The sequence below is a fragment of the Tetrao urogallus genome, assembly GCF_951394365.1.
Source record: "Tetrao urogallus genome assembly, chromosome: 5".
In the NCBI taxonomy this organism is placed as follows: domain Eukaryota; kingdom Metazoa; phylum Chordata; class Aves; order Galliformes; family Phasianidae; genus Tetrao; species Tetrao urogallus.
The window spans coordinates 10,358,072-10,496,761 of NC_136818.1; the positions used below are offsets into that span (position 1 = coordinate 10,358,072).

Consider the following 138,690-nt stretch of genomic DNA (forward strand, 5'->3'; position numbering starts at 1 on the left):
TGGGGAGCATCTGCATTTTAATTAGTCAGTACCAGTGCTGCTCCAGCCTAGGTGTTGACTGCAGGTTCACTACTGCCCTCACTGGGGCAATGTCAGAGCCATAGGGCTATGCCATGAGAGGTGCCTCCAGTGAGTGCCGGGTGCCTGGGCTGGGCACCAGAAGCCATGTGCCCCTGATCTTGGTGCCCCTGGAGGCAGCACACAGCCCCATGCCCTACCTGGCTCCCTGGGCCTTTCATTTTAACAGGGCTTTCAGGCTTAAGTGCTGCTTGGCATGACTGGGAGAAATTGATATTTTGAGAATGAGCTTGCAAGGGTCCATGAATAATTCACACTGGGGCGGTTCCATTCCCATAAACAGGCTGCTAAAAAAAAAAAAAAAAAAAAAAAAAAGAAAGGAAAAAAGAAAAGTAGTGCTTAACAAGGAAACAAATCACCATCCTGCACACCCCAGGCCTGGCTCAGCCTCTGCTGAATCTGTAATCACCAGAAATGGGATCAAGCCATGAGTCCCTCCAGGACGTCCCAATACAAGCATGGGGCACAGAGCATGGCAGTGAGATGGGACCCTCAGCTCATGCTGCACCACATCTGGGGGATCTCATGCAACCTCAGAAGCACCACATCACTGCCCCATGCTGGGGCACTGAGGCCAGAATTCCCGTCCCCAGCCATCAGGGACAATGTAGGGCTGCTCAGTGCCCCTGGAGCAGTGCTGAGCTGGCAGCCTGCGGTGCTGTGACAGCAGTCTGCTCGCTGCCACCCAGCATGTCTCTCTGGCTGCGCATTGCTGGATACTTTCCAAGTGTTGAGGCTCAGTGACACCAATCCAGCTGGCTCCACAACGAAGGGATGGTGTGGGGACACAGGAGATGGGACATGAGGCTGGGCACAGGTTGGAAACATTCAGCACAGCCCAGTCTGTCCCCTCCACATGCCCCCCAGTTCCTCTGCCTGGGAAGCCCCCAGGCCCTCCAACATCACGGCACACCAAAAGGGCAACACCCGTGCCCTGGGGACAATGGCTGTCCCCAATATGAGGGCATGACACCAGTGTGGTGATGAGCATGGAAGAGCCCCTTCAGCCCCTCCGCTGTGCTGGTAAAATTAGCGGTAATAAGTCACGATCATCTCCTGATGACGAGCACTTAATGTGTGCCAGTTCTGCTATCCAAGTGCCTCTTAAGCCCCGATTGCCCTGTCGATAGCGATGGCAGCAGCTGATGGATCCCCAGCCGCCTGCTCGGGGCGCTCCCGGCATGCCCCAGGCAGGAACATCGATTTCCCACTGCTACGAAGAGGCAAATATTTGAAAAGTGATAAATAAGGGGAGCTGCCAGCCTGGCTGCACGCGTCAGTGCCCGGGATTAAGGCAACGAGGTGAGACTGCCCAATTAAATCCCAATAAAAATGGCTGCAAATTCAATTTTTCCCCTCGTCCATATCCATTTCCAGTGCTGAGGGGAGGGGGGGCAATAACACAGGGTTCATCGATTGTCACTGCCAGGAAGAAATCTCTCTGAATTCAATTAGTTTGGAAAACACACCGGGCATATGGGGGGGGAGAGGGGGTGGAGATGCTGCTGCAAGAATGGTGCCCGGAGCCCCGGTGGATGGACACACCACCTTTGCACTGTGCTCATGTTTCTCCTGCACCAGAGAGGGCACCCCAGGTCTGGCATCCACCGGTGGCTGAAGAACACGGCAGCAGCTGTGCAAGTGAATTAAACATACCCTCTCCATCCCCGGGACTGATGGCAAGTGACAGGGAGCAGCCTGCATGTCCCCACATGGGCTGTGCACTGAGATGGCACCTGACCTGCACTGACTGCACTGCAGCCCCAGAACACCCATGACCCCAAGGTCCTGACAGCATCGGGGCACTGAGGCTGTGGGGCTGGGCTGGTGGTGAGCATTCCCCCAGCTCCGGGACTGCATTGCAGAGCGATGACCCCGCTGGGATGAACAGCCATCATGTCTCATTGCCTTGGAAACAGAGCAACAGCTCTGCGAATCCATCCTTCCTCCTCCTTCTCTAAGCTGAACCTTTTGGGAAGGGGCTGGGGGCTTGGGGGCTGTGAACTCTGCTGCACTGGCCTTATCCTTGCTTCCTCCTGCCCATGTGTGAGGAGAAATCACTAATTAAGCACATTACACTCAAATTAGTGTGAGCAATGCTGGGGTCCTCTTCTGTCCCTGCTGCTGCTGCTGCAGTGAGACTAGCAGTGGGCAAGGAAAAGAACTAGAGCAGGGACACTGACCTCTCCAAGCTGCGGCACAGGGGACACCAGTACCTCGGGACTGACCTGATGTCCCAGAAGGGAGAGCAGCGCTGGGTTTGGGAGGTGATGGCACAGCTGCAGGCTGCTGGCCAGGGGAAGGCAGCCCTGGGCACAGCTGGGCCAGCTGCTGCACTGCCCAGAGCACATCCCCAGCTGCCACCAGGCTGAGTAGGACCTGTGTATCAGAGCGTGACAGGTCAGCACAGCGATGCAGGAGACAGTGTGTCCTGCTGCAGTGCAGCCCTGGGGCTCGCTGGCTCTGGCATCCGCACGGGGAGCAATTGTGCCCGGTGTTGGCCTGGCCTCACTGAGACATTGGTGCAGGAGCACAACCTGCTGGATACACCCACACACCCACCCTTCTTTGTGTGGGAATGCAGCCTCGTGCAAGGCATCCTCATGGCCAGGATGCAGCTTGGCTGGGGTCTGCAGGCAGTGTTAGCGGGTACTGCAAGGAGTGGGGTCAGGGCACGGCTCTGCCTGCTGCTGCTGTTCACATCCATGTTGCTCTGCTACTGCAGCACCGAGTTGCCTGGTAACCCTCCTCTTCTTCCTCGTCCTCCTCCTCGTAGCCCAGAGATGAGCCACTTCCCAAGTAGAACGGGCCTGCAATCAGCAACCCCAGCAACGGAGCTGGTCCCCACCTCGCAGTCCCTACACCCAGGAGGAAGCCGCTGCTGCATCTCCACTGAGTCCCTGCTGCAGAGCCCTCTGGGTGGGCACCCCCTGCCTCTGCCCTCCTGCTGAACCCCAAAGCTCCTGGGGCTGGGGCTGTGACTTGATATTCTGCCCGCTCCCTTACGCACATTGGCAATTAGATCATAATTGTAATATTTGCATATTCATAACAGCTGAAATTAATCGCATTTGCATAATGGTAATGAAAGGGACTTCATTAATTACCGTTTTTTTTTTCTAGGGATTTTGCATATAAACGGCTTCCATTAGGCAAGTTGAATGGTGGCGGGTAGGAAGGCAGAAGCATCACCGGACCTAGATGTGTGTACCAGACCTGGGGGTGCACTCGGTGCCAGGCAGGGGAGATGGTGCTCAGGGCTGGTGGTCACCTGGCACTGTCCTGCTGTCCCTGTTTCATTGCTCTGTCTCTCCTCCAGGACAGGAGAGGGGAGCTCTGTCACCATTTCTGCCACTCCAGCTGTCATTGCCACCAAATACAGACACCAGCACTTTTGGGGCACAGGATCCATCCTGAGTAACAAACCCCGAGGATGTCCAGGGGCAGCACTGTGGGACCAGCAGGACCCCAGAGCTAGGGATTACGGAGATACCTTGCTTTTGGCATCTCTGGGACCTGTGGGCAGTCCAGGGCTTCCCCTTCTCCCTGGTGAGAGATGCAGGGAGAGATGAGATGGCAGCTGAACACAACCCGTGGAAACTGGAGAGCTAGGAGCAGTGAGTAAAACTTGGCAGTCGTCAAATGCAGCTGCTGAAAATATCAATGAAACTCTTAGCGGCTGAAAGAGTGCTGGGGAGCGGGAGATAATTATTGAAGTAAACACAGAGAAACCAACAGCAAGCAGCAGCCTGGTCTGGAGACAAGAGAAAGGTGATGAAACCATGGCTTGGCAGAAATTGCCCCTGTGGAGGCAATAATTCTTCTCCAAGTTGTGCCTAGGAATAGCAAGATGCATTTGTCCTGGCCTGAAAGGGAAGCACACCACCCTGTGTGGTTATGGATGCAACACAAAGCAGCAGCTTTCAGCAGTTCTCAGAGCTGAAATCCTAAGGAATGCATCCCACCATCCATCCTGGGATGCATGTTTTGGTTTGTCCTGGCCAGGCGTGGTCTCAGGGCAGGGAAGATGCTGCACTTCCCTTGGGGGTATCTCTGCTCCAGATGAGGAAGTTCCCTGACCCTCCTTGCCTCCTTTGTGATGGCCCCGTCCCTCCTGCTCTGCTCTGGAAGAGGCCTGCAGAATAAATCAGTGCAAGAGACAGATTATGGCAGCTAAAGACTCCAAATGAGATGATAATTGCCGTGGTAATGACAGCAGAGAAGACCTGATGCTGTGGATAAGAAAATGTCTCCGCTGCTCTTGGCTGGTGCCTGGCCCTGCACTGATGCGGGTGGCATGGCCAGGGCTGTCCTCGGCATGGTGTGACCAGGTACCACCTTCCCTCACTGCCACGGGGACATGGGGCAGCATGGCCCCTGCTCTGAGTGCCCCACGCAGCGTCTGGTGCCTGTGGTGGGGTCTGCCCATGCCTCACTGCAGTGCCCCATCGCGCCCCAGCACAGGCAGGGATGCTGTGCCAGGGCATGGCAGCAGACCTAGAAGCTGCCCCTCTCTGCAGCCCCTTCTGCCGCAGCTATGACACCCTACAACTGTAGGGGCTCTGATCTGGGGCGGGGGCATGGGGCCGGGTGGAGGACACGGGCTGAGCAGCTCTCCGGGGCCACTGGCCTGCTTCTCCCGCCGGCTGTGTGTCAGCTCTAATTAGGCAAACTTCTGTATTCATCGCGAGCCCAGCCAGCGGAGAATTCCACAATTGAATTTTAATGCCCTAAAAACACATTACAATCAGCCTGATTAATTAAGAGATGGCTTAACACGGTGACCCGCCTGCATGGGGACGCAGCAGGCAGGACCGCGGGTGGGGCCACAGAGCCGGTCCTGTCCCCATGTCACCAACAGAGGGGATGGAGCTGAGGACAAGCTCCCGGTGGCGCTCGTGGCCCGTGGGCAAGGCGTGAGCTCTGGGGCAGAGCTTTGGGGCCGTACAGGGCTGGGCCCGCTCCCCAGGCGCACACCACCGCCGACAGCGTGATTGCAGGCGTCTGCTGACATAGCTGTGTGCAGCGCTGGGCTGGCGGGGAAATCGCTCCCCACCAAAGTGGCTGTTATGGAGCTGATTGGCATCAAGATTACGGGGTGCAGGGGAATCGCTCCGAGCTGACAAAATAGTTGTGACAAGCGCACGCCTTGGGGGCGAGGAGGAGGAACAGGCAGCACAGGCAGCCCCACAGAGGGCACAGCCCAGGGCAGGGCCCGCAGAGACAAAATGGCAGCTGCGGCGGGCGGCCAGGAATGAGTGGGAAAGGGGAAATTCATATTAGTGGTGAAGGAGAAGTTACAAGTGCATAAATCAGGGGGAAATTGATAAAGGAATCGGCAGAGGAGGGAGGAATGTCTGAGGTATAATAAGGCCAAAAGAAATCCTGGCAAGGCTATAAATCCTGCGCCCGCTGGAATTGTTGGAGTGCTAATGATTGTGCAAAAACGCCAGACACGTTTAACAAATATTTCTGCTCTGTATTTGGAAAGAAGCGGGACGACACGTTTGAATCATACAAGAGTGATGAAGCCATCTATTAATTACTGCCGGGAATGTTAAACAACATCTGCCAGCTCAGCAGGCCCAGGCGCTGCCCGTGCCGGTCTCCTCCAAGCGCTAGGGGAGAATCTGGCCTCCTCATTAATATCTGGTGATAGGAGAACACCCCAGAGACCTGCATGGGGATTGCCCACCCATGGCTCGGGGCTGAAAGCTGACGTGAGGGGTGTGGGGTGCCGGGTCTTTGCCTCCCGTCTTGGCTTTGCTGGGATTTATATCGCATCCAGAGCCGGCTCGCTGCTCACTGATGAAGGATGGCCATAACGCTGGCGGAGGCTGTGCGTTTGTTTCCCAGGATATGATGTATGGATTTTTAGCTGAGTGCTTTTAGGGGCCGCAACGAAGTAGGGCTGGGACTGAAGCACGCTCGTGAACGCAGAAATCCCTGCCCTGGCTTTGGGGAGAGGCCAGCACATTTCCCTGTGCTGTGCAGTGACGCTACCACAGGGTCAAAGCACAAACTGGGAAGTGACGCCCCAGGCTCCCCATGTGACAAGGGTCATTAATCCGGCTGAACAAGAGCAAGTTTCCCAGGTCCCAACAGGAACCACCCTGCAATTCTGGCAGGGAACTGGCTGCCGAGTTGCTGTATTATCCCAGCCCTGCCATCGCAGGAGTCACGGACGAGTCTGCTCCAAAATTTCAGCTGGCCAATAGTAAGCAAGCGCTGATTTCTGTGAGGCAGTAAGACGCACACAGGGCTGTGCCTGCAGGGCAGGCAGGGTGCATGATACAGCACAGCAATCCCATGGCACTGCACTGCCCTGGCTAGCCAAGCAGCAGTGAGTAAATCCGCTGTGCCCTGTCAAGGTAAAGTGACAAAACACCAGACTGCAATGCAGGAACTGCAGTTATAACAAGGGAAAATCAATGAAATACATTACCAGAGATAGAAAGGACCCATTAATTTGTAGAGCTCAACAGATGCGCTCGCCGCTCACAGGGCAGGCTCGGTGCAAGAGCTCATAAACGCCCACCTCTCCTGCTCACATCTCCACCTCTCGGGATCCAGATGTGGCTGTAGGGCAGCCCGACAGGAGCTCCTTCAGCCCCACGGAGCACAGAGCCAGCTTGCACTGTGTGCACACACTGGTGATGCACTCCGGGGACACACACTGCAGCCCTGTACCCTGGCACAGCTGTCTATCACAGGGGACAGTTCTGATTATTGCTGAGAAGTTGAGTTGAGCTTCTTCTAATTGATTAATCAATAGCCTTAATTGAGTTGAGACTCTGTAATGGATCGTTTCGCTGCTGCTTTCCCCTTGGCCCGTACTGCCCTGACCCCAACACCTGCTGTGGGGCCACACCGGGACGAATGCTCGCAGGAAAGCACAGCCCTGGGACGTCACGAGTGCAGCTAGGGCTGTTCTGCTGCCTCTTCCTGGCAAGGAAGCTGGTGCAGGCACGTCAGCGTGCTGCTGGGGCACTGCACAACCACATAACCCCTCGGTGCCCGGACAAAGTCCAGGGACGGGTCCCGGTTATGACTCGGCAGAGAGAGGTCATGCTCCCGCCCAGCTCCGCAGAGCTGGTGGAGGTAAAACATGGTAAAATATGCACCGCGTGGGACAGGAAGCGAGCGCACCTTGCATAACGAGGCCCCGGTGCAGACAAGCTCCCCAGGAAACCAATTAACACAGCACGAGGCGTGTGTCAGACCAACACCTGGCAGAAACACCGCACCCCGGGAGGCGGCGTGCCGTGCCGTGCCGCGCCGTGCTGTTCTGTGCCGTGCTGTTCTGTGCCGTGCTGTTCTGTGCCGTGCTGTTCTGTGCCGTGCTGTTCTGTGCCGTGCTCACCCAGCACGCCGCCCTGCAGCACCCTCAGCCCCACAGACCCACGCGCAGCCCGCCTTCACAGCGGCACTGCGAGATGGCGGCGCTGCTATTCCGTATCTCCGTACCCCGCCCACGGCAAGCGAGGCCACGCTCCTCCCTCCATATTCGCTCTCGCTTTGCATAGCCCCGCCTGCCCGCCCGCCATGGCGCTGCGCTTCTCGGCCAACCTGTCGTGGCTCTTCCCGGAGCTGCCGGCTCTACCGGCCCGGCTGGAGGCGGCGGCGCGCGCCGGGTTCGAGGCGGTGGAGGCGGCCTGGCCCGAGGGCTGCCCGGCCCCAGCGCTGCACGCCGCCGCCGAGCGGGCGGGGCTGCGGGTCGTGCTCCTCAACACCCCGCCCGGGGACGGGGAGCGGGGCGAGATGGGGCTGGGCGCCGTGCCCGGGCGGCAGGACGCCTTCCGGCAGGGTCTGGCCGATGCCGTGCGGTACGCCCGTGCCGTGGGCTGCCCCAGGTAGGTGCGAGGCAGAGCCCCGGCGACGTCCCTCTCGGAGCCGGGGCTTCGGCTGACTTGCCCCGCAGCGGCACGCCGAGCTCCGTGCCCCGCCTCGCCCTTCGCCCCGCGCGCCCCTGCCTGCAGCGCCCCGCGCCGTGCCGGACTGCCGCGTGCTGTGCGCGGCGCGAAGCTGCTCCGTCCCCGTGGGTCCGCCCCGAGGCTCTTGTCCTCGGCTCCGCGCGGCGTTCCCCTCGCAGCTTTCCTTCTCCCCACCTGTACCAGCCGTTTCCCCCGTGTCACCACCGCGGTTGCTTTGTTGAGGGCCACGTGCTGTAGGCGTGTAAGAGATGAAAGTAGTGACGCAACCCGCTCAAGAAAACCAGTGTCCCATTCACTTTGCATCGTTACTTTCCTCAGCAGCTTTCCTCAGCAGCATAGACCAAGGTCCCGCACTCAGACCCACACCTGTCTGAGTCTGCTTCTTTTCTGCATTAACAGCAATGCTGAAGATTGCTTGACTTCTCATTGCTCCTCCACCCAGCAGTTCCCTAAGACTCCTTTTCCAGCCCCATTGTTGCACCCTGTGTGCAGCCTGTCATGGCCCATGCCAGGCACTGTCTCTGTGCCTGCAGAGCAGTTGTGTCAGCCCCCACCCCTGGCCTGGGGATGGAGCTGAGCTCTGCGTGCCCACAGGATCCACCTGATGGCCGGGCGGGTGCCGCAGGGTGCGGAGCGAGCAGCAGTGGCAGGTGAGATGGAGGCCACCTTCATTGAGAACCTCAGGCATGCTGCTGATGTCCTGGCCCAGGTAATGGGGGAGTGGGTCCTCTGTGGGAATAGCTCTGAGGATGGAGAGTCGCCACTAACAGCATGTGGAGGCCGTGCTGCTGAGGGGACATTACTGTGTGACAGGAGGACATGGTGGGGCTGGTGGAGCCGATTAACAGCCGTATCACTGACCCACGCTACTTCCTGAATACCCCACACCAAGGTACAGCTCTCCCAAAGGCTCCTGCATGGGGGAAGAGGCAGCCCTGGCTGCTGTCTGAGCATAGAGGCAGAAGGTTGACACTGAAGAAACCCTGAAAACTTTAGTCTGGCATTAACCAGCTCTTATTTCTTGCACCCTCAGCTGCAGCCATCCTGGAGAAGGTGGGACGGCCCAACCTGAGGCTGCAGTTGGTGAGTGCAGCCCTGAGTGCACAGCACAGCAGTTGGAGGGCAGCAGGCATGGGCCTAGAGGCTGTGAACTCATTGTCTTCTTCTGAGGACATAGAGAGAGGCAGGAAGTGTGGCACAGCCATCCTCCACCGAACAGCTGCAACGATTCTCTTGAATTTTCTCTTCTTAGGACCTCTTTCACTGCCAGATCATGGATGGGAATCTGTCACATAACCTAGAGACATACCTCCCACTCATTGGTAATGCCTTCTGTCTGACCTGGCTTCTCTGTGTCTCATGACCTGAAGATGGGGATAAGGGATGCTCTCAGGTCCCCCCATCCTGGCTGCAGGCAGGGCTGCCTAGGGCACAGCCTCCCATCTCCCCCAGGTCATATCCAGATCGCACAGGTGCCAGAGCGGCACGAGCCCGACAGCCCTGGGGAGCTGAACTTCCCTTACATCTTCAAGCTCCTGGAGTCCCTTGGCTACACTGGCTATGTGGGCTGTGAGTACGCACCAAAAGGTGAGTGAGGCTGTGTGCTCTGAACCCCCCCAAGCAGATCCCAGCATGGACTGGTCCTCCAGGACTGTTCAAAGATAGGTGTGACTGGGGGTGGTAGGCAGTGGGGTCCCTACCTGGAAACAAGAGCAGAAGCTGCTGTAGTTTGGCTAGGTTTGCCAGCACAATCCTTCATCTACCATGCAGGAGACACAATAGAAGGTCTTGGCTGGCTGCGCTCATACTGGGAGAGCAAAGGCATGAAACGTGGTGTGCCCAGAAAAGCAACAGAGTAAAACAAGGAAAGCACTGGAATAAATGTCAAACCAATGAGCCTAACATGAGAGTGTGTGTCTTCTGTTCAGGGATGCTGGGGCAGCCCTAGAGATGACAGGATGACATCAAGGTCATAGAAGCATCTTCACCTCTGGGCTGCAGATCTGGGATGAGACTTCCAGTCCTCAGTGCTGAGGAAGCATTCACTCCGCAGGAAGGGAGTGAGTTTTCCAGAGTCCAGCTGGTGCCTGGAGCTGCAGGTTCTGGACTTCACCACTCTGCCTACCTCTTTCTGTGCTGTTCCCAAAGCTGCTGGCAAATGCCCGCAACAGCTGGGCGAAAAGGAGCAGGTAGGCCTCGTGCAGGCTGCTCCTGCTCTGAGTGAGGAGGAGACTCAGTGCAAACTCAAGCCTGCCCTGCTCCAGGGAGAGCCCAATGGGGAACGGGTGCCTGTGCTGCCCTGAAGAGGCTTTCCCCATCCTGACCTGTGGCACAGGAGTGGGGAGCTGATTCGATTTTATTTCACAAATATATCCATGGCTTTAATGTATCATCATTAATGTACACCTCCACAAAACCTTCCCCATGTCCATTCACCCTTCCTATCCCATTCAGTGCTCTCCTATTGAGAGCAAAGGGCTGGAAGCAGGCAGCCCCTGCCTAAAGGTGCAGAAGTTTCCTCTTGAAGGCACCGTGCCACCGCCCTGCACCTCCATTTCCTTATCGGACAGAACTCACTGCAGGTGCTGAAGTCAACATCCCCAAGAGCTGCTCTGTTTCAGCCAGGCTACAACAGCCAACCCCCTGTCCATGGCCTTTACAGACCATTCAAACCCACTAAAACCCATCCCCAGGGTCACAGCAGCCAGCCAATGACCAGGGGAGGTGCAGGTAGGCTGGAGCCCAAGGGGAGCAGCAGGGCTGCCCTCACCCAACCCCAGGCTCATCACATTGGTGGCGTGCGTGCTGCCAGCAGTGCTGTGAACAGGTCCCACAGCCTGTTCCTCTCCGTCATCGCCCACAGCACAAATGTGCACAGGTGCAGTGTGTATTCCTGCAGGAGGAGGTGGTGGCAATGCTAGAGCAGTCCTGTCCAGAGGTTGAAGCAGGCAGTGTTGATAACTGACTCCAGGTGGTGATACGTGGACACGAGCTGCGGCAGAGGGCTCTCACTGTTCTGGGGCTGCACAGGGAATGGCTCTCGGAAAACCACGGTGAGGCTCTGCCAAGAGGAAGAAGCAGGTTAGGGCACAGGATGGAAGTGAACAGCCCCCAAGCTCAACTGCGTAGGCACCTGCTTGGCAGCATCAGGCAGGTGCTGGGAGAAATCCCAAAACGCCAGCAGCACTACACTGGTGCTTAGTTGAAGCCTCCTCCCGATTTTTGTGGGGGGAAAATGAGGCAATAAGGACATGCTCACTCTGTACCAGCCCCCATGCATCTGCAGTTCTGCCAACCCCAGCAGCAGCTGCCTTGGGAGTGAGGGGATCCTGCTGCCTCCACGGTAATAAGGGGTTCCAGGGAAATGAGAGGGAAATTTCTTCTTCAAAGGCAAAGAGTAGGAGTGGAACAAATAGGGAAAGGGAGGAGATTAAATGTAATAACTGCAATCCTAAAAATAAATGCTAGCTGCTCCATTCTCATTAGTAACTACGAAGCAGGCAGGGTGGGGGCAGAGGGGTGCTGAGTGTGGAAGGGAAAGTTGCAGGAACCAACGAGGAAGAAAAACGTGAGCAACTCTGCATTCAGATCAGCATTGTGGAGGCAGGACTCAGGACTTTGATGCTCTCCAGAGCCAAAACACAGCTCATTCAGTAGCCAGGGTCTCCTAACACACCTGTAAAGCCCCGAGAGGAGCTGTGCAAAACAGCAAATGCACTGCCACCACCAAAGACATAAGAGAAAGTGATTTGTGAGCCTAACTCCAACTGCAGACAAGGCATTAGAGCAAGAACCATAAGGTAAACACATTTCTGTTTTACAGAAGTGATGTGCTAATGCTGGAGTTCTTCTTTGATAAGGTAATATTTCTAGACAAAGGAATCATGGTGCATCTTATCTGAACTTCGGAAAGATTCAGGAAGCTTCAGGGATGTAGCACCACACGGGAAATTTAGGTAAGCTGAAGACACGAATGATTGCAAAAATAAGGTGAAGATGGCAATGCTGAACAGGGAAGCAGCGGGCTGGAGAGAGATCACAAACGGAGTTCCTCCAGGACAGGTTTAGGGACTCGCATTGATTTGTACTTTAATGAGCATGGCACAAAAAAGAGGAGCACACTGATAAAATTTGAGGACTAATAAAAAAAAAAAAAAAAAAAAAAAAAAAAAAAAAAAAAAAAAGAGCCCAAAGGAATTCTGAGAGGCCACAGGAAAGGGATGAATGCTAAATGCAAAATACAAAGTTAGGATTTCTGTCATGAGTTCATGGCGAGAGAGGAGGGAGGTGGTCTGGGCTTATCAATGATCACAAGGTGGCACTAATGAGACAAACACAAACACTGGAGCAACGCGTGCTCTGGTGCTGGACTGAATGCACAAGATAGAGACAACTGTGAGCATGATCTGAAAGCAACCCTGTGGAAGAAAAGGGGATCAACTGCTCACTCTTCTCCAATATAAGAACAAAGGGGCATCAGATAAGAAGAGCAGAAGTAGGTCCAAAAAAGAACAAGCCAAGGAGGGCAGCTCTTTAGCCAGGCTGTAATGGCATAATGCAGCTGCAAGTCAGAGCAAATCATGGGTTCTACAAATCGACCAGAAGAAATAAAGCTGAAGGTATTAAATACAAAGGTTGTGGCAATTTAGCACAGCTAGACATATGTTGGGACACTATTTGGAACAGGGGTCACAAGCTTCTTGACTTGTTCTCCGCACAGTGCACTTGCTTTTGGCCACTGCTGGATGTACCCCTGTATAGCTGCTCTCACATTCTCAAGTTCTTACCGTTTTTCCTGAATGAGAATCCAGAAACACAAGAACGAAGCAATCTGTGAACTTCTGGTTGAGCACAACCTGTCAAGAGAGCCACAGCACACATTCAAAAGGAGACAGCACAACCCCCAGGCAGGGTTATGAACACCCAGCCGGGGACATGTTGACATGCAGGATGAGTGGCCTGACACACTGGAGGTACAAGTCTGCTTGGCTCACAGGTTGCACTGCCAAACCGCAGCGACACACTTGGCATCACACTTTGTGGGGAAAGAAGAGACTGTTTAGGGGCAGGGAGGCAGACACTGCTGTGCCACAAGAGCACACACCTTGCACTGCACCGGCAACAGCAGAGGGCAGCTTGACAGCACCCAGTTGTCCTGACAGCACCATGAGGCTCACACAGTAGGAAGCCACAGCAGGCAGGGACCCTAGGAAGGGGAGACAGCTGCAGGTGGGCAAGGGGCTGGGTCTTACCAGGTACTGGGTGCCAGTTTCAGCATTGTGGAAGTGCCGACAGCTCTGGGGAAAGCGGCTCAACAGCACTTTGATAAGGCTCTGGTACCAGGAGACTGTCATGGTGAGGAAGCATCCCTGTGGGTACAGAGACAGGCTAAGAAACGGGGACACCAGCAGACACAGATGTGACAGCAGCAGTCAGATCCAAAAAAAATGCATCTCTCAAAGCCCAGTGAGGCACACTGACCCAGGGCCAGTAACTCCCCATAGACGGATCTGTGCAGCCTCCTCTTTCTCCTGCCAGCTAGAGGACATACTCTTGCCTCTGCCTTCCCACCCAACAGGAATTGCATCCTGCAGGACCCAGTCCCTCCCCAGAGCAGGACACCATGACCACAGCCCTGCTACTCACCAGCTGCGGGTCCACATCCGCAATGGATTTCCCATGCACAGCATCAAGCAGCTCCTCCAGCTCCACCAGCGACAACTTGCCCAACTTCAACTTGTCAGAAGCCAGAGGCTCCAGAAGGAAGAGGCGCTTCCAGAGGTTGTCCCTGCGGCAGTGGCACTTGGCCAGCTGCACCATGCTGCTGAGCTGCTTCTGGGCCGAGGCCACTTCGGAGGCCAGCAAGGGGAAGAGCGGTGAGGTGTAGAAGAGTCCGGGCCCCACTTGGACTTGTTTGCCCCCAGCATAGAACTCGCTGCTGTCCTCCATGTCCTGCCACAGCTCCCGCTCCACCGGCTGTGGCCGCCCCAGGCTCGGCTCTGGCTCTGCTGCTTCCCACGCTGCCGGGCCCACCACAGGCTCCAGCACTTCTCGCTGCAAGTGTGGCAGCTTCTTGAAGCGTCGCATATCAGCTGTGAGCCGGGGGAATAGCTCCCTCTGGCTGGTCATGATCACGTAGAAACGCAACCTGTGAGCAAGACGACATTGTCACCAAGGGAAGGACTGCTCCTTTCTCAGCTGGGCTGCACAGGAACCGTGGGGCACTTTGTCAGGCTATAAGGGCGTTTCTGTGCCTAGAGGACAAACAGCGCACTGCCCAGTCCTCTGCAAGGAACCTCCCTAGGCAGCACCACACCTGTCTGTGATGTACCAGACAAAGCCCACCCTCCCAGTGCCCTCCTCCCCAGTTAGGGAGCTTTGGTGATATGGCTCTAAGGCCATCAGCTCTCACCGGAGCATGCGCCTCTCTGCTTCACTCTGCTCCTCAAATGGTGCTGCGCTGTGACACACCAGAAGGGACACATCAAAATCATCATGGTGACGCAGACCTTCTGAGTCTTTGTAGGAGCCTGAGCTGGGAGGAAAAGCAAATTTGTAAGAAGGGGACCTCACTTTGTTCTCACAGAGCTCTTGGTACTGTGAAATCGCTGGCTGTGTGGGATTCAACACCATAGGATTCCTCAGAAATGTTATGGGAAGCGAGGCAAGTGCACACACACACGCAAACACCCATATACACCACCTCTGCTGGGCATGATTTCCAAACAGCTCAGCAGCACTGCTGCCTGGCACTATGTAGGACAGAGACAGCCTTGTTGGCACCTTAGGGCAATCTCCTCAGCTCTCAGGTGGCACTGGTCAACCTCAGGCAGCTCCAGGAACTTGGAGCAGAGGCACTTACCTGTTCCAAATAGAGACCAGTGCATATTCATTCTGCTCTGTGCCTGGAGTCCCCTTCTTGTTGTCAGTGCCAGTAGCTGGCCGGGCCATGCGCAGCGGCTTCATGTGGTAGGTGTTGGCATGGTCAGCAATGTAGTTGTACAGCTGGTGTGCAGTGATCATGTTGGTGGGCAGGGCCAGCATGCCTAGTGGGGAAAGACACATTGCTGTCACAGGAAGGCAGAACACTGTCCTACAAACTACTCTGTGGGATACAGCTCTAAAGCAGTGAGCCTCCCTTCCACAACAGAGCATTAATGACTTTCCTACAGTGGGCGCCGTGTCACCCTCTTCCTGCCACTCACTGAATCAGATGTGTTCATAAAGCACGTGGAAATCTTTTGCCAACATATGGGCTGATGATCAATCCCCAAGTGATCACACGCTGGCTACTCACCTTGGAAAACATGGTTGCGACCAAATTTGGGGATGTCAGTGTGATGGGCAATGAAGTCCTCCAGGAAGCTGGTGAGATGGTACCCCTGGCGGAGCGTCATGTGGGAGCCCAGCAGATATTGGTGGACTATCCGCAAGTGGAAGTCATAGCTGAATGAATGCACATGCATGAGGTCCCGCACCTTGTCACATTCCTCTGTAAAGAGCATGGAGAGCTGTAGAAGGAGAAGGAATGAAAGCAGGTGAGTTACCAGGCACCTCACAGCCTTCTGCAGAGCCTTGCTGACAGCAAGGCATGGCAGAACCAGCATGGCCACCCCTGCCCTGACACCACAGCAGGATGCAGCCCAGAAGCTATGTGCACAGTGCAAATAGCAGACTTGCAGACCTGATTCCTGAGGGCCCCAAGGGATCCAGCTTGGTGGCACCTTCCACATATGACCTTGCTGCTGCAGGTCTCCAGCAGCAGCACAAACCGATTGGCACTGCCTCCTTTTTGGCATAACATACATCCTCCCTTAAGCTGAAAGCCATGTGGACGTGAAGCAGGACACATCCCCATCCCTGGAGACATTCAAGGTCATGGATGGGTCTCTGAGCAACATGATTGAACTGCAGATGTCCCTGCTTATTAGAGGGGAGTTAGATTAGACAACCTTCCAGGGTCCATTCCAACCCTAACAATTCTATGATCCTCCTTCCATTTGAGCGCTGCTCTGCACGGCCCAGTTCTTGAGCAGGTAAAGGATACACTGAGGCTGGAGCCCCAGTGAGTTCTGGATCTACCCGTAAGGACTGACTTACTGAGTATCCCCTGGGAGCAAGAGGCAGCACAGGAACCCATGCAAGTGGTTGTCGGAGATGGGCAACAATAGAGCTTCTAAAGCCCTGTACTCAGTAACAGAAGCCAAGCCTAGCTGCTGGGAAGCTGGATGATCTGGTGGCTGAGGTGTCAAAGAGCTTGAGAGAAGGCCTCACCAGTATTTGGCTGTCACCTCTACTCAGCGTACTGGTCATCCAGGGCAGCATCAGCCTGCACACAGACAGCCACGCTCACACAGGGGCAGCTGGTGACAGGGGACAGTGTTGGTGAAAGTTTCAGCCTTGCCCTTGTGCTAGGAGCTCACAGTGCCATCATAAGGTCTTTAAGCTCTATGACCTCTTTGGGCAGCTGAGCCACACCATAATCCCTTGGTTTAAGGACAGAATAAGCAGGGAACACCAGCAGGCAGGAGGTGTTGACACGAGAACAGTCTGCTCTCTGCACCCCCCTGTGTTACCACTGCCATGAGGCAGAGGGCAACTGCACATCCAGGATCAGTCTGGAGAGGAGCTTATAACTCTGCCCCAGAAAGGCAGGGCAAAGAGCAAGGAACACACAGCACTGCCTGCATGCAAGGACCCAAGGCCCATCCCATCCTCCTCCCAAGCTGTGCTGGCCACTGAAGCACATACAGCAGCCACTGGCACAGGAGGCTGGTGGCTGGAGCAGGAGGGGTAAAAGCACAGCCAGTGGGAGGCTCAGCCCTGCACTGGCAGGTCCTGCTGTGCCCAGCATGGCAGCAGGAAGAGAAGACATACCGCAGACTCAGAGATGGAGCTGTGTCCCATGCAGCTCTTGCTGCGAACTCTGGCTGTAAGAGTGCCCTGATGGAGAGAGATGCACAGCCAGTGGGAAGAAGGACAAGGCACTGTGCAACCCAGTTCCTGCCCCTGCTCATCTTACAGAGGCAAAGGGTGGGATAAGCAGAGGGAGAAGGTGGAGGAGCCCAACTGCCCTGTCTGAGGGAACTGCGGGCTGGTTTCAGCATGAGGGAAGGCTGGCCAGAGGTCTGCAACAAGCCCAATGCTCCCAGTGCTGTGCCCTCCCAGGTCAGCCAGAGAGCCTGGGCGCTCCCTGCAATGCCAGCTGCAGCCTGGTAACCTGCCCTATGCAACACAGACTTCCCAGGAAAGGTCCAGCAAACCCTCAGGGATTGCAGCAAAGTCCAGGCAGGTTTTAAGCTTATATATGCCAAGAACAGTTCATGTAAGATGCAGCTCTGCTATGCAGCCATCTTGGAAAGGACAACATGGTCACATGCCCCTCCTGCCTCAGGCAGGCTGGGGTCATCCAGCCTTTCTAAGCACCCATCCAGTGCCCTGGGACAGGCAGGAGATATTGACACACCAAAAGAGAAGGGAGCAGGCAGCTCCGTGGTGCCTGCTCCACAAGACACAGCGGTATCAAGAACCAGGACATGCAGTGCAGAAAATTACCTTCACTAGCAAAAAGCAGCCAGCTACATTCACAGATCCCTGTTACCATTCTGCTTCCCTTTCATTCAGTGGAAGCAGAGAACTTTCGGTTTCGATATACTGACTTTTCCCAGAGCAGTCATTTTTGCCAAAAATGATTTGTGTTCCTCCTGTTCTTCCCCAGTGTGTTGTCTCCAAAGAACAAGAGTCATCCTCTTCTAAAATCTTCTACCTCCTCTCACTGCACTCCCTTCTGCTGAAGCAACATGCTATGTAGAACGTGTGACTGCAGAAGACTCCGCAAACTTTTCTTTACCAGGAGAGAGCAAAGCATTCCACAACTTGCTGCACATGAAATGCTTACTCTATCCTACAGATTTCTGCCTCTCCCATAGCAGCACCTAGCCACAAGGAGCACCAGCTGTACAAAGCCATTACCTGAGAGTTCACAGACTGGCCCATGGGGATCCGTGAGCACTCCAACGCATACTGCTTCACACAGAAGTAATAGCCCTAGAGGAAAGAGCACATTGAGTACAGCATGGGCCTCTCCAAGGAAGAAGAGCCCATACAAGGCTGGCTGCACTTCACACTTGTCAATTCATCTGCTGGGCTAGGCCCCTGGTATTCTTGCTCCCTTCTTTTGTCTCCTCTTGTGTCTGAGCAAAGCAGACCTTGGGACAAACCAGCCAATATATGGCTGAGCACAGCGTGTCCCACCTGGTGCTAAGCCTTGCACGTTGTATTTGTTCCCTTCCAGGCAAAGCTGACTACTCTTGGTCCCACAGAACTGCCCCTACAGAACTGCAGTACTGTGGAAGAGGCAGACAGAGTTGCATGCTCCTGCCACACTCCTCACTCACACTGTGTCCTCGTAAGTCTGTCCCAAACTCCCTCCGACTGCTGTATTTTGTTTCTTTTTCTCTCTCACCTGGAAGGCCAACTCCATCAGCACAATCCCACCTGGAAGAGCTCTCTGCAGATGATAGATGGCAACAGCAGGGCTTGTGCTCTGGGAAGAGAAGGATAAAGCTGGAGAAGCTCTCTGCACAAAAGAGCAGCCTGCACACCAGCATGCAAAGCTGCCAAGATGTTCTGTGGCAGAGGTGGAAGAAGAATAACTATCAACTGAGCAGATTCACTGGTAGTAAAGGAGCAGACATGCTAGAGAATGAAAACAATTCTAATAAAGCTAATAAGCAGCCTTTCAGAGAGCATGCCAGAGATGCTGCTGCTTTCACCTCCTGCCTGCTCAGGGCAGGATGTCTCCAGAAGAGGGCACAGTGAGCTGAGGGGTAATGCTGCCCACAGCACCCGACTCCCACCTCTCTGCTCAGTATTTCCCAGATCATCACAGCTGCCCAACAGAGCAGATATCAAAGGCAACCAGCTGGGATTTACAGCTTAGCTGCCAGGAAAATCACTAGCCTGCTGTTAAGCTGTTTCAGTGGATTGCTCTCCTCTTGTTTTAACTGCAAGTTGTTGTCTTGCCCACAGTCCTGTACCAGCTTCACCCATAAGCAGGTACCAGAAAAGGGTGAGAACAGGGTCAGCAAATGTTATGCTTCCATCCTCCCTGGGTTTCATGAACAACAGGTGGTTTCTGCCTACCTAGCAATTCTGATGGATTCCTCTTCCAGGTTATTCTCTCTCAAACCCATATAAGCTCTTAGCTTTCACAAAACAGTGACAAAGATCGCTGTTACCTGCTTGCTGCATTAAGAAAGACTCCTTTTGCTTTGGGACCTGCTCTTGATACTCTCATTTGGTAATGAAAATGACAGCAGTGAGTCAATCCCTCTCCCATCTGGCTGTGATTTGGTAGAGTTCTGTCCTGTCCCTCCCTCATTGCCTTCTTTACAAATGAAGAACCACAGCCTGCTCAGCCTGTCTGCACACCAGTCTCTGCTCTCTCACATCCCTTCTGTGAAAAATTGATTCAAAAGGAACCAGAACTGCCCTACTTCTGCCCACAGCCTGACTTCCATCCCAGTTTCACTTCTTTAACAGCATAAGCACTCACCTTTGGACTCCCCTCTGCTTTTGGCTTTGTATAGGAAAAGGATCCTCTCCCCTCCACACCCATTGCTGCCAGAGCTCGGATCCGACTTGTGCTACTGTAAGCAACAAGAGAGAGCCTTGAGCAGGGCAGCCAGCATCTCCTGTTGTGCCAAGCCAGAGCAGAGCTCCATGTCAGCCCTTCCTCATTTCCAAGATTCCCAGAACATCACTGACCTGCGAGTGGTAGGTGAGGGCGGCCGCACCTGGACCAGAATGAAGCCCATGCTCTGCAGGTACTGGATGTATTGCTGCAAGAAGGCATTGCACATCTCTTGCAGCCAAGGCTCCTCCTTCAGCTTGCAGGGCAGTGATTCCGTCGAGTCACAGCTGTGGCTGCGGTCTCTCCCTGATGCTGCAGAATCATTTGAGCGGTGGCGCTTCTGGAAGAAAAAAGAATTTCCTAAGGAGAGTTGCTGTGAGAGGGGATGCTCAATGGGACAGCACCAGAATGATGAACAGAAGACAGACTTCTCTCTGCCACAAAGCAGTAACAGCCAACCTATGGTACATGCAGCAATGCCAGATCCAGTATTCACTCAGCCCTTGACTGACCTAGCAGCACCGGAACAAACTATTGGAAGAAGTACACTGCAGAAAGGGTAACTCTCATCTCCTCCCCAGAACGGCTATCATAGTCTTGATAGCTCACAACTGGTTCACAAAGCTCAGTGGTGCTCAGCTCCTGTTGCCATGTAAGAATCTGGTCCTCTTATGAATCCTTCCGACATCTCGGGTTTTATTACTGGCTTAGTAGTTTAGTAACATTACATGAATAATATTTTCTTTTCACCATTTTCAGCCCTCCTTCTGATGTATTTGAATTTGACAAGGCTCCTTGTCTTTGTGCTGTGAGACTCTAAGCTTTCTCTTCTTGATTTCTCTCCTTTGAGCAGGTGGATGCTCTCACGTGTTTCTATCTGCCTTTTCATTTAGCTACCCTACAAACAGTCCCTTTGTTTTCTTTATTAGGCTTTCTCCAGCTACTCTCTGACCTTACCTTCTCTGAGTCCCTGCAGTTCAGTGCCTTTGCTATGAGATGCTGGACTCACACTTGCCCACATGAAGACATTCATCCATAAGTATTTGGATCCATTTTAGAAAGGTGTACGAATACCCATAATATTAGCACGCCTTTCTAATGTATTCTAAATGGTTTGCCTTTTGCATGAAGCTGTCCATGAACTGCAGAAATCCACTGGGCTGCCTGCTTTGCTCCTACAGGCTCCGCAGTCAATGTTCCATATGGGAGAAATTCAAACTCCTATCCCCATGATGCTCTGCCTTCCTGGAAACCAGGTCCTGCTCCCACAGCACCACTCACTTCACAGGTTGCTCAAGGCTGTCTCTGAGCTCTGCACAGTCTTTTCCTGTTCTGATCAATCTGAACCACTATGGGGTGTCTCAAAGCTTGGCATCTCGTTTGTACTGAGATACATTTTCTGGTGATATTGAACCCAATACACAACCTCAGTGCCCTGCTCCCAGGCTCTTTAAATTGAATGGCCAGTTTTCATTTTGTTTTGTTCCTAAAAACAAAGTGAAGTTTTCATTTTGTGATGATAGTTTTCCATTCCCTCATGAGCGCTCAATTTCTGCAGCAGCCTCTGTTTAAAGACAGTCAGAATCCTTCTGACATTTAGATAAATTACCACAGTCTTTTCTTCCCTTCTGACACACACACAGACCACGAACAGCCGGTATGACATCTGCACAGGTTAGACTCTGTCAGGCTGCAACCTGCTCAGGATTCAGGAAGTTTGTTTTCAATTGTTCCAGCTATTTGCTGGGTCTGGACAAATTTTACCAGGTCTGGCTACTGAACGTATAGAGAGAGGTTTAGCTTCCCAACAGACAGCGTGCTGATGGCTTTGCTAGACTCTACCTCTGGATTCCCTGGGTAGCAAAGGGAAGTCATTCTTCCCAGGGATGGTATGACTGCACAAAGAAGGCTTTGAGGACCCAATTTTTTTCTCAGTCTCCATCTTCACCATGGTGGATGCCCTGTTCTAAGGTTGCAAATTCATCCCATAATGCAGGGGTTGGCTCAAAGCAGAACTATCTTGGGGGAAAAAAAAAAAAAAAAAAAAAGCGAAGTCATCCCTTTTTCCAGCACACAAAAGTCAAACCCAGCTGGCTTCTGCTAACACTCACCTTCCCCTCTACCTTGCCCTGCTGGTCAGTCTGGATCTGCTGCCGGAAGGCTGGGTCGAAGAGCAGTGGGGTAGCACAGTAGTGAACAAGGCGTGAGGACTGCTTCAGGGTCTCCAGGTCTGACAGCTGCACAGCACAAGAACACAGTTACAAGCACACATCCCTCACCAGGACCAGGACCAAGTTATTTGCAATACCATCCTGCTGCTCAAGTGGGAATTAAACTTCAGAGGCAACCACTCTGTTTTACAGCCCTTTCTGGGCAGCAATGACTCATTAGCAAAGCTCTAAAGGCCAGCAGGCCCAGAATTTCAAGCAGAGAGCACTGCTCCACAGCCAGACGCCATCCCCAGCATGAATCCCAATCTGAGCTCCAATGCTCCCTCCTACAAAAGGAATGCTGGTTTTGCCAGCACTCTGTACAAAGGCCCAAGTCTGCACTCACACTGATAGGCATGTTTGACTGTGCTGATCTCTGCTGCCAGGTCACAAAGAGATTCTCTATCTTCATCTGCTTCTCCAATTCTAGAGGAAAGAGAACAGACAGATGTATGAAGCCACAGCCATTCTAATACACACCCACCCCACCCTCTACACTCCCAATGCTGGCCATAACCCATCCTTTCACAGCATCCTGGCAGGAATAGCTGACAACTGCCCCTTTGCCAGAACTCATTCTGCTTTTTTCACTCCTTTTCCAGGAGCAGGAGTATGATCAGGCAGTTAGGCTCTAGTCCCTGCATGCCTCTTGCTTTACCTTTCCTCTCCATGCTTTTGATTTCCAGGAATTGGGCCCCATGTCGAGCCACAGGGTCAAAAGGTCCCAACTCTGGACCATGGGGTATGCGTTTGATAGTGGTCACATCCCGCAGAGCTTCGTCAAAGGGCACCACATCAGGATGGAAATGCAGAGATGGCAGGCTGCGTGCAGAGCTGCTCAGCCGGCCTTGCTCCTTGCTAGGTGGGGGACACGAGCTCCGGATCAGCGCATCCACCTCCAAAGTGGAGTTCAGGAAAGGATTTGGCTCCTAAGAAAGCAGAAGCAGCCACGAAAGACTCTTTACTGCTAGTTATGGAGCAAGAATCCACAAGAATAGAGTGGATCCAATTTTGGTCATCAATTTTGGTCAAGACATTTGTTGGCCTTCTCCACCACCTGTCCAGAGGACAATATTACTCTAGCATGCAAAAGGAAGCCCATTCCGCAGGCTCCTCCACCCTAAGTATTCCAGCCACTAATAATGCCAACAGCAGCAATCTGTCAGGACACGTTCTGGCTGGACATATAACCACCTGAAGATGCCTTGCCAACCAGCACAAAAGTACAACCTTCTTAGACCCCAGAGCTGCCAGAACTCCTCCTGATGCGAAAAGAACTGCTCTGTCTGGCAGGGTGCCCTACCTGCTTGCTGTCCTCATGCCACGGTGGGTCCATAAAGCAGTGGTGGTGGAATAGTCCCATCTTCTGGCTGATCAAGCAGTGCACAATGTGGGAGCGGGCATTCTGCCACTGCAGCAGACGAATGAGTGAGCAGTTCAAGTTGGCCCCCAGGTCTGGGGACCAATTGTAGGTATAAAGCGTCAGCTAGAAAGAAAAGAGGGGGAGGAAGGTTGAAGGATCTGCTTAGAAAAAGGTGACAGGCTGCCCCAGGTGCTCTGGGTGGGAATTGCTGGAGCTCCAGCTGCTTTCAGATAGTAAGGCTGGAACAGAGCTAGTGACACCTGCTCATTTATTGCAACCCTGTTAATAGTTCCAGCAGCAGGTGGCAGCACTTGAGTTGGCAGCACAAGTAAAAGGTTGATGTGACCACTGCTATAGGAAGAGAAAGGGCAATTACAGCCCACGGTGAAATAGGAGGAGTCAAGACAGCTGCAGGGAGCCCCCTGCTCTGCTGTGGCACAGGGCTTCTGCCTGGGGCAGGTCAGCTGCCTACAGCAGCGTGGCTTTCAGGAGACAGTATCACAAAGGCATCACTGTTACCTTTTTGTCAACAATCTCCATGAAGAGGAACCTCTGTCGGGGTGCCAGGTCTCGCCCAACAATGCTTGGGTCAGAGCCTCTCTCTGCCGAGCTGAATTCCATGGCCTCGAAGCGCTGGAGCCCTTTGTGAGCTGAAAGAAGCCAGAGTTATTGCCCTCAATACTAGTTCATCCCAGAATGACACAGTGTTGTGTCATGATACTGCTCAGCTCATCACTCTCAAAGGACAGTTGAACACAGCCCACACAATGGTATTTTTCCAATCACAACCCAAAGCCTCCCCTCTCGGGACCTTTGTTCACTTTTACACTTATTAACAATGCTGCCATGGCAACCTGGTGTGATCACTCAGCATACCCTGGTTCTGCTCTTTGATGTTTCCAGTTAACTTATAGCATGGTCCCAGCACTACCTTTAATCTTGTCCATACCACAACAAATCCCAGATGTTAGCATCATGCATGCAATTGTGAAGCTTAACTGAGCAGAGAAGAGCAGAGCTCCTCTGCAAGCTATATGTTTCCTATGATGCATTTCTGGCATTAGAAGAGCACGACAGCAACCACATGAGACCTGACTGTGGATGTGCACAATGAGTCCTGCCACAGCATCACCACCTGCAAGCCAGCTTGGAGCCTTGTGCAACCTGGCCACTTTGCCCAAGCAGCTGTTGCTCAAGCCAATCGCTCCAGCAGCACCATGCTGAACAGGAACTTACATCTGAACCTGTGAGCAGGTGGGACTGGCTGCTCCTCCTCGCTGCTGCTGTCTAAAGGTAGAGACAACATCAGCTCCTCAGAAGGAGCACAGTCCAACTGTGCTAGATCAGCCAAGCCCAGTGCTACCCCTTCTGGGACCCAGCGTAGTTGTGGGAGAGGAAGGGATAGCAACAGCACACATCACTTGGACCACAAGCACGCACCACCAGCTCAAAATTTCCCAGCAGGGTGACCCGTTTTCCCCACCTCAAAGAGCTACGCTCCAGACAAGCTTGTCTCAGCTCTGCTGTGCCTAGCCAAGAGGAAGCAGAAAGGTATTGGCAGAGCACCTGGGAGCACATTCCATGCTGGATTCCAGATCCTGACAGGTCAGCCTGTCTTTGCTAATTGCTGAAAAAGGCTATGAAAAGTGAGCAGATGACAATGGGTAAAGAGATGTTTTTGCTCTAGTGACATGCTCGCCCCAAACGGAAGGACCTGGATTGCTAGTCCCAGCTGAAAAGAGGCCTCAGTCATGCTGAGCTGTGAGCACTTGCAGTGAGCAGTGCCTCATTTTGGTGACTTCTGCAAGCACAGCTGTCCTCTGCTCTGCCCAAAGGAGAGGCTCGCTCAGTACACTTCTACCAATTAAAGGAGTAGGTTGTCTTGTGGAGGACAAAGCTAACAGGTCACAATGTCAGAGCACCCATCAGCTTTTCCAGAAGTCAACTCAGGGTGCTACTCACCGAGAGACTCTTCCCAGGAAGCTTTAGACAAGGTACTGGGAAGAAGTAGCGTACAAATATAATCACTTCATCCATAGTGCAGGATAGGAGCTTGAAGAGTACCAGGAGCAGGGTCTTTTAGCCAACCATAACCAGTGTCACAAGGCAGTACTCACCCTGCTCCGTGCTGCAGCGCCACTGGTGGAAGTTGCGTCCCAGCAGGATGAAGTGTCTGACAGCTGCAGGGCGAGGGCTGGCACTCTGACCAGGTTTATAGGGCAGGAAGGCAGTGCTCCGATGGCAGCTGCAAAGAAGAGCACCAAAGGTGGCTGATAGATAGAGACATGGGCATAGAGGCTAGCATATGAGCATCTTCCAGTGCCAGACAGACTCCTGTAGACTGTGTAACTCACCAGATCTTCTCAAACACCTTGACAGTGGTGTCACTCGCTAGGGAAGTGACCAGGCTCACCACTTCCACCAGAATGGAGGACAGGAGGAAACGGGACACAATCTCTGCTGAGCACTGTTGCACTGATGGGCACCCTACATAGTTTGGAAAGAGACAGAGTGCACAACTAGCTAGAGATAAGCAAGGAATGAAGAGGAATGGCTCAGTGCTGTGTGAAGAAGGAAAGAAAGGCCCATCCCCAGCCTGAGATACATACCCAGGTGGTTCATAAATGCCATCCACTGCTGGCACGTTTGATTGAAGAGCGAGTGCATGGTGCCTACATCTCCTTCTTCCAACTGGCAGGTTCGGCGCCTGGGAGCAAAGAAATGCAGCACGATTATACCAGATCTCAGTCTTCAGCAACAAAGGCAAGAAGATACAGTGGTTCTTTTCCAGATCCAGAAGGGAAATCCCAGGGAAACCCCTATTTCAGTTGTTACAGCCCTTGCACTTAGCAGCGACAGATGTGCAGGACCTACAATGCAGGGAAGGAACAAGGACTAGTAGCCGGGTTCACAGCAACACTCTAGCATGAAGGCTTGAGGCTTTCTGTGTGAAAGGCTGCTCTCCCCTAGCTGGCTGCATAAGGGAGACACCTCAAGGAAAGGGGACACGGTCCAGAGGGCTATGATGCACACAGAGCCAGTGGAATCTGTACAGCAGCCAGACAAGAGCAGCGCCCTGGCTGCCTTACCGCTGTGCCTGCTCCAGTTCAGCTGTGGCTGTGGCCCTGTCCTGGCTCAGGTGCTGCTTGACATTCTCAGTCTTATGCCGCCGCCTTGTGCGAGCCTCTTCTGGCCTCTCCAGCACAATGTCATCGGTAGTCTTGGGGCTGCCCAGCTCCGAGGACTCAGGCTTGCTCTACAGAGAGGCGGTGCAGGGTTAAGGCTCTGCATACCCACAGCTCAGCTGTTGCCCTGATCTCAAATCCCATTACCAGGCCAAACCTCCCTACCCCATCCAGATTCCTCCTTTCTCTTCCTCCCAGTCTGATGCACCACCAGACTTGCTCGCCCTGCTTCCCACCAGACCCTCAGCAACATTACCAGCATGTCCCAGAAACTGCGGCGTCCCAGCTTGCTCGTGGGTGTCACCGGCTCCCCGGGGCTGGCTGAAGGGGCAGAGGTGAAGTGCAGGGGTGGAGGACAGCTTTTGCCAGCCCCACCAGTGCCCATGGCCAGACCCTTGGTCTCTGACATGGTTCTCCTTAGGCCTGCTGTGGAAACAGAGCAAGCCATTCACTTCAGAGCCTTCCACTGTGACATTTATGTGCCACCATGGCTGCCCAGATAGAAAGGAGCAGCCCTCAGTGTCACTTAGCAAAGATGATTCACTCTAAAGATTTCTTCCAACACTATTTCTATGGTGGGGCACTGAACAAGTGACAGAGGCAGGAGTGCCCTCCTCCAGCACAGACAAAGCTCCCTCAGGCAGGAGGAGCAAGGCTTGTGGACAGCTCGAGGCACCCATCCCACCCCAAATCTCACCTGCAGAGCTCAGCTCCTCCAGGTCTGGAGCGCTCAGTGGGCAGGAAGCCTCCACGCAGAGCGGGGCTGGCAGCACGAGGAACTCCATGATGGCATCGCACAGAGCATGGCGCAGAGCCCCACGCAGCTTCTCTGACAGTTGCAGCAGACTAATGTTGCCTTTCTCCCAGATGTCCAGGCGCACCAGCACGCAGGGCTCTGTGGAGAAAGGGCAGCCCCGCTCAGCTCAGCACCCACACCTTCTGGAGGTGCTGTGGGGGATGCAGAGGCACCCTACCTGAGTGCTGGGTGCCAGGCTCTGGCTGGTGCTTGCTAACCGCAGTGAGGCTTTCAAAGTCGGCATCCCGTAGCAGGTCCATGATGGGCACCTTAGGACAGTCAGGTCTCTCCCCGTGGGGCAGCGTGGTGGGGCTGCCATTCTCATCCACAAACGTCAGTGCAATGCACGCAATTCCTACAGGGGAGCCCAGGACAGCCTCCGTCAGCACAGCACTGGGCACGCTGCTGCAAGCCCAGCTGGCAACTAACAGAGCAGAGTGACCACCCCACGCCTGCACACCAGGCCTTGGGGCGGAGCCCTTACCATGTGGATTTCACAGGGCTGTGGGTGCATAAGGCAGGCAGGGCCCACAGGAGGAGAAGCAGCCAGGGGAGAGGGAGCTAGCTGTGCTCGTTGGAAGTCAGGGCAAAAAGCAAGGCCTTCAGCACAGGGTGTCCTCACCACCCTGTCACGGTAGCTGTCACTTTGCCCTTCAGAAATTTCTTGGGTCACCCAGCACCATACACAAAGAGAAAGCATCTCCATTTGCCTCAGGAGGGCCACTATGCAGAGAAGTCTGGGATGGGGCTCAACACCCAGAGGTTGGGGCCCAAATGTTCTCCAACAGCCCTGTTGGGTCACATGGGACACTGAGTCCATGCACAGAAAGCCTACACACAGCACTTTGCTGCAAACTCCACTCATAGCACACTCCCCACTGCACATCTGTATAAGATGAGGTGCCTTTCCCATGCATTCCTACCAGCACAACTGAAAACAAAGCAGGTTGACACCTAATATTAGCCTAGACTCACTTGGAGTAAAACTCAGGCCCTACCTATAGCCTCACTCACACACCTGCACAATCCTGAGATGTAGAGCAGCTGTACGGTAGCTGGTGCACAACCCTCATGCAACACACCCTGGGCCACGCAGAAGCAGCCCCGCTATGACCCACAGCAGGATCAGGAACTCCCTCCCCACAGCTCGCATGCCAGAGTACCAACGAAGTAGCAGCGGAGATGCAGCTGTAAGATCCAAACTCTTCACTGTCATGCTACATGATCCCACCCCCTTTCAATGCCTCCTAACTAACCAAGGCAGCACTCAGGTGACTGGATGGCACAGCTGTCCCAACACTGGCAAGATGCAGTGTGTCTAGATACAAAACAGATACAAAGGAAAGGGCACTGGGATGCAGAGAACTGCTCCCAGAGGAGGGAAGGAGGCATTCGAATAAAAGTGTAGCACACACTTGCATTTGCTGTGAGGAAAGGAAACTCTACAAGCACCACTCTAATTGGAGATGACTACAGGAGCTGCCTCATCTTGTAGGTGCTCTGCACCAGCCTTTGACATGGCTCTACTCTCCCTGAGACAGACACAGGAACAACTATTTATCCAGCAAAAAACAAAAGGAGAAATGTATAATCTCCTCAACATCAAAGGTAGAGGAGACTGGGCCCCTGTACCTCACTCCCTTTGGAGCCTCAGACAGCTCTCCTGCCTTACCCAGCTCCTTGCTGCAGCACAGCAGCTTTTTGGGATGGAGGTGTCCATGCAGGGACATCAGGAGCAGCAGATTTGCCCCATATGACAACTCTCTCTCTTTAAACAGAGAAAGGCATAAACTCATCTGCTTGACAGTAAGTCCCATGCTCACCAGAACAACACTTGATGGGGGCACTAGGAAACCGTTGTCTCCCATTTATAAGGGGCTCTCCAAGCTTCCCTGACCCAGGCTCTCTGAAATACAAAGCACACATCTAGCAGAGCCCTGTCACTGTGGCCCTTCAGTAAGTAAAGGGAACTCCTATCCAGGTCACAACCTGGGAGGGTGATGATGCTATACAAGAGTTTGAAACTACAACTGAAATATCATGATCTCTTTAAGGATAAGGTGACCATTCTGATCTGTGAGGAAAAATAAGGGTGTAGAACTTGATAATTCACTGTTTGCAAGCAGATTCTATTTGCTCATTTATCCAGGCAGCAAGAAAAAGGTGACTCGGCTAGACAGACATACATACACGAACACAGAGGAGTCAGAGCTGAAGCCACAGCACAAGGAAGACAAGAATAGCAGGGACCAGAGGGGCCAGGGAGCTGCGTGGGAAGGGAAACTAGGATAGTAGTAGGAGCCAGAGGTGCTACCTTGGAAATGGGAGAGTGGAAATAGGTGCTGCACAAGGTCCGACATGGTACCTACACAACAGAAGAACATTCAGACGGGACACAGCAGGACTCACAAAGGCCAGCTGACAGACCACATGGCCTTGACACAACATGACATGACAGCCTGCTGCAGAACTTGCCCTATCCAATCCCTTTTCCAGCAGTCCACAGATAAGAGCAGAGGGCATTGTCTCCACAGCAGCTACAATCTAGAGCTGCTTCATACAGCAACCTGACAAGCTCCGTGGGAGTCCTTAACTTCATTCTACCATGCATGTATGGTTGTGCAGCCTTCCAAGCAAACTCTTTGCACACTCCTCAGCTACTGGAGAAAAACACTGCCCTAACACTGAGGTCATCCTCGGTGATTCAGAGCTCTTCAACATGGGAAGTGGTTCCCCAATGCACAGTCCCATATTCTGCTTAAAAAAAAAAAAAAAAAAAAAAAAAAAGTTGAGCACAGTACCTTTGCCACCAGTGCCTTGGCCTCCAGGTTTGTTGTACAGGTAAAGATCTTGGTCAGGGACACCACCACTGTGGCTTAAGTAGTGCTATGGAAAGCAAGGAAAAAAATGTGACAGCATCTGGAGTACCTGCTTTTACCAGAAGTAGAGGCCCATGCATGCATGTGCAGAGCTCATCTCCAGGCCTGTAACAAGCAGCTCTGATCTATTTAAGAACACTTGCCAGCAGATTCAGCCACTGTTTGGCAGAAGGACCCTCTTACAGCTCCATCCAGAGTTATAAGGCCTCATCTTTCATCCTTAACAGTCATGCTGAAGGAGCAGATAGCTGCTCCCACTTTTAACAACTCTGATGTTCCAAACCTTAGATCCTGGCCACACAAGGACCAAGGCTCAGCCTTCCAAGGAGGTCTTCTCCCATGCCCCTGGAAGAAGACTGTGAGCATGAACTCTGCAGCTGCTATTTCCCACAGAGCAGTAACCGCTCCAGTAAAAACAAGGCCTGTCCAAGCCTACACCAGGGTCATTAAAGACTGCCCACAGTCCTGAAAAACTCCTCCACACTTGAGTATTCACTGTTTGCTCCTTCCTATACATGGCAGGGCTGAGAATGCAGCGGCTGAGCTACCCCAGAGAGAGCCCCCAGAAGCAGATGGAAGCTGAGCCAACTGTTGTCCCACTCACTGCCCTCCTAACCTTGAAGTGGTGCTCCACGTTGCTGTCTGTGTACTTTGGGGTATGCAGGAAGATGAGCAGGTTCTGGCGCAGATAGTAGGCCACTGCATGCAACCAAGGCAGAGCAGAGGGTGGCAGTGTAAACTGCAGGACCTCTGTGGGTGGTGTCCCAGGGGGCTGGATAAACTGTAGAGAGAAAGTTTTAGAACTCAGCTGAATCAAGCAGGATACTCTGGGGCCCCCCACTGACTCTAGCACCTACACAGAGAACAGATCTATGAATGCCAACCCAAGTAAGCACCGGAGCAGGGAATGGGATGCAGCAGACTGCCTTAGCATTCCTTGGGATAAGGGAGGCTGGGATGGGTGAAAAAGGACACATTATGGACAACAGGATGAGCAGAACAGCTACTAAGGTAGGTACCTCCACATCGGCTGGGGTCAGTTTGCAGTTCCGGACCAGCATCACAGTGATGATATCCAGGGTGGCCTCATCCAGGCGCCTGCGCAGCACTTTCACCAGCTCATCTGTGATCTCGGGCCCTGACAGATAGACAGAGGCACAAGCAACTTTTTCACCTCATCTCATAAGGACCATAACCAACCACAGACACCTCCCTCTACCAGGTGAGAACGTACCACCCTCACAAGCACTTCCCACACGGAATACATCTTTCTCCACCAACAACTTCTTCAGGCATGTTTTCCTATCTATTTTGACTGCCAAAGACTGCTAGCACAGCAGGCAGAAACAAACACACTCCTGCACAGGGATAGCTGGCATAAATCACATAATCTGCACGAGATTTAATCAAGGGCCACGGGTCCCTTTCCTCACATTCCCATCCACATGGAACAGATAGCAGCTCCGGTCTAAGAAAGAGCAGCTTGTTCAAGAGGGAGACACTGCTCTTCAAACAAAGCGGGCAAGGGATGGAGCTCCATGCCTCTGCTTTGTATCAGCACATCTGCTGCCAGGCACTGTAACACCTACCTGCTGGGGCAACGCCATGGACCATCAGCTGGATGTGCCTGTCTACTTGTCCCACCAGGCGGGCAGAGTCCATGCTGCGGCATGAGGCTGTGTCCAGAGAGGAACGAGAGCCCTGGAGAAGCAAAAACAGACATGGAAGCAGCATCCACGTGAATCCCAGATACAGTGCCACCCACTGCCATACCCATCCACATATATGCGATACAAATTTTACCCTACCCAAAATCCCACATCTGCTCCCAGACTGCAGCAGACTCACCGTTAGATCCTCAGTGTAAATGGGTTCCTGGCTGCGTGTCAGTGCCAACGAGCGAGATCCTGGGCTAACGCTGCTCTCTGCTTCCCACACCTTCCCACTGTTGGTGGTTTCAGCCAGTCTGAATATAGGAGAAAGAAGCATCAGCCTCCGCTGCCAAGAGTGACAGCATCATGCCTTCACAGAGGATCTACATCCTCCTTGCTCTCCCTTGAGAGATAAGGGAGATAAGTCCTTATTCCTGATATAAGTCCTTCCGGTACAGAGCTTGTGAAAAAAATCGCTCTCTTGCTCTCTCAAAACAAATATCCTTTTTTCTCCTAGGTAAGGGCTCAGCACAGGAAGAGTAGGAGCAAAGTGACCTATCAGAAATCAGACACTTGCTGCTTAGGTCACAGCACGGTTCCCAAGGCTGGGTAGACACTTTCTGCCCCAAACAACTCTCAGCCTGGTGTAATGCATGCAGCAGGGCAGAGTCAGGCCAACAAGTCAAGCCAATTTCTTACCGGAGGTAGAAAACAGATTTAGTGGCACGTTCCTGGTAGACAAACATATTCTTCCTGTTCACTACAGAGAAGGCGTTGAGCACCGAGCGAAGCGCCTGGATAGCTGTGGGCAAGGTGGGTTGTTAGCTATCCCACACATCCTCCTCTGCTGTGCCAATCCAGCCACAAGCCAGACTTGCCACACAAAATGAGGAGGAACCTGGGCTGTACACACCTCGTGAGACCCCCATGTTGGGGCCCATCTTCAGGCGTGAATGCACATGGATGAGTGTGCTCCACACTACATCACAAGCAAAGTGCCCTGGCATGAACTGCATTGTGGCAGCCAGGTAATCCCGGGGCTGGTAGTTCTCTTCCACCGAGTAATCTAGAAAGAAGATAGCACATAGCTGGGGCCGTGGCACAGAAGTTGCTTTTTCCAGTTGCCCACGAGTAGGCAGCATTCATACCGTCTGTTGGCATGACACGCTGCCTATAGTACGTATAGGGAGTTTCACTCTTCCAGATGTCCTCCTCACTCTCTGCCACCAGCAATGAGTTGCATATGTGGCTGTCATGCAGGTCTTGCAGCAGTAAGCGCTGTAACAGATTAGAAGAAGTAGGTTTTGTTGTTTGAGCAGCCCAGGGAAGATAGCAAAAACGGAGGGCTCAGGGCCAGACAAAACCCCTTTTCTTTTGATCCCTGTGCTGAGACTCCACCTGCTGACCTAGCCACCCAGGACCTGCTTTGAGATAGACCAGACAAACTCCAGAGGTCCCTTCCCATCTAAGCCATCTAATGATTGGCAGTTCAACCCCTACCCTCTGCAGATTTTTTTTACCTGATTGACAACCCTGCAGATTTCACTGATCTTCTTTATCACCATCTGGTTGAGACTCTGGCACTCCCCTGGCTGCTCTTCTATCTCTGCTGATGCTGCCTTCTCCACACTCAGGCTGCTTTACAGGGAAGGGGAAAAAGGGATCAGCAGGATACCTGCACAGTACCTGTCTACATGCATAAGGCGTGCACGCAGTGGAGAAGGATGGCAGCTTTCCTCATATTAAGCACAAGATAGGACAGGAAGCTGATCGAGCCCACAGAGATGAGTGGCAATAAAGTGTTGGTACAGAGAAGCAGCGGCTAGACAGCCAGACCCTCCTTACCGTGTGTGGTAATAGACTTCCACTCGGTCCTGCTCAATTTTTATGATGAGCCAGAAATCAGGCATGAGGGGACACTTAGGCTCCTGGTCACTCATTAATGCCTCATCATACTCTGAATCACTGCTCCCCCCATCATAACCTGCAATGCATCCACATGTCAGTCCCACGCAGCAGCCCCACACCCCCCCCCTTACCACCTCACTGCACACTGCTGCTGCCCCCAGCCCTGGCACTCACCCAGGTGGTCAGAGTCCATGCTGCCCTGGCTGGACACAAGGCTCTGCACACGGCTGGGGCGCTGCTTGCTGGAGCCTGCAGAGAAGAGGAGATGATCAAGAAGGCACTTGCTAAGCCCCCTTGTACACTCTCTATGTGTTATGAGAAATGCTATAGCACAAGTCGCAGGCAGGCAGTGCTGGGGAATGTACTGCTGGCAATGGGCCTCATACACTAATGGAAACACTGGGAACTTCATGGAACTGGAGATATCACTGCACCCTTTACAGTCAAACACCCCAGGCAACATTAAGCACTGTGGCAAGGAAGAGAAGACTAGCAGTTCTGGGCAATGACTCCAAGGACAGGAATAAGTCACGTTTCACATGTTGCAGCCGAAAGTATCCCCCAGCCCCTTAAAAGCTCCTGAGGCTGAGGCACCCTCCTAACTATATCTGCAGCTCCTACCTTCCCTACTCTGTGTTACAGAGTCAGCTAGGCTGGCTGCAGATGGTGTCACTAATGGTGATTTCTCGCTGTTGCCCTTTTCAGAAGAGGAAGATGGCAGGGATTGTATGGTTGTCTCCAGGACTGCCTCCTCCAGGGAGTCGTGGCCAGGTACTTTGCTTTGCTCAAGGCTCAGCACTTCTCTTGTGACCTGCACACAAGTCAAAGTCGCAAAAATAACCAGTAAAACAGGCACCAAAACAACTCTACCCATTCTCCACCTTCATCCTTTTACCTTCAGTCACCAGAGGGTCCAACACCCTCCCACCAGCCCACCCCAGGGTTTCTCACCTCATCCTGAGCATGACTGCCCCCTCCTACGGGATTTCCCGTGTCCGGCACAATGCGCATCTCACTCTCTGGCCATCCCCAGAGACCCTGAGATTCTTCTGGGAGGACACAGCTCACATGGTGCAGCTCAGAGCTCTCTGCTTCTGCTTCACTGCTCCCCTCCTGGCCTGCCTGGCCCAGGGCTGTCCCTGTGCTCCCTCCAGCTTGCTGCTGTAAGCATGGTGTTCCGGAAGGGTTTGGGGCTGCCCGCCTGGAGTGCAGGCGGCTGATGGAGATGTAGTGGTAGTCACTGCCTTCTGCATTGATCACGTAGCCTGGCAGGGCCATTCTTCTGAACTCCTGTAACACAGGGAAGAATAAGCATCCCACTAGCTAAGTGTATGGCACTGCCTCAGGGCTCCCTCTTTACCTCCTTGAACTTCTCCAGAGAGTGCTCGGGTCCAAACACAAACTGGAGCAGCACCACCTCGCTGTGGCAGCTGGGCCGCCCTTTGGAGTTGTAGATGTGAGTGGCCACCCGGTGAAGGATGGAGGTGCTGATGACCTGTGAGTGGCGCAGCGCAGACACGATCTCATCATCCAGAAGCCAGCGAATCTGAGCAGAGCAGGGACACAGAGCACAACCGATATGACTGCCCCAATTCCCACCCAAGTTTCAGCAAGTCCAAAATAGTTCCATTCATTGTCTACTTTCCTCGCTTCCTTCTGACTGTACCTAACAAAAGAGTTCTGGAAGAAGTCTGCCTGTCCCACCCCAACTACACCACAAGTTAACCTCACACTTCTGGGTGGCACAAGGCCAATGACCTGTGTGATACAAGGCTTGAAAGTCGCTTCAAGTGACGAAGGGTATGGCCTAAAGCAGGCTAGTGTCTGCTGTGGCAAACTACTCCAGCTGGAAGCAAGAAGCAGGCAAAGCTGCCTTACCTCATTCATAGTAGCTTCAATAGCCTGCCTGTGCACTCCAGGGAGGTTGGAAAGCGCAGGGTGCCTAGGAGAGAGGACAATAAGAACCAGTCAGTCATTCTCATTCACACAGATACCACAGTGCAGCTCCTAGGCTGCAAAAGAAACTCATGACAGGGCTTACTACAGCTGCAGAGCCATACCTCTCATCTCCTGTGGATGGAAGCCGGTCCAAGTTGTGCATGATATCCTCATCTGACCGGAAAGAGGATGGCTGCCCCGGAGAGCGGGTGAAGGACACGCTGCTCTCTGAGGTGCATCTGCCAGAGGAGACAGAGCAGGCTGAGCATCAGCTTGAGCCAGAGAGGAGGAACAGACACAGTTTCCAGAGAAGGAAAAGTGATCCCTATGAAAGGTGAGCCTATCCTGGAAAAACGTTCAATTTCTTCAGGGCTGTTGCATGCTCCACAAGGAAGACAATACCTGGTCTCAGAACAGGGAGATGACCTGAGACCATCTTGCTGGGAAGGGCAGGCAGGGGATGGGTAAGCAGCTGGGCCTCCCCCCACTTACCTGTTGTGGAGAATATCTGTGTTCACAACCTCTATCTCGAGGGGCAGGGTAAGCACAAAGATATCCAGAGTCACACAGAGGTCCCCCAGGTCAATGGTGGTCAAGCCCTGGCAGCTTTCCAGGCAGCCAAGAACTTCCCCTGAGGAGAGATCTCAGACTAAGGGGATCACATGACAAACAGCTCTGCTTACACCCATACACAGCTTGGTGGGAAGCACAGAAACTGCAACAAGTAGCTGTCCCACACAACTGGACAGGCTTAAGAAGGTCACCATCCTCTGTGACCTTTCCACAACTAAAGCCACAGCAAGTGAGAGATCTCACAAAAGCCTGACTGCCCTTTAACCTCGCAGCAAGGCTTGTCCTTACCTAGGCAAGTTGGAAGGGACTGTACAGGCATGGAGCTATGCTGGCTACGCAGCTTCACAGAACAAGTGAGGTGCACAAAGAGTGGGGGCATCTCCTGCTCCATGAACTCTTGCTCATTTAGTGAGTCCCCTCCCAGCACGCTGAAGGAGTCATCATCCTGGTTCACTGTGTTGGAATCCGAGAGCGAATCTGTGTCTGGGAACTCATGCTCCAGCTTCTCACGGTATTCCACCTCCAGCTCTGGGTCACTCTCTGTGGCAATGCAGCACCCAGACACAGTTCCTGTTGACAAAGGATCCCCATTAGCAAACAAAGGCCCCACCAGACACAGACAAATTCTGACAGGCATTACCTGCAGTGAGACAACAATCTTCCTTCTCTAGGACAGAGCAAGAAAATTTTACCTTCTTCAGCTGCCAGTTCTGCTTCCGATACCTCCATGTCCTCACTGCCTTTCCTGTCTGCCTGATCCCGAGATGCCTCTTCCTGAGAGGGAGAGAAGAAGGACAGATACCAAAACCATACCAGGCAATGGAACAGGCTGTTGTGGTGGGCTCTCCAAGTCTCCATGAGTCTCCATGAATCTGCCAGCCCCAAATCCAGAACTGATGAGAAGCAAAGTTGCTTCTCTCTACAAGGACTAGGTGCCTGCCAGGGCAGCACCATGCCTACCTCTTTCTTGGCTGATGGTGGGCAGTAGAAGAAATAGTGAGGATTTGATGGCACTGGCTTGAAATGTAAACTTCCAATTTCCAGGAACTTTTCCTGAAAGAGAAATCCCAACCATGAAGTAGACATTCCACTCCACCACCCTGTGGCACACAAGCCAAACTCCCACATTCCTCACCTGGATGATTTTATGCAGGTCAGGGTGTGCCTGACAGGGCTGTCCGTTTTCCAGCAGTGAAAGGGGAAACTCTGAACAGCAACCAGTGCCCACACTGCTTTTTGGCTCCTCTGTGGGGCTAGCAACATTGTGAGAGTCCTGCTCACTGTAGTCTTCCATTTCCGCACTGATAGGATGGTGGGCAGGTCAGACAGGCAAATCAAGAAGCAGCACTTACACTTACTACCTACCCTGCAAGCATCCCACCTCACAGCTCCCCACACCTTATTCTGTAAACACGAGGCAAGTCATAAGTCATCCAGTTTCTACCTCTACAGTCCCTGAAACCCTCGTCCCACCCTCTAACCCAGATAAGCACTCAGGCTATCTGAAGCCAGGCCAGAGGTAGCTTAACCAACCACAGGACTGGCACGGTTATTTGACACCATGCTATCCCCTGCCTGGGAAACAGACAAGCAGATAAGCACAGGGAGCCATCTGAATTACCAAAACTCAGCCCAGGGTATTCCACAGCAAATCGTGCTGTCCCAGCACCCTTAACGTCCTGGCAGCACAGAGCAGAGCACAAAGCTCAGGCCCATGCTCACTCAGCAGCTTTGGAACAGAATCACTGCCTAATATTTAGAGAATGCAATCTGAGGAGTAGAATGAAGGTCAGACAAAGTACTCTCAGGTGCCTGAATTAGTAATACAGATGGCAGATCCTTCAGAAACGTTTATTGTAAACCACCAATCCCAACTCAGATTGTGTATCTTATAAACAATAAAAAGTTCCCACAGTTTTTCTGTGTGAAAGCTGCACTTGAGGAAAAAGTCACCTGACCTCCCAAACCTCAACATTCTTCAAAAGCAGCTTCATCCTGCTGATTTACAGCATAAGGTTACAAGATTGAGGATTCCCAACAAATTGTAGTGCATTCATATCAAAGAACTGAGCATAGTCAAGAGCAAACTGAGGACAAAAAAAAAATAATAATCTATAGAGGGCGTTTCTTTCTTCAACAGACAGCACAGTAAGGTAGACTAAAGTGCTTCTCCCTTTCCTTAATATTCCAAAATCAACACAAGCCTCACAAACATCCTACCAGAACAGAGTTTTATCATCAAGCATACTCTAGTTCTGCAGAAACATTTTCTCTTGTAATATTATTTCTAGTCTTTTCATTGAAGAAACTGAAGAATTGCTACTCTTCAGAAAGAGATAAAGTGTGCTGTCACCTGCCCTTTTCACCAGAATCAGCAGTAATCTCAGATGAGCCAGGCAGTGGGAGATGCATAATTTCTCTGGAAACAATACATCTAAGTGTTACCTGCAGATAAACTGCTCTGCAGCCCAGATGGGACAGTTATGAGCTAAGACTACATGAGACAGTCAAAGGATAAATGTCACCAGTGATTATAAAAAAAACCAGAAGGGTCTGGTAGACACCATGCCAGGTGTGTATCCCAATGGAAATACCTATTTCTACATGTGGCTGTTAAAGCCTGCCCTACAACATCCTTCCTAGCAAATAATAGAAAATTCTTGAAGAACAGTCTGTCTCAGACCAATTTTAAGTCAAGACCCTACCTTGATTCAGAGACCAAGACACCACGTTCTCTAGAGCTCTGCTCCTCTTCTTGCTCTATGCTGCCTACTTGGAAGCTGGCAGCCTTAGGGTGTGTATGGAAATGTTGGTGGCTCTCTCGGAAGGAGCGGACATGGCTGCACACTGTCAGCAGGAAGTTGGTGATATCTATCTCTTGTAGCAGCTCCTCACAGTAGTCCATGGCTGTAAGAAGGTCTTGAGAGCTGATGCTGTGTGACTGCTGAAGGCTCTTGAACAGCCCTACAGATCAAACAGAGTATTTGAACATCCCAGTGCAAAGATGCAAGGCTCCAAGAATCAGGCAATAGTTACACTCTGGGGAACAAAGACCAGACTTCCACCAAGTCCCTATACAGAGCTTTAGTCAACACAGTACTGGAGACAAGACTCGGTCAAGATGTCTAATACTACATGTTAGCCTGGGCTTGGCCACGCCTGAGAGACTTAGGGATCTGTCACCCCAAAGATGAGAGCAAAGCTCAAAAGGATCCCCCCATCACAGCACTGCACAGCTCCAGGAACAAGCTGTGTGAGGCCCACAGAGAATACAGAGGCATCTTTAAACCCCTGCTCATTAGAGACCAAGTCCCACTGCTCCTTCCTTTTCCTCAGGTAACTTTTCATGAAAATTAAGACACTTTTCATAAAGAAGATCCAGAGTCCAGCCCCAAACCTGTCCCAACTCCCATCACACTGCTTCTCACCTTTCACATAGCACTGGTGGGAATGCTCCTGCAGCAGTGTGCAGTAACTCACCAACTCTTTATGCTTATGATCTAACCATGCAGCAGCAGGAGGACGTTCCAGAGACTGGGACCTGAAAAGGACACACACAGGTAAGGTAGATAGGCAAAGCCAAGAGGCACGGTTGGAGCCAGCCTCTTGTCAGGGATGCTCCTCCATCCTCCCTAGAAACCATGAATGTCTGGTATTACCTGAAAAAGACATCCCGGGGAGGACGATGTGTCCGTGGGCTGACAAGCTGCTCTCGTAGCAGCTCCAAAGAGCAGCTGTAAATATACATGGGGCAGCGAAATCGGCGACACTCGCCTAGCTCAGACTGTGAGTTCTGGCGGCAGAAGGAGATATGTACATCTCTCCGCGAGGGACCACTCTGTTCTGCAGGGTCACGGCTCACTTCTGAAACAGAAAGAATCCTAAGATAAAGGCTTTCAATGCATTCCTCATTCCTTGCCTGAGAAAACCACAGCCCTCGCTGCAGCATCCACAGGCAAGAACTGATTTTACAGGCTTCTCCCCACCCAGCACACACACGTTAGTACAATCTGCCTAACCATAGGAATTAAGAGTGCTTGGGAAAAGCCAAGGAAAGGAAAAGTGTTGCCCCTAATTCATTAGCCAGGTGCTGTCGTGAGAGCAGTACCATGCACTGGTGTTACGCTGAGGGTAGGTAATGGCACTGCAGCATCCCCTTCTTCAGCCTCAGCCCTGTCCTGCTCTGCACAGACAGGTCTCAGAGTACTCTCTCCAGCTTGACTCTCATCTTTTGGAGGTTTGTCCAATCCGCAAGACATCAGTTTCTGTACATCTGGAAGAACACAGAACAAAATCCTCCTTCTGTCTTGTGTCAACAGGTAACCCATATTACATTCCCAAGGCAGAAATTCCTGCTATCACTTTGTGTGTGGGAACAGCACCAAAGCTGAGCCTAGCAACTTCCACCAGTAGCTCAGTGGAAGGCAGACCAGTCCCAATGCCAGAAGCAGGGATTCCCCTAAAGCATCCCACATCAGCCTTCTCACTTCATTTGTTAACAATCTTCTCTGCTGGCATATTCCAATAGCTACAGCTAGCAAATGAGTCATAGCCAGAATTCTGTCCTGAAAACAATGTGAGCAGCAGACTGTCCAAGGAGAAAACAGCAAGACATTTATCGCTTTGCACCGCTCTATTCCTGGCCTTATGGAGCAAAGAAGAATGAGTCTAGATTCTGCTATTTAATCTCCCCTCCATCCTAGAAGAGCTGATACTGTTGTTCCTGTTTTCTTGAGGAGGTGGTTAGAACTGCTGCCTCCTTTTCCTCTCCACGAAAGAGACCCTCACCTGAGAACGTGGCTGGCAGGAAGGTCAGGAATACATGCTGTGGATTGACCAGCTTTGCATAGCATCGCCACTGTGGGGAAAAAGGCCCTGTAGTGTCACTCAAGGTCACATCATCCTCAGGAAGCTCTGTGTTGCCGAGGCTCTGAGGAAAGAGCAGAAGCTTGCTAAGTTTACAGCACATGGCACGGCCTACCCCAGGGCAAGCAGCAACCATACAGAGCAAGTTCCTCCATGACTACTAGTTGGCACTGAAATAACCCTGGCAAATCCACACAACATTCTCAGAGCAGCCTGGCTCCAGGAAATACAGGAGATGTTTAGTCAGCTTTGCTGGGGCTGCTTCTGGCCTCCAGGCAATGATTGCCCATGATTTCTGAGCTCTTTGCAGCACAGCATCCATGCTGCTCTAACAAGCTAAGCCCCATAGTGTGTGCAACTGCCCACACGTTGCTGGATTCCTGCCCAACCTCAGTCACAGGCTACAGCTTAAACTGCTGCCAACTGTGGAAAAACACCACCCTTTCAGCCTGTTCTCAGCTCTCATGCACTCTCCTGCCCTTCAGCAGCTGCTAGCTTATCCCCGGTGGGGGCTCAAGAGAGGGCCAGCAGTTCAGCAGTACCTGCAGAGTACTTGTGGAGCCAGTCATATCCCTGGTGCCATTACTGCCAGCATGATGATAGGATGCAGAAGTGTCCTGCTGCTCCAGGGTCCCAGAAGTTTTTGAGGTTTCTTCTGGAATGGAGCAGAGAAACCAACCTGAGGAACACCAGCTGAGGAAAACGCTTAAAAGCGAGGCCCCCTGAGATAATCCAGCTGCCAGCATCCCTGCTGCAGTGTTCCTGGACCTTACCTCGGATCACAGGGAGAGTGAAGGGTGGTTGATGACCATCACGATCCCGTTGGAGAACCTGCTCCATGAAGGCCACGTGATCAGCATCAGCCATGGGGATCTCCCGATCACTGAGGTCATGCTGCAGGCAGCCATGGAAGAGGTTTAGTAGCATTTCATTGGGCACAAACGAAGAGTCCTTGGTCACTTCCTCATTCTCTGCTCCAAAACAGAACCACAGCAGCTTCAGAGACAGCATCTCCAGAGCTACCACCTGCCAGGCTCCCAGAGGACAGCCCTTTCCAAAGCAACATTTCTACAAAGCCAGAAGTTTCCCCTGACACCTCCAAAAGCCTGACCTGCAGAATGCCGAGATGCAACTCCAGCAACACAAGCTACCATGCACTGACTCTCCATACTACTGTAACTGGTCTAGAGATGTCAGGGATAAAGACAAGAATTCACCATGCAAAGCAACTATCTAGATTTGAGACTTAGAAAGCAACTCTTCCAAAACTATCATCACAAGAATGCAATACATCTGCACAGCCCTGGGGCTGCAGAGCTGGGAACAGCACTTAGCTACTCAAAGAGACACGGCAGCTCCCCCACACCTGTGTCCCAGGGAGACAAGCACACATAGCAGGGAGTACAGAGATACCAAAGGAGGACCAGAGGATGCAGGCAGTGAAGACACACTCACCTTTTGTCAGCATTAGGAAGAACATTTCAACCTGCTGACACCTGGGCAACAGCTTCATGAGGTTGAACTGGAATGGGATCTCATGCACTCTGAAACCAGCCCCCATGTCTGGATCTGCAAGAATTGGGAATACGACATTCTAGATGGCATCACACAGCCCTTTCCCCAGATCTCCTGGACATATATGGCACCAGCCCTAAATGAAACAATATGAGCACAAGTGACAGGGCACAGCAACAATGCCCCATCTCCTTCTACTTATGAGAGCAGGGGGATACAAAGGAAGACTGAAATGAAGATCAAAGACTGCTGGAGACTGCAACAGGTTGTGAGCTACCTACAGAGAGGTACCTTGCTGATGGAGTCCCCTGCCACTTTCATTCAAGGATAGAGCGGAACCCATAAGACTCTACACAGCCCAGCTGATTGCAGCACAACTAGGCCCACAGCTGCCAGGGGACAAGAGCTGCACATCAAAGTCACAGGAAATACTGCTGGAGGTCAGTAGCCATGCTGGGAGCCAGAGGCAGCCTATGTTAGCAGAGCTGTCAGGAACAAGGACACCCTTCATTTTTGGAGAGATCTCCCATCCTGCAGGCTCCCCACATCCTTTCACACACTTCCTGTTCTCTTCCTCAGGAAAGAGTCTGTCCTTCATGCCCTGAGCTTTCCTGGCCCTCTCCTGCTCCCACTGGACAAGTGAAATGATCCAGCATTTGGGCTGATCCTTGCTCCCTGAAACTCACACAACACTGGCTATGTTATTCACTGTAAGGCAAGCAAATAAAAGATCAAGGATGAACTCCTGACAAGAAGCTTAGGTAGTAGCAATGTTCAGCCTGGACATTTGAGAAAAGCTTTAAAGCAAAAACTTATTGTCTGGCAAGGGTTTACTCCCTCCCACATTGCTGGAGTTCTCAGTGAACTGTGTCAGATCAGAAAGGCACAACGCTACCCGAAAGGAAGAAGACAAACCAGACCTTCTGAGTTCCCTGTTCAAGCCTCCCCAGTCCAGACAGAAAATCTCAGTGCTTTTTTTGGCCTTCCCAGAGTGAAGCCATCTCCCTTATAGCTTTGAACAAGTGCAACAAAGTGAGAGCCATCAAAGTCTAGAAAGTCATTGTCGAAAATACCTGCTCAACCTTCTAGAAGTCTCTAACACTGCTCAATGAACTAGATTCCTAGCTACCTCCTTTCGCTTCCTCAAACCTGCCAGGATATAAATGGGCTCACCTTCAGTAGCTTTGGTGTCTGAAGGAGGACAGACCCACTCCTTGTTCTGGCACAGTTGGCTGATGTATTCAAACGTCAGCATGGTGGCAATGCATGTAAGGTCCCGTGGGTAGAGCTGTAATAAGCAATCAAAGCTCAGTTGTGCACAGCAATATTGCTAGTCCCTCATGCAGCAGGAAACAGTTTCAAGTCGGAGAGAAGAAACACCCACAGTCCCGTCTCTTTCACTCTTACTCATTGCTCTCTCCTTCTCCAATCCTGTGCTAATCTCTTTTTGCCTTGTTCAGGTGGTGCAATGGCAATGCTGCAAGCCTGCTCTGGCCTAGCTCACTCCCCTTTAATGGAACAGCTCTTAACAAAATAAGATGTATTCTTCCACATATCCCAGAGCAACACTGCATGCACTGCCTTGCAATCTAGGAGCCGCTTCTGTTCAGCAGCCCAGTTCCTCTTTTGGAAATCTCAGCTTCCTCTATTACTAGCATTCTCACTTCTTCTGGCTCCTAGTTAACTCATCCCATAGTACTGTGGTACACTTGCAACAAACTCGTCTCCCTCTAAAAAAGGGCCCATGCCCTCACCTTTTTAGGGACTTACCGCTTTAGGTATTTTCTGGTAGGGCAAGCCATGGAGGTGCTTCCAGTTCTCAGCAGTACTGTGAACATGGCCACTCTGTGGCTCTACCCAGCACTCAGTGACCAGATTCAGTTCTGTGTCCACCTCAATGGCCTCCACCTCTGTATCATTGTCATCATCTGTGGAGAAGCTGGAAGAAAGACAAAGCAAGTTCTAGGAGATGGAACAGAGCCAAAAGCCTTCTGCAGGTCCTCTCTGAGCTATGAGAACAGTCGCACAAATTGCAGGCTTGCAGGCAAAGCCCCACCTAACTTGTGAGCTATCTGTGGCAGCTGGGTGTTTAGCTAGATTATAGGACGGCCTTTTTGCTCTCCACACTACCCACAAAGGTTGAAACTGAAGTCACGCCCCCCACTGCTGCCAGCCCTCCCCAGGAGCAGGGCCATGGCCTCACCTGTCCTTGGTGGAGGTAGAGTGCGGGGGGAAGAGGATGTACTGGACAACACAGGTGTGCTTCTCCCTGCTGCTGCTGCCACTTGAGCCATCAATCTGGAGGGGAGACACAGCATGAGTCTGGCCAGCAGCAAGAGCACACACCTACCCAGTGCCCATCACACAGCACAGCCCCATTCATCAGCTCCGCTTGTGGTGGTAGAGAGAGGGAACCTGCATCAGCCCCAAAATTCCACCAGAATAACCTGTTCCTGCCAGCAAAGCAGGTCTCTAATTGGAGATAAAAAAGCAGGACCCAACATGCACACTGGTTTACTTCAGAGGAGGCTGTGTATAGGGAGACTTGCCACAAGGTTACACACTACAAGTGGGTGGGAAAATAATCACACCCACCTACCCACCACAGGAGGGTGAATCTACCTTGGAAGAAGCAACAAAGGATTGTTTCCTCAGTGTGGCCTCCTGGCTCACCTGTATGGGCAACTCCAGCACCATATTGATAATTCCATCCCCACTGGATGCAAAGTGGAAACCCTCTGACAGACGGACCCTGGCAACAGAGAGGTAGTAGACACAGAGCATTTCTCTATCTGTACTGCAAGGCTTAAATACAAGAATTAACTGAACCCCTCACTCCATTATATCTCTTACCAAGGCGGGGAACTGCACGCAGAGAATGGGGAGAGGCACCTTGCACAGAACAGCCTGAGTGAAGATCTACACACTCCAGGCATAAAAACATCACTTGCCCTTTTGTATGTGTTCCAGGACACTCCTTTTCCTCAACTGCAGCTGAAGAACTGGGTGAAGCACTGGCATAAATAACTCTGGAAGCCATGAGTAAAACTCTCTGCCTCAGATCTGCATCCCTAGAACTAACCAAAGCATCTCCATCCGGGCGTACAACTTACTCTGTGAGCGTGGAAAGGAGCTGGGCTACTGCTGTGATGGGCACAGCTGGTGCCAGCCCTGACTGGACGCTCCATATCCAACGTTGGTGATAAAAGTAGCGGGACAGTGAGGCCAGGGTGGATGAGGCAGTACGATTGGCCACCATGGTGAGCGGGCCAGACACTGGAGGATGTTCCAGGTTGAGAATGAAGGGAGCTCGATAGTCAGAAGGCAGCTTCTCATACCTAGAAGGTACAAGTGCGGCTTGCTGAGATGGAAAAGATGCTCTGCTCAGGACCAGAACTGCCTGGATTCACAGCATGCTCGCTGGGCCTGGGACAGAGCTTTCCAGAAGCAGAACACGTCTAGTTCAGCACAGAATTCCCTCAGACAGTGGTAACTCAACTTAATTTGCATCATCTTTGGTAAGACAACAAATTCGCCCACCCAGCAATGGCCCCCACTGGAAGTCACAACCCTCCAGACTACACCCACCATTCTTAGCCCTGTAGCCCAAACCATCCCAACCAAGCACAGGCATCATAGTTTCTCACTCTGCCACAGACAGAACCACCCACAAACCCTTCCCCCTCCCAGGAAATGCAATCACACTGCCAGCTTGGGTTCCCATCACTACCTGATGAGCAGCTTCTCCAAGGGTTTGTGCAGCACGACAAGGCAGGGTCTGTCTGAGAGGGCTGACTGGACCCCAGCCACAGGTGGAGATTTGGAGGGAGAACTACTGCCCAACATTTTCCTCTTTGCTTTTGGAGTTGCTTCCTTGCTCTGGACCCTGTGAGGAAAGCGCAACTGCAGGATTCGGTCCCGTAACTCCTCCACAATCTGTCATGGCAAAAACAAGAGGTAAACATGATCACCTATGTCTGGAGACAGTCTGTTCAAGAAGCTCCCAGAGCAACTTCAAATATACAGATAAGGAGGACCAAGGCTCTTAGGTCCACAATTTAACAACTACACCAAATATTTTTATACGAGAAAGGTCAAAACAACCTAAGGATGGTTTCAAGGCTGGAGAAATCACTTTCCTTATCTCTAAACAAATTAACTGCATGCCTGCTTCTCCACAAAAACAGTTTAAGTACCCACATTCATTTCTCCTCCCTTCCACAGCCTGTAATGTTAGCTACTACACATAAGATTGGATAGACTGCTCCCACAGCTTATGGACTCCACCTCCATCACCTTCATGTGCCAAACTTCTATTGTACAAGGTTTCAAGAGTTAAAGCTACTTTTTAGGTTAGATTGTTTTTTCCAATATACTTTCAAGATGACTTCCTGATTACTTTACTTTTTTATCTTGTTTTTAGCATCTCTGAATACTGTTCTACCCTTACATATTCCAGAATTACAGGACGGTTGAGGTTAGAAGGGACCTTCCCCCTTAAACAAGGTGGGCTACATTCTTCTGCCATCCTCCAACTGAGAAGCTAGTCAGCCCCCTGGTAGGCAAAGAAAAAAAATTGGGCATTTATTATTTGCAGCTCCTGCTGCAATGATCTGGAGCTTGCCCAGAGCTGCAGGGTATGGTGCCATGCCTGTCCCACACCTTCTTCACAAGGCAGGTGTTAACTCATGCTTGCCAGGGGGAACTCCTTTGTGAAACCTGTCACTTACAACCAAAGCCCAAAGCTTGGATCTCCTCCTAATGACACAAAGGTGTTTGAGCGCCAGAGCACTGTGTTATCTAGGACAGTCATCTCAGAAAGAGATGGCCCTACTGGTATGTCAGCTTTAGAGTGAGATCAATCAGAGGAGAAGCTCAATGAGACAAACCAAAACTTTCCATGAAGATGAAAGATCAAAATTTAATGATAGACCTCTTGTTTATAACAAAGTCTTCACACAGATTAATGGCACGTTTCTCATACTTACTGCTCTACCTAGGAACACTTAGACTTGTCTCTGCCATTAAAGCTGGAGAAACAGTTTGCACAGTGACCTCACCTTCTGAATCTGACTGGGGCAGCCCCCTTGCTTGTTCTAATAACAAATGAGTTATTAAATATATATATATATACACACACATATAAAATACTTGCATGTCTCTAAAGTATTTTTGGTGTGTTTTATTTTTCCCCTCACTCGTCACACAGGGAACTGTTCGCATTTCATCTCTAACCCCTCCTTGTCCCATTATACAATATACATACGCAACTCACCACCTACTGAAGCAGATAGCCTAGGGAACACATAGTACATCCATCTCAGAGGTCTTTACAGATGAGTCAAACAAATATCTGCTGTTCTTGACAGACTGTATTGACTGGGTTTTGGTCACAAGGACAATCTAGATAATCTTTGAGTCATTTCAAGGCTCACGGTTCTATCGTGCATTTGGAAGAGCATTCATGTGACCAGCTATTCTATTGATATTCATGTTTTTGGGTTTAGATCTCTCATAGACAAGCTTTCATTCACAAAAAGCTTTGTCTAAAATGTCCCTTTCTGTTACAGTAAACTCACACCAATCTAAGCTTTAATATAATAGGTATTAGAGGATACTTGCCTACAGTGTTGCCTGTGATCTATCCACCACTTCCACATCCAGAACTATTTGCTTGGTTCTACCCCTGGAAGCAGCCAGCCTGCTCTCACCTTGTTCCTGGCCTGTGCAGGTGTGCCAATGGGGAAGCCCAGGCGAAGAACCATGCAGGGAGCTTTGGAGATGATCCGCACCACATAAAATGAGGAGGGAGTAGGATCCTCAGAGCTAGGGAGGACAGATTAAGACAGGGCTGAAATAACACAGGTGTTGTTCTGTCATGTCAGACCAAGTGTAGGCCTGTTCCCCAGTGCTCACATAAGATGGTAGCAACACATCTAAGTCCCAGCACGCAGAACCACCCTCAGCCTCCAGCTACCTTCCCTCTCCCTCTGCTCTGTGCCTTGAACACAGTGGAAGCAATTCAGAATACACAAGGTTTCATATCTGCTTATACGTTCTTATCCTCTCCCCCAGACATCTGCTCCCAGCCCACCGCAGCATACTGGTCTAACAGGATCTCTGGCCTGGCCACGTGCCCACTTTTCCTCACGGAATCACCTCACAGACACTCACCTATGCATCAGCTTGACGTAAGAGTAGCCCTCCACCAGCACAAAGCTGCTCCAGTCCCGCAGCAGGGAGGTGAGAGCAGAATGAGAGATGCGGCACTGGATGGTGCTGTAGCGACCGTTGTTGCCTGGTGTGTGCAGGTGCTTGGGCACAGGCCTGCAGAATGTGGCAGACAGACATTTTAAAACCACAGTTGCTCATCTCCTCCCCAATGCTTTGTGACCCTTAGCTACATCCATTCCAACTCATCCTCCAACCAGCACATCAGCCTTCCTCCCGCACAGCTGCTCATATCCAAATATGCCCCGTGTCCATGCCTGTCAGTTAGAGCCACACACCCTGAGCCACAGGGACCCCCTTCTAAAGCTCGCAGAGAGCACACCTGTATTATCTCTAATGCACTTCATGCAATATACAGCTATTGTTCCTGTAACTCTGCCACTAGAGCCACCCTTAGGAAATCTGTGCTTTTGGGGCAAGTGTTTTCCAGCAGCAAACAAAAGCCTGTAAGACAGCTTCAAATGGATAGTCCACATCTGCTGCACTCAGGAAATCCAAATTCAAGGAGGACTTGAGAAATAACTTGTGCTCCTGAGAACAACCTCCCTCTTAACAAAAGCTGACTTCACCACCGCAGTCCCTCTGCCCTTGGCCATCCATCAGCTCCAGCTAGCAGAGTCCTCCCCATGGCCATAGGGGCCTGCAACACAGCTGCAGCTCGACTGAACTGAAATGCAGCTTCCGCAATGTCTGGAAAAACTGACACTGTACTTCCCCTGGCTGGACTACACAGTGCACCCAATTTCAGCCCTGCCAGTTACATACGTGTCATGCTCCAGAAGGAGAACAATACGATGCATGTGCAGCCACCTCTGCCAGAAGTTGGCATCCATGGAAAGGATAGGCTTCCAGTATGAGGCAAACTGGGAATGGCTCGAGTCAGATCCACTGTGCTGCAGGGATAGCACCTGAGAAAATGACAAGATGGACTGGTAAGAAGGCTATGCTTGGCAAGAAATTGTGTGCTTCTACCCAGAGAGCACAGGAATTTAGTGGCTGAGCTGTTTACACCTAGAAGGCCATGGACATGCCTAGCTTTCAGTAACTGCCTCCCAGCATAACTGCGTTCATACTGAAACAAGCAAACAACAATGCAAGCAAAAATAAATCAGGTTGCTGAAATGTCAAGTTAACTGGGAATTTAACTACAGAGCATCAAGTAATTTAACGACAGAAAAGATAGCACGTAATGGCATCTTCTCTGCTTGAGAGGAGAATATTTGGCCTGTGTCAGCAGAGCAATTAAACACCAAGATAACCCAAGTGAGAATGCACATGCAAATAGGATACCAGTAAACAAAGTACCAGCATTGGGCAACTCTGGCATGTTTATATGGTAACACTGTGATTCAACCAACTATACCAACACTGCTGGCACTGAAATAAAGCGGCAGTTAGCCACAAGATGGAACACTCCAAATATGCTGTGGGATGTATGTTCATACATAGAATGATGTACTGTGTAAACCAAAAGGAGTAAAGGGCTTAAGCAACAAAATTTTAAATTTAAATTAATTCTCTGCTAGTCATCATCTTCTGCCAAAGCCAAGGGCACTGCTAACAAGAAGAAGGCAGTGTGTCAGCACTCCTGCACTGTGAGCTTCAGTGAGTTTGAATTTCACAGTGGAAACTGTTAGCTCATCTTCTGTTTAGTTTCTGCTGTGTAGATGACAAATACACCTCTTTCACATGAGTGCTCAGAGCAATGAGCCTGTTAAATAAAAGCCATTTAGCAGATCCTATCTTCCCCTGATGGTGCTGAGCCACAATACCAGGGCACAAGGCTGCAATCAGCAACTCATATATGAGGTATCCACTGAAAAATTGCAACAGAAGAACGTTAGCCTCCCCATCAGTCTCAAACTCACATCATTACAAGAGAAGGCTTTGCAGCATGCGTAGGAGATTTTCTGCAAGGCTTCTTCTCACAGGGAAGAAGCATGGGGTGGGACTGCACTGCATACAAACTCTGCTACTGACCAGGACAAAGAGAAAAGATGAAGACTGAGAGCTATAGAAAGTCTTGCTTGTTTATTAGGACTCAGCTTTGCCTGGTGCAATACAGAACAGGCAGGAAGGACACCTGTCCCATGCTAAGTAGGACAGAGAGGGGTCATACCGGAGTGGTTGAGCCTGGCGGGATATAGAAGAGGGGCACTCCATTCTTGGTGCTCTCAGGAATGGTGAAGTGCTCCGGTACTGTGTCAAAAGACTGCAGATGAACCAACATCTGATCTGTCTGGTTGATGCTGGAAGAGAAGAGGTGGTTAAACACCAGCCCATGTTTTCCCCTTCAATGCCCCAGTCACTCCATGCCTGCACACACAGCACTCCCTGGATTTTGGGAGCCCACGTGCATCAGCACAGCTTCCTACGGTCAGACTGGGATTCAACGCCTGTCTGCAAAGAGAACGACAGGGAATTCAAGTGTAACAGTCTAATGCAAAGACACATGAACAAAGTTGGGAAAGAAGGGTAAGGAAAAGAATCTGCAGAGTAGTGGTGAGCAACAGTCATCCTGGACAGGGAACAATTATAACCCACAAGCCCCTGAAGGCTCGGAGACGTGAGGTGCTTTCTTAGCATGACTGTGCAGCAGATACTGCATAGGAGCTTGCTGTACTACTAGCCTTCACAGCAAGGCAGTGCTGCAGGAACACATCACCTCCATGGGATGGCAGTCTGAGAGCTGAGGACTGGGACTCACAGGAAGCAATCAATACCTTAATCATGAGGCAATCTCACAGACTAGGTCACAGACTAGTTTGAGTCATTTGCTTGGCCAGAAGGCAAGTTCATTGTCAGATGTGCCTTTTCCTTGCAAGCACATTCTTTTCAGATCCTGACTTGGGAAGGCTGCCTGCATAACCCACACCCCAGTACATCAAGGAAGTGACTTCTTAGTTACATTGGACTCAGAACTGTTGGGGAAGGACCAGCTCACCTTTGCAAGGTGTTCCAGAAGCGCCGGATAACTGTTGTGCGGTACAGACTGGTGATGGGTTTCCTCATGGTGCAACTGATGTCATGCAAGATGTCATAGCTCCCCTCCATCGTCACCTCCACCCATGTGCTGCGCTTTGATGGGTCCAGAGGCCAAGGTGTCACAGCTAAATACTCTATCCTCATGTTATGCTTCCAAAGCAGCACCAGTTTCACCTCCAGCTGAGATCCACCTGCGTGAGAGCAAAGTAATCATTTCAAGTATTCTGCAAATATCTGAGCTACATCTCTAGCCAGAGACTCCCAGTTACACTGAGATTGTTTGATCGCTATGAGGAAGACAAAGCAATCTAACTGCCTGCCTGCTCTAATCATAGAACAGAGAATATCTTGAGTTGGAAGGGATCCACAAGGATCACAGTGTCCAACTCCAGCTGAAGCTATTCTCCCTTCCCTCCAACAGAGGGAAGCTTTGCTAGCACTGAGCACTTGGTGAACAGTCCTTTAAATGTAAACATACAATCCAAATTAGAGAAAGCAACTGAAACCTGGGGAAGGTGCTGACGCTTGCAACGGGTTACCATCTTTGCAGCCTCAGCTTTGCTTCCAGGACTTTCTGCTTTGCACAGATGAGCAAGGACTTAAAACAACAAAGTTTTCTTGTGAGCTGTTTGCAGAGTTAATCTATCCCACTATAGAAACATGGACATTCTGTTGGACGCAATAGAGCTTGATCAAGAAGAACCTGGAAGGTGAGGCCGAATTCCTGAACTAAACTGTATGTTCTTCCTGCACAGAGACTACTTCATACAATCTAGAACATCAAGCATCAAAACTTTCTCACCATGTTTAATCCCTTCCACTCAGCTCCTCTCAAAACTAAGAAGCTATGACTGAATATTCAGTGGTTCTTCAAACTGCAGTTTTCTCTCTATGGGCTGGCCATTGCATCTCTAGCACAAGTAATTCAAACACCTGACAGCAAGCCTCACTGAACAAGAGGAGCAGAAAACCGTCAATGTACTGCTGACCATGCATATTTATTTGTACCAAAACAGCTCAGTGAAACACATTACTTTCTCTAACAGCACCACGTTGCTGTTTCAACTGCTCAACCACTTGTTTGATGTCCAGCTTGTCCTACAGTTTGCCAGACTTGCAGCATTTGTGAGACAGGTGACTAGATCTGCTGGAAAGCATACAAGCAAAGTCATCAGTCTGGATCCTATGCTTCCTGCAGAGCTCCGTTTGCTACTGCCATTTGTACAGTAGGCCACCCCTTTCAGAGGCTGATTACACTCCATTGTAAAGCAGTCTCACTTTTTGCCCCTACAACCCTCACTAGGAGGCTACCTTAGAGAATCTGCCACCCATTGACTTCCAGAAGAAAACTTCAGGAGTACATGCCCAGTTCATACTTAGCTGTTCTTTTTCTGAAATGAATTTTATTCTCAGAAGCTTAATTTCCAGGAAAATCAATAGGGAGTGTGCACTAGGGAGAAAAATCTTTATCTGGTTTCAGCTTTGACTGTGAAGGTTAAATCAAACCATAGTCATCGGCCTGTAACAGGCTATCCATTCCTCTTAACAGCCTCAGACCTTTCTGTGCTGCAAGGAGTCATCTTCTTGGGAAAAAAAAAAAAATTATAATCAAGGATGCTTAGTATATTCCATCTGTATTCCACTGCGACCTTTGCAGGGCCTCATATTTTTCACAACAAGTTCTTTGCATTTGCCAGGGTTCTACCAAGTGTTGTTTACACATGAAGATTGCTTAGCTTGTCAAATAGACTAAAGAAGAATTGATAAATGGGTGTCCTTCCATTTCACACCGCCAAACTGCCTCTCATTCCTATTGCTGTAGTCATCATCCATTGCTTTCTGCATAACATTTTGGTTCTCATAACAAAGCCTTCCTACTTCATCAACAGCAAACATGATAAGAAAATTCCTACTTTTTTTTTTTTTTTGCCTAGGTCATTAATGAAAAATATTTCCTACTTCCAGCTGTTTTCCATTAGTCACCTTGGCTTCGTTCATATCATCCAACACAAACAAAGCTGAAAACACAGGCAAAACGCTTGCTTAGTTTGAAGTCATACACCAATGTATCTTTAACCTGTTCTTATTACTAAGCAATCTATTCCTGGTTCTTGACTTTATAGCTAACAAAGGAGTTTCTTGCTTTGATCTCCTTCATGAAGTCTACAATGCTATAAAGGGACAAAAATAGCAGGGTGGCAAAGTCTTTGGCTACACCAAATAAGAATGAGCCCAAATGCAGCAGCCATTGATACGGAAATGAAGAAAAAGAGCTACTCATCTTTGGAAGGCCTCAGGTAGGCAGAGATCTCCAGGAAGAGATGCCCTCACCTCCACTGACAACCCTAAAAATGAGGTCTGAGAAGGGGTCAATCCTGGCTTGACCCCTTCCAGACACTCAGGTGCACAGCATCTCCTGGGTTGGCCCTGCCTTCCCACCAGGTGCTCTATCACTGTTTCAGGCTGTGACTCAGCATTTCCACTACCAAGTCCAGCTCTGGTTTTTAAAAAACTCACCTTGCCTTCTCCCTAGCCAGCCTGTGCTCAGCCATTTTTGGACTGGTTTCACAGAAGATAAATTTTCCAAAAAAGTCCTCTAAGAACTCCTATCCTGAGCACACAGCAAAACCACACAGACAGCGAATCACTGTTTTTTGTTGTTACAGACAGCAATCCTCTGACGCCGTCCCAAAAAGAAACAGGAGAGGAGCTGAGCTCCATCACACCCCACAGCCTTCTGACAGAGCTCCTCTGCCTTTCATGCCTCTCAGTCCTTCTCCTTTCACAAGGGCTTCTGTATTCCCAACTAACTATAGCAACTTTTTAAACACCTAAATATCTGAAATCAAACAGTGAGGGTAACCAGAGCACTTATAAATACCACAAACAACCTCTCCGGGCACCTCTGAGCACAAAGCTATTTATTCTGTTCTGCCTTTGGCAAAGTGAAGCAGAAAAGTGACAGTGTCAAAGTCCACAACTGCACTCTTTCCTCTTGCTTCACAGCCAGTTGGCTCCTTAGCAGCTTCTAGTTGGCAAGCACTAGCAAAAGCTTTTGGCAATCCAGGCTAATTAACTGTTCTTTGTTACACACTTCTCTGCAGAAAAGCCCAGAGAGCTCTGACAAGCCAAGCATGCTTTTCCTTTGCAGAGGCAGATCTGGATGTCTGAACATCTTGATCTTTTACGAAGTCTACTTTAAGCTGTTAGTTCAATAATTTTTCTGATCCCAGTCAGCCAATCCCCAGGGCATTTAGTATTTCCAAATTATAAGTAACACTATCTGCTACTACACTGAAGGCTGACATAGAAATACACACTGTACTTTTGATAGCTCAAACATTTCATTTTGATTTCCTCTTAAAAACAACAAAAACAAAAATAACATTGTGGAAACACACAAACTATTTTTGGCTGAGGAAGCCCTTGAGCTGCAAACAGATTCCAAGCACTCAAAGGGAAGACAAAAGAAAGGAGAAAAGGGATGTTAAGGATGCTTACCCCGCTTTTATTCCTCCCCACGCACCTGCCCTTAACTATTCAATTCTGTAGGAAACAACAACTCAGTACAGCTGCTCCTCTGCTCTTCTAAAGACAACCAGCCAACTCACATCCAGCAGCTAACAGAAGGCAGGCAGATACCTAAGGAAAAGTGCATGAAGCATGCTAACCACGCGCTGATACTTCTAACACGTTTCCAAAACCCAGAAACTTGCTCCTTTACAGTAACCTGAGCCAGAGGTTGTAGCTCATCCTTATGCAGAAAGGTCCAACATGAATTTGGCTGACTGCTTTCTGAACTATTCACACTTGCTGCCTCTTCCAGCACTTCTCTACAGAACTTCACCATCATCAAGAGCACTTCACCACTGTTGCCAGATAACAGGAAGGTTGTTTCTCCAGCGTCCTCCAAACTTTAAGTGAAGTGGTTCATAAATTACAACAGACATAATAGTGAGCACAGCTTGGACAGGAATTGACTTGTCAGATATTTCACGGACATCCTTAGAAAAGGAGAGCACAATGGACCTAATCTATCTGGCCTTACTGAAAGCACCTCCTGCCACGCCTGGCAGATTAGTGAATACAGTCTGCAGATGCTACCAGAGCTGTCTGAGCAAGAGACCTCAGTAGAATCTTAATATTAATAAAAAACTCCCCAAGCAAGAAATTGGAGTATTCCCTGAAGACCAACTGCAGAAATTACCTTGTGTAATCTAATTGCCAGTAATCTTCACCAAAACAAACAAGCAACAACCAAACCAACATCCCCCAGAACTGGTTTAGATTCATTCTGCTTGTTAAAAAAAACAAAACAAAACAAAAACAAGCCAGAAGAATTGTAATTTCCAGTCATCACATAGAGAACCGACTGCTTTGCCTGGAGCAATAGACTAATAGAGATTAGATTAATAGAAATTAATAGAGATTAATTTAAAACTACTATTGTCTGAAGAGCATTTAAGGACTACTGAAAAGCAAGCAAACAAAAACAACAGCCATAAAACGTAAAACTCAACAACTGAAAGCAAAGGTGCATAGAAGGCACGGGCATTTCTAAGCTAACAACTTAATGCCTCCATGTGATTCCCTATCAGATTGGGTACTTTACTTCAGAAGCAGAGAATTATTAGCATTACTGAACAACGCACTGACAAAAACCACATTTACAATGCTCTTATCAACTGTTTCAAAGAAATAGCAAACTGGAAAAAAAAATTGCTGTTAAGATAAATAAACTGAGTAGAAAGCCTGCCCTTGCAAAAAGAGCCAGAACACTGGTCTACTTAACCTGCCAAAAGGATGGTTATAAGGAGAAAGGCATTATTTATAAATAAATACAATGCTGGAGGAGGATAAACTTAATTAAGGATAATAAAAATCACACAGTTCTAATTTGGTCTGAGGAAGTTTAGAAAGAAAGCTTGAGAAAGAACTGTGAAGCTCTAGGACAGTCTTCCAAGCACAGCATGGAATCAACTTGCATGATCTTAAGACAGACCACAACAAAGTCATAGAAAATATAGCATGGCATGTTTGGAATTTTCAAATTGTGTCACAGACTTTGATTTTCTGATATAAAGAGGATAATGAAGACATTGGATCGCCCCATGCTATGTATGTTTACACTGTGTTTAATAACCCCATTCTTCAGGGCTTCTGAGGTCATTGTGAAGGTCAAAAATATTTTCTTCCCTTGGTTGCAATTTGTAACTTATATTTAGATTTTTCTTATCTCCCCTTCAGTTAAGGCACTATCCACAGCCAGAGATGGAAAGTTAGGTAGAGTTTACTGGCACTACTTAGGATATTCAAGCCCCTTGCAGTCCTCTAGTCAGTGGCTAATTCTCAAGGTGCCATCTAGCAGACTAGACGAGAAAACAGGACCACTGGGTGCTTTTGAGCTCTTCTGGTATTACTGATCACAGTTCTGACTTATCCGGCATTTCCACCAAATATCTTTGGTTCCAGATGTTTCTCTCTCTAGATAACTGTAGTTTATCTAGATAAATAGAGAAAATCTAAATAAATTCTCTCTCTAGATAACTGTAGTCTAGATAAATGTAGTTTAGAGGGTTTAAATCTTTGTCACCTTTCGTGATGTTGACCTCACGGATGCTGTAGCCCTCACGCAGGCGGACTGAGACAATGCTCACGAGGTCAGCATGCACCTCCTTCTCTGTGTGCTTCTTCCTCCGCATCGCCAGAGCAGGGTTGCTGCTCGCAGACACCAGGTGCTCATTGAACAGTCTGTGCTGTGATACTGCAAAAAACAGACACAGGGTTTTGAGCAATCAGTTCCCCTACTCTTTATCCTAAAGCTCTCCCAAAGGGCTGTACAGAAACTGCTTGAAATACCCACAAGCCTGAAGAACAGTACTTCTTCAGGCACCATTTACGCCCACTCCAGGTTCTGCAACACAGCATGGCCAAGAGGTCTGGGAGAGAGACAGGGTGGAGTGCAGCTCAAACTCCTTTGGGACAGACTTTGTAACAAGGCACGCAACAGAGCAGCATGTTTAGCCTGGACAGACAGGAACTGCACTGCTGTTGCAATAGTTACTCAGGAAACTTTTGGGCTTTACCCCTTTCCCTGGAAGACCTTGAGCTTTCAGGTACTTTCTAAAAGGTATCTGGATGTGGATGCCTTAAGTTTAAACCACTCACATCTGTTCCTTTCAAGAGTCAACATTTCAAAGTCCCAGGCCAGCTCTCTTCAAACTTTTCACAGTAAGCAGTTTCTGCTGGCAAGTTACAGACAGCACAGATGGCACCAGCATCACAGTCAGGCATGAATGGGTGCTTCAGTGTTTGATCAGTAACTAATCTCTCTTGGCATACTTTCAGGCACTAACATATACAGTGTAAGAAAAAGAGAGACATTTGGGGTGGTACTCAGGGGCCCCATTTTTCAAGCCAAACTGCCATCTGCAAGGCTGATGAGGACAAGCCTGCCAGGATGTCTCCATCTGTGAGCTAGTCAGTGTGGAGAAAAACCTGGAAGAGGGTTTCTCACCCACTCCAAGTTCCCAGTTTACTGAACGAAGTCCAAAGAAAGGAGAATGGTGCAAAATGGGACATTAGTTATAACCAATCCACCTAATTCCTAGAACAAGGAGGGCAGTCACAGATTCATCTGCATGGCCCAATAGTGCCCAGACCCTACAGGAGGCAGAGTTTGATGAGGGCCAAGATAACGAGCATCCTCAGAGCCCTCTGTCTCACACAGGCACAAGCAGGCAACGCTGCTTGTATGAGAAAGCAGCACTCTTGCCAAATCACACAAATCACTGACTTTTATTTGTCCCCACAATACTCACAATGGCCCAGAGGGGCCAAGGGAAATATCAGCATAACCAAGCTTGGGGAGTCACCCCAACAACTGGTGCTGCAAGACATTCATCTGCTGGAAGGACATGCACACTCCTCACCACAGTAGTATTCTGGATTCAGGGACTCCCCAGTACGCAGAAAGGAGTACAGCAGAAAAGCCTTGTGATATACATTCAGATCCAGGCTCAGGGGATCCAGTTCAGGGCATGTGGAGAGGTAAGCACCAAAAGTGGCCATGGCAATGAATTTCATCAGTTCCACATTGGGAACGTGGCCAAAGCTGCAATCGTATGAGTAGACACCGCCCACCTAAGGGATGGATAAAGAAGAGACCTGAGGAAGTACAGCACTGCTGAGGACAGGGGAGAGGACCAGTGAATGGTTCAGACAGAGAAGTCCTCTCTTCCCCTCAAGAGGTGAACACACCTCACAGAAACTCATATTCAGCTCTCTGGCAGGCAAGCATCCCGCGCATCCTCTGCTAACAGCATATGTACCTGGACAAAGGAGCAGGCCACAGTGCCACTGCGGAGTTGGTTGAGTAAAGTCTCACACACAGCTACATCAGGAACACTAGTCACACCATCCGTAATTATTATTATACCTGCAGAGAAAGCAGTATCTTAGAGCATCTTCCATCTCAAACAGCTATCACTCCCCTGGTACATGCAGCGGGAATAAATTTTAAGTAGGGCAGAAGTAGAAATTAAAATCTTAGGACTGTCTTAGTACAAAAAGCCTTGGGACTGACACCAAGAGCTTCCAAGGTGTTCTGGGGCTGGCAAGCTTCCTGAGCAGGTATAGTGAAGCACTCAAACTGAGCTGGTTCTGCACACTCAGTTATTCCAAGCAACATACACAGTCGTACTTCCTCCCAAACTCCCTAATGCAGAGGCATGATACGAGAGCAGTACTGTTCTCCTCCCCATTCCCACCAGTGGCTCACAGAAGGGTCCACGTGCTGGCCTTCACAAGATTCATGAGCCAATGACAGGAGGAGAACATCCCTCCACGAACAGCTAGGCAACCTGAATGAAACCAACCTGCACTGGAGTTTGAGGGTAGTAGCTGCAGTGCCAAGATCCCCTGTCGAACCATGCTGACAAGGCCAACATCAGCAGTGACAACAGACACGCTGGGCTTCCTCCCAGAAGGCTCCTGCACATCACCAGGGCTCTCTTGGCTCAGGGGTGATAAATCCACCTGGGAAAGGAAGAAATGAAAACAACAAAAAAACACCAATATCATAATGCCCCACTCTCCCAAACGCCTTCAGTTTAGCAATTCCCACAGTACCACAGCCTTGGAGCACTTCAACAGACTCCACTTTTAGCTTTAGTTTTCAAGTTGTAGTCACATGGTCTCCTTATAGCAGTTAGGCAAGGGTGCTTGGGATGGAAGAGGACAATGTGCTCAGAGCTTTATTACATATATTGATTTCTAACAGGAAAGATGAGAAACGTCAGGGTCGCTCAAGTTTCTTTGCGGAGCACAGCAGCTCTCAGCTCACGATGCTGAACGTCTCTCATCTTCCTTGTCATCTGAAAGAAGCTGCAGCTTCTCAGCATTTACTCAAGCTCAGAAATGCAGAAGACACTGAGACAACTACAGCCCATCTACAAAGCACAGCAGCAGAGGGGGGTAAGGAGCTTTGTAAAGACAAAGTCCAGTGCCTACATGCTTAACTCTGTTCAGACAGCACTAGTTATGCAGTGCTGCCATAAGCAAATGCAGGTAGGCTTCTATGAAAAACACTCCCCAGGCAAAGCCTGGAATTTGTATAATTACAGCTCTGAGGAACCTACTATGTACACAGTCTCCTCATCTCCAGAAGGTTCTGGCAGTTCAACCCTATAATAAACTATTGCTTCATTTTTACTGCTAATGCAGAGAATGGATGAGACCCTCCCCAGCAAACCTACACAGACGACTGAAGCTGGGAGAAGTTAGAACAAGTGAAACTTTTGTTCTGCACAAATGGGAGCAGTCTGTCACTGAAAGTTAAAAAAAAAACAAAATGTGACTATCCATCACTTTAATTTGCTAGCTGCCTTCAATTCAGCCACTTGTTGACAACAACCTAGCCAATGCAATTTCAAAAGTGAAAACAAAAAAAGTTTCAGTTGCTGCCCTTCCCCTGGGGCCTCCCACCTCCACCTCACAGCCCGTGGCAGGACCTGCCAGTTTCTCTGGCCTGCAAAGGCGTCCCTTACCTCCATTTGCATGGAAGAAGTTAGAGGGCAGCTGACTATGAGAGAAAAACTGCAGCGCATAGGAATGCATACAAAGCACTGCAAAAACACCAGCTGCACACACAGGAAAGCTGTGCTTCCTGTAGTCCTCCTGGCGCAGCACTGATGGTCTCAGCATTCAGAGACAAACACTTCAGCTTGAGTGTGAGACGTTGAGCACTTCAGATACACAACTGCAAGAGGTCACCAGTAGCCTCTTGCTCACCTGGTTGAGATTTTTCTTTTTCTTTTTTTTTTGTCTTGTTTTGCCAAATATTAAAAAATAATTTTAAAATAAGGACTAAATAACCATAACCAGGCCAACACTGCCTTTGACTGCAGAAAAAGTCCTCATAGATATGATTCTGACTCTAGATCAGCATGGCAGTACTGCAACATAACCTTCACATTCCTTGTTTCCAAAATCAGGGAGATGATCTTGATGAGAAATCCACAGACACTCTGAATCCCTAGAAAATTTCATTTTTACTTTCCTCCAATGCTATTTCCATAGCACTGTCATTAAGTTGCTGCTGCCTATGTCTTTGGCTAAGGAACATTTGCCAAAGGATTCAAGAGTATTAGAAACTGCACCAGTATACTTAGTTTCATGGTTTGTTTTCCTGGTAACAAAGAAGTGTTTTCACTCAAGAGTGCATCCTACAGCCTGTTCAATGATATCAAAGTCAACAGGCTGCTTTGCCACACTTTATTTAAGCACTTCATTGTTATCATTGGAAAAGGTAGCTGTTTTCATTAGTCCTTCCCTTAAACATTTACTGGTTCTGCCTTTCTCAGATTCACTTCTCATTATTAGACCCCACAAAGTTCTCTTACAAACTCCTTAGCTGTTCCTTCTTCAGACTTACAACAGTGTTCCTCTATTTGCCACTCCACCCACAGGGCTTCACAGTACAGATCTTTATTTAGCCAAGAAACCTCATCCACCTCTGACCTCCTCACCTGTGGTTTGGGTTCATACTGTTGCTGGAGCATCTCTGCCACTTTGTTTTCAAAGGCACACAGCTGTGTGTAAACTTGGTGCAGAAAGGCTTCTCTCTTTGTCTCATCCAGCTGACAGCCCTGGAATAGCACCTGGCCCAAGGACACACACATCAGCCAAAGAGTTTTATGGTATCAATCCCTATAACACAGTTCAGAAATGTTCCATACAAAGTAGAGCGTAGGCCCCTTGTCACTATTCCTGTCTGGGGCCAACTGCCTGTATGCAACAGAATTCCATGGCATCTGCAGTGCACTTTGTGCAGATGCTCACAGCTCTGGGAGATTTTGCTCTTAAGTGAAAAATTTCTACTCCTTTGCCTTCTTCTAAAAAAAAAAAAATTAACACGGGATCCTTGTTAGAAGGCATTAACTCTGGCCTGACACTTCTAAAAAAGATCTGTTTCTTCTAACTCACCTACTGAATGATACATTTCTCCTCTAGTAAGTGGCTGGACAGTGGAGTAATATGTTGAAATTAAGGAAGGAGGAGTTAGAAAGGAGTTAGACTGGGCATTACAAAAGAGGCTGAGTGATACGACAGGGGGAGCTTGCCTCCACAGAAGTTACCCATGCTGGCTGGCACAAAGATGCCATTTATGGCACCATGGTACAGGCAATTTCTGCCAAAACCAGGTATCACAGAACAAGGAGGCAAAGAGGATACAACACCAGAAAAGTGAATATGACATGAAAACGCTGTAAGATGGAAGGGAACAACACAATAACAAACTTCAAAAACCTCACAGGCATGATAGGCCACACTTCAGTGTACTGAGAAGACCTGCTCTAGCTCAAGTAGATGAGAGACTACTGAGGGGTTGCCCTCTCCACTAGGGGAAGCACATTTCTATCAATGCAAAAAAAGAACTAAGTTTGTACAAAGAGGAAATTGTCACTGAATAAACCACTGCTACACAGTTGAAGCAGGCAGACAAGCTTTTGGACACCTTTTCCTGAATGTTTCAAATTAGAACAGGCCAAAATGAATTAGTCAGTAGAAATTAAAATAAAACAAACAGAGCAACACCAACAAAAACACACAGTAGTCATGAGGGCAAAGATTCTCTGTGCTCTGAGAAGGGCCCTGCTCTCCTATGAGAAACCTCTGCTTCCTCTCAGAAAAAAGAAGTTGATCACCTACGCTTCTCTGTCGCAGCAGGCTGCACATTTTAAATAAGCAAGATTGCAACACCCTGGTTACCAGAGCCCAGCTAACAGATATCCCTACTTTCCTCTGGACTGACAGAAAACCAACGCAGCAAGCTGCTGAGGCAATGAGATGCCAAGGGCAAGGCCAAGTTTTACCTGGTGGGATTGCAGACCAATGATGGAGGAGTACGCCTGGATGGTGACAAAGATCTCAGGCTGATAAATAATGTCTGAACCAGGGATTCGGAAAGGTCTTAACAATCCCACTAAGCATCGGGAAAGAGCATGAAACACTTCATCAAAAATGATCTCCCCTGTTGAGTCATCCTACAGAAACAGAAGAGAATTACAGAATCATTAAGGCTGAAAAAGACTGCTAAGATTACCTAGTCCAACTGCCAATCCATCCCCACCATGCCCACCAACTATATTCCTCAGTGCCACATCTCCATGGCTTTCGAACCCCTCCTCAATTCTTCTGACCACACTACTTCTGATACAAGCCAGGTTGCCTTCTTGGCCACCCAGACACACTGCTGGCCACATTCAGCCAGCCATCAGCTAACACACCTAGACCTTTTCTCTCTATGAAGCTCTCAGCCACAGTGCCCCAAGCCTTGCACGGGGTAAACAAAACAGCTTTTACATCTTCTAGAATCTGCAGTCTCATCGCATACACCACACAAAGTCCAAGCCTCCTTCTGCAACAGCAGCTGCATCAGAACGAACCCTGCAAACAAAGGCCACACATTCTGCAAGGAAAGAGGATCCTTTGCAAGGCTGTGTCATGAGCAGCACCACCTGCTTCACCCCTCAGGAATACAGAACCCCTGCAGAAGTGACAACTAATGCAGAGATGCACACCTTCTCAGCAGAGGGAACCAAGCCCAGTCCTTCAGCACAGAACACCCCAGAGAGGCAGCTCGTGGACTCACCACAATGCCAGTGGAAGGGCTCAGATCAAGCTCGATCACAAAGCGGTACTGGCGGGCCAGGAAGGTGACACGCGTGGAGGGCACCAGGAGGTAGGGCCGGGGCTGGACGGGCTCATCCGGCTGCCATCCATTGGGCAGGATGCTGAGCACATCCAGCTCGTTTTCTGACTTCAACTACAACAAGAAGTGAAAGACAGGCAAGAGACATCACGCCAAGCCAAAGGACACACCAAGATGCGGGGCCACCACCCATCCCTGCGGCACTCCCCGGCCCCCACTCACCAGCTCGGGCTCGGGCACGGCCCAGATGACCTGGTGGAGCCGGCTGAGGACCCAGGCGAGCCGCACGTTGCGGGAGATGCGGTAGTCCTTCTTCATCAGGAGGAAGACGTGCCCGGCCTCCTCCACCTGCAGCGCGCAGAGCACAGCGCCTCGTCACTCCGGGCCGGGCACCGCGACAGCCCCCCAGCCCCTCTACGCCCGATCTCAGGGCCGCTACAACCGCACCTCGCACCGCCCCGCAGCCCGCTCCCGCTCACCTCCGCCTCGGGCCTCTCGGCAGCCGCCATGTCCGCCCGGCGCCCCGCCCCGCGCCCTCTGTCCCGCGCCCTCTGACCCCGCCTCTGCGCGCCTGACCCGGAAGTGGAAGGCTCCTGTAGCAACAGGGCCGCGCCGCCATGCAGGTGAGGGGCTGCGGGCTGGGTTGCGTTGCGCCGGGCCGGGAGGAGCGGTAGGCCCGCCTTGGGTCCCGCGAGCCGGGCTCCGGAGGAGCCGAGGGCCGGCGGGAAGGAGGAGTAAAAGCAGTGTTTCCAGGCGGTCCAGAAGGGCTGTGCTTTCCCGGCTTGTGACAGGCACGGCGCAGCACGCGGGAGCGGGATGCTGGGCGTCCCTCTCTACTGACAGTGATTGAGGCCCGCCTCGAGTTGTGGTCGGTTCTGGGGCCTTAAACAAGGACAACGAGGCCCCGGAACGAGTGTAGAGAACGGCAACGGGAAAAGTGAAGGATGTGGAACAGAGGTGTTACGGGGAGCAGCTGAGGGAACTGGGATGGTTCAGTCTGGAGAAAAAGCTCAGATGGACCCCATCGCTCTCTGCAGCTCTCCAAAAGGTTTTGGTGAGGTGGGGGGCAGCCTCCTCTCCCAGGTAACAGCGATAGGATGGGAGGTGATGGCCTTAAGCTGTGCCAGGGGAAGTTCAGGTTGGATATTAGGAACAATTTCTCCTCCAAAGGAGCGATGATGTGGGGGCACAGGATGCCCAGGGAGCGGTGAGGTCAGCGTCCCTGGAAGGATCACAGAATTGGAGATGTGGCACTGAGGGACGTGGCCAGTAGTTGGACTGTATGATCTCAGTGATCTTTACCAGCTTTTATGGTTCTGTGTCTGTATAAGATGTAGAGAATCAGCAGTATGGAAGATGTAAGAGAGGCACACATTTGTACAGTGGCACAGTAATGGTTAGTTGTCCCCTGCTTTCGTAATAAATCCCATTATTACTTTGACTTCCTTGATTTTTTGAGCCTCAGGCTGATGTTTTCCCTCAGATAATCCTTAGAACTTGTTTCTAAGTGATAGTGTTATCAGCTCATAAATGTCAATGTGTGTGCATAAAGTCAGGGTTGTTTTTTTTCCCTTTGTTTCACCATGTGTATCACTTTATGTTTATTCTGAATTTCACCTTTACCTCCCAGTCATTCCATATCAGGAGTTACTTCAGCAGTCCCTCCCTTAAGTCCTATCTTTATTACCCTGGGACAATTCAGTGTTGTTAACAGACTGTCTGTATTGCTGCTTGAATATCTCATATGTCTGTGACGTGTAGAGTATTTATTTGAAGCACTGATCTTGGTGCACATGTGCTTTGCAGTGCTTAAACTTGCTTCCAGCTCTCATGGAGAGAGCGTACAAAAGGAGGAGACTCAGACTGCACTACTGCACAGTGCGTGTACAATGTGCTTTCATTCATTATCTTTAGGGCTTCTTGGATAAGTGCTGGCAATGGGCCAGACCAGTTGTCTTGGTTGTGTGTGCCTGCCACCTCTGCAGTGAGATGCTGGCTCCCAGCCCAACTCGTAGTGTGGTCAGTGGTTCATCTTGCTCAAAAACAATGTGCACAGTAAGCATTAGACTTGTTTCTTAAGTGAACAGGAACAGGCTAGTCCCGTCACAGCATGGAGGAGAGCTGCAGTGCTGTAGCTGTGAGTTGTAACCTCCTGGTCTACTCCATGAATCCATGCTGTGGTTTGGGAGTGGATTTTAGTCACATTTATTCAGCCATTTCTTCTAAGGTAGTGAAGTCTCAGACTATGAATAAAGTAATTTCATGTTCTCTTAAACATGGGAGATACTTGATGATCTCATGCTAGTTCAGTTTGTTTAAGCAGCACAAGGAACCCAATAGCAAGCATGCAAGCAGACTGAGTCACCCCATCTGCTTTCCCAATGAGCATTCCCTTTCTATTATTTAATTGTACTGCTGTGTCCCACCCTCCTCATGGATTATCATTGTACAGTCCACGACTTACATTAGCAGTCCATCAGGTTTGGGGCTTTAATTACATTTTGTGTAATTCTGTTGAATGAGCAAAAGCAGATAAGTTTCTTGAGAGTTTTTGCAGGCGTCAAAGATATTCTGTGGTGTGTGTGACATCAGGTCCCCTCTCCTGATGCTTTGTGTGTCACCATACTCCCACTCAGCAGGGGACAAGATTATTTAAGCAGTGCACCGGGGCAAAAGGCAGGAGATAATCTCTGCATGTGTCAGGCTATGTACAATCTGTCACTGCAGCGCCTTCCACAGCTGGTAAAGGACAAGGAATTTTTTAGGAGCTGGATGTGGCACCTTGACAGGAAGAAAGTGAGAAATGAGGGTAAGGGCAGAAACTGGAGTCTTTAGGCCATTGATCTGATACTCGTTTTGCAAATGGCCATGCTGGGTGAAGACAGCACTGTGCTTGCATCTGCTGTCAGAAAGGGTTCAGAGAATGCTAATCTGCTTTGAGCTGGGTTAGCATGAATAACTCACAAAGGTGGTGCAAGGTAGCTCTGGTTATTATCTGATGTAAGTGATGTATAGTTTTCACTCATCTAGATCTTAAAAATGACAGCTAGCCATGGATTGAACTCAGGTACACGTTTCTTCCTAAATGTTCCTTCCAAGGAGGCAAGGTCAGAGTGAAGATGTAGGGTTTTTATCTCTAGGGTCTCTGTTTTCTTGCTCTGAAAAGGAGTCTCTCTGTAGGAGAGAGTGGTGTATGAATGCGTGTATATGGATCCCCACTGTCATCAGAAAGGTCCTAAGCTTTGTCCTTACCCTTATCTTCCCTTCTTTTTTTTAGAGAGAGGAGAAGCAGCTGGAGCTGACCCTGGAGGCACTTATCAGCCAGGTGGCTGACCTGAAGAACTCATTGGTCAGTTTTATCTACAAGCTGGAGAATGAGTACGATCGGCTCACGTGGTAAGGCATCTCACAGGGCACTGCCACTGATCACTGCTGAAGCTCTTCCCGACTCTGCTCAAAAAGTGCAATTAAAAGCTACTAACTCATTGTCCACAGGCTTACCTTTGCTTTTCATGTTAATGTTGGAGGAACCATTGAACTGCCACCAGAAAAACAGTTGAGATTCATTTCTTCTGCACTGTGCTGTAGTACTCATACCAACACCTGGAATCTAGGTGCTTTATGGGAACTGGTGTAGTTGCTTGCATCTGTAGGGACTGGAAACTCTTTGGACAAAAATATCTTAGAGACCCACATATGCTGCAAAATAAGTAAACATTCTTTCTGCATTTCTTGACCTTTTTGGCTTTCTCTGTTTCTGTTATAAACTGCATTTCTATGCTTGTGTTTTTCTGGTTTGGCATGTTTTCTCAGACAATCTGAGAGACTTGAAAGGTGGTATTCTCTTCCTAGTGGACCATAAGGCTGATGTATCTTAACTATGCAGTATCTTAGACAGTTTCTGCTGCAAAGATTCACAGACAGCATTTGTAGGCGCTGAAGTCCCCAGAGAGAACAAACTGAAGGGGATCTTCTTGACAAGATTATCCATTATTTTGCTTTATTATCCCTTAGTCTTGATAGCCGAGATATAAAAACTGTCTCTCTTGGCTTTGCTGCGTTACGAGTGAATATGGGTCTCAAGACTTCACTTTAGAATTTCACTGGGACAATTAGTGATAAGAAATGCACTGCTCCTGTGTATGTTACAGAAATCCCAAACAACTGCCACTTCCAATGATACTTGTAAAGTCCCTTGGCTATTTGCAGCATTGTATGTAGAGAGTCTGGAATCTGTCCACACCTACACTTTCAGCTCTAGGTTTAACTCTTTACTGTTTGGATAAATAAGAATGTTATTTCCTTGGTTCCCAGATATTTGAATGAGGAACAGATAAAAGCCATCTGTGGTATCTGTTTCCATGTTCTATTCTCTTTCCCAGGCCTTCAGTTCTGGACAGCTTTGCATTGCTCTCAGGACAGCTGAACACTTTAAATAAAGTGCTAAAGCATGAGAAGACCCCACTATTGCGAAACCAGGTTATCATCCCCTTAGTGCTGTCTCCAGACCGTGATGAGGAGATCATGGTAAGAAACTTCCCACTGAGTGTTGGACCTGGAGTGTCAAAATCTGCAACATCCCTGCTTCAGTTTTCAGTTCTTTGCACTTTGGCGTTCCTCAGCTCTGAGTGTACAGAAATAAAAGGTTATGAGTAGTTCTTCCTTGGAGCTGCTTTGCTGGGGGGTGAGTGTACACTCACAAGCATTTGCTGTGGACATACTTTACAGGATATACCCTTGCTAAACACATTATTTTCATGAAGTCAAGGACAAAGGAGGTGATATCTCACTGTGTAACTGGAAGGCTGCCTTACTTGATTTTCACTGCCATAGCTGTGCAGTTTGTCTGACAGTTACATCTCAATTTGCACTGATTATCATCTTACCAACACGGGGTGTATTACAGAACCTATAGCATGCCCTGGCAATATTCTTTGCTTGGGTGAGAAAGCATTTCAGTTGACTCCGGCCAAACTGTCAGGCAGCGTATGGGACTGCAGATTCCTGTGTGTTGGTCTGACCAAACAGACACAGAGCAAATTCTTAGACAGATCATTGAAACTTCCTAATGCTCCCCCAGGCCAAGGTTTTCCCACAGCATTCTACTAGGTCTTGTTCCAGTGTCTTGTGCTCTGCTCTTCAGCTGCCTGAGGGCTTAGCTGGAGGAGGGGACCCTGAGTGTGTGTTGTCCAACTGTTGCAGCGGCAGACAGAGGGGCGCGTGCCAGTCTTCAGCCATGAGGTCGTGCCTGACCACCTGCGAACTAAGCCTGACCCAGAGGTGGAGGAGCAGGAAAAGCAACTGATCACAGATGCAGCTCGCATTAGCCCTGATGGAGCACAGGTAGGTGAAGAAGAGTTTGATACTTCTGTCACTTAGTCCTAGGACTCAAGATGCCCTTTAACTCAGTTTTCTTCGAGCTTATAGCTAACGGTTTCCTTTGTTGGTATGCCCTCTTCTGCCTGAGATATCTCCAGATAGCCCTAACTGATGTTTGGGTTACAAATCTCACATAACAAGGGTACCCAGCTTACTGCCTGCTCACAGGAGGTGCTATCAGACCAGTCAAAGAAAGGCAAAAGCTGTAACATCCCAGTAGTGCCCTCCTGCATGCATTGGAACTGGGCTGTCTAGGCTCTGATACCAAAATATTTATATTTGGTTGCTCTAAAAAGAGAAAGATGGCTCATTTACCTTGCTGACTTGTACGGCATTGGAAGTATCCTGGTAGTTACCAATGATTTTTATTTTGCAGAAACAGATCCAAAGCCTAAATAAAATGTGTTCAAATCTGCTGGAGAAAATCAGTAAGGAGGAGCGTGAATCTGAAAGTGGAGGTATGTTGTTGAGGTGGAAATGGAGTACATGGTCAAAGCAGCTGACTTGAGAACAGTGGAAAAATAGGTAAAGCAGAGAGCCTAAAGAATGGGAAGTGAGGATGAGCACAAACAAAAACATGGAAAAGCGTTTTTGGGGGCACTCTCATGTTTGGAGGAGTTGGCTTCTTCTGACCCCCTTCCTTGAGCAGCACGTGCCAAGCAAACTATCAAAAAAGTAAATTCAGGACCAGCTGTGATAATTTTCAGACTCCATTGCCATAATGCTCAGAAACTTTTTTTTTTCCCCACAGGATTACGACAGAACAAACAGACTTTCAACCCTACAGATACCAATGCACTGGTGGCAGCTGTGGCCTTTGGGAAAGGATTGTCAAACCGGCGACCCCCGGGCTCTGGAGGATCTGTCCAGTCGGGTCAACCAGGAGCTGGTGCCATCATTGCGGGGGCTTCAGGCATGCAGCAGGTGCCAATGTCAAGTGCACCAGCTCAGCAGCAGCCAATGCTGGCAGGAGTGCAGATGGCACAAGCAGGGCAGCCAGGTAAATATGCTGCACATCTGACAGTGACTGAAAAGCGGGAAGCAAGAAAGGTGAATGCAGACGTAGAGATCCTTCTCCAGTCACCTTTTAAATATTACCGAGTTAGAGGATCTTTTCTGTCCCTAAGGATTTAAGTCAGGGTGTAAAAGTGGATTAATACTTATTTAAAATTGTCTCAGAGTTTGAAGTAGATCCCAACTATCAGCTTCTTAACTTGCACTACAGTACCTGTTTAATTACAAAGTTTGTGAATGTAGGGCTCAGTGTGGAGAAATCACAATGTGTTTTGTAGGGATCTGTGAATTATTTAAGTTGGGGGAGGGGGGAAACTGTTTGAAAAGAGCCAAAGAAGGACTTCATATACTTAATAGATTGCATTTATGTCAAGTATCTGGTGAAACACCTGAGCAAAAGTAATTTGACTTTACTTGACCAGTACCTAGGCTCTAACCTAGTTACATGATTGGATCTTTGGATGTTCAGCTGAGGCTAAAAACATAAACCGAAGGAATTGCTAGGGAAGAAACAAGGAAACAGAGTATCATTGTATAAATCCATTAAGCACCAACATCTACATTAAGCACAATTCTGATCTCTGAAAAACTGAACAAAAAACTAAGTTATAGTAGAATTGGAAAAGCTCAGGGAAGAGTGTCAACATTCAAAGGTCTGGAGTGGCTTTCACTGTGGCTTCTGAAGGAAGACTTCAGAAAGTTTTGTTAGTTCATTCTGAGGATAGCTACTGGACGTAGCCTGGAGGTAGGAGGAAGAAGGTATAGAAGCCTTAAAATCCCAAATTGTGTAAAGAAACTGCATGGAGTTTCCCACAGTATGGAAGGATCAGTGAACGCACTAATGAAAATATTAGCTCTGCAGGCCTGACTTTGTACTGTCATACTAATGGAGATTTTAGGTATTGGATATTTTAATTGGTGTTTTCTTGCTTATGTAATGACTGTGTTGTTCAGAAATGAACTTGGGCAACGATATTAATCCAAGGCTAATTATGTATTTAGAAAATAATTTCCACTGTGATTTGGAAACGAAGAAGTCCTCTGTGATTTCTGGCTGCACCCACAAACACTGTCTCCAGGATGGGAGGACATCCCATCTTATATGACTTCTGTACTTCAGGTTGTGTGCACGGCTTACAAGAACACTTGTCCAGCCTGTGTAACCACCACACCTCTTTTGATAAGAGCTGTACTGTTTGGCCAAAGGTCAGTCCCATTGTCTTGCTCTTGAGAGTGGCCCATGGTGGAGGCTGGAAGAGTGTAAGAACAAGCTATATCCTGACAGCCACCTCTAGCTGTTGTTGTTCAGGGATGTTTTAAGCCAGAGCTTGATTTAAGACCAGTGAGTGTAAGAGCCATAAGTTTTGCAGTTCCTTTTTGAATTACGGTATAGAATCCTACAAGGCTTGTGACAATGTATCCCACAGTATTATTGTATGTTTTGCTTAAAATAATTTCCTTTTTTTAATATATTGTTTACCATAAGATGTTTCTTCTTTATCTGTGTTGTGAGAAATAGTCAATGACTGAATAATCATTTTTTCAGCTACCTTCTCCATTCTGTTTTTCACTTCTTGGAAGTCTGTTGTGTCCTCTTCCCTGCATCTATTTTTTCTTTTTTTCCCAACTGACTCTGCTTAATATAAATTTGTGTGGGAAGTTTAATATAGTTTGAGTAATTTTTGTCTCTTCTAATAATTTCTAGACTAGGAGGACCAGAACTGGCATTGAACGTGGAGGTTGGTGGCCCTGCATGTGGCAGGAGGGTTGGAGATTCATGATACTTGAGGTCCCTTCCAACCCTGGCCATTCTGTGATTCTGTGATTCTGTGATTCTGTAACTGCAGTTACTACAATAACACAGATGTGGGTGAACCCTATGGTCCTGTTCACTCTTCCTTTTGAAATAATATGTGAAAGTATTTGTCTTCTGATTGTTAGCAAACACTGACGAGACGTCAGGTTGAGGTCCCTTCCATCCCAAGCCGTTCTGTGATTACCTGCCAATTCATTGAAGGCAGTGGCCTGCTTTAGATGTCTTTGCAAGAGGTTAAACACTTCTATTCTATGACATATTTATTCTTCTCCTGCTATTCTACACTTTCAGTTCTCGGAAGTGACCAGATTTTCTTTTTGTTCTCATTTGAGCACACATGCTGCTTTTTGAAGGAGAGTTCTCTGAATATCCCTCCATGTGGATCTTTAATTGCTATCTTTTTAAAATTTTTGTGATAATCTGAGTTTTGTCTAACCCTGTACGCTTATCCTAGGCTGCTAGTATTGTCTTTGAACACACTCGTATGTGTGATTGGTATCAGCAAAAAGCAATAATGCCCAAGAGGTGCATGTGGTTAAGATAAATATAATGCTGTGTAGAAGAGGATACAGCCTATTGTGCTTGTCTCTGAAATAAAGCGGGGATCAGTTTGGTTTCTTATGTCAGGACTGTTGATAGCAAGCTCTATGGGACTGAATGTGGCCCACGCTCCTGTTGGAGCCTCCTGAGAAGGTCTTAAGATGGAGCGAGGATAGAACTAGCAAGGGGACGTAGGTCCTGGCAGGAAATGTCAAGGAGATTTCTCAACAAAGGAAAGTGCTAATTTGTAGCAGAGAGTGATTGTATTAGGTCATAAGCTGAAGGGTACTGTAGTAGTAAGCCTGATGTGGTGCCTGGAGCGGAAAAGACAAAGTTTGGGTAGGACTGTTGTACTCTTTACGCGCTCTTGAGCAAATTAACTTTCTTAGTGCTGATTTTGTATTGCTCTTTATTTTTTCTCTCTCCAGGAAAGATGCCAAGCGGCATAAAAACAAACATCAAGTCTGCCTCAATGCATCCATATCAGAGATGAGCCAACATGAAGCAGACCCAGGGAACAGCAGTTACCCGCATTGTTCCTGCTGGACCCAGCGCATGTGGATTTCTTACAGAACTTCTCAGTCCCTTTGCATATATACACTACGTCCACAGAGCTGGGAGTGATGAGACCCTTCCCTTGGTTTTCTTTTAGTGCTGGGTGGCTTGTGTGGAGCTGCTAGTGGCCATGTCTTCTGGAGACAAGTGCTCTATTCACCCCGAGCAGAGGGCTTTGTGATATCAATCCTATTTGCTCTGGGCCTAGCAGAAGGGCCTCTACCCTTTTTTGATACAGAGCCTGGAGAGCTTCATGGACCACTCTGCTCCTTGTTTCTGTTGATTCAAGATGTTCCTACTCTACTCCCTGTTGAATAAAGACTTTGTTTTGCGTATGGCGAGACACCGGTGTCCATCTCCTGAGTCATAAGCAGTCTTATTTTTCTTCGGGTAAGGCAATAGAGAGCTCTAGACCAAAATAGACAAGAAACATTGGAGGCTGGATGCTGGAGGGTGCTGGAGCTGCAGGCTTGGGTGTGTAGAGGTATTATATAGTGAGTCAGCAGGGTACAAACATAAATAGTAAACATCTTGTTCTTTGTAAGCCTATCATGGCTATTCCCTGGAAAGCAAAATATTGGTGACAACTATTGCAGGACCCACAGTGAGAAAACAGCATTTCAAGAGCTGAAGCACTGAGCTTTTGTGTTTTGATGCTGCTGCAAATCCCAGCTGGATTTGATTTTACTTCTATAGTTTCCTGCTTCTGCATTCCTATAAAGTTTCTAAGCTACTTTAAAAGTAATTATTTGCTTCAGGGAGGTCTTTTGGTTCTGCTCAGGGTTGTAGCACTTCAGTTAACCAGGCCATGGAATCTGCCCATTTCTCTTTGAAACTAGGCATTGTGAAGCCATCCCTCTTCTCTTTCTGCCCTTGAGCTGTAACATATAATCTGCCTAATGAAGGATTCCTCTGCAAATCAAGGGTGGGGATGCATACCCCCAGAGCATACTAGTATGTGCTAGCTATCTGAAAGAGAATCATCTTGCTTCTTGCTGCTTTTGCCTGGACTTCCTTTTTGACTTGTGGTGAAAGCCAGTACTGTATTTTACTCAATAGCATCTGTCAGCAATCTTAAGGGTGAGGAAATCTCCACTCGGCAGATAAAGTCTGCAGCTGCTCCTGCACCGCTTGCCTCTGGACTGATCAGATCCATTGCATTGGTGGAGGCTGTGCGCTGTTTTCCCAAATGAAACTTTGGGAAGACTCTGCTCCAGAAAACTGTGACCAGAGCAGTTATCAGCCTTCTTAAACGTGCAGACCCTGGGAGTTGTTCACTGGAGTTGCACACCTTGTTGTGAATTAAAATCTATTCATCAGAGAAACACTTTGCCACATTATTCTTTCTTGCTGCTTAGAAGAAATCCTTGTGTTGCTGAGGTTTTGTGGATGGTGGTTTGAAAAGCACTGAGCAGGCAAGTAGGTAATTTAACTGGATGCACAGTTTGTGTGATCAGCAAAGCAACCATATTATGAATGAATCCAGCTGCATGTCTGCAACAGTGTCTTCCCTCCTAACGCAGAGCTCACTGCGTTGTCAGGGGCTACTGACTGCTGTGGGGAACTGATGTGAAAGCGGGGGCACTCAGCTGGCTCTGGTGCAAGGTTTTTAGGCAGTGCTGAGAGCTGTATGACAGGCCGTACCCAGCAAGGGGCTGAGTGCTGCAGGGATGGCTGCTCCCTGCCCTAGCCCCCTCCTTGTTTTGGCTGGGAAGGAAGGCAGAAAAATGTCAGAGGAGCTTGCACCAGATCCGTGCTGCTTGTGATCATACATGGAGCCTCGGCTCTGGGAAGTTGTGTTGCTTTGCTTTGTCCCCCAGACTGGCTTCCTTATAAAGCTAAAATATGTCAGGATTGGGGCAGCCTGGAACATGGGCAGAGCTTGGCTGCCTGCCACCCACACTAACCTGGCCCTCTGAAAACGCCTCCAGTAGGGCAGGCCAGACCTTTCACACACTTGGATGAGAGGAAGGGAAATACGGGCAGGGTTTTTTTCCGCAGATTACAGCACTGGGGAGGCCGGCAAGCTCGCCAGTGTAACTTCCTGTATGACACAGCCTGTCCTGAATTAGTTCTTGTATAAATTATTGTTAGGAAAACAGTTGATCCTGAAGTGATATGACTGTGCAGTGGCTGGTAGGTTGCTGTAAAGGTTCGCTTTCGTTACCTAGTGTGCTTATGTGGATGCTGTGTTTCTTCCCTTCAGGCTGGTGGATCTTCTCAGACAGGGAATCCCCAGCTGTTAGTCTCAGGGAGAGGAGCTTGGCTGCTGGGATCAAGTCCTTGGTAATGATAAACTATGTTGATGGAGGTCTCAAAGCCTTTTGCTTTAAAAGGCATATATTTTTTTTCCCAGCCTTTGGCTCCTGTCCAAATGTTCTTAATGCATTTGTGTCCTCTGGGATGTGAAGCTAGGACACTCTATTCAAGCTGTGGGAATGGGAATTTCAATGGGAATTTCAGTTTGAGTTACCTTAACATCACATCTAGTTGCTGCCAGTGCTCAGACGTTTAAGCAGGGAATGAGAATAGGCCTTTTACCCATAAAGTCACACTGGAAATTCATGGTCCACTGACTGTAACTGTGGCCGCTAAGTCCTGTGGGGATTCACCATTCCCAGTGTGTCAGAATAAAAGCCCAGCCTCGTGGGACCAGGGCAAGGCTTGGGTTGTGTCCTGATGTGGCAGCAGGTGCTCAAGGACAGGTGCTCTCCTCACATGCACTGGGACTGTTGCACTCAGAGCTCTTGGGGCTTTACGTCCCGCCTTGTCTAGTTACTCAGTGAACATGTCTCTTCCCAACCAGGTAATTTCAGCAGAGAGAAGGCTTGTGGCTCAGGAAGCTCTGCTTGACTCCCTGTGCCCCAGCTGGAGTGCAGGGGTGTGATGGAGCGCAGGCGCTGAGCTTCCCCCAGACCTGCCTGGGTGGCAGTCAGGCTCTGGAGATGTCTGAGTGGACACGTGTTGCTCACAAAATTGCAGAGGCTCCAGATTGCTGCTATGCCCCTGGCTCCCAGGGTGGCATGCTTTACCTGCCATTATTTTGTTTCCTTCCATGTCATCAGCTTAAAGCTGCTCAGCATTCCCTGCTAGAAGCACATCGTCTGTTCCAGTTCCCAGGAAGCACCGATCTCCTCTGCTGCCTCACACTGTTGGCAGCCTTGTTCCTTCATCGCTGTGGTACCAGCCAGCTCTCTCGCAGAGATTTCAAAGTACACAGTGCCAGAAAAATTATCATGTTGGCATGACAGGTTTGCTGTCTGTAATGCTGGATGATTGATATTTATACTTTTTTGTTTTAAGTGTTTATCGATACGATCACATATTTTTCCATCATTATTTTGCATGGAATGACTGTTGAATAGACACACCTGTTTACAAGGCCATCCTGTTTACTTTTCTAAAATGCTGGCACAATATCAGCTTTCTTGTCCTCTGGAGCTTCTCCGGTCTTTCTTGTCATATTGAGTAGTTTGGGTATTCTAAAAACAGATACATTTGTGAAAGTTTTGAGGTGCAGGATATCCAGACTTTCTGTATGCATGTAGGCATGGTTGTTGAAGGTCTTCCTGAGTTAGTTAGAGTGGTGTTTCATCCTTGTGATAGGAATGCTTCATCTGGCTTCCTCCCAGAGGCAGGAGCAAGGTATTTATTGCCTTTCCTTCCTGCTCTGCTCTTGCTAGTCCCATCATTCCCAGCTCATGCTGAGCTTCCAGCCATGCTGAAATCCCCACTGCCTGTCCCATTGCTGCCTGGGCTGTCCCACTCCGCACACTGTGAGCCCAGCATGGTGCCATCATTTCCCAGTATCTCTCTGCATCCACCAAGCAGCACAAGGAACATCTGCCATGTGTTTGTTCGCCTGGCCCGTCACCAAGCAGAGATGTGCCTGCAGGTGTCTTGTTTTTATTAAAAAAGAAAACACGCACAAGTTTTTGTTTGTTCTTTTAACCTACAGATCTTTTAAGTGGATGTTGTCATGTCATGCCTTTATGAAGGAGGTGAAGTATGCAAGGTGCAAGACAGCTGAGGGAAGGCAGCCCTTGCAGCCTTTACTCTCCATACTGAAGCCAAGCTTGGGTTTCGGGGTGGTCTGCAGGGCCGGTGTGACGTGGCCTTCCTGGGATGAAAGGTTTCTGGTGGTTGACTGAGCACTTCTTTTTTCTTTTTTCCTTTTTGCTAAGAGCAGTGTTCACGCTGCCAAAATGTGCCAAGCCAAGTCTCACAACTGCACCATTGCAGAGCTTCACCTGCAACTCACAGAGGCAAAAACATTTGGACGTGGCAGCAAAAGGTGCCTCTGTACTGGAAATGGAAAATCTCAAAAACTACTTTTAAGTCCAAGGCCCAAACTGAGGGAAAATGGCGAAGTGGTAGAAGCAGGAATCCCTGCCTGGCTCTGCATTTTCCCTGAGCTCCCGCAGGAGCTTGATAGCCCTGAATGAACTGGATCACGTTTAAGTGACAGATGGTGTCAGTTAATGTTACCACTCACATGGATGCTGTGGTAGTAAAAGCGTGCTCAAGAGATGGGATGTTTGGATGCATCTGTAAGAGATATCATGAACTGTTAGAGTTCAGACTAGTGTGACTCCACAGTGTATTTATTGTCCTTGTGATCATGGAGCGTTCTGGATCCATGAATGTTGCCTTGGTGGAAAATCGCACTTAGAAATTAATGAAATCCTTCTGCAAATTGAGGGAGTGCCTAAAACCAATGCAAAATCTGTTGACAGGCCTCTTGGAAGATGAAGCTTTTATCTCTTTTTTTGTGTGTGTCAGTGGTTGGGGTTTCTTTGGTGTTTTTTTTTTTTTTGTTTGTTTGTTTTGTTTGTTTTTTAATAAGAAAGGAAACTAGTGTGTGTATTTCTCTGACTAAGACACATATTTTCCAAGGTCTAGGGATAAAGTCCTGGTTCCTGCAGCGGCTACCTTGTCTCTGTTGCTCAGATCCCGTCACTGATTTACCTGCTCACTGTAACGCTTCTCCCTCTTTTGCCTTTGGGTCCAAGCTGCTTCTGGCTTGATCAGCAGATCTGCAGTGGTACAAAGGCCCCGCAGTGCTTTGTGGCATGGCAGCTTCATCTCTTTCGAGCAAAAACGACCACAGGGTAGTTTTACTTTTCATTTCATTGAATGTTTGCTGGCCAGCTTGGGGGCCAAAGGGGCATCACTGCTGTCTATGGGTGTTATTTCCTTTGTGAATATACAGTGTTCCTCAGGATGTTCCCGATCTGAATCCAAACCTTTCCCTGCAATACCTACTGCCAGATGGCCCTGGTGGGATGCACCTGGTTGCTGCAGTCACCCACTGCTCTATGCAGCACAGGCCCTGCTAAGCTTCTGCAGCAGCTCTGAGCCAGGAATGACCTGTAAGCAGGCTCTGGGGGTGCACCTCCCATTAGCTGTTTTTGTTCATTCACTGCAGGGAATTAAAAAAATTCGGAATTGACCTTGCAATTTTGATCCAGCCTGCACCTGGGGCACACAGCCCCCTCCTCCCCTTCTTCTTGCCCTGTGCTCTTGTGTCTCGAGCTTGAGCTCAAGAACTAAATGCTTGCCCCCAAGCGCAGTGCAGGCGTGAGGTCATCCAAGGAGGTTTGTGACATTCAACATGAGTAGGACATTGTTAAAGAGGAGAGTGTTTGCAGAAAGGAGGCTCCACTATCTCGGGGCAGTTTGCTGCATATCTCTATTTCCCTCCTGGTTGTATCTACCCTTTTGAGGGAAGACGGTTGATCTCAGCTATCTGGAAGAAACACTGCAGTCTCTCACAGTAGAAGCTGCCCCACTGCTGCTGGGACCTTCTGGGCAGGCACTGGAGCTCACTGCAGGATCTGCCATGGGCTATTTTCTCCCAGATTTGCTTTTCTGTGATCTCCTGCCATGGGTCTTGAGGGAAGTGATGTGCTGCTGGTTGCACTGGGGGTGAACCTCAGAAGCAGAGAAGATGCTGGACAGCCTGGGTAGAAGATCGGCCACTGGGAAACAGGCAGCATCCCCTGGCAGCCTGCAGCCTGAACAGGCAGGCAAAGCCCAGCCCCAGTAGGAGCTGAAACACGGCCTCATTTCATGGCTAAACAATCCCTCTTTGTGTGTCCTGTTCTCCCAGAACAATCCCCTGCTCTGACAATGTCCTTTATGTGGCTTAGTCCCTGCAGAACAAGCAGCAGTGTGCTCAGCCCAATGCCTGGCAGCTTTCAGCAGTGCTTGCCTGCAGCCCTACCACTCCGCAGCCAAGGCACAGCACCCAGGACCCCTGTCCATCCTCTGCATGGGGCTGTGGTCATTTCAGATAAAGCCAAATGCTTCCCAGGAAAGGCTCAAGCACAGCTGAGGACGCATAAGAGGTGTCTTTCTTCTGAATCCATTTATTCTGCGGAGATGTTGGAAGTGATGCACCACAAGTGGGGAAAGCAGCCTGGGAAATGGTTGTGGAGTGCATGCCACCGCATTGGCCTGAAACCCCAACCACCTACTGGGAGTGGAGAAATCACCAGGATTTGCAGAGCAACTCTCAGGCTCCAGGCAGTCTGGGACAGGTTACTGGAGCTGATCCACTGCTGCGGGCTCTAAATTATGAAGGCAAAATGAAATGGCTTCAGAGAGAGAGGCTGATGACAAGCAGAGCTGGAGCTTTCTTATCACCTGCATTTTCTCTCTTCGAAGGCACCTCCCTGTGAGATAGACTTGAAAGCTCCCTGCAAATGGGAAGATTTTAGGTTCCTACCAGCAACTGAACTTGCAGATCTGCCATGGTCTTCTGCTGCAGCATGCTGCATGTGGACAGCCATGAAGGTTAGGACTGGCGATGAAGGAACAAGGGGAATGCTTTAGTGGGCCCAGAGATTTCTTACAACATCTGCAGAGAGTCCCAGGATGTCATGTATTGATGGAGTAATGCTTCCAGACTGCATTTGGGATGTCAAGGCTCACACCAGTGAGGCTCCTGGCTCTTATGCAGCTTATAAACAATTCGCTGTGGCAGGAAACTGCAGTCATGTGTCCTGCCCACTACAGCTGGCAGACAAAGTTCAGCAAATAAGCATACCAGAGCGAAAGTCTGCCTCCAAAGCATCTGAGTGCCAACACACCACCACAGTGCCCACAAGCTTCACTTTTATCTCATGTTATGCCTTTTTTGCAGGTGACGTTCTAAAGTAAAATCAGAGCATTGTGTTACAGCAGGGTTTTGAGTGGGGTCATTTCATGCCTGCTGGCTACAGAAACGTGTGTCCTTTCTGAGCAGCTCCCAGGGATTTTGGATTCCAAGACTGAAGGTATTTTGATCTTCTGGCTGAAGGGGGAGAGGGAAGCACTGACAGTGATGGAGTAATTGTCCTTTACTGTCAGGATGATGCAATCGGCATAAATAACAGATGCAAGTTTGTGCAAATGAGTCATTTAATGTTGATATCAACCATGGAAGGAGGCAGCATATCAGCTTCAGCTTAACCAAGCATGCACACTCAGGCATGACCTAACTGCCCATCTCCATTTACTGAAATCATGTGCCTGCATTATGGTATTTAATAGAGTTTCAGACTCCAAGCAGTGTATTTGTCTCCTCTTTTAGTGGCCAGAGAAGCCTGGTTTTATTCTCTCAGAACTACATAGTGGTGATGTAGGAGTCTCTCTTGGATGTTTTGGGGCTGTCAACATGATCGACTTCTCATTTTTCATCTTGGATTTACAGAGAAAGTGTGCAGCAATGATATGTGATGGATAGTGCTGTAGGGTCCAGCCTCGGGAGAAAGAGAGAAGGATTAAATAATATCACAGAGCCAATTACATTTGTGGTTTCTATCTGACCCCATGCTAAGTTCCTGACTAATCAGGATTAAAAATTAAGGGATGGGAGAGACTCAGACATCATCTTTTCAATCCCAAAGTAGATAGGTGAATTTGTTTATTACGTGAGTCAAAGACCACTGAAGAACTACAGGGCCAAGAGTGCATACTTACTTTTCAATGGATCCATTTTAACTTTTTATTGTCATTAAGATTTTTTTAGTTGATTAATGTCAACATTTTTACCACATGAGAAACTCATGATTAAATTTTTGTACATAAAAAAACCCAACAAAATATAGCTATGAATTTAGTGAACAGTAAGAAAATACAAATTTATTATATATACCGAACATGAGCTATTTTAGGTCCTTAAAAAGCTGAGGTAATTTCTACCTCTGCAATAGCAATTGAGAAACTACTCATGGAAAATACTGATGGATCTTAGACTTGGAGAGACTGAAGCCCCTCTTATCCCTACCCAGGCAGTTACCCACTGTGACTCTATTTTTCAAGTCTGAGAGCAGAGAAGGTTCAATGCTGAGAAACCACACTGGCATTCCTCATCACACACAGATGAAATTGTTGTTACTAATCCCTAAGGTCATAACCTTTCTTCGAACTTCATTCCTTTTTTATTGCTTAGTTCCTACAGACCTTCCCATCTGATAGTCTGATAATCCTCTATACTGACGACTTCCATCTTTGCGCCTTCAGCAAGTTACATTAGCACACACTTGCTTTTTGCACACAGACAAAGCAATGAGAAAAAACAGAAATGCACCTGGCTCTGCAAGAGCGGAAGATAACAACTGGTGGATGGAACAACGGGAAGGCAGATCGCAGAGATTCACACCCACATCCGTCTGATCAGATCTCCGGCTTGAGAAGGATCAGCTGGTCCCTCACTAAAGCCAGAGTGGAAGTGGTATGCTCTTCTCCCAGCTAAGTGGTAGAGGAAGGTGCCCAAATTCTCCAAAGCTGGGGCCCTGTGTACCTGGGACAGGCTGTACACAGCCCATGCTACTGTAAACAAGAGCACGACAGTCAGGTTGTTTCTTGAATTGCAGGTGAATTGCTAATAAAATGTAGGGCTCTGCCAGCTGCACAAGCAATATGTGTAGTAAGGGCACCCTCGTGCAGGTGTGTGACACAATCACCTTTTGTTTGTAGCCCATACTGTAGCCAGAGCAACATGCCTAGCTGGCTGCAAATAGCTTTCCTCCCAGATTTTGAGTCACACAGGCACGATTCAAGATTGAAGCAGATTATCCATTTACAAAAGTCTCTCTCCCAACACTTTGTGAACACCAGCCTGTACATGACAGGTCATGTCGCTCTGTGGCTTTGTCTCCTTCATCTTCCTTTATTTTTGAAGGATTTTCTTCACTTTGTGTGGTCATGCTCATGGCTAGAAGTCAGGAGCTCCACAACAGCTCAGCAGCTCCACAGCTCAGCAGACTAGTGAAATCCTTACCGGAGATCTCCAGGACCCTGCATTCTCTTCCAGTCACATCTAGTTGGGCCAGCGCCATTCTGTTGGAGAATTAACAGCAGAAACAGAAGATGAAGTAGCAATGGAAAATTAAAGAGCAAATACCCACAGAAGTAATGGTGGAGAGAGTAGACACAACAGGGAACTGGAGTCCTGGACTGAGAGGGGAGAAAGAAATTGCATTCTGAGTAGAAGACAGTGACCTGGAAATTTATTCCAGTAGAAGGAAGAAGCTGGGCTGTGCAATTTGGGGCTCAGTTTTAGAGCCTGACAAGCCTGCCAGCAAGGGTGGATCCAGAGGAGAGAAGGAATGCTTAGAGAAGCTATGAGATTGGGGATATGAGGCTGAAAACTATCTAGCAGGGAGTGGGAAGGAATTCATTGGTGTTCTCTCATTTCATTTCAATCATTTCAGATTTCCATTTAACAGGACCAAGAATCAACTTAGAGATCAATAGTTCAAAACAGAAGAACAAGGAAAACAAACGAAACACACGAAAGGTAGCAAATGAAATTGACGCTTGTTCTTAACAAGGGAGAAGAGTGATCCAGCCAGCTGCAGGCCTGCCTGTCTGATATTAGTGTTTGATTAAAGAGTAACTCAGCATATGGACAGGAAATGGAAAGTGGGGTTAAAATATAGTCTGTTATGCCTGTCTAACATTACTATAAAGCAATTGGCCCTACGTGGACTGCAGGGAAACAGATGATACACTGGGAACCTTGGTAGGCAGTGGGGGCAGAGGTGAGCAGAGGAATTTCATGTGAGAAGGAGTGGTTAAAGGTCAGAAGAACACAGAGCTTGGTGCAAGGGAGCACATCAGGACACACAGAAGGTTACCACTGAGGTATTTTGTAGATATTAGCAAAAACATTAGGAGCATTCGGATGAAATTTGTATGGAATCCAGTGTTGTGAGGCATTGGCAGTGCAGGAAAGGAATTCTGTATCACCAGAATAGGCATGAAAATCTCCAGGAGTGCAGTTCTTTACTTTGTTTTGGGATTCTGTGAGCTGCAAGCACCTGAAGGATGTGACAAACGTAGCCTTGGCTCCGTTCAAGTGGGGAATTCTCACCAGGTGACCACAGAATGTGCCACCACTTCTGGTCACCATCTTCAGGAGGAACTTGAACAGCAGCATGGCCAGAAGTGTTGCCTGGGCAGTAGGTGCAGGGACAGCCAGGTTAGGAAGCTTGTTTAGTCATCTGTGTAATGGCTGAGAGGGAGATGATTGCTATCTATAAGTACAATGGACATAAATACATAGGTGAGGATCTATGGGAGTGTGGTGCAGGAGCAAATGGATATTAACCGACCATGAATCCATTTAAGCTAGAAAGGAGGTGGTTCCTAAGAATTAGAACAGTGAATTCCGAAACAGGCTTCAGATCAGAAGAGCATAGATAAAAGCCCAAACATTTTATGTTAAAGTTCGATAAGTGAAGACAACATTTGATAGCTGGTGTGATATCACAAAAAAAAAACCCAATGACACAACACATATGCCACTTGTCTATTGCACTCCCTCTGCAGGGAGCTGCCTCACCCCTCAGAATCAGCGAATACCACCCCAAAACTCAGCACCCTCCCAGCAAAATTGGAGATCTCCATTCAACCCCAGCCCTGAGGTGAAGCCTGTGTGGGCGTGGCCATAAAATGGGCGGGCTGCAGTTCTAGCGACGATTGGCCTAGAAAGAAAAGCTCCGCCCTTTTTGGGCGGGGCCCTTCCCTCTAAGCCAATCGTCAGCGGCGTGGGGGGCAGGGCAGTACTATATAAGTGCGGGGCAGCCGTGGTGGCGGGCAAAGCGGGGTGCGGCAGGCGGTGAGTTTATGCGTGTGCTGGGCTTCGCGCACGTGTGGGGCTCAGTGGGGCGGGAGAGCCGGCCGACTGCTGGGGCTGTGAGCGCTGTGTCCGGCTGGGGCTGATCCTCCCTTGGAGGGTTATCGGGGGGGAAGTAAGAGGGTTTGGGATGAGATGTGTAACTGGCTGGTGGGTTGGGCTTTGCTGTTGGAAAAGCCTTGGGCCATGCTGTAGGGGTGCCTCAAGGCTCGGGGTTGGGCTGCCATGCGTCGGCTGTGCGGCAGGCTGCCCGCGGGCCAGGAAGCGCCGGCAGCAGCCGCGTGCGTGCGCCCGCGTTCCTGTCACCCGGGATGCTCTGGGGCACGGGAGGAGACGGGCGGTGTCCCGCAGGCTGAGTCCTGCGACAGTGTGGGCGCCGCGGCGGAGGGCCGGGCCTGGGGTGGCCGTGGTCCGATGGGGAGGGCCGGGTGTTGCGACACGGCCCCGGCAGGTGGCGAGGCTCTGGGCCGTTGGGCGCGGCCGCCGCAGGGCAGGAAGGCACGGAGCGGGGCTGTCATACGCGTGGGGATCTGGGGGTGACGACACCAGTCGGCTAGAGCCGAGGATGCCCCGAGCCTGGCGCGGGCGGAGCACCTCGGCCATCCGCCGGCAGCGGTGCTCGGACCCGGCGCGGGGCGCCCGGCGTGTTACGGCGCGGCCCGGTGGCTGCGGAACCGTCCGTCCTCACACTTCCGGGCTGCGGGGCTCTGGGCCGCGGTAGGCCCCGGCGGAGCCTCACCCCGCCCCGCGGCAGGGCCGGGCGCCGCCCCGCTGCTCGCTCCGGGGCGGGTGGGGGGCCGAGCTGCCTCCCGCCGGCTTGCAGCCGGTGACGGGACGCGAAGGGCCCGGAACCCACCGTGCTCGTCTCGGGACGGACCCCGCTGCAGCTGGGGCTGCGGTGGGGCTTCCTCGTAGTGAGGCGTGAGCGGCCTCCGCTGGCAGTACAGAGGCTGGGGAGTGTTCTCCTACGTAGCCCTCAGCATCAATGTGCCATTGAGAGATTCCTCTGCCCTCCTCCTCCGGTCAGGATGGCAGTACCAGGCCTCTGCCGGCAGCACAATGTTAGCTTTGAGCGCCGGCTGGTGTAGGTGCCGGTCCTCCCTCTGGCCCTTGCTCTGGAATGCCAGTGGGAGGAGGTTCTTGTCACCTTCTTGGTGGCAGCAGTACCCAGGCTGTTGTGCATGATGTCTGTGTGTGCTGAACAACTGTGGCCAAATGCTGACTATCTGACTTCTTGTAGGCAGTGCTGGGATTGATCTGTATTTCATGTATGTGGGCCTTATGTGATGATACACAATGTCGGTGAAGCTTCAGGTTTGATTTCACAAGACCTGATGAGGCAATGTAAATGTAACTAAGGACACTCTGGCAAGTGGGGAAGCAGTCTGTGTGCCTCAGTGTATGGACTCCTTTCCACAGCTGCTGTTGGAGCAGTGCAGAGGGGCTGCTTGATGCTGTCCCACTGGCTGTATACATTGGTTCTGGAGGGTGGGAGGAAGTGGAGTAACTCCCAGCTGGAGGCTCTTGCATTTGTTTGGTGGGCAGTGTGGGATAACACAAGGTACTTTGCTGCTAGTGCATCTGTCAGAGCATCTCATCCCCATGCCAGGGCTGTCTGTGCAGCAGTACATCCATCCTGCAGTGCTGCCCAAAATTGTCCACCTTCTCTTCTGCTAGAATGCAGCCAGGGCAGATTCCTAAGTGGATGGAGCTGACCTTCCCACAGGACCTGCTGGGTGGCTTCTTAAGGATGGCTTACAGAGTCAAACAGTTGACTGAGCCCTTGGGGCTTGACTGAAGCTGCTGTATCCTTATCTTCTTCAAAGAGATGAGCCCCTTCAGCTTGTGGTTGTGAGCTGCTGCTGCCAACATATTCCTTTGAGATGCAGCATGATGCCAGCTGTTGCAGTAGCCTGCATCTCAGTGTAGGGATTAAGCCATGCCACCCACACAGCCCAGGCCTCTGTGCTCCCGCCCTGCATAGTGTTCTCATCTCTATTTCCCTGTAAGTCTATTACTTATAGAGAGCTTGTATGGTTCTCTGGGACAGGAATATGATTTAGTTCTAGCAAAACTGACAGAATGGACTCTGGGAAGAGGCAATAAAATCATTCTGACCTAGAGTTGTCTTGAAGCTTTTTTTTTTTTTTTTTTTTTTTTTTTTTTTTTTTTTTAAGATGAAAACAAAGGACATAGTGTCTTCTGTTTCTTCCTGATGGAGAAAAGCTTTACATCTCCATGATGCTCTGATGCTGGCTTCCTTGCATTACTGTGTGATTGACTTTGCACTGTTGTCACAGAGTAGAGGTGAACAGTTTCTCCTCACAGCTCTTGGGCTGTGATCCTTTAGGAATGAGCTTCAAGAGGTACTGGGAATGGTACCTGTGATGACCCAGGAGCTTTTGCCTGTTTCTATGCTTTTGTGCTGAATTTGTGCTACAATGGGCCCTGCTGTCAGGTGGTGGGAGTTATGTGGGCTGGAAAGTCTGGTTCCTGCCAGTCAAACAGGTGAGGCAGCCTGAGCTCTTGCAGGCAGGAGCTGGTCCCCAGGAGCTGCGAGGCTGCTGTTGCTCAGAGATGACAGGCTGCAGCCGTCAGCTCTCTGCCTCAGCCTTTCCACAACAACAGGCCTGTGTCTGGCTGCATCTGGGACTGCAGTTTTGTGGGGATGCTAACTGGGTCTGGTAATTCTTGATTCTTCCTTGGAGTCTATTTAATTTCAGGTTGATCCTTCCCTTGTAGGACAAATCGGGTAATAAGCAGTCATTGAGGCAGCAAATCCTCCAGCTTTGCATGGTGTGCTCTTAGTCTGCAAGCACTGATCTGATAAAGTACTTGCTCGTGGTTTGCTAATAAACTTGTTCTGTATACATAGTGAGTTATATCCCATGCTGCTTCTACTTAATCCTAAGAGGCTTTCCTTCTCTGTATGGGACAAGTGGGAGAAGAAGTAGACTTGGTTTTAAGTGATCAATCTGCACCTGTAGAGATGAGGCCTCATGCTCATAAACCCTGTTAAAGGTGCCACCTGTTATGCCCTCGGGCTATTGAGCTCTGCTGTACAGCTATGATGCTGCTGGAGTCTGTGGCATCTCTGGTTTTGCCAGTGAACATAACTTCTTGTTTGAAGGCGGTTATGTGACTGTGCTGCCCTTTGTGCAGGGAGTAGGGAAGCCCAAAGCTGATGGCGTGGTAAGTTGTAGTCAGTGAGCCCTTCTGTGGGTGAGAAGTGGCTCTGAGTTTGTAATGGGCTTTTTGAATAGTCAGGGCAAAGCTATTAGAGTGATTTCAAGAGTCTTTCTGCTGCTTGCTTTGTAGACTTCAAATATCCATCTTGTTTTAGTGTCCCTGTCCAATTAGTGCTCATGCCTAGATGGTACAGCACACCGGTTATTACTGTGTAATATTACAGACACTGTGGAAATGGGTTTGGAGCCCTCTTGTGAGGCATTTGCATGATCATGAAAGCCACAGAGATGAGCACCCTGGTGCTTTGCCCATCCCACATGCAGATAGGGGTGATCAGTGTTCCTCTGCCAGAGGGCTTTGACCTACTTCTAGTATTAGGTGTTGGGATCAGCCCTTCTTGGTCTGTGTGTCCTCCTTCATCACCTACTTAATTCTATTCTTTGAGTGCTCTTTGCTATGTACCCTGGAGGACTGCTGTGTGCCATTGCTTCAGATAGGTAGCCCAATCATCTCTGCCTCACCTTGTACTGTGTGAGTATAGCACAGGGTCACTGTGACAACGTTGCTTTTACTTCTAAAGTAGTTTTGCACGGTTTCTTTATTCCTTCACTCTTGTTCCTTGCAGTGTCAGAGCTTCTCCTGGTGTTGCCTCTTTGACAGCTCTCATCTGCACTGATAGCCTGAACATGGAATCACTGTTGCTGGGTATGATAAAGAATAAGCTTAGTCTGACAGCTTGCTTGCTCAGTTCAGGAAGATGCTCTCCCTGGGGAAAAAAAAACGCTGTTTGGATACAGGCCTCTCACTGCAGGTTGTTTTTCTGAGGATTCTGAGTCTGACTGCCTACTTTATTTTTCTGCACAAGGTTACTAAGCCCTATTGCTGCAGGCTTGTTCCTTCCCCTGTAAGCCTGGGGGGGATCTGATGACTACCCAGATTCTGCAGGTTGCCTGCTAGTCTGGGAGTCTCCTCTCATTTCTTCCTTCTAGCACGCATGGGAAGGAGAGGATGTGATCTTTATAAGATGCCATCCAAAAGCCTGAAGGCTTTACAGCTGCTACTGGAGAGTGTATGGTGTTAACACCGACCTGCTGAGGATTAGGGAACTGCTCAGCTCCAGACAGGTCAATCACATTATGCTGCTTGGAGCTGATGTGTAAGGAGCAGTGCTTGGTCAACTCCACTCCAGTAGTGACTGCAGCAACACTCTTTCCAGAGCTGTTGCATAGCAAGGGCTTGAGAGTTTGCCCCTTCACTGGAAACACAACTTGTCTGTATTGACATGAAAGGATACTGATGCTGACTGTCTGTTTTCAGGCTGTAAGCAATGTCCTTTTTCATTTAGCATGAAATAGCTGAGCCAGAGGAAGTAATAAATGGATGTGTGATTCAAATAGGATCTTATCTGGTGGTGTTAACTGCTGAGTTCACTGGGAAGCTTTGCGCTGCCACTTGGGCTGGGAGATATGGGACTAGTTGTCATCAGACCCTGGTCAGTCCATCTGTCACCAGTCCTCAGAGCCAAGGTGTCAGGCTAGGGCAGCTCTGTTCTCTTACTGTACCCCAAGTCTCTTGGCTGTGTTCTACACATCTGAAGTGTAGCATCTTGTGCCAGGCTGCTATTCTTTGCCCTGTGACTTGGGGCCCAAGTGTTTCTCTTAGATTCTCATTTGTCTTGGGGGACTGCAAAGTGGGAAGACTTGACTTCAGTATGTGGACAGCCGTGTTCCTACTGAGTCTTCACACCGATGGCTGGGATCATTCAGTGTACCACCAAATTCTTAAATACAGCTCTCCTGTTGGATGCTCTCTGCTATATGTGCTTGAGCTTTCTTCCCAAGATGCTGTGTATGAAACCGGGTGTGCACTAAGTATTGTCCTCTCTTCCTCCTGGAGATGGAGCTGCAGAGGGAGAAAATCCAGTTCTCACTGCTTCATGGTAAACCTCAGTCTTACAGCAGCTCCCCTTCAGATCTCATAGAGAGCAGGGTGCTGCTGCTCAGGGATGCCCAAATTCCTGCTGCCTAGTCTCTGATTGCTATTGTTTTATGTTGGGCTGATGCTGTTGTGCTTATTTTGATGAGTTCACTTGCATATAAGCTAAGGAGAGCTCATCCTGGAGCTGGCTGCTGTAGGTGATGAAGGTGCCAGCTTGTGATGCCTTCTGTGTGTGCGCTTCAAAGTTACTACATTCTGGGTTGCTCAGTCCCATTCTGCAGTAGCTGCCATCAGCAGATCTTCTGAACTGTAGATCCCCATGGCCCTGCTGGGGAATGTGGGCTCTGAGCACTTGAAGTGTGCGCAGGCACTGCCAGGCCCCTTTGGGGACTGGAGCTCTGCGAGGTTGGATGGGTGTTTCTGATGTGCTGGGATAGAGCTGGGGGAGGATGAGCTTTGGAGGAGGCTTTTTTCCCTGGGGTTGTGGAGTTCATCAGCAGTCAACAAAGCCTTGCTGCCTGCCTGTAGGTCAGGGTTGAGGGTTGGCTTGTTATCCAGCCAGTTGGTAATCTCCTGACCTTTGAGGGTTGCTGATCCCTTGGGAGCCTCATGGGGACCAAGCCTGCCATAGCCAGTTCAGCAAGGCCAGCTCTGCAGTCGCCAACCAGACTGTTTTGGTGCTGTCTGTAATTAAACTAGTGGGAAGATTATGGTGGCTTGCCTTCTTGCCTGTTACAGGACTGATTTGACTTGAATACTGATGAAATGGGAGTGCTGGCTACTAGGCTGCTGGAGCTCACCCTGTTGTTTGTGATAGCTGCTGTATGGTGAGAGATAAGTACTTTGAAAGGTGTGCGTGCTCTATGAGGTAAAGCCACGTGGGTTGAGCTGTTGTCTGTCACTGATTCACAGTGCTGTGGTCAGGCTGCTGGGTCTTGTTATAAAGGGCCTTGCAGTTCTTGCTGAAGTAGCACAAATTGGCTGCATAGCTTGTTGGAAATCTGCAGTGTACACACTTAGTGTAAGTAAGCATCTAATCCTCAGTGCTGGTTACAGGGACAGAATTTGGCCTGCTGCTCTAGCCTGCAAATGAAATTTCCCCAGAGATAGAAGTGATAACCTGTTGGTGAGTGGTGGAAGCAGATGTGTTGCAAGGCCTTCAGGCAGCGTGAGGGGTGTGTTTGGGCCCCAGGGTGCTTTGGGAGGCTTGAACCTGTTTCTTAACTTCCCTTGAGCTAATCAAGGCTCAGTTTTGGGATCTCCGGTCTCCTCCCAGTTTCTTGCACAAGAGGACCAGGATCTTGGAGTCAAAGGAGAATGATTTCTTCTGTACTAACCTGTGAGCTGTAGACTCCTGTGGTATGTTGTGTAGTGTAGCATGGTAAGAGCAGATGCCTGACTGAATACTAATTCCTCTCAGGGTGCAGAGAGACCTGAAGTGTTGGTGTTGTGTGGAGGGATGAGGCACCTGGAGACTTGCAAGCCCTTCTGCTTTCCAGTGTGGAACAGCATGGAGCCCTTGTGATTCAGGAAGGCAAATGCATTTCACATCTTCCTGCCTGGCAGAAAGTAATGCTTGAGTCTGCTCTACAGTCACCCAGATCTATCTGAAGGCCATGGCTGCCCTTCAGGAGGTTGAAGTGGGTGAGACTTACTTGCATCTGCTTACTGAGCGAGGTAGGCTTTGGTCTCTGCTTTCGGGACCATGCAGCATGCCAGTGTGGATACCAGATCTTGCAAAGACCTTGGAGTCCCCTAAAAATGTGGCTGCTATTAGCTTTGTTAAACAGAACAATATCCTGCTGCTGTAGGAAAAACTCATACATCCTTTCCATAAGGTCTGTAGCATAATCCTTCTGGTTCTACCCTGGTAGAAATTCTGGTGTGTGCCCAGAGCCCCTGTTCAGGACAAGACCAATGCCTTTTCTCCCTGCAATTGGTTGAGAAGCGTAATCCATAGCTTCTAAGCTTGTTTTCTTCTTAGGAGTGTGAGATGTAGCTCTGAGCTTGTAGGTGCCTTCGATACTATCATATCCCAGCCTGCCCCAAATAGCTAAGTGCTCCACAGAAGTCTTAGGTCTTTACTAAGACTGACTCACTCAGCTTGATAAGATAAACACTGAGCTTGAAAAGTCAGGTAGCTTGTGCTGGGAACTAATACTTGAGGGCTACTCAATCTAGCAAATATAGGTGTAGCTGGATGTTGTGGTCAAAGTCTGAAACTCAACAGACAAGTTTGGTGCTTGCTCTCTCTCTCATGAGAGCAGCTTAAAGTTCAGTGGCTTCCAAGAGCTGTGCTTTCTGTCCTTCCCACAGCAGAAGCCATAAGTAGCTTTCAAGGATGCTTTAGTCCCTGCTATGCTTTTCTGGCTTCTGTTAAGTGTGGAGAGGGATAATTTTAGTGCCTGGGAGTGCCTTCTCTGTTGCCAGCAGAGGTTCCTGGGGTCTTTGGGAGTGCTGGCTGCTCTGCAGCCTCACTTGAAGGGGTACTTTAGGCAGTGGTGTGAAAGGGCTGGAGATAGGTGGCACTGTCCAGTTCATGGAGCAGGGTACAAACAGGTGAGCACAGAGCTAGCGCTGCTGTTGTGGTGGTACAGGCTTGCTGTCTTAAGTGGTCAATGGGAAGGTAGATAGCAGGCCACTATGATTGATGCCATTTTGGTGCTTGATAGCCTTGTGTGGTGATTGCTGCTGTCCTGCCTGGTCAAAACTTGGAGGAGGGGTGCTGGTGTGACTGCTACTGGATGCTCCCTGCTGGGAAAAAAGGTCACTTCAGCCTCTCAGCTGTAGCTTGAATCAGCTATGTGCTTCCTGATGGTGGCAGCAGTAATCCTCCAGGGAGACTGCCATGGGGGGACCCATTTCTCCAGGCCCATGTTTGGGAAGTGATTCCTGTGCCCCTTCTTGGAGGAAGAGATAGGATGGATGGGATTTCTGCTCCCCAGCATCATGGCTGTGAGTGGTGTTAACACTTGAGTGTGTTACAGCAAGAATAAGATCAAGGAGATGTAGATGCAGTGCTGGCTGGAAGCTTTATTAAATGAAATGTTAGGATCTGCCTTGGAAGGACTGCAGGTGATGATGTGGTTTCCAGCAGAGCTGAGGAGACAGGATCAGGTTCATGGAAGAGTGCATGGCTTCACTGGATGCTTGTTTATAATCAGTTGGAAGTAATGACAACCAGGTAGTCATGACAGGACCCTGAAGCTGTGCTCAAGATGTGATGTTGTGTAGGACTGTACTCTGCAGGCTGCCTGCCTGGGTCAACCGCTGCCTGATCTGCCCTTCTCTCTCTGCAGACACACTGCCACTACCATGGAGGGGATTGTGACTATGTATCAGGACTTCATGAAGAAAGCAGGTAAGTGGCTCTATGCAGATTCAGGGTGGGTGGCATTATGTGCTGTGCTGCCACAGGCCTGGGGGTGTGTTCTGACATATCTGATGTAATGCAGGTCTAGCTGTGTTCTGCCCTAATATAAGTGCAGCTCTGGGGTTTTTAGGCTACCTGAGACTGTCTTGCCTCAATGTCTGATGAGGCATTTGTGCCCTCCTCCAGGCAGCTCTGAAGCACAGCTTCAGGCTGTATCTTATGCAGCACAGCTTTGCTGGGTTCTCCAGTCTCTGTTACCAGGTTGCCCCTTGCCTGTACTCCTGTCCTTGGAGAATGGGGTTTTCATGTCCTTCACTTCATTCTGGTGTTATCACTGCTGTTAGCACATTGGGGTTGGGATGCTTACTGCTGTGCACTTTGGCTTTCTCCACAGACCCCCGCATTGCTGATTATCCACTGATGCAGTCCCCATTCCTTGTGTTGGGCATCCTTCTGGCATATGTCTACTTTGTACTCTCCTTGGGTCCCCGGCTAATGGCAAACAGGAAGCCTTTAAACCTGAAGAAGTTCATGGTGCTATATAACTTCTTCCTGGTGGGACTCTCACTCTACATAGTCTATGAGGTGAGTTGCCAGCAGGTTGTCTGGCACATACAAAGCAATGCATGCAGGCTGTGTGGGTCATGGAAGAGCACTTTGTGGGTTCCTTGGTATTTTGAGCAGGACTGGGAAATGCAGTGGCTTGTGTGTTGGACCTCACTCTGATGCTCTTGTTGCAGTTTCTGATGGCAGGGTGGCTTACTGGGTACACCTGGCGATGTGACCCTGTGGACTTCTCACAGGACCCCAAGGCCCTCAGGGTGAGTTCTCTTGTCTCTCATGAGTAGGGATGGCTTTCAGTGCTTGTCTGGACAGCAAGTTCCCTGCCTCTTCTTTGAGGCAAATGACTTGGTACCTGGCTTTTAGTGTCACTCCAGGGTTCCTGTCTGGTGGGATCTGGTTACGGGGCATGTTCAGACTGACATGGGAATCATGTTAACTTGTTCTATTACAGATGGTCAGTGTTGCTTGGCTGTTTGTCTTTTCCAAGTTCATTGAACTGACAGACACGGTAAGTTACTGGAGAGGCCTTGTTCTTGGGGGGAACTTAATCACTGCTTTGGGCAGGGATTTGAGGCCCAGTGTACTTGAGGTGGTAGGTGCCTCCTTTGGCCCCTTCAGTCTGAAATGCTGGTGGTTCTATCTGATATCACTGATGGGAGAGATCACTCTGGATATCACAGAGGCTACTTCTATCATAACTCTGGAAGCTGCGGGGTAACCTAATGTGTGGTTGCAATGATCTTGGGGGGAAGAGGAGGAGGGGGGAAGCATCACTGAGACCAGACACTGAAGCAGTGGCCTGGGTTATTTCACCTGCTCCCAGGATGCTGACCTTTGATGCTTGCTGGGCTCTCATTGCAGGTCATCTTTGTCCTGAGGAAGAAGAATGAGCAGGTCACATTCCTGCACCTTTTCCACCACTCTGTTCTGCCCTGGAGCTGGTGGTGGGGAGCAAAGTTTGGACCAGGTAAGATAGGAAATAGCTGGAGAAAAGCTGGAGTTGATATCAGCTGAACAAGGAAGGCATTTTTTCACTACTGCTGGACTCCTAGGAGTTTGTTGGTTTTTTTTTTTTTTTTGTAGTACTACTTTGCTGCAGATGATTGACTTATTCTTGTGCAAATGTGTCTAACAGGGGGAATGGGATCATTCCATGCCATGATCAATTCCATGGTGCATGTGGTCATGTACTTCTACTATGGGCTCTCAGCAGCAGGACCTGCCTTCCAAAAGTACTTGTGGTGGAAAAAGCACATCACAGCCATCCAGCTGGTAAGTCTGTGCTATGGAGTAGTGTATGTGTCCTCAGCCTCTGATGTGAATGGCAGATCAGTGCTTTTACATATGAAAGATGCAACCAAGAGCTGTAGTTCCTCTTTCTCAGTCTTCCACTCTGTGTTTCTAGCAGCTCTGGCCTGCTGTGGTCTCCGATAGCCCTTACAGCCTGGTGAGGGCATGGAGAGTGCTCAGCCAGCTGCCTCTGGGCTATGGCATGTTGGGAGGGTGATAGACAAACACTGCTTTAAAACTCATGCTTGCATCTTCCAGCTGCAGCTGGCTGCTCCTCTCTGTAAGAACCTGTATTTAGAATGGGCAAAGAGACTACAGATTTAATTAAAAAAAAAAAAAAGTGTATAGTGGGAGATCCTTAAGCAACTCCTGTGAGTTATTTGTTTCTGTTCTGCCTTGTTCCCCAGGCACAGTTTGTGATTGTCTCCGTCCACATCTCCCAGTACTACTTCATGCCCAGCTGCCAGTACCAGTTTCCCATCTTCATCCACCTTATCTGGATTTATGGGACCATCTTCTTCATCCTCTTCTCCAACTTCTGGTACCAGTCCTATACCAAAGGCAAACGATTGCCCAGGGTGGCTCAACAAGCAGCCCAGCACAATGGTAGCAGCATCCATGAGAATGGCACTGTCACCAACGGCAAGGTCAAAGCCAACTAGAGGGCAGCCTGGCCCTCCCAGAGCCAATGAGAGCCCCGGGGCAGAGGCAGCTGGGACCTGTTCCCCTGCTCCTGGGTGCTACTAGCCAAGTCAAGTGCCTACAGACTGTTGTACCCTTGTGCCCAGCCCTGCTGTCCTCTGTCTGCATGCCCAGCCCCTCTGCTCCGAGCAGCCGTGGGCGACTTCTGCTCTTGGGAGGGCTTGTGCTGTTTTCTCGCTGTTGTTGAACGGAGAGACAGCTGCCTGCATCACAACTTGGGGCTGCAGTCCCATTCCAGTGTTTCCAAAGGAATTCCCCCAAGTGCCTGCATCTGGCCCTTTTGCCTGGGGGCCATTTCCTTCTGAGTAGGACCAAAAGAAGAGACCGATCCCTGTCCTGGTGCCCTCTCCTCTTCCCTGGCTCATTAGAGCCTGTGTGGATGAAGTGACTTGTCCCTGGTTGCTTGCTGCTGCCAGCTCAAGTGTGAGTGCTCCTGCTATACCATGCCTTGTGCCACTTTGTTCCACGCCACAATGCTGTGTGTCCCTTGTGGTCCCTATATACCCAGGTGGTGGTGAGGGGGTCCTGCCCTGGTGTCTGTGCTCAGGTGTGGCTGTGGAGAGTGTAGGGGCAGCAGATATGTGGTACTTGAAGGCCCGGAGCTGCCCAGTACAATACACATGCCTTATGCCTAGTACGAAGTGGGGTTGTGACACCCTGAAATGCCTCTACCATATAATAAGCCCAGGTTGCCTTGCATTTCTTTCCTGTGCCTGGGTGGAGTGCTGAGCATGTGCTTTTAGCCATGCTTATGTGTGATCCAGAATAGCAGTTGGTGGCTTGTTCTGGAGTGAGGGAGGCCAAGCTCACTGTGCTTTGGGTGACTTACATTCCTGCAAACTCAAGACTCGAGCAATAATTGCCTCTAGAGTTGTCTGCTGGGCTCTCCTGCCTGGAACTGGCTCTGCTCTGGCCTGATGTGAGCACAGTGGAGGATGGTTGTAGCATATTCTGCTATGGTGTAATGGGGAACACCTCTTGCCTTCATGGATTCTGCTAGGGTTGAGTGAAGGTGTGCTCTGCCATTCAGCAGGGCAGTGCAGCAGCTCTCCTGGGCCTGGTGCTTGTTGCCTGCTCTGACTAACCAAAGCTATATTAGTAGCCTTGAGGATGAGGTGAAGGAGCCAGGCCCAGTCAGATTGGGCTGCTCTTCTATCACAAATAAACAGACAGAAGGAGAAATGGCTCTGCCCCTTGTTTTCCTGGCTTGCTGTGCTGTGAAGCTGTTCCAGCTGCCTGGTCCTGCCCAGTGGTTTTGGAGGCAGGGCTGGGAGAAGCAGCTGGTGTAGCAGGTTTGTGCTGGTGGGGAGAGGGCTGTACTGTGCTGATGAAGCAGATGGCAGATTGTTTCCAAGTGCTTTGATAGAGGGGTGCTGAGGGCAGGAAGTGTGTCAAGGCTCCCGTTGTGAAAGTGGCTCCACCCTGTTAAAGAATGGCTGGGGTGGAACAGAGGTGTGGGCTGGGACCTGGGCCAGCAGAAGCTGCTGCTGCTTTTCAGAAATCCTGTCCTGGCTCTAGTGCAGAATTGGGGTGGAGTGGGGATTTGAGACTCTGGAAACCCAGGTTATGGGGAAAACAGCAGGGAGACCAGCCAGCTGCTTTCTGAAGAGGGAAAGGAATCTATTTAAAGCTGTTGCCATCTCTGAGTGAAGTGCTGGTCTCTGCAGAAAGCATTTCAGGCTGGACAGAGGATATCGTTTCCACTGCTGCTTTCTTGCTCCTGCTACAGTGGTCTGTCTTCCTCAGCTGGGTTCCGTTCCCCTCTACTAGCTGAAACAGTTTGGCTTTTATGCAGAATGGTCAGTGCTGCCTTCCTCATCTGCTTCTGCTGTGTGGGAGGGCTAGGCCTGACTGCTGACTCAACCCTGAGAATTGGGCTGGGTAGCCAGCCAGCTTGTGTGGCAAGGAGGAATGCATGAACCCAGAAGGCCTCCAGGTGAGTTTCACTGTAGATTCGATTGTGGTGTGGGAGGGCTTTAGTGGAAGCATAGCCAAAGCCCTGGGTTTGGTGTGGATGAGAGCTTAGTTGCCTCTGCCTTGCATATCTTTTAGGAAGGAGGACAGGCTGCTGCCCTGTGTAAACATTCTTCCTCATTTCTACTAGTGCTGCTCCTGGGTTAGGGACTGACAGAAGAGTTCTGGTCCTTACTGAAGTGGTGGCATATCAGCTCAGTACTCAGAATTCACAGCTTGAGCAGGAGGCAATCCAGCTGAGACAGAGTGCTGCCACTGTTTAGCTTCCTTTCCCCTCCCTGCTTCTTGCTGGCTCTTAGCAAAGACAGGACTGTCCTTGTTTTTGCCCAAAATAGTAACAGAAGTTTAAACTACTTACACTTGATATTCTAAAAGAGGGCTGTTCCTTCTGTGTGCTCTGCTTGCCCTTCCTCCAATTGTTCCTATTAGCTTGTGATCTTTCCATGGGTGGGCTGTGGAGCTTAGTCACTTATTCCCTATTGGGGACAGACAGTTCCAAACTGCGTTTACACCCTATATGGCAGTTGCTGGGCTTGCATGTGAGCTCCTTCCCTCCAGGGCAGCAGGGCCAGTATGGGGCCAAGGGAAGAACACTGTAATCCCATCTCCTTCCAGTAATGCTCAGGGGACTTTCAAGAGCCATGTAGAAGCGGAGTTTCTGGAGGCGAGTGTGCAAAGGATGTAGAAAAGCTAAGCCCAGAGTAAGATAAACCACTATTACAGTGGGATAGGTGGAAAAACTGTGCTAGCTTTCAGACATGCAAAGCCTTCTTTCCAGAGAGGGTCACTCCTGTGCTCAGGCTCTGCCTCCTGCAGCTGCTGTGACACTACTCCTTTTTGCCAGCATTATGTGTAGCCCTTCTCTGCTGCCTGTGGGCTAAGGTAGTGGCTGCCTGGTACAGCACACAATGCTACCACCTGGCAGAAGTGGATGGAACCTGGTGCAGCATGGCACTGTGTGGGGGGAAAAAAAGGGAGAAAGCAGGCTAGGAGGTGCATAGGCTTTGCTAAGCTGCTTTGCATACACGAGGATGTTATTCACAGCTCTGCAGTTCTCCAGGCTTCCCCAGATAGCCCATTATGGGATGGGTGCACAGTACCCTGGTGCAGCCCTACAGCCCCAGAAAATGCAGTTCTATATTCAGAGTAGCATGGCAGCTTTGGCCGGGGTGGTCTTTGCTCAGGTAAAGGTTCACTGTATCCATTAGTTTAAGATGTTCAAAGGGAGTGGGATGCTGCTCATATGACTTCACCAGAGGAAGGATTGAAGAGAGCTTGCACAGACTAGACATTAACTTCAGCTTGTGAAGAGTTACTGCTGCCAGGGGTGAACCCCATATTGTAAGCTGGCCCTAAAAACAGAACTCTACTTCTTGCCCAGAAAACAAACCTCAGGGAAGAGTTTCTTGTTGATCTAAGCCACAGATGGCACTTTCTTCCATCAGCTTTAAAAGGCAAAGGCAAATTAAAGCTGTTTATTAACATTTAAAATACTGTACAGTGTGTAAGCCAATGTCCCAGCTTCCCACAACACCAACCCTGTGCACTTATCGGATGCCCTGGTGAATGATGCTGCTTTTGGCACTGTTTGCCTTCTCTTTTTCCTTCTTCTTTATGGGATCCATCTCAAAACAGCGCCAAAGCCGCAGTGTTTCATCAGCAGCTGCCGACGCTACTGTTACACCGTCTGGGCTCATGGTTAAGTTCAGGACTCGGGCAGTATGACCTAAGGAAGTGTACAGTCAGGGCTGTGCTGATTTTAGGAGCAACCATCGTTCTCCCCATCTTTTGCACTTGTGTCCCTCATAAGCCTCAACAGCCTGCATCAATGCCCCATAACGTACTGAAGCCTTTTGAGGTCACAGCCTCAGCCTATAATTCTAGAAAGTGTCCCTGGACACTTTTTTTTATTATTGGTGCTTCGGGTTAGACAAATAGCAGACTACTTGAACTGAGGATCAAATCTGCCTTCAGCCCTCCCTTCCCCAGGGAGCCTAGCTTACCTCGAAGTTCAGTGACCTTGGCCATTGTTGGATACTTCCATATCACCAGCTGATTCTGTGCAAAGCCATGGCCTGAAATGAACTCTTTATAGGTTGTTGACCACAGGATAGAACAGACCTGCAGAGAGGCAAAAATACTATGAAGACATGCAAGCTACTTGTGCTGATGTTCATCGGCAAGGATGAACCCCTGCTGGCTCCCTGGCCTGTCCCAGGCCTCAGGAGCCATCATGTGTGCCAGAAAGAACTTTATCACCAGGATGTTTATGTCTCACCTGGGAGTGGGCATCAACAGCACTGAGACAGGTGCCGGAACAGACATTCCAGATGCGGATGTGTCTGTCGCTGGTTCCACCTCCAGTGGCTAGGACATTTGACTGCCACGGACACCATGCCACAGCCTGAGGAAGAATCAGTTCATTTTAAGAAGTACAGGAGGCAGCCTGTTTCCTATTGCGTCTTCCAGAGCTCAGGCCACAGCAGCTCCAGGGTAGCCTCTCTCCACCAGGGCAGGGACTGCAGCAAGTGCTACACACCTGCTTTTCACACAGACATGCCCCCACACTATCCACACAGCAGACCTGCACTCACCTTGACAGCACCCTGGTGCTGAGTGAAGGTCTGTACGGGAGTGAAGTCTCCACTGTCTCCCTGGACAGATGGCCAGATGTTCACCAGGTTGTCGTTGCCGCCACTGGCCAGGTAGCGACCATCTAGAGACCACTTGAGTCCGCACACCTCTTGTGTGTGGCCAGTAAGAGTGGCCACGTGGTGCTCAGCCACTCTGACATCATGGTGGTGGATGTGGCCAGTCCGTGACCCACTGCAGAGGGGAGATTCACAGTGTCAGACTAGCTCGTTTTCACCAAAAGCTCTTTGTGCTATTGCAAGGCTGCCTTTATTGCCATTGAGATTCAACCAGTGTTAACCACCATCACTGGCCTGTTGACATGAGCAGAGCAGCCACAGAACCTCTTCACAACTGACTGTGTCCAGCAGCTGGATGCTGCTTCACCCCCAGCTTTACCTGGAGAGGATGTAGCTGTTCCAGCTGAGGGACCCCACCCGAGAAGAATGGCTGGTCATACTTCGGAGACGCTTCTGCTGCTGTATGTCCCATAGCTAGAGAGGCAAGAGTATTATGTTCTCCAGAGGGTAAGGAACAGCAGCATTGTTGCTTTGCCAGGAAACTTTACTACACAGACTCTGGCATTTGACCTTTTCTGTATCGGAACAGCAATTAATTTCTTATGTATGAAACAGAGTTATTCCAGGCATCAGAATATCCCTGAAGTCTGCCTTGCTACTGCAGTTCATCACTGGCCACAGGTGGGTGGGGACACTTCCCTTATACTAGTCTTAGCACCCTCAACATCACAAGACAGAGGCTGTAACCACTAATAGTCACAAGACCACAGGAAGGATTCCCACTGCAGTGAGGGTCACTTACAGCCCTTTGGAGAGCAGATGACAGAGCTCTAAGAAACTACTTAGAATTTGTGCTGCCTAGTGATAACATGAGCATAAGGACACCTTCAGACAATATTGCTCCCAGGCAGAGAAGCACATCAGTGTCAAGTTCTCTTCACCCCTTTGCTCCCACAATGGGCAGCAATTCACTGAACTGTAACAAGTGCCAGAACACTCCTCTTCCCTGTGCTAAGGATAAAGACAAGTCAGAACACACTGTATCTGTCCTGTGCTAGCCAAGACTTTGTTCCAAGGCCCCACAGCTCCAGCAATCCTTAGACCACCTCTCATTTTACTGCGCTCACCTGGACCTCAGCATTTCTTGTGCCAACAGCAAGGTAGTTTCCTTCTTTAATCCATGACAGAGAGGATACATAATCATCTGGATTCTCTATCTGCAGCAGCTGGATGATTTCCCCAGAAGAGTGATTCCACAGATAAACGCAGTTGTCCAGAGCCACTGCCAGGAAGTTCTGAGAGCTCCAGTCAATGAGATTCAGATCTACAATTCGGAAGAGCAGTGCAGCTGACACAGTGCTTACACGCAGAACCCCACCCACATCTTCACACAGCACTGCAGTGAAATATTTTCACTAATGCCGAATGCCATATCTCCCACCTGCACCAGCCACACGTGCATGCAGGTAAGGGGCAGCCTCCAGGGATCCACCACGCCCAGTCAAGTAGCTCCAATTTGAATTACCCACGTGGTGCTTTGGACTATTAGGCAGCACAGAGACACTCAATAATTGGTTAATGCCAGTCTGGGTGCATGAGAAACTGAAACAGCCCAATTAGAGAGTTTCGGTTCATCAGACCACGTTGGCTTAAGTCTTCTACCCCACTGCAAAATGATCTCAACACTGCAGCCTACTTACAATAGTCATTGCGAATCTCTGGTGCATCCAGGATCCGGTCTGGCATTGAGGGAATGTATCTACCATGCTTCCTACTGGAAGCAGGTGTAGTCTTCTGGCTGTAGAGCACTTTCAGGTTATTCTGATAGCCTGTGTGCAGAGAAACAGCTTTGATATCCTGCTTTCTCCTGACCATTCACCCAACTAGAAAACCCCTTCAGTTAGAACGAAGTCCTGGAAAAGAGGTCTGGATATCAGAGCACTGTGTTATAGCCTTATTGACAGTATTAATTACTGAATCAGAGTGGTTCCCAATTCAGAAGAACATGTTTGACTATTACTATTCACTTTCTTGCCTAGGAAGTTCAAAGCTTTTATAGGCAGACTTCAGGAAAATGCATTATCTGCAGTACAAATTAACAACTGGCAGTCATAACCCAGCTTTCATAAAACAATACAATGAGAAACGTCACACAAACACGCCAGCTGTTACGCCAACCCCTGAACTTCAGGAAACCTGAGAGAGATTCCAGTGTGCAAAGAACTCTGAGATCAGCTGATCTCTCCCATGGCCAGAAATAGGGCCACATGTGTTGCAGTTCCCCACACAGATCTCTGTACCCAAGTCCCTCAAACAGGCCCTGCATTGCACCACCCTCACTCTGCATCGTACCTTCTGGAGCGTTCTGTGGCTTTCCACTAAGGCGGAGAATCTTAGCCTCTTCTACATCGAAGCCATTAAGATTCACTGCCCAAGATTTCTGTTGCTCCTAGAAAAACAAGCTACCCTCAGCAAGTCTCATTTGAAATACCACCTTTAAACAAAACTGCAGCTGGTAGAAGACAGTTTGGTTGCACTGTGGGATTCAGCTGCATATAGGCAGCTCAAAGTAGGTTTTTCCTCAGACACCATCAGCAGGACATGGTGCTGTTTTCATGAAGAAAGCTATAGTCACAAGGGACCAAATGCTTCATAAACATTTCCAGAGCACTACATGCACATTCCAGAATTGCTCCCCGTGCAATATTCTATTGTCCTAGAATAGCTACTGCCAGCAGTTTCACACTGCTCAGGCTCACAGATCTCTGTAACCTCTATTTAGAAGTCTCAGTAACCCAAGTTCCACTGTCAGAAGCTGCACAGACCAAAGCAGAAGCCTGTGCTTAAGGAAATACCTCTGCAGAGCAGCTACGTGCTCAGCCCACATGTGCAGACTGTGCACAGGTTCCACTTGCAGGCTCCTGAAGGTCCAGTGCAGGAAGTGGAGCTGGTGGGGACCCTCATCCCCACACCTGCTTTTAGAGGCTGCTTTCTCTGTGTCAAGTCACAAAGGATCGGGTATTTAGTGACAATCATTCATCACAGTACTGTGCTCACCTTCTTGGTAGGGGAATTTTCAGCAGGGTCATTTTCTTTGGTTAGGAGGAAATTGGCCATTTCCATCTGCATCGTGCTGCGGTTGGGAATGTAGCGATCCCCCCCAGCTTTTGTTGGGGTGCTCTGGACTTTGGATCCAGATTTGCCTGCGTTCACATACGTAAATATTGTTTTAGAGATACTGAGAGAGTTTGCATTCAACAAACTTCCAAAGCAAAACGAACACCGTTTTCAAGAGGCGCTTCAGCAGTTCAGCCTACAGCAGAGACAAGCTCCGTGGCTCAGAGCACACAAGCCGCAATTCGCAGCTATTCCCAGCCTCCCCCGTACCTCCCCGCATAAAGGCACCGAGCTCACATCGGGAGCGGCCACAGAGAGAACGCCCGGGGTCTGCCGCAACAACAGCGCCAGAGCTCGCGGGAAAGGGGAGGCCATTTCCCACTTACAGCGCACGGAGCGGACGAGGCACGCAGCTCTGCCGCGCCGAGTCCCAGCAGAGCCGCATCGCGCGGCCGGCGAGATGCTGGAAGCGGCGGTCCGCCCGGCCGCAGCGCGGAGCTCCGCGCACCCAGAAGCGAGGGACGCCCTCCGCCCCGCCCGGCATCCCAACGCGGCCCGGCACAACCCCGCTCCCGCCCCGCCGCTCACCGGGGGTCTTGGACGGCGTCTTGCTGCCGCTGTAGGAGCGGTTGGCCGGCTTCATGGGCGACATGCTGGCGGCGGGGCTGGGGCCGGCGCTCTCCTTGGCCTTGCGCTGCCACCGCGCGGGCGGGGCGTTAGGGATCGGCGTGTCCAGCTTCAGCAGCCCGTGCAGGTCCGCCTCGAACACGAAGTGCGCCATGGCGCTGCGGGCAACCCGCCGGTCAGTGGGGCGCTGCCAGGCACGGCTACTCCCCTCCCGTTAGGCCGCGCCTCGGGCCCCCCGTCTCCACGGCCTCCCCCGTTCGGGCCTAGACACCCCCCCGGCCCGGAGCCCCGCCGCCGCCGCCGCCGGCCCCTCTCACCTCCGCGTCCCGCTCAGCCTCACGCAGCGCCCCCCTTCCGTTCACTTCGGCTTTTAAAACCCGCGCGGCCTCCCTTCCCGTTGGTCGCTTCAAATCTAAACCGCCGCACGTTGTCATGGCGACCTCGCGCAGCCGCGCTGCGATTGGCTGAGCCGCAGAGTGGGGCGGGGCTTCCCCCGCCGGGATGCGGTCTGCCCGGCAGTGGGGGGGGGCGGCGAGGGTCGAGGTACGGGGTCTGCCCGGGCGTGGGGCGGGGCGGCGGAGGCGGCGCGAAAGAGCGGGGAGACCGCGTGGTTGGTCTGTATTTTATGGTCTATATTTTACATCCCAGGGGGAAAAGGGGCCGAGGGCGCTCCGCGCGGCTCCCAGCCGCCCATCAGCAGGTAGGAGTGGTTGGCGATGTCCGTGCTGGGCGCCGGGCGGCTGGCAGCGGGTTCTGGCGGAGGATCCCCGGGCTCGCCGCGGGGTCCGGGCAGCACCTCCAGCAGGCAGGGCAGCACGGCGTCCTCCGGCGGCTGCTTGTAGAAGGCGCAGGGCTGGGTAGGGGGGAGGAGATGCGCTCGGGGCGGCCCCGGGGCTGCGGGACGGCCGGAGGCGGCCCGGCCCGGCGCTCACCTGGCCCTGCTTGGGGCTGTCGTGCAGGAAGGTGCCCAGCGCGCGGTGCAGGTCGGGGACGGGCGGCCACAGCTTCTGCTTCACGCTGCTGAGGAGGCGGCGGGGCGATGTGGGCAGCCCCCCGGCTGCAGCGTGCACCCCGCTGCCCGCAGCACGGCCTTACCTGTACAGGGACGGGAAGGTGCACCGCAGCCCCAGCAGCACTCCGGTGAAGATCAGCGGTGCCACCGTCACGCTCGGGATCACCCAGCCTGCCACGGAGGGGCGATTTCGGAGAGCCGGTCGATTCTCCTCGTCCCACCCAGGCGCCCTCAGCCCCGCATGGCCCTTACCCGCTTCAGCCGCGACATCGACCGCGACGGGCTGTGACCACGCGCTCCAGCTGCCCCGGTACTGCGGCCCACCGGGCTGCGCCCGCACCTGGGCACGATAACGGGCACCGGGCCGGAGGTCCAGCACTTCTTTCCTGGCCGCCCGCGGGACCTGCAGCACCTGCGGGCAGAGCTGAGTTGGGGCTGTGCGAGGCCTGCGGCTGCCCCGTGCCGGCCCCTGCATCACCTTCCAGTCGAGGCTGTCGTCCGTGGCGTAGCGGATCTGGTACTCCAGTTGCTCCGCCAGCGCTTCCAGGGGCGGCAGCCACCGCAAGGTGAGCCGGCCCTGTGCCGCCATCGCCTGCACATCCCGCGGGGCCTCCGTGAGCACTGCGGGGTGGGGACGTGTCGCTGCCGTGGGACAGCACCCCGCCCCGAGCGACGGATGTGGAGTGCAGAGACTCACCGGCCTGGTGCAGCCAGAAGGGCTCCTTGAAGTAGCTGAGCACGGGTGGGTCATGCAGCTGGGTGATGTTCACCAGGACGGCAATGGGGCTGCCAGCCATGGGTTGGAAGGTGCAGGTGTGTCTGCCCTGTGTCCCCACGCTGGCCTCTTCACACTGCTGCCACATTTCATCCCTGTGTGGCAGGGAATGGGCAGCCGGTCACCCTGCGGTGCTAGTACTGCTGCCACTATTCTCTGCTCAGGGGTACAGCTCCGTGTCATTGCTGTGCTCTTTACCTCACGCCAGCCCCACTCGGAGATGCCCGGTAGAAGAGCTCATGGGTGCTGTGGTGCTCTGCAGGGTCCCAGCTCCACACACAGCGCACACACCTCAGGTCAGGAGTGCTGCAGTGCAGCCCAATGTCCCCTGAGCAGGTGAGAGCCAGGGCAGAGTGGCTGCTTCTTCCCAGACCCCGCAGAACCCAACTCCCATGTGTGGGCACTCTGCAGCCCCCAGCAGCGGAGACGGACAGTCTCTCACCAGAAGAGTGGGGCGTCTCTGCGACCACCACCTCCGACCAGGGCCCCCAGACACCATCCATTGAGGTGCCGTCGGGCTTGCTGCGCACCTGGATGTGGTACTTCACCCCCGGCTGCAGCTCCCGGAGAATCACCCACGTGTTGGCCTGTACCAGCCCCTAAAGAGAGTGGTGAGGGTGGGGGGCTGCCACGTGCCCCAGATCCTGCAGCCCCTGTACGTACTTGCCCTGTTCCCTGGGAGGATGCAGCTCCCCTGGCTGTAGGTGGGGGGGCTCCGTTGGCGGGATGGGCAGGGAGGTCCCCGGGTGCCGTGCCACGGGGTGTCACTGTGGGGGTCATGGGATGGTAGCACACCTCATAGAGGAAGAAGTTGGGGTAGTCAGCAAGTGGCGGCTGCCACGACACACGGAGCTGCCCTGTGGCTCCGGCCCAGTGGGCACTGATGTTCACCGGTGGGGCGATGAGACCTGCAGGAATGTGTCGGCGCATCTCCAGTGTTACAGCAGCCACAAGGCCCAGATGCTGCCAGTGATGGGTGGGAAGAGGGAGGGGCACCTAGGTGTAGGGATTAGGGTTGTGCCACGGGAGAGACTCACCCACTGCATCCACGCTGAGCTCCCGCCTGTGCCTGGTGCGGTTGGTGGCAGCGTCCAGGACAAGAACGTGGAGCTGGGTGAAGAGCCGCACATCCTGGCTGGGGAACACGCAGATGTGCCGCATCCCATTGGAACCACGGCGCTGTGTGGAGACTGCACACATGGTGGGTGCATCCCTGAGGAACAGATGGGGCTCCTCCAGCACCCTGAGCCTGGGGCCAGCTGAAGGGAGGGGATCTGGGCATGGCAGCGGTCCCTCAGTGTCACCACTCCTTCCCATGTCCCCGCGGACTCTACCTGCTGTACCAGTAGTAGAAGCGGTGTATCCCACTCGCCTTCTCCTCATCCCAGAAACACGTGAGATCCTCAAAGGAGCGGGAGAAGCAGAGGATGTCCTCGGGCACCTCTGCCAGCAACATGGCATCTGGTGGGAGGGAGGGCATGAAGGAGTCCCTGGCTGCCTCATCCCCTGTGAGACCCCTCCTGCCCGAGTCCCCCACCAGCACTGAAGGAGGGATGCATGCATCACCACTGCTCCCCCTTCCCAGCACACAGGGTCCTTGGGACAAACAAACATCCCAAAATAGCCCTGTGGTCAGATAGGCTCTGGAGATCAGCGGGAAGCACCCGGCTAGACTCACTCCGGAAGGCACGTGGAAGTGCGATAAGGAGAGCAATGCTTCAGGAGCGGCAAGGGCCTGGGGCTTGTGTGGGGTTTGCAGCCCTGGGCATGGGGGGGTGCTTGGCAACAAATGGGCTCTGCTGGAGAGCTTGCCCCCTTTCCCCAGCACATTGATCTCCTTGTTGTTGCAGGGGTGAACTGGAGCATCACACCTTACTGCTGTGCTGCTGGCTGATCCCAGATGAAAGGAATGAGCACAGGGATGCCAAAGTCTCCAGATATCTGCCAGGAGTCCCCCCCGTTCTCCCTGCCCCTTACCTTGCCCTGACGCCTCGCCCTGTTCCTCCTTTCCCAGATGGCATCTTCTTCCTCCCCACCCATATGCTCTACCCGCAGACCACAGCCTGCTCTCTCCTACCTGCCCTTCCCTTTTTGCACCCCCAGCCACCCCAGCCTCTCTTGCCCTTCCCTGGCAGTGCCCCCCACCCAGCCCCAGGGTGGCACTGCCTCTGCTCTGCCATGCCTTGTGGTTCCCAGAGCACCCTCAAGGCACAGCTCTGCAGCTGGCACAAAGCAAGCTCAGGCATCGCGCTGGCACTGTAGCAGTGGTTTCTGGGCACAGAAGCAAAAGGTGAGACCAAAGCCTCCTTTCCTACCCCCGCACCTGTAGGGGTGGTTTAAAGGGTGCTCCTATGACCACTATAGCAGTCTGACCACAGATCTTGGATGAGTGCGAAAACAGGAGCATGACATTAAACGTTCTGTACAGTTAATGCTTTATATAGTGTTCTAGAAAGAGTAAAAGGGCCTAGGGAGAGAGCTTAAAGCATCAGTAACCCTGCCGGGGCTGGCTCAGGGCTGGATGGAAAAAACCCATGGGGCAATAAGGTGGCACCAAGCTGGGCAGCGCCACTGCATTACATGTAGGAGCAGCATGATGTCATGGGGCTGAGGGCTGCCACCCCAAATTGGTGGCTGGCAGCTGCAGGAAGCAGGACACCCCTTTGTTGCAAGCACCCTGGAGTGCCCCATGTGTGACCGAACGCATCCTCCAGCTGACCCTCCTGAAGCCATCTCCCTCATCCCGCACCTCTCTGGCTGCCACAGAGCGCAGATCCTGTGATCCACCCGTGGGGGAATAATGACCCCAGGACCTACCTTGGGATGTCACTGGCTCAGGGTCCACGGCAGGGCTGTGCTGGCTCAGCAGGACAGCAGTGAGCAGAGCAGGCAGCCAGCCCTGGTGCAGGCAGGGTGCCATCCCGCCTGTTGTGCTTGGTACTTCCCAGCACCCTGGCTGCTGCCCCGGCTCTGCAGGGTGATACCTTTATCTGGGAAGTGTAGGCTGTGCTGCTCAGGAAGCCTGGCTGGAGGCTCCCCTCACCCCATCACCAGCACTTCCCCGTGCCCAAAACCACCGTGCTGCAGCCCCTCCACCAGCAGCCACAGTGCCAAGAGAGACTGCTCCCATCAGATAGGCGGCACGTCCTGCTCTTGTGGCTGGCTGCATGGGGTGGGAAGAAAAACAGCCACTGAGGAAGCAGGGAGGCCCCTTCTATGGGCTGGGCAAACTGTGGGACTTGGGGATACCTGCACTCTTGGTGTCATGTCAGAGCTCAGGGTGTGGGACAGTGGCTCCGGCTCCATCTCAGCCTGCGCTGCCCCACTCTGTGTGGCCCCGCTGTGCCACCGGCAGGTTGGCATCAATCTGCCTCACAGCACCGCCATCCTGGGGGCATGGAGGGGAAGGGGGGAGCAGCCAGCACCAGTTTGTCAGGTTGTTTTTTCAATCCAGTCCCACTTCCTTCTCCATCTGATGACGGGGCTTTGCAAGCAACATGCACAAACCCTTTGGTTCAGCATGGCTGCCCCATGTTCACAGCTCAGCAGGCAGGTGCAGAGGTGGTGGCACACTGGAGCAGCTGGTCCCTGTCACTGCTTCACTGGCAACCTCACTTGTGGAGCAGAGGATGCTCATCAATGGCTGCAGCTGCCAAGTAGCACTGGAAGCCAGAGTGGGAAACTGAAATGGTATTGACACATTTGAATTGTGATCTGGGGAAAAGGGGCTGTTTCCCAGAAAGAAAAATGCCTTGCTGTGGGATCACACAGAACACCCCACAGGGACGGGCTGGGGACTGGGCACATCCTCCAGAAGAGCAGCAAATCATCAACTCCCCATCCCTCCACTGGAGCCAGCTGTCCCTTGTACAATGTTTATTGACCATAAAACATAGCCATTGAGTTCCAAGGGGAAGTGCTGAGCTGGAGACTGTGCATATCATTCCTCCTTCACTGGGGCTGCTGCATCCCAAGCCGTAGTGATGCTCACCATCTGCTTGCAGTGGAGCATGCTGAGAACTGCAGGGTAGGGAGCTGCCGGGTCTCTGCTTCCAGTTCTCACCCCGCAGTTTGGATGTTTGTCTCCTGCCAGGATGTGGGCTGCAGCATCCCAGCTCCTGGGGACCGGGCCCTTCTTTCTGCTGCAGACACCATGTAGGGCACACAGCTGGCACTTGTCCTTTGGGGCTGTCCACACGTGTCCCCCAGCCAGCATGCATCAGAAAGCAACTGGGAAGGGCACAGTGTAGTCCTGCTACAGGGAAGGTGTCCCAGCAGACTGGGGGTTGGCGTTTACCCCTCCGCTATGGGGGTACAAGCTGGTGGGAGCTGCATGGAGCTGGGTGCAGCCTCAGGCCTCCTCAGCAGTGGCATCAATCCCTGCATAGGTGAAGTTCTCAAACAAAGCCATGTTCACGTATGCCTGCATGGGAACACAAGTCAGGAGCAGGGGAGATGCTGAGGTGTGCTTGGTGGGGTTCCATGGGGGTGGCTGGTCAAGTGGCCACTCACCTTCCTGGCCTCCAGCATGCGGATGAGCTGCATGGAGATCTGGGCAAAGGGTGGGCGCTCGTAGGGACGGTCGCGCCAGCACTGCCGCATCAGCTCGTACCTGGGGGCACAGAGTGTGTGTGCACAGGGTGGGGTGGGCAGAAAGGCTGCTTGTGGGAGATGGGGAGAAGTGGGCAGGAGACAAAAGCATGGCGTAGAAGGCATGGGGCATTCATCCAGTGGTGCACAGGGGACCAGGATAGGCTGCCAGAAGCCATCAAGAACTCCCACAGATAGTAGAGAGGATGCAGGGCACTGCCAACTTACACCTCATCGTCACAGTTGCGGGGTTTCTCCATGCGATAGCCCTGCGGCAGCTTCTCGTAGAGCTCAGCACACGTCATCCCACAGTACGGTGTGCCCCCTGCAGCCACATACATACGTGGCTTGTGGTGGGGGCATGAGGTGCCCTCATCCCCTTGACATCCCGAGTTGTCCCTTCCAGAACTGCAGGAGGACCTGCAGGGACCTGAGGGGGTGGAGGGGACAAAAGATGAGCCTTACCCAAGCTGACGATCTCCCAGAGAAGGACGCCAAAGGACCACCTGAAATAGTAGGTTAGGTTGTGATGGAGCCAGCAGCCATATTCCACTCATGAGGAGGGGGACAAGCTGAAGGGGTTCATGGTGAGACTGGATGGGGCCAACAAGAGGGACAGGGGTGTCCCAGCCCCGGTGTCTGTGGACTTACACATCACTCTTGGTGGTGTACACGCTGTAGTTGAGGGACTCGATGGCCATCCAGCGAACTGGCAAGCGGCCCTGGGGAAACAGAGGGTGACCCTCAGTGGACATCCCAAGGAAAGAGGGAGGATGGTGTAGCTGTCTTCCAGCCGGCTCCCCATTGCTGGGGGATCCTGCCCTCTGCATCCATGAAGGATCCATGGAGTCCCCTAGCTCCTCCCTCACCATTGTCTTCTTCACATAGACCTCCTCCCCCCTGGAGAGGCCAAAGTCAGCGATCTTGGAGGCCAGGTTTTCTCCCACCAGGATATTCCTGGCTGCCAGGTCCCTGTGAATGAACTGAGAGAGGACAGCAGTGAGCCATCGCTGGCCAGAGTCGAACTGAGAGTTGGGGCTTGAAATGGGGATAGGGAGAAGTTGCTCCAGAGGGGAACACAACCCTACCCCGTGTGCCTGGGGACATACCTGCTTCTCACTCAGGTACTGCATCCCCTTGGCCACATCTGAAGCAAACTGGAGGAGCTGCTGGGAGGTGAGGGTGGACGCAGTGCCATGCTCCTTGGCAAAGGCTGGGTCGGTCTCCAGAACTCGGCTTTTGCGGAGGAAGTCAAGGAGGTTTCCATAAGGGGCATACTCAATGGCAATATACAGGTAACCTGTGGGCAGGAAGAGGCAGGTCTTACCAGGCTGTCTCTAAAAAAGGGCAGTAGCCAGTGGGGAAAGGGGGACAGCCCTCACCCTTGTTCTCACAGGCGCCCAGCAAGTTGATTATGTTGGGGTGATGGCCCAGCTTGCACAGCACCTCTAACTCTCCAGCAAAGTCCCGGTGGTCATTCTCTGAGGCGAACTCTGGAAGCAAAGCAGAGATGCACACCTGGACCCTTCCACCAGTCCTCCACAGACAACTCCTGCCACTTCTCAGCCCAAAGTGCTGCTTGGGATGCAACCTCATCCCCACTACCTCCCCACCTGCTTCATCCTGCCTGACCCATCGCAACGCTCACCCTTCAGCATCTTGATGGCTGCATTCATTTTCAAGCCATCTTTTTTGATCATGGCCCTGATGACTTGCCCAAAGTTCCCTTCCCCAATCATGTCCTCAAACTTGATGTCCTCCCACTCCAGGATGGGGTAGCTGAGGGGTTCGGGCTGTGGCTTGGGCCGGCGCGTCAGGGTCAGGGTCCCTGAGTTGAACTGCAGGATGGTCTCTTCTCCCTGCAAGAAGGGAGCAGTTGAGGTCAGAGGCATCGGGCACCCCTCTGCCCCACGGCGGTGCCAACAGGGCAGGTATCACAGGCAAGGGTGGGCTCCGCACCCTCTCTGTGTGGAGGTGAGGTCTGGCTGCATCCGGACTGGAGGCTATGGAGCGTGACCTGGATCGGGCTGGGACGTGGGGAGCTGGGGACACTGTCCTGGCAGGGCAGGCAGCACTCACCGAGCCAGACTGGTACGTGAAGGTGCGGCGCCGGTGGAAAAAGTTCTTCTTGATGAGAAAAAGTGCCAGCAGGGCAAAGAGGATGGTGAGGCAGGTGACGGACACGGAGCCGATGATGGCCAAGAGCAGCTGCTGGTCTACTCCCGACTGCTCGGTGCTCTGGCTGCCCAGGCTAGGTGGCACACTCAGTGCTCCTGCCAAAAAGAAGGATGGTAGACCATGGCTGAGCCTTGCATGGAGCTGCATGGATGGCTGAGCAGCAAGACCTCAGCCCTGTCCCGGCACACTGGGAGCCCATGCAGAGACCACAGGTCCCAGTGCCGTGACGTAAAGTTGGTAGTGCCTGGAGTGCAGAGGTGAGACACCCACCGAGGGGCTGGGTGCAGGTGCAGGCCTGCAGGGGCTCCCCACTCACCATCCCCCAGGGTCTTGGCTTTCACCAGCTGGCTCCACTCCCCTGGGACATGGGAGTTGGCCCGGACACGAAACTGGTAGGTGGTGCTGGCATTGAGGCCTCCAATGATCTTGGTTGTCTCAGCACCATTGTCGGTGTCAATCCACTGGGGCTCGCTGGTTCCCCCCACCTGCTGCAGCTCTACAATGTACTTGGTGATGCCCCCGTTGGGGTACTCAGGGACCTGCCAGTAGAGCCTGATGGCTGTGTCAGACACAGACTCTGCTGACAGCGACCGTGGGGAGGAAGGCCCTGGAAAGAGAAGTGGAGCATCAGTACCAGCACAGGGCTCCTGATGCTGCAGCGGCTGAGCACTGGTGGCAGAAGAAGCCTCCTCCAGCTCCTGTCAACAGCAATGGTAACCAGAGCTGTGCCAGGCTTGAGGGACCTCTACAGACCCTCTGCTTTATGCTGGCGTGATGTCAGGAGGTAAACATGAACTCATTTTTGTCAGGCACCTTATCATTCCCACTTCCTCTTCAGAGTCTTCTCCACATCCTAAAGCACACATCCCACAGTTACCCAAAGCTCTGAAAGTACAGCGCAGAGAAAGCACTACATCCTGCAGACATGACACCTAACAGCCCTCCCAGCACGTACCAGACTGCTCTCAACCTCACTGAAGCCACACCTTGTGCTCTGCTTCCCTTCTGGTTTACCAGAAAGGTTGGTCAGACTGATGGGATGTGGCCATTTGGTGAAAGTGTACCAGGGTTATTGCAAGCAAAAGGAAACAACTTTTTTTTTTCTTTTTTTTTCTTCCCCCACTGAGAAACTTCTTATTACAGAGTGTTGGAAAGGCAACAAGTGTAGACAAGTGTGACAGAGCGTGGCTGTGGGTATGAAGGACAGATCTATATTTGGTCATCATTCATCATGGCCTGAATGCCACACTCTGGATGCTTCTCAGCTGCATAGTGCTGGAGGCTGTTGATCTAGTGAGAACATGAGGACCAATTTTGCCATGTACCTGGCATCTACCTGCAAGTAACTGTTCGTAGTCTACCAGAGCTGGGATACAGGACCAGCCAAACCCAGGAATGGTTGCTCTTACATTTATAAGATGTTAGAATTCCCTGGATTTCTTTTTTTCCTTTTTTCTAAAGCTAGGTTATCTATTTCACTTTAAAGGAGGGCTATAAGAAGGATGGGGAAAGACTCTTCAGCAGGGTCTGTTGTGATAGAACAAGGGGAAAATGTTTCAAAGTAAAAGAAGGGAGATTTATATTGGATATAAGGATGAATGTTTTTACAATAAGGTGGTGAGGCACTGGAACAGGTTGCACAAAGTGGTGGTGGAAGCCTTGTCTTTGGAGACACTCAAGATCAGGCTGGATGGGTCTCTGAACACCTAATTTAGCTGTAGGTGTCCTTGTTCATTGCAAGGAAGTTGGACTAGACAGCCTTTAAGGGTCCTTTCCAGCTTAGAAGATTCTATGATTTTACAGAGCTCTCATTCTCCACAAGGTGCATGTGGGGAATGACTCCTGAAGTCTCCCACGTTCTAAGGCAAGCAACTCCCCCACCCCAGCCTCACATGTCACCCACCTTTGCTGTTGATCATGACCTTGTAGAGATCAGAGGGGGGCCCCAGACTGGTGCAGTGGTACACCAGCACCTCCAGCCCATACTCCTTGTTGAACTCCAGGCCCCCAATGTGTGCAGAGAGCACAGAAATGGATGTGATGTTTTTCTTGAAGACCAGTTGCTTTGCAGAGTCAAAGAGATGGACAATGAACCCATGTGCAGGCTCATGGTTACTCGGCAATTTCCAGTTGACGTGAAGGGTATTTTTCTCCTCAATAGACCAACCTTCAATCACAGGCTTGACTGTGGGCTCTGTGAACAAAAAGTGAAACCTCACTGTATGTCAGCCATGGGGCTTGGTAGACCCTGCACCATGCAGGGAAAGGTTCAGAGTAATGGGATGGGGACCCACCTAGGCATTCAGTCACCATAATGGCCTCAGGTCCCTTGCTGCCCTCACCACCATCCCCTGGTCGGCTCAGCTGCACCTTGACAACGTAGGCGGTCACTGGCCGGAGGTTCATGAGAGTGATGTTTTCACTGTTGTCAACTGTTAACCAAGAGGACATATCAAATCCATACCCCACCCTATCACCAGTGTCCTACCAGTGTCACTACAGAGGGGTCTTTCTGAGCGAGATGGAGACCTCTGCACACCCCAGGCTCTTCACAGGAGCCAGGTACCCATTCTGACAGCCACGTACCCACAATGGACGACCACACCGAGACATCATCCTTGGGCTTGTAGAGCAACTTGACAGAGACAATGGGTCCATCACCAGAGAAGCATTCCACAGGTGACACCACGAGCTGGCGACTCTGCTTGGCCAGCAGCCGGGGCGGGCTCAGGGGTGCTGGTGGCACTGGAGGTGAAGGAAGGAATTATATCAGTTGGACTGGGAGCAATCAGGAGCAGAGTACGAGGACATCTACAGATCTTGCCCCCTTCCAGCTTTGGCAGGTAAGGGAAGATCCCAACAAATGTTTTATCACCATTCAAACCTGACTGCAGCCACTCTGACACAAGATGAGTGGCATGTAGTCCACTTGTGGGGGGTCTCATTGCCACGCTGTGACCCAGCACCCTCAGTTCTTTCCTCACCTCGAATGTTGACCTTGACTTTCCGGCTGTCCTGGCCCCCAGTAGTAGAGACTCGGCATTCCCAGAGCCCTGCGTCGGCCTTCGTCAGATGCTGCACCTGGAACTCGCACGTGATCTGCCCCGACTCTATAATGGCTTTGACCAGCTGTGGGCACAGAGGTGCTATCAGCCACCATGGCAGCCAGGGTTACCACTTGGTGGAGTTGCCACCCACCATGTTGGGGATTCTGCCATTTGGGTGCAGGGACAGTGCCAAAGGATGGCAGTGAGGTGAAAAAAGCGGCTTCTGAGGTACCTTGAGCATGGTGCCATCAGCTTTGCGCAGCTCCACGCCATCGCTTGCGGGCAGCGGGTTGCCGGTGGCCACGCAGCTGATGATGGGCTCTGAGCCTAGGTTGAACTCCAGCTCCGAGGCCAGTTTGATGATCTGGGGGAAGTGGTCTGGTATGGAGAAACCAGCGTTAGGGCTCATCCCACTTCTCCCTGCTCACCAAGGACAATCAGACCTTTCCCGGTGCTGGTGGGGTCATGTCTGAGCACTGAGTTCCAGCTCAGATCCACCCCACACTCCAGGCTCAGGGATGCTCTTTGGCACATCTAACTAGGGAAAGCCAGACTACTCTCCCTTGTACAGTACCACAGTTTGGGTACCATAGGTCTGGGGGCTATTTTTACCAGCAAGGCAGGCTGCCCACCTGGCTGTGGAGATTGGTATCAGCTCCCTTTAATGAGGAAGAAGCTCACCCACAGGGGACAAAGCCCCTCCATGGCCCTGTGCCAGCCTCACCTGACTTCTCGCAGTGCTGCCCATGCCAGCCTGCAGGGCAGATGCAGCCACTGAAGCGATTGCAGCTGCCACCATTCCGGCAGGTACACATCAGAGCGCAGTCGGGGCCATAGTATCCTGGGGGACAGGCTGTGGGAAGAGGAGAGTCCACTGCTACCCCTAGCCACACTGTATGGGTCCACGTGCTCAGCCTGTGCTGGTGCTCAAGCCAGCAGGCAAGGCAGGATACTGCCCATGTTCCCATACCTTGGCTGCAGCGGGAGCCGCTCCACCCCGAGGCACAGGAGCAGCCATATGGGTCCGGCAGGCAGAAGCTCAGCCCCCTGCAGCCCTGGGCTCTCTGGCACGTCTCCTGGCAGTTGCGGCCAAACTGGCCTTCCCGGCAGGCTGGAAAACAAGTGCTTCATGGAGTTCCCTAGCACCATCCCCAGCAGGCAAGGAGTTCCTGCCCCAGTGTTTGTCCCGCCAAGGTGATAGAAGTAGGGGGCACTGGGAATGGGCAGATGCTGAGGGTGCTGTGAGTTTCTGGCCATGGTGACTAGATCTTGGAGTGCAGTGGGACACAGCTCATCTCCTCAGGGCAGAAGCAGCGACTGGACCTACCTCTCTCACATCTGGTGCCCATGAAGCCAGGAGGACAGATGCATTCACCGACATGGTCATGACAGATGCCCCCATTCAGGCAGTCGGGACAGTCCTTCTCACAGGATGGACCCCATTTCTTTGCAGCACACGCTGCAGGGAGAGCAGAAGGATGTGGATTGGCACTGGGCCGTGCGTCCCCAACATATGGGACGGGACAGTGGAGTGCCACTTCCCTGGCCCCACTCACCTCTAACGATAAGCCTGTAGAAGGCACTCCACAGAGGGCTGTCTCCCATGAAAGTGGCACTGTAGACACCATTTTCAGTCATGCTGACATTCGGGAGTGTTAGAGTGAAAAGATCACCCCGCACCTCGCCTCGGTCCGTGGTCTGGTAGTACGTACCTGCGGGGAGACAGGGGGTGACCTGGGGACTGCTGCACCCTGGGGTCGGGGAGTGAGGGCGACTGGGAGCAGGGCTGGTGCAGGGCACTGGGTGGTGGCAGCCCTGCTTGTGAAGCCACTTGCCATTTCTTTTCCACATTACATCCATCTCCTTCCTCCTGAGGACCCTGGCGGAGAAGGTGGCCGGCTCACCAACGTTCACAGACTGCGTGGCCTTCACCGGGAAGAGGTGGGCTGCCAAAGAGAAGAAGGTGCAGGCTGAGGGCAGTGCCTGGATGAGCCGCCCCGCTGTGCAGTCCTAACACACCTCTCCGTGGGGACATCACCACGCACATCTCCATCCACACACCTCAGGCAGAGGAGCCACAGGGAACCAGGGATGTTACCCAGGGTTGGGGTGTCCTGCGCTGTCCCAGCACGGGATGCTGTGACAGCAGCCTGGGGAGATATGACAGCATGAGACGCTGCTTGCTGCCAGACTGGGAGGTGTGTAGGCAAGAGGCAGGACCTGTGTCTCTGCCTCCCTCTAGCAGAGTACTCACATGTTTACCCAATTTCCAAGGTGTTGGGGTATGCACCACTCTCATAGCTACAGTGTGAGTCAGCCTGGGCACAACTTTGAGCCTAAACCAGACTATAAATATGTTAAGCACTGGGAAACCAAGCCCTGGGTGTGCCAGCAATGACACAAAAGAAGGGACACTTGGATACTGGCTGCCAGAGCCTCCCAAGTGTGCCAGATCACACCCTTCAACTGGCTGTGCTGTGTGGGAGCAGTGGTGCCTGCAGCCCAACATCCTGCCAGCTTATATCTACTTATTCTGCCATATGCCCAGTATTGTTCTCCCAGCTTTAGCCCTGGTCCTACACTGTAGCCACAAACACACTGCTGCAGCCAGGGTCTGATGCCCTGAGCAGACACCACATCTCATCCTGAGAACCAGGAGCTCCAACAACCACAGGTTGACTCCTGCTGGCAGCACACCAGCAGCCCTGCAGCCTGACCGCTGGCACCGCTGCAAGGCAAGGAGAGGTCCTGGCAATGTTTGTTTCAGCTATTTATTGTCTGTCTTCTCTTATCAGTGCTGTAATTTTAGACAGATCCTCTGACAGATTTCCTGAAGTTCCCTATTGTGCTCACAGATGCAAAAATAAAATAATTTATTTTTTTCTGCTGTGGCCCCTCCGGGCACCTCTCTGCTCGGTGATCTGACAAAACAGTTTGTTGGGTTTAAACCCTTCTCAGACTGCCTCTCCGGGTCTGATTGGTCTCTTTTTCCTGTGTTTTTACTTTCAAAGCTGATAATCCTTCCTCTGCTCTCATGCATCTTAGAAGATACTCACTGTCCTTGGGCAGCATTCCCTACACATGCTATTGTGAGCACTCAGCTGCACTGTGAGAGCTGATTCAATGCACGCTTGAGCCCTCAGCATGGTTTCTTTACACAGAACCTCACTCCTCTGGCAAAGATTTAACCTTTTTGTTACTTTTTCCTTCAATCAATCTTCCTCAATTTTTTTTCTAAACTTCTCCTTATCTAAATTAAACAGAGCAGCATCAGCTTTTTTGGCGCTTCTAACTCCTGCAGGGGCTTTGGGCCAGTGAACAAACCTGGGTCCCACTGACCACCTCACTCATATATAGGGAGACACCAATGCCACGTCAGTGTGCAAAGCCCCCCTCATTCCCTTAACGTAGCAATGTGTCTGTGCCCCTCTGTCCCTGCACACCCTGTGCCTGCTGTTCCACTTTCCAGTGCTCTGCTTTCCTCCCTTGGTGCCTCCCAGAGCTCTGTTTGCCCAGACCGGCTGTCTCTGTTTCTGATAAGGCCACTGCCATATTCAGTGTGAGCCTCTGGTCAAGGACAGAGAGCAATCCCTGCTCCTAAGAGGATGCTTGTGCCCCACTGGCACGGTCCTTATCGCAGTCTGTTTCCCAGCTGGAGATATTGGAGCAGCTCAAAACACTGTGATAGAGCTGTATTTTAACATGGGCAGGGAGATGTCTTGTTTTAGCCAAAACTTTCTAACAAAGAGCTTGAAAACACCCAGTAGCAAACACCTATCACAGAGAATTGCTGTCCTAATAACTTAGTGAAGTCTCAAGAGTCGTGAAGTCAGTGAGGGCAGTGCTGGGGACTATGTCCCCTTGGGCATTATCCCACTGTGGTGATGCCCTTTAGGCTTCTATGGCCCTAACGTGGAGCAGGAGCAGGAGGTGAACCCCATGCCCTCCCCAGGAACCTGCTGGAGGGCAGAGCCAGACATGCCAGTGGGACCAGGGGCTGGCACTGCCTGATGGCACCCGCTTTTGGTTGATGATTGCCAGACCTCACCACTTCCTTTGGCTTCCCTCCACCTGGACCTTGCCCTGCTCATGGGCACCATTCCCACCCACTGCCTGCAGCCGCCCTTCCCGCACACCTCCCTGGGGCGGTGGCCATGAAGCGCTCTTGGAGTTGGGCCATGCTCCTTCAGCCGAAAAACTTTCTCCTATCTTCATGGGGTGAAAAAGCTTCTTCACAAACATCCAAATGGCTGCCACTCACACCCAGTGCTTGAGCGAGACAAGACCTGGTGGTGGTCCACCTGGTGGTGGCTCTCTCATGTTCTGCACAAAGGCCAGAGGGGCTGGGCACAGCAGCAGCTGCCTGCTGACTCAAGAGCTGCCACGGTGCCAACAGACCCCAAACCTAGCCTCAGTGAATCATAGAGTGGCTTAGACTGGGAGGGACCTTAAAGATCATCGAGTTCCAAGCCTTCTGCTGTGGGCTGGCTTCCACCCAGTAGATCAGGCTGCCCAAGGTCCCATCAAACTTGGCCTCGAGTGAGTGAGTGAGTGAGTGCATCACACTCCCCAGAGCCCACTCAAGCGCTTACCATTGTGGCTGTTGTGCACGTAGACCACCTGGGCCTGCTCTGTTGGTGTGCGCCCCAGGCAGTAGAGGATCCCCACCAGGTCAGGCATGGAGAAGCCCCTGGCCTGGACGTAGTTGCTGCGGTTGCGGTAGTTTTGGAAGCCTGTCTTGGGATGCGTCATCACAATCTTGTTCTCCCGCTCAATCTGCAGGTAGCTCACGTCGCGCTCGCCCATGATGCAGGAGAGGAAGAAGTCAGAGTGGGACAGGCTCTGCACATTGGCAATCAGGGTGATGTCCAGAATGGCCCCTGTTGAGGGGAACATGAGAGAATGTCACAGCCAGACCAGGACATGGCCTCCTCTATCTAGGTCAGTTACAGGGATAGACCCCATAACCCAAACCTTAACCCCATTTCCAAGTCCTTCTTGCCCGCAGGCTATCAGATGGCACAGTGGACACTTTCAGTCTCTTTTTGGAGAACCCCATGGGCTCAGGTTACTGCATGAGCCAAGCGTGCAGTGTTATGAGGTTCCTCCTCCTGCAATCTGCCTGTGCCCCTGTCCTAAGCTGGGGTACAGAGGAGGATAGCTCAGCCCCAAAGCTCAGCCCCGAGTACTCCAAACCACCAATCTCAAAGGGATGTTTCCTCCCTTCATGCCCCTCCTGAGTCCCTGCTTCATTGGGACCACCACAGCTTCCTCGCCCCACCAGACCCCCCTGGGGAATGGGCTTACCTGCAGGGCAGAGGGAAAGGAGTCATTTACCTGCCATCCATGGGAAGAGAAGCAGAAGATAAAACTGGAGTCCCATGTCCTTGAAGTATGTCCCAAATCTGGCACAGGAAAATATCCAGCACATCCCAACCACGAGTGACAGAGCCAGTGGTGGCAAGTGACTACGGGCTCCACATGAGTGGAGGCTCAGGACCCCTGTCCCACACTCTCCATCTTGCCTCAGCACTCTCGCTTGATCACCGGGGGGGGGCAGGACCCCTTCCTCTGGATCATAGCTGGGGCATGGTGTGGATGATGCCTTCGTCCCCACCCACTCGGCTGCTGCCCAGCTGTGTGGCAAAGGGGCCACTGAGGTTGGTTGCCCAGTGGGGCTCTCCCGTGGGGCTAGAACGGCGCTCTCAGGGTGCCCCCAGCCATGCTGAGCTCCAGCCTGACCGGGTGGTACCCCAGCCCTTTCTCGCCTGCAGTAGTCAGGGTCTCACGCCCGAGCCTGCTCGTGCAGCGGCATCCTCATCGCCTCGGCATGCCCCGCGGCTATGGGAAGGGCTCTGTGGAGCAGGGAAAGGAAAGGGGCCAAGGGGCCGCGGCTGGCGGCGGCGGCGGCGGAGCCAAATCCTGTTTCCCATGCGGCGTTTCCTGCTCTCCACCCATTGTTCAGAGCCAGCCCTGACTCCAGGAGCCACAGGCAGGAGCTGACCCTCATGGGCTCTGTCCCCCGGCACCGAGGCCGTGCACACCTTGACCACCATGAGCCTGCATGGGCTACCAGCTCATGTCCCCACCACAGAGAGGTGACCAAGTGGTAGCGAAGTCCTACTGCTGCTCCTTGTCCTGCTGCTTTCCCCCGCACTTCCACATGCTGATATGGTAGTGCAATGTGTACAGAATGCCCCAGCAGGATGCCGGCATCCACAGCCCCATCCGTGTCCCTGTAGGGCTGAGTGGCAGGAAAGTGGGGACCTCACAGCCACTCTGCCACAAAATGAGGCAGAGGGGTTAGTTTGGCAGTGGCTGAGCAGAGCCCTCACAGCAGAAAACATCTGGACAGCCTGGGCAGGAGGGCAGCAGCTGCTGGGGGGGAAGATTCCTCTGCAGGGCCATAAGCACATCTGGGAGGAAGCTGGAAGCAGCAGAAAGTCTGGCTTTCCTTGACCGCCTTCCAGCCTGTCTCCCTCTTTCCTGTTTCAGAAACTGTCTGTCCTTGAGCTACACCCAGGGGAAAGATCAGGGCCTCGCCATGGCTGCAGCCACACTGTATGCTGAGGGACCTTGTAAGGCCACGGTGGGCTCAGGCAGGGCAGGGCAGGGGTAAATGCATGGTATTCCTGAGGAAATCACGGCAATCTTTACCCACTTGACCACACACTGCTCTGCATGCAGTGTATTGAGCTGTTCCCATGTGAAAGGCTGGCCTGCCGGGGAGAAAGATCCATGTTTTGGTGTGTCCCCAAGCCCATGCTGTATCCGGCCAAAAATCTAAAGCACACATGGAGAGGAAAGGGAAATCCATTCATCGCTTCCGACTATTTACAGTGCGCTCTGGGGCTGTATGGGGCCCAAGCAGTGCAGAGTGATGGCAGCAGACAGGGACTGTGCTGTGCCACCCCAGCGCCTGGCTGCCATATGCTGCCACCAGCAGCTCCCCGAGTGATGAAGAGACCCTGAAAAATGGGCACTGCGTACAGCTGCCTACATTTGCCCTGTAAGACACAGAATTGTTGGGTTGGAAAAGACCTCTAAGATCACCCAGTCCAACCTCAACCCACCCCATCATGCCCACTGACCACATCCCTCAGCAGGGAGTGTAGGCAAGGGAGTCAGTCTTTGGGAGACCCGAGGGCAGGGTCGTCTTTAAATGATGAACGTGTGGCCTTGGCTGCCCCAACCTGAACACAGGGGCTAATTACAGCAGCTGATTCCTCCTGCAGTTGGTGTTGCTACGTCTGTCAATCCAAAGCTTGTTTGCAAGCTCTTCAGGTCAGGGACTCATCAGTGAGCTCAGTACAGCTGCAGGACGGGGGATAGATAGGTGAATACATAAATAGTTGACTGCTTCCTATAGTTTACTGGTGGTAGAGGTCAGTCATGCTCAGGGCTATAATTGCTATTGTGCCATCTCATGCTTACCCATGTTTGAGATGGCCAGTGTGTGCCACGGTCAGCAGCGGCACAGCCATGCAGGCAGAACAATAGACTGTGATGCACTTTGTGAAATGTTGTCCAACATGATGAATCATTGTGATAAAGGGATTATTGATGTGGAACAAGCACACTTTGTGGGGATACTCTGCAAAGCAGGCCTTGCAGCACGCTCCTTGGAGAGCAAAGCACATATCCACTAGCTGCATGAAGGGGAAGCAGGGCATTGCTGTGGTCTGCTGGGGAGCTGGATCCATTAACCATCAACTCCCCACACTAGGCAGATCTTGGGGATCCATGAAGGAACCAGAGCCAACCACACCTACAGAATCATAGAATCACAGAATCATTTGCATCGGAAGGAACCCTTAAAGACCATCTAGTCCAACTCCCCTGCAAAGCTACAGCTCCATCAGGTGCTCAGAGCCTGGTCCAGCCTGACCTTGAATGTCTCCAAGGATGGGGAAACATCTTCCTTTGCATTTTTTTTTTTTTCCTGGAGGTTTCTATTTTTGCAGATCCCTTGAGTTGAAGGCAGGAAGGAGACTTCTCCAGGAGGTTTCATGGGGACATTCAGCAATGGCCCTGCATCTCCTGGCAAGGAACCAGCAACCCCAGTGCAGCCGTGCCCACCACACCTCTAACATGGAAAGACCACAGCGTGCACAGAACACCTGAATTTCTGCTGGATTCACAGCCCTGAATTTTTCTGCTGAATCACATTAGACTTAAAAAAAAAAAAAAAAAAAAAAAAAAAGATGACAAAAATACCCCTTTTTGTTACCATTCGCACATTTTAATCCAAAGCACTGCATGCCAGAAACCATCGTGTGCTGATACGTTTCCTGATAGGAAACGTGAACACCCTGCATGTCCACCCATGGCTGCCTCAGCAGCGCTGCTAGCACTGCCTTTCTGGAGGCCTGCTCTGCCCTCCGTGCACAGCAGCCCCAGGGGTGCCCTGCAAAGGAGGTTAAAGGCTGCCGCCAGCACCGGGGCCACGGGGAGACGGTGCCACCTCCGTGCCCACCTCCTGCCCTGCCCCAGCCCCGGAGCAGCCCAGGGCGCGGTGGTTAATGTGTAAGCCACACCGCCGCCTCTCTCCGCGCCTCAGGGCCGCAGGAGGGAATGTGGCCGCCAGGCTGGCCCCGGGCGAGCGGCGCCGTGGGGCATCGAGGTAGCCGTGGCCTGCCCAGGAACGGCCATCCCCGTCACCGCCGCACCTCACCGGCGCGGCTGGCTGCACCGCCCGCCCTCAAACTTGTTTTTCTGCCCCGCAGCTTCCTGGAGCTCGATGGCTCCCACCGGCCTGCTGGGTTTCTGCGGCCTGCTCTGCGCTTGGGGAGCGGCGGCGGCGGGACGGCCCTGCGGCCTGCATCGTCAGGTAGGGGCAGGGGCTTGGGACAGGTGTGCGGGCGGTGGTGTTCCCGATGACTGCAGGAGCACTGCAGGCGGGACTGGCAAGGGCTCGTCTGGGCTTTTGTGCTGCCGGCTCCAGGCATTGCTCGTCTGCAGCGACGCAGAGTCCCTGAGGGGCCCTGGCCAAAAGCGGCTGTGTGCCAGGTTTGCGTCGCTGCAGGGAGCCCCTGCTTACACATGGGGTGACACGGTTACTGCAGCAGAGTGACAGTGACGCCCTCAGAAGGCAGAGGGCCCACCTCAGCAGCTCTTTCCCCAGGGATGGGCTGACTGCAGCAGGAAGAGCCTCCTGCACGCTCCAAGCTCCCTTCCGAGAAACATCACCGGCTTAGACCTCTCCTTCAACAGCTTGGTCATGCCGCAGCGTGGGACACTCTTGACGCATTTCCCTTCCCTGCTCTCCCTCAACCTCTCCAGCAACGCCCTGCTCACACTGCACCCCGCTGTCTTCTCCAACGTCAGGGCATTATGCCTACTGGACCTGAGCAACTGCAGCATCACCTACCTCCACACAGACGCTTTCAAGGGCTTGGAAAACTTGCAAACCCTGCTTCTAGGAAACAACAGTTTGCGAGAGCTGGAGGTCCCGTTGTTTCTGCCGCTGAGAAGTCTCCTCCACCTGAACCTGCAGAACAATGCACTGATGTCCGTGGACACTTTGATGTTGCAGCTGATGGAAGCCATCCCATGGGTCCAGCTGGATGGAAACCCCTGGATCTGTGACTGTGTCACATATCCCTTACAGCAGTGGCTGAAGCGCAGGCAAGGTGAGAGGTGGGGGGTGGGTGTCAGGATGGGTTTGGGATGAGAGGGATCCTGGAAAGGGAATTTGGTCCTTCTGCTCCAGCCCTAAGACTGCTCTCCTCCCTTCTGAGGGACAGCAAACTGAGACATAATGTCTCAGTTCTTCATTTTCAGGTACACACAACATCCAACATTTCTGGGTATGACAGACAGGAGGAAAATATTCAGAGATCTATACTTCAGCCACTTTTCTGGGAAACTAACACTCCTAAATCCATATGCACGTATCTGCATAAAGTGCACAGATCTTCACAAGCATTCAACATCTCCTGAGGAACAGGATCAGGCTTTAGCCCCCCAAGCTTGGCTCCCAGGCAAGAGCAGCCCTGTGACCATGGGGTTTCTATCAATGTCCATGAATTTGGCATTGCCTAGTTAAGAAGAGCTGCTAGTGGTGGGCACACGCTCATACAGCTGTGCTTATTGGGGGCTCCATAGTCAGAGATTTTTTCCTCTAGTAGTGCCTTACACAGAGCTGAGGACTGACAAGGCTGGAGGGCAGCACTGGAAGTGCTTGAAAGCAAGAAGGGAATGCTTTCTCTAAGCTGGGGAGGGAACAGGTGAAGATCCCCTGTCCCACCTTAGCCTGTTGTCTCCCAGCCATGCATGTCACCTGTGCATCACCTTCGGAGCTGCAGGGACAGGACATCGCAACTCTGGATTCCTGGGAGCTGGGCTGCCAAAAAAGCCAGAGGTTTCCTCGAGATGTCAGCCCAGCACAGCAGACCACAGTTACAAACAACAACAGTAAGTTGGGTCAGGGAGAACTACCTTCCTCCTGTCCACCCCCAGGGGTGGCCTCCTCACCACAAACAGCACTGTGAAGCATGCACGTGGTCAGCTGTGGTGGAGCACCTGCTGTGCCACAGCCCAGCCCTGATGAGCCTGTCCTCTGCTGCAGCCACCGCGCCACCTGCGGGGAAGGGAGGAAGGAGCTGGCCCTACCTAGTGGGCTTCCTAGTGGCTGCCATCAGCATCTCCATCCTGGTCGCTCTGGTTGCCAAGTGCAAGATCTGCCACAAGCACATCACCAGCTACCGCCACCGACCGCTGCCTGAAACCAGCTCGATTGGAGGCGGCCCCTTGGAAGAGGGCACTGGCTGGGACAGGGGCTCCTCAGGCTGGGGTGACAGTGAGAATCCCCCTGTGTCCAATATCACTGGCCTGCATGTTGAGGATGATGATGGCTTCATCGAGGACAACTACATTCAGCCCAGTGAGCAACTGCCAGAGGAAGAGGAGAGAGAGTCACACATCTCCATATGAGGCTGCAGTCCCTCTCCATCTCCGTGCCCCCATCTCCTTTCTGCCATTTCCACCTACCCTTGGCTTTTGTCCCCATGCGGATGGGGGCAGGAGGGAAGGAGTGGGATGAAGGTGTCCCTGTGCCCTGCTGTGACACCAGCAGAGCTGCACTGGCTTGGAGACACCAGATGTGCTGCTGTTCTCCCAGTCTTGCTTGGGTACTGAGGATGAACAGGATGATCTTGATTGCAGCTGGGCAAGGCAAGATGCCCAGGGATGGGTCCGCCCCTCTCCCTGTCCCACTGCTCCTTGTGGGGACTTGGGCACCAGCCCCTCTGCCCCATGGCACTGGACCTGGCCCTGCTCTGTCCCCACTCTGTTGTCACTCTGGGAGCAATTAAAGCATGATTTAACCCTGCCTCTGTCTATGATGGTTTGCTGGGGCTCCCCCCATGGCCCCACATCTGGCCAATGGTGTGTGGCAGCCTGACCTCTACATTTGTCTCAGATGGCCGATCGTTTTGTCAACAAACTTTTATTGCTTACACTGCAAGGATTTCCTGTGTCAGTCCTACATGTGGGGCAGTACAGCTTCTATCCCACTGACTCCTTGTGAGGAGGATCCCACAGGGCTGGCTGCCCTGTTTTGGGCATGGGACGTCCCACAGAGCAGTGCTGCCAGAATCCTCCAGCTCCCCATCCTCTGCTGTGACTTGCTACCTGATCCTCTTTGTGCTGGCATCACATTCGTTCCTCCTGCAGCAGCCATTTGGTGTTCACGCTGATGCTGTCAACAAGGCGTGCAATTGATCAGTTTACTGAGTGATAAAGCAGGTAAAGTGATGCTGAACAATCTGGATGAGCTGAAAGCACCCCATTCGCACTGTGGATGGCAGGAGTGAATTAACCTTGCATGGGAAGGCTCTGTTGGCAGTGTTTGCTTCCAGTACTGTGTGAGCCACTGGGGCTGGGTGCTCAGGAAGCAGCTCCACAGCTGTCTTCTGGCAGGACAGTCTCTTTCCTGCACTCTGCTGCACCCTCCAGCTGTTTTAAAACACAGAGAGCTTAGGAACTGAGGTCTTTGGGCTTTCCAGGTGAAAGCATGAAAATAATTAGGAAAATGGGAGGTCCCATTTGCCAGGCTTCCTCCTCCAGCCCAGGTAATTGCTCATTATGGCTCTGGAAGGGTAGTACTAGTTAGTAGGAGATGGGTGCTTTTCATCTGCATTTGATTTCAGTCAGAACTCCTCAGCCTCAGGAGGAGGCCTGAAGGGCTGCTGCAGCTTCTGCTCCTGTGCACAGGCAGTGATAGCCTGCACCTTTGACTAAGCAGCTACTGTGAAAACCTTCTTCCTCCACCTCTGGTGACTGCTCCGGGCAGCAGCAGGACCTCCAGTCACCTTCCTAGTTTTCTGCTGACAGTGCCATGAGACTGAGAGGCTCTCTGCTCTGCCACTACCATGGGGCAAGGCAAACAGAACTGCAGGGTGCTCCCTGGAGCCACTGTCCCACAGTTTGGCCCTGCTGCAGACCATGCTCAGGATGGGATGTGGATGCTGCCTTGGTTTGCTCAGGTGTTGCTGTGCTCTTTGTGTCACGAGACAAGAGACTTACAGCATAACTTTTGTTGTTGTTCAAACAAACCAGTAATGTGGTCTTGTACACCCCGTGCTTGTGTGTTGCTGCAAGATTCCTGCTAGTGTTTCTCCAGCATTTTTTTCCTGCTGGCTATCTCCTCTGTTTTCCCTTTTCTTGCAGCAAGACGTGCTAGAAGGGCACCTAGAACGTCTGCAGTGGCAGGTGGGCACGTGTGCTGCCATGAAATGGCCATCTCTCACGGGACTGATTGCACAGCCACCATCATAGCATTTTACAACTATTCTAATTGCTGCATTCCTGTCATCTCTGTGGTGAGATGTCACAGCTCACTGTCCCTAAAAGTTTGGGAACCTCCGCCCTGTCCCTCAGGGGAATGCCTTCCTGCAGCCCTGCCACGCGGCTGACTCCCCACTGCTGACTGCTTCGTTATTAATTGTCTTTTCCTTTACTTCTCTTCTTACTAAGATGTTTACGCAACACAGTGTATACAAAAGCAAATAACACACCTCAGAGAATGTAAAGCAAAGGGCACTACTGAGCAGGCATTCCAGGCACTAAGCAGAGAGGAAGCTTAGAGCATTTCTCAGGCAAGGAACGTGTTGCCTGAAACTATGAAGAGATGGAAACCCGGTGCCTTGTTTCAGTGGTCAGTCAGTTCTCTCTCTTATATGCCTTATCTATATAAACTGAGCACTTCCTGGCTTAATTTTGCAGTCACTGCTCAGTGTTTTGTCGTCTGAACTCATCTTAAGAGCCCCTTACTGTCTGTGCCCTTCACTCTGAAAATACGATGCAAAAAATGCTGCAATTTTTGGAAATTTCTAGCATCTTTCAGGTCAGATAGAAGAGGAAGTTTAAATGCTTCCTGAAGGAACAGGACTGGAAAAATGCATTTCATTTTGGATGCTAGCTCCTGAGATTTTCAACACACGTTTTATGACTAGAACTCTTGCTGGACCCATATTTTACTTTTGATCTCATCAGTGCGTTAGAGGAGATTAAACATACAAGTACTTCCCAGATTGTTTTACTCAGAATCTCACTTACTTGCCAAGTGGTGAGTTGCTTGTCTACTTTGACCCCATATGGAAGTCCCCAGTTTACCCTTTAACCAATCTGCGTGGATGCTTTCCTGACATGGGGCTGTGCAGCCCTGGTGCCTGCCTCTAGCAGCTCATATGTGCCAGGGAAAATGGGAAAAATGCATCTGGACTGCAGAGCTGGGGACAGCAGAGGGGCAGAGCAGAAAGGAGGAGCCTCTTCATACCAGGGTCATCCTGGAAGCTGCCAAAGGCTGAAGGCCTGCAGTTCAGACAGGCGGAAGTGAGCAGCAGCAGCTATGCAGGCGGACTGGTTCCAGGCTCGCTGGAGGCAGCAGCAGCTACCACCTGGCTCAGGGCTCAGCCCCACCGCAGGTAAAGCAACTACTCTGTCAACAAAGAGATTGGCACTGTTACAACCGGGTGGCTTTGTGTGCTTCCCTGTAGCTCCTTATAGGGGCATGGCAGTAAGATCTTAAGTTCATAAAGTCTAAGGGGGACCAGTTGTGGCTAGGTCCTAATGCAGAGGGAGATGCACGAGCATCAGGAGGATGGAATCATGTACCAGGAGATAAGTACATGCAGTTTGGTGTGTGGGGACATTGCCGTGAGGGCAGAGGAACTGAAACTGCAGCTATTGTGATTCCTGCTCTGAGAAGAGGTCAGCTCTGCACAGCCCTGAGATCTCCTGTTTGGAAGAAAGGCCACAGTGAAACACCATCTTTTGGCACGGCCAAATTCTGCAACACTTTATTATGTATTTCCATGCACAACACAGGAAATGAGAAAGGAACAAAACAGTAATGCTTCTGCAGGAGGTGAGTCAGTGCAGCCGCTCCATCAGGGCAGCCAGGCACCCTAACCTCCCTGCTCAGAGGCAGCTCGTTCTCACACGTTTCTTCCTTGGGCAGGGATTTGGTCACCAAGCATCTTTTCCTGGCAGAGTTCACGTGTGCACATTCTGAAGGGGCTTTGAATGGAAGGATTCACATTGGCAGGCAGGCAGCACGGAGCTGCGAGCTGGGCACAGGCATGCATCTGCCAGAGGTGCCCAGATGTGCAAAACAGCGAGTGTGCAGGTTGGGAAAGCTGGAAGCAATTGCAAAGGTGGGCAGAAGTGGTGCATCTTGGTGTAACCGCATGTGCACCCACACAGATGTGCAGAGCAGCAGCTGTGGGTTATATAAAACTTCTGACCAGCTGCAGCCCTTCCCCCAATATTGCACACAGCATCCTTGGGGCGAGCAGCTCTATGGCAAAGGACTGCTCTCTTCTGCACAAATGCAGAGCATTTAGCACAGAAAGACCTGAGCTTATTGACACCCTCTTAATTTTTGGGCAGATTAAGGGAAGTGATCCAGAGAGAAGGAAACAGCGGTTTAATAAGATCTACAGACGATATGGAAGTGACAGAAGAAAATACAGAAATAACAGATCCAGAAGAGAAAAACCATCACAGTGTTCCCATATTCTGGGGAAAATAATCCAAAGCTTCTGGGGGAGGGAAAGTCAGTAGGAGCAGGGCAGGACCAGATGAATAAAGACGTGCCCTTGTGATCTGAGTGCATCAGGAATGGTAAGCTCTGGAGCTTGTCCAGCTGAACCTGGTGGGGCTCACAGATGCCCCAGGTGTACCACGGGCAGTGAAATATGGTATTCCTAAGGGAATGAGCTATTGTCCTCTTCACCGTAAATTTGCTACCAGACACACACACACACACACACACAAAAGAATAGTTCAGTCTTGTTCTGTTAGAGATCCAAATTCTCATGGGTAACTTGGAAAATAATGGGCAAAAATAGTGGTTGGAGCAGAGCAGCACAGATCTGGGGGAGATGAGAGCACATAGAAAGATGCAGAGAAAGAAAGTTTGCAGTGGAACAGCATGGCTAGGAAGGTTAGGATCGGTGCCTATGGAAAGTGCAGGAGCAGTGAAATGGTTTGTGGGCCCAGGGAGGGAATGAAAATGTTGAGAGGTAAATTGTCCTCAATTCACAGGGAAGGTTTCTGAGGTTTCTGAGGGTGAGCTGTAAGTCTGCCTCTAGGAAAGGCACTCAGTGGTAGGTACCTCATAGAGGCACAGCACCAGAGCTCTGAGTAAGGGACAGAATGGCAGCACTGCTGCACAGCACAGCTGCCATGCCAACTCCCATCGGGTCTGTGCTGGGGGACCTGGGGTTGAAAAAACCCCAGTTCTGGTCTTTGGGCATCCCAGCAGCACAACCCCAGCAATGGCACTTCTCTGTCCTTAACTTGCAGGGCTGCAGTGCACTGGTGCAATCACTGAGCCTCCCAACACACAGTGTACAAAGCTGACAGTCCACCACGGCCCCTACACCAACACCCTCTGATAAGTCAGAGTCATCCCTCTGACAAGGCTCAGACAATGGTGAGGCTGCAGCAAAGTGGTATCGGGAAAGACGTTGGCATCACAAAAACAAAGGGCATTTCAGACACAGAATCTCCCACAAATCCCCCCACAGGAGATTTCTTAGGAGCTGGGTTGGGATTATAGCACTTCTCATTATAGAAAATTGAAACCCCTTCTGCCAGGAGAAGCACGACCCAGGGAATTGAAGGAACCAGGCTCTGGGGTCCCCGAGGTGTGGGATGGGCTCACCTTGGCTCTGTGACAGCGGACGTGGTCACCAGAGCAGCAGCTACCGCGGGAGGATGTGCTGAGATAAAAGGCAAATAAAGCTCCAGATCAGGTCTCCAGACCTGTTGAGACAACCCAAGGTCCCTACGATACTGTGAGCCTGAGGTTCAGCAAATGCCAGTCGTCTTGGAAGAAAACATGAGGCACGACTCCTGCCCTTCCTTTGGGAAAGGCTGGCGCAAGGACTGCTGAGGGCTGTATCCAGTGAGCCTCTCACAGGGCTGTCGCAGTGCAGATGCAGCAGCCACAGGTCAGATCAGGTTGGCCATGCTGGAGGTGGGAGGAAGCCGCCTGTTGGCAGCGAGGCGGCCAGAGATGGTGAAGACTCGGATCTCGCCGGTCTCCAAGCCACGGGGAGCAGCCTGGCAGCAGGAGGTGCAGAGCAAGTAGAGCAGCAGGCAGAGCAGCAGAGTGCTGCCGGCAGCCAGCAGGATGATCCCGCTGGTGAACATACTGGCCAGTGGCCGTGCTGGGCTGAGCTGCATGGTGGTGGTGGAGAGGATGGTGAGCACCACCCCACAGACCAGCAGCACCAGGGCACTAAGCAGCAACACCAGGCAGTCTGAGAAGCCCCCGCTCTTCAGGAGCTCTATCTGATGCCGGCTGCGGATGCAGTTCATGTCCTGTATTGCTGAGCTCAGCAGCTGCTTCAGCAGAACCAGCAGGGCCAGGAGGCACAGCGTGGTGCCCACTGCCAGCCGCCATTCCCCAGAGCGGCTGCTCGTGCTGTACAGCAGGATGATTCCCCCGATCCCACAAGCCAAGATCAGTACCACGGCCATCCCGTAGCACAGGATAGACTTCTTGGGGTCCTGGAACCACCAGAGCTCCACATGCTCCTCCAGGATGTTCCTCTGGATGTGGTCAGCATCTGCGGGCGTGCGGGGGGAGCTCAGGTCTGCCAGCTCCGGCATGGCAGGCAGCTGGTGTGGAGGTGGTGGCACAGAGGAATGTGGACCCTCGCAGCAGAGGGAAGGTCAGAGCAGTGGTCCTTGCAAAGGCAGCTGCATTTCTCAAGTGGGGATGCCTCTGTCTTGTTCCTTAGAGCCTGGTGGCACACCCTTCCATGGCAGAGCTACCTGGAGAGCTACAGTCCATGTGCTGGGGCTGAGCCCACAATCTGAGCAGTGTTGCAGGATATGATGGAGCATTCCCAGAACAGCACCATGCAGGAATGTCCAAAGCTGCGTCCTTCCTTTATTGCGTGCTTCATCTGAAAGCCAAGAGAAAACAGCATTAAACAAAGACTCTGACCCCCTGCACTGAACAATCCCCTGCCAGAACCCAGATCTCAGTTCCTCAGGGCTGGCCCACAGACTTCCCTGATGCCCTCTCAAAAGTCCCATCGGCCACACCTGTCTTCCCTCCCTGTGCCACGAAGGGATGTCAGTCAGCACCAGTTCCTTTCACCAAGCCTTTGCTCAGAGTGAGTCCCCAGCTCTGCAGCCCCACATGCTATGCACTGAAGCTACTGGCACACTGCTGCCCATGGGCTCTACTTGCAGCTGGTGCTGGCAGCAGGGCAGGATGGAGCAAAGGCCAGTCCCCTCTGGGATAAAGCCCCATTCACAGCTCCCACTTCACATGCTCCCTCATCAGCATCAGCCTCTTGTCACCAACTGGTTCTGCTGCCCAGAATGACAGTAGGAGGTGGGGGGGCCCAGCCTGAGGCTTAACCCTTGCAGTTCATTTGCTCAGCCCTTTCCCTGTCTCATTAGGAATCTCACTGCAGAAATGATTATACCTCTGGTGGGCTCAGCACTTCCATGGAAAGAGCCCCAGAAGCTGCCAGAACCTGGCACTGCAATTCTCTCCTTACTGCTCTTCCTGCTCCTAATGAGTCCTGCTTCCTGGGGCACATCCCCTCCCCTGCACCCTGACTCTCTTTCTGCCTCCCATTAATGCTTCTCTGTGCAGTTTTCTGCATTTGGAAACCGCTTGCATTTCTCCCACACGATGTCCCACCCTGGCATGGGCACACCACTGATACCTGAGGCAGGAAGTGCTTGGAGAGGACAGTCTGAGCCCCTCAGGCATGGGACAGACCCTGAGCTACCTCCCGCTCCCCTCCCAGGAAGAGTAGCACAGGAGCCCAGATTCCCTGTGCCAGAGATGTCACCCTGACTGGGAGGACAGCCCTGTACCCCCCCTGCCCCAAACAGCTCATTTGGAGACCACTGGCCCGTGTCTACCACTGCCCATTTACACAATGCGGGCACCCTGGGCTCATTATGGATCACTGGAGAACATCTGGGACCTCCGCACGTGGCACAGACCAGGGACCTTTTCTCCTGCAGCTTCCAGACACCCTTCTGAGACCACATCACCCCGTGCCACTTCAGCAGGGACGAACTGCTGCAGGGTGGCACAGAGGGAGCACAGTGGCAGAGTGCCCGGGCCTGCCGCCGCCTGACGGTGTCAGGCCACCCCTCCTGACTCACTGCCCGCAGCAGTGCCGCAGTGTGAGGTCACTATGGACGTGGCCTGGGCCCGCTGCCAGCTGCCGCCACGTGTGCAGGAAGTCCCTGGCACCGCTGGCCTGCAGGCCTGGGCCCGGCTGTGCCGCCATTTCCCTGCGTGGCCACTCAGCAGGGAGAGGCTGGGCCCAGAGGGACGTGGGCTCTCGTTCTGAGGCTGTGTTGGCTGAGCACGCTGCTCTGTGCCCGCTGGCACCCAGTTTGCTTTCACAGAGATGTCTCACACCGCTGTGGGTCACTTGCAAAGAGGGGTGAGGGGACAACGAGCCCTGCAGCACTTCCCCAGTGCACAGCTCAGCACAACTTCCTCCTGCCTTTCCTTCTCCACGCGCAGGGGAGCCTTATCTCATCCTCACCAGAGAGCGGGTGAGTTCAGCAGATAGCAGGTCAGTAGATTAGATCGAGATTTTGGACTAAGGGAACAGAAGGCTTGAAGAGGTGCAAAGCCTGCGGCCTTCTGCTGCTTGGCTGAAGTTGTGCATACAGTGGGGCTGTGAGGCGAGCTACAAAACCCACGCAGCAGCAGAAACCACAATGAGGGAAAACACCACCAAAAAATCAAGCTACAGAACTATATTCTCATGTTGCTTTTTGGAGTTCAACCATTTTGATTTTTGTTTGCTCAGAACAGAGACCTCTCAGAGCATCTGGCTGCAGAATAAAATATGTTGCTTATTTTTTACCATTACATTAAGCTATAACAAAAGAATGATTTGGAGAGGTGAAATGTGCCTCCGTGTTTCCTTGCATTTGACTGAATAAGTCCTGGGAATATATTCTTTTGCTCTAAGATCATCTGCAATTGCTCGGGCTTCTCAAAACTGTGAGGGTTTGTGTTCTCAATAACGTTGTTTTTACACATGGAATCATGGAACAGTTTAGGTGAGATGAGACCTTGTGAACTGCCTGCTTAAAGCAGAGGGCATCTCAAAGCTGCGGATCTGGGGCAGGGATCAGACTAGATCTCACAGTGACTTTGCAGATGTGTTTCTTCGCATGCAAGGAAGAAAGGAGAGGATCATCCCAACCGTACGCTGCTTTCTGATTGAAAGCCACATTCCAGAAAAAAAAACTACAGATTATCTCATTCCCCACTGCTTTCTGGCAGGTGGAGGAAGAACAGGAAAACACTGGGAACTCAGGAAAAAAAACAAAATATTAGGAAATGTGAGCTTCTTTCCTTTTATTTTTTCCTACTCTGGCATTGTTCAACTGGAATTGAGAGTTGTCATCAACAGGTTTCTGACCACTCCTGGCTGCAATTGTGAGACACACCTTTCCAACCATGGGGAACAGTGTGAGCACTTATTTATTTGCTTATAGACTTTATATGTCTGACTGATATCTGGCAGATGATCACGGACTGTAAATTAACACATTCGTTTCAGAGTCACACACAGCTCAGCTGTTGAAATATTCCTGACTTCCCTCCTCCCCCAGAGCCCAGCGTATCCCATGAGACATGGCTCACCCACAGCATTCAGGGAAGCCTGGTGGTGGGACTGGCTCCTGCAGTGCTTCCAGCTTTGGGAAGTGTTTGCTTCAGCTGTGTGGATGACATGAGCATCACAGAGATGGAAGAAGTCTGGCAAACTTCTCTATAAAATGAACAGTAATACATACAGCGATTCACATTAAGATGTAGGTGAGAGCCAAGAGAGCCTCACATCCCAAAGAAACACAAACCACCCTCTTCCCCACTTCTCCTGTCCATTGTGGTTTATTTTCCTCTTGGCAGCTCTGGCCATGAACTGTTTGGGATGGACCATCTCCTGCTCTGTGCCTCACTTTACCCCTCTCCCCACCGCACAGAAACCAGAAGCGTACATATTTCATATTTTCATATTTTTTCATGCAATTTTTCCAATTCCCTGAAGGGTCCAAGAGAAAGAAACTCATGTATGTTGTTTTATATCCAAGTTACAGCCAATACACCAAGCTGAAGCTCAGAATGCTGTGATGCTCAAAGCCTTGTCTGTGTTCTCGGGATAGTGGACACCAGACTGCGCTTTCCCAGAAACAAGCATCCCACCCACCATCATTGGAGAAGCCTTGGTAAGGCCAGAGGTGATGGCAGACCAGCACTTTCTTTCTCCAAGCCTAGGGACTCTGGAGATGAGGGTGGTGGAGAGCCTGTAATAACAGAAATCAAGATAGCTTTGTGATGTTCTGTTATAAAGATTCTCACTCCCCCTCCTCTCCACATAGGTAACAGGACCCAGGGTTCCTTCAGAGCTGTCTCGATTCCTCTTTGCCGAGGGAGGTCTGGGAGATCTCAGTGGGCAAGAACTCTGTGCCTGAGTGCTGAGAGGAGGCACTGTGGAGGCATAAGGCAGATCTGTTTGGAAGCACTTGCAAAACAGCCCTCAGATTTGCTGACAGCCTCTGCTAAAGTTGACCCTTCCCACGTAGCGCTCAGAACAGGATCCTTCTCAGTAAGCCAGGCTCACTCACCTGCAGCTGACATGTTGCCCGCACCGCTCCTCTCTCCTGCTTGGCAGCACTGATGTTTTCAAGCTTTTCTTCTGCTGGATCAAGCTAGCAAAGGGACCTCCAGGGGAAAATCCCTTCCCTTCCTCTGGCACCTGCCAAGACACAGGTGCTCCTGCCTGTCCCTTCCTGGTGTGGCGCCAGCGTCAGCACCTGCGACAGGCTGTGAGCCCTCACTCCTGGCCCAGCAGGTGCATTCCCCAGCAGGGAGGTGGCTCAGCAAACCTGCTGCTGGCCTGGCCAGCCTCCAGAGGCACAGCTCCTTCCTCCCGCCTCCCCGAGCACCGTTCTGCAGTGCCCTGCTCCTGCAGAGGGGCTCATTTCCTCCCAGCTGCAAGCAAAGGGATGGGGAGAAGCTCCAAGAGGCAAGTGAGGAAGACTGCAGCCACGTTGGTAGCAATAGGTAAGACATGACTTAGAAAGTATTTGGTATTATTTGGCCAGATGATCTCTTGGGAGATGTAAAAAGAAGCAAATGGTTCTGAACAGCATCCCTTCCTGAGTAATGGCATTGGCTCAGTTATTGTCACTTGTTTTTTTTTTTAGCAGACCGTAACATAAGAAGCTTAGGAGATGTTAACGCAATGGATTCCAGTTAATGTGGCAGTTTCAGAAATTTGTCTGAGTAAAATCTTGAATCTTATGAAACATAATCTATTGAATGCTTGGTGTCTTCAGCTTAAAACAACAAATGGAACATAATGGATATCCTCCTGCAAATGTTCTTGAACAATGACCTCATCTGTACCCTGACAAACCCATCCTCTTGGTGGGCCAGCTATCAAATACATCACCCAAGAAAAAGCCTCATTCAGCTTTCAGGATGGCAATGCATTTTCTAAAAAGCTGGCCTGTAACTTCACAAAAGCATGAGATGCTGATTAGCTCCTTTAGAGAGGTGATAAAGAGAAACAGACAATACAGACCATGTGAGGATGAAAGTAGAAAACACCAGGAAATACTTTTTTTTTTTCTTTTTTCCCCAGGGAGCACCTGATAAACTCACCTTGTGCTATGTCTGTCTTTCAGTATTCCCCCTTACAAATGATGATTTAGCACATCCTACCCACCACAGTCAAGCCCTAAATCCTCTTGAACTCGGTCTGCCAGATGCTTACCTGGGCTTCATCTACTGAGCTTTGTATTGTCTTTAAAATGACATCTTTCTAACGACAGTGACACATAGTTGTACTTTTAAGCATGTTAATCACAACTTAGAAATCATTCTTAATATGCTGAATATGCTTCTTCCTCTTATGAGGACAAGGTTCTTCTTTCTCAAAAAGATTGATTCCATTTCTCTAAACCACGTCTATTAAAGCAGTGGCTTCTACCACTCAATTTATTCTGACAAAATGAGAGGAAAATTATACCACATGGGAGTCAAGCAAATTAAAATGGGTGTGTTCTGAAAATTTAAGAGGGAACTGGTTTCTAAAATATTTGCTAATTACATTAATTACATCCTCTTTCTGTACAGGAAGTATCAAGATGATTATGGGGGCTGGGGGCGGCAGAAAGGGTGTTAAGCTAGCACATTAATAGACCAATTCCATCAGAACTTGTTCCTGTCAAACTTACACTTCATGCAGTTAAAGCTCAAAGTGAGACAAGCGAGGCTAAAGAAATTTTATTTCCACATTTGAGGACAAAGCATGCAACTAAAGCATCCTGGGTCATGGGGGCTCACGGAACCATCTGTTTTACCATAGTGGAAAAGAGTCTAGTATCTCTAGAGTTATGTGCTATCCAGCCTTGACACTATGATCTTCAGTGCAATATTATCATTAATATTTAGAAAGCACTTGTCACTTCTCTATGATTCAGGATAGGAAACAGAAACAGCAACGTACTGGCTGTTACAACACCATATAGTTTCCATGCTCATAAAGTAGCTACAAACTTCTGATACATGTGCAGTGTTCCTCAGTGTGGCAGATATGTATCATACACTGAGACCCAAAAAGGAAAACTTTCTTTTTTCCCTGATTTTCAGAGAAAGGAGTCCTTCTTTTTTTCCTTTATGTAAATATTTTGAAAAGTGACATTTTAGGAGAATTTCATTGCAAATTTGAACTGAAGTGGTTGC

The 138,690-nt window shown here is 51.1% G+C and overlaps 9 protein-coding genes across 9 annotated transcripts; 4 read left to right on the top strand and 5 right to left on the bottom strand.

The window, feature by feature from the left end:
• Window positions 1–7,623: 7,623 nt before the first annotated feature.
• Window positions 7,624–9,871, top strand: HYI (hydroxypyruvate isomerase (putative); the record flags this gene model as incomplete). The annotated part of the gene is made up of 7 exons (XM_079536213.1): window positions 7,624–7,931; window positions 8,607–8,721; window positions 8,826–8,904; window positions 9,046–9,095; window positions 9,265–9,334; window positions 9,465–9,599; window positions 9,783–9,871. The coding sequence occupies 7 exons, from the start codon at window positions 7,624–7,626 to the stop codon at window positions 9,869–9,871; spliced, it is 846 nt and encodes a 281-aa protein (XP_079392339.1).
• Window positions 9,872–10,929: 1,058 nt separating this feature from the next.
• Window positions 10,930–64,471, bottom strand: SZT2 (SZT2 subunit of KICSTOR complex; the record flags this gene model as incomplete). The annotated part of the gene is made up of 72 exons (XM_079536229.1): window positions 10,930–11,073; window positions 12,800–12,868; window positions 13,265–13,381; window positions 13,659–13,964; window positions 14,049–14,160; window positions 14,425–14,547; window positions 14,875–15,058; window positions 15,310–15,523; window positions 17,985–18,059; window positions 18,478–18,558; window positions 19,570–19,660; window positions 19,782–19,987; window positions 21,759–21,884; window positions 22,204–22,283; window positions 22,516–22,783; window positions 23,161–23,343; window positions 23,740–23,870; window positions 25,338–25,465; window positions 25,575–25,707; window positions 25,830–25,927; window positions 26,310–26,476; window positions 26,662–26,831; window positions 27,103–27,300; window positions 27,380–27,556; window positions 30,003–30,087; window positions 30,697–30,861; window positions 31,100–31,218; window positions 31,670–31,781; window positions 31,929–32,046; window positions 32,432–32,534; window positions 32,646–32,798; window positions 32,881–33,010; window positions 33,253–33,367; window positions 33,578–33,716; window positions 33,815–33,882; window positions 34,324–34,451; window positions 34,592–34,930; window positions 35,001–35,186; window positions 35,519–35,582; window positions 35,701–35,817; window positions 36,071–36,209; window positions 36,440–36,721; window positions 36,844–36,925; window positions 37,112–37,204; window positions 37,287–37,452; window positions 38,857–39,115; window positions 39,580–39,692; window positions 39,811–40,015; window positions 40,940–41,081; window positions 41,560–41,672; window positions 41,791–41,988; window positions 42,473–42,586; window positions 43,706–43,820; window positions 44,303–44,471; window positions 44,736–44,830; window positions 45,206–45,284; window positions 45,646–45,870; window positions 46,263–46,468; window positions 48,244–48,358; window positions 48,707–48,859; window positions 49,529–49,671; window positions 50,883–51,012; window positions 51,708–51,939; window positions 57,342–57,512; window positions 58,681–58,891; window positions 59,080–59,186; window positions 59,626–59,785; window positions 61,777–61,908; window positions 63,124–63,294; window positions 63,903–64,076; window positions 64,185–64,310; window positions 64,442–64,471. The coding sequence occupies 72 exons, from the start codon at window positions 64,469–64,471 to the stop codon at window positions 10,930–10,932; spliced, it is 10,572 nt and encodes a 3,523-aa protein (XP_079392355.1).
• Window positions 64,472–64,579: 108 nt separating this feature from the next.
• MED8 (mediator complex subunit 8) lies at window positions 64,580–73,204 on the top strand (the record flags this gene model as incomplete). Its single annotated transcript, XM_079535485.1, has 7 exons — window positions 64,580–64,585; window positions 67,240–67,358; window positions 68,345–68,489; window positions 69,165–69,305; window positions 69,718–69,799; window positions 70,093–70,341; window positions 73,140–73,204. The coding sequence occupies 7 exons, from the start codon at window positions 64,580–64,582 to the stop codon at window positions 73,202–73,204; spliced, it is 807 nt and encodes a 268-aa protein (XP_079391611.1).
• A 19,463-nt stretch (window positions 73,205–92,667) lies between these two features.
• On the top strand, window positions 92,668–95,410 carry ELOVL1 (ELOVL fatty acid elongase 1; the record flags this gene model as incomplete). Its single annotated transcript, XM_079535231.1, has 8 exons — window positions 92,668–92,705; window positions 92,821–92,882; window positions 93,289–93,479; window positions 93,635–93,715; window positions 93,910–93,966; window positions 94,320–94,425; window positions 94,594–94,730; window positions 95,156–95,410. The coding sequence occupies 8 exons, from the start codon at window positions 92,668–92,670 to the stop codon at window positions 95,408–95,410; spliced, it is 927 nt and encodes a 308-aa protein (XP_079391357.1).
• Window positions 95,411–98,971: 3,561 nt separating this feature from the next.
• CDC20 (cell division cycle 20) lies at window positions 98,972–103,973 on the bottom strand (the record flags this gene model as incomplete). The annotated part of the gene is made up of 10 exons (XM_079536131.1): window positions 98,972–99,150; window positions 99,428–99,545; window positions 99,703–99,828; window positions 100,019–100,250; window positions 100,455–100,549; window positions 101,203–101,399; window positions 101,776–101,904; window positions 102,428–102,524; window positions 103,133–103,278; window positions 103,781–103,973. The coding sequence occupies 10 exons, from the start codon at window positions 103,971–103,973 to the stop codon at window positions 98,972–98,974; spliced, it is 1,512 nt and encodes a 503-aa protein (XP_079392257.1).
• Window positions 103,974–104,456: 483 nt separating this feature from the next.
• On the bottom strand, window positions 104,457–108,526 carry MPL (MPL proto-oncogene, thrombopoietin receptor; the record flags this gene model as incomplete). The annotated part of the gene is made up of 12 exons (XM_079535486.1): window positions 104,457–104,672; window positions 104,752–104,839; window positions 104,915–105,002; window positions 105,084–105,243; window positions 105,310–105,452; window positions 105,529–105,701; window positions 105,805–105,934; window positions 106,049–106,205; window positions 106,270–106,514; window positions 106,644–106,819; window positions 106,941–107,067; window positions 108,424–108,526. The coding sequence occupies 12 exons, from the start codon at window positions 108,524–108,526 to the stop codon at window positions 104,457–104,459; spliced, it is 1,806 nt and encodes a 601-aa protein (XP_079391612.1).
• Window positions 108,527–109,957: 1,431 nt separating this feature from the next.
• On the bottom strand, window positions 109,958–120,852 carry TIE1 (tyrosine kinase with immunoglobulin like and EGF like domains 1; the record flags this gene model as incomplete). The annotated part of the gene is made up of 23 exons (XM_079536553.1): window positions 109,958–110,029; window positions 110,119–110,218; window positions 110,425–110,521; window positions 110,662–110,702; window positions 110,848–110,918; window positions 111,066–111,179; window positions 111,306–111,496; window positions 111,579–111,689; window positions 111,845–112,055; window positions 112,156–112,469; window positions 112,691–112,981; window positions 114,278–114,568; window positions 114,669–114,806; window positions 114,961–115,119; window positions 115,359–115,503; window positions 115,654–115,799; window positions 116,146–116,274; window positions 116,392–116,532; window positions 116,749–116,880; window positions 116,978–117,133; window positions 117,257–117,367; window positions 120,014–120,301; window positions 120,759–120,852. 23 exons carry the CDS (start codon window positions 120,850–120,852, stop codon window positions 109,958–109,960), a joined length of 3,543 nt encoding a protein of 1,180 aa, XP_079392679.1.
• A 3,143-nt stretch (window positions 120,853–123,995) lies between these two features.
• On the top strand, window positions 123,996–126,356 carry LOC306946456 (type III endosome membrane protein TEMP; the record flags this gene model as incomplete). The annotated part of the gene is made up of 4 exons (XM_079535487.1): window positions 123,996–124,251; window positions 124,517–125,053; window positions 125,691–125,837; window positions 125,992–126,356. 4 exons carry the CDS (start codon window positions 123,996–123,998, stop codon window positions 126,354–126,356), a joined length of 1,305 nt encoding a protein of 434 aa, XP_079391613.1.
• Window positions 126,357–131,885: 5,529 nt separating this feature from the next.
• On the bottom strand, window positions 131,886–132,548 carry TMEM125 (transmembrane protein 125; the record flags this gene model as incomplete). Its single annotated transcript, XM_079535344.1, has 1 exon — window positions 131,886–132,548. One exon carries the CDS (start codon window positions 132,546–132,548, stop codon window positions 131,886–131,888), a length of 663 nt encoding a protein of 220 aa, XP_079391470.1.
• Window positions 132,549–138,690: the final 6,142 nt, after the last annotated feature.